Raw genomic sequence first — 118,239 nt, forward strand, 5'->3', positions numbered from 1 at the left:
TGTCCCTCTGAAAGACCTTTGCCTTTGGGTTCTTCCTTTGGTGCATATCAATATCACCTACAACTGGTACGTAGGGATTAGACAGATAGCGTGGGGCTTTGGTAGGTCTCTGCATCAGCCAGTATGAACTTTTGCTTTTTGTATCTTCAAAGATGGAGACTGCCATGGTCATAGTGTTGTGAAGAGACATCTGTGTCTACCCAAAAAAAGACCCCTGTGACTACACAAAAATGGGAGCACAGCCCTACTGTTCCATCCAACTATTGTTTTGCACCCTGAGGTGGGCAGACTCCCAGAACATTATATCATCTCTAGGTGCTGCTGATGTGTGCCTCAAACCACTGAGATATGCCAGGCTTGGTATTGTGGTGATAACCACAGTTGTTAGTCAGGGAAATCTGCTGCAGAGCGGGATTATGTCTAGTTGCACACAAAGGAAGAAGCTGCAAAGCTGTTGGAAATCAGGTGGCAGGGAGCTATTTGCTAGAAAAAACTCATTGATACATGGTCCTATTCCCTGTCCATTTCTGTAAGGTCCCCAGGAAAGGAGGAAAGACCATAAGCCTCATGAATTATTTAGATAGGCTGGGCCCAATCCATAGATCACTCATGGGCTGTATGTGCACACCTGCAATTTTTCTAAAACATCACTTCAGGTTTTAATCAGCAAATAACTTGAACGTGCTCCATAACCCTGAGGCCCTAAAGGAAGTCAGAACAATGGAGGAGTCTGTCTTAATTGATGAGGACTGGGTTAGGGAACAGTTAGGCAATCTGGACATCCATAAATCCATGGGTCTGGATGGGATGCACCCGCGGATACTGAGGGAGCTGACTGATGTCATTGCTGGACCACTCTCCATCACCTTTGCCCAGTCTTGGGAAACGGGAGAGGTGCCTGAGGACTGAAGGAAAACAAATGTCACTCCAGTCTTCAGAAAGGGCAAGAAGAAGGACCCGGGTAACTCTAGACAAGTCAGCCTCACCTCCATCCCTGGAAACTGATGGAACAACTTATCTTTGGTGCCATCTCAAGGCATATCAAGGATAAGAGGGTCATTAGGGGCAATCAACATGGCTTCACCAAGGGGAAGTCATGCTTGACCAACCTCATTGACTTTTATGAGGACATAACATGGTGGATGGATGATGGCAGAGTGGTGGATATGGTCTACCTTGACTTCAGTGAAGCATTTGACAGAGTCTCCCACAGCATTCTTACAGCTAAACCGAAGGAGTGTGGTCTGGACAATTGGGTGGTGAGGTGGACTGCAAACTGACTGAAGGAAAGAAGCGAGAGAGTCGTGGTCAATGGGGCAGAGTCCAGTTGGAGGCCTGTATCTAGTGGAGTGCCTCAGGGGTCAGTACTGGGGCCAATATTATTCAATATATTCATCAATGATTTGGATGAGGGAATAGAGTGCACTATCAGCAAGTTAGCTGATGACACCAAGCTGGGAGGAGTGGCTGACACACCAGAAGGCTGTGCTGCCATCCAGAGACCTGGACAGGCTGGAGAGTTGTGCGATGAAAAATTTAATGAAATATAACAAGGGAAAGTGTAAAGTCTTGCATCTGGGCAAGAACAACCCCAGGTTCCAGTATAAGTTGGGGAATGGCCTATTAGAGAGCAGCATAAGGGAAAGGGACCTGGGGATCCTGGTGGACAGCAGGATGGCCATGAGCCAGCACTGTGCCCTTGTGGCCAAGAAGTCCAATGGTACCTGGGGTGTATTAGAAGTGGGGTGGTTAGTAGTTTGAGAGAAGTTCTCCTTCCCCTCTACGCTGCCCTGGTGAGACCACATCTGGAATATTGTGTCCAGTTCTGGGCCCTTCAGTTCAAGAAGGACAGGAAACTGCTGGAGAGAGTCCAGCGCAGGGCAACAAAGATGCTGAAGGGAGGGGAGCATCTCCCTTATGAGGAAAGGCTGAGGGAGCTGGGTCTCCTTAGTTTGGAGAAAAGGAGACTGAGGGGTGACCTCATTAATGTTTACAAATATATAAAGGGTGAGTGTCAGTAGGATGGAGCCAGGCTCTTCTCGGTGACAAACAATGGTAGGACAAGATGTAAGGGTTCAAACTGGAACACAAAAGGTTCCACCTAAATTTGAGAAGAAACTTCTTCTCAGTGAGGGTAACAGACACTTGAACAGGCTGCCCAGGGAGGTTGTGGAGTCTCCTTCTCTGGAGGCATTCAAAACCTACCTGGACACCTTCCTGTGTAACCTCATCTGGGTGTTCCTGCTGACACGGGGGGATTGGACTGGATGATCTTTTGAGGTCCTTTCCAATCACTAACATTCTGTGATTCTGTGTCCCAAAACAACTGCTTATAGCAAGTTAGGGAACCCTACGAAGTATTTTGATGGAATAATATGTTGCCATCAAATGTAAAATTGGAAGTTTCCCACGTGTACAATCTTGAAGCTCATGCTAAAATTCAATGTGAGAAAAAGATACGCATCTATTTATTTGTGCTGGTAAGACTGTTAATTAGTCACATTCATGAATTTTATAAAAACAAATTCTTCTGCTCATCAAAGCTTTCTACAAACTCAATTTGGTGTGATGTGGGAACTCCATTTGAAATGAATCTATCTTTTAACAAGCTATAGCTATTATCTCACTAACAGATAATTCACAAAAGCAAAATATTCATATTTCAGAAACTTTTAATATTGCTTTAACGTCTTTGAGTCAGAGACAGAAAATTAATACATAAATAAAATTAATATTAAGACTCCTCTGGATTCGGGTCAAAGACACTGGGGGCTGCTGATCTCCCCAAACTGTCCCCTGATAGAGCTTATGCAGCCTGATTGCTGTGTTCAACCATGGGTATATCTACAACCAAGCGTAGCATAATGTTCACAATTTAATCTCAAGTGAGTAATTTGCCCAGTAACACCCAACCACAGCTTAGTGCAGAGTTTCACTGAGGTGTTTGGTTGGTTCTGCATTGTGCCATTCTGTGTCCCTGCCATCTTAGCATCCAGTTTTCTGAAAACACAAGCTCAGTATGAGACTGCATCTTCACAACACTTTCTGGATGTAGCATGTGCTATCCCAAAAGGGTATTGAGGCACAGTTGTTTTCCCTACAAAAATAAAGATTGTTCTGTCAGAGTCATAGACTTTGGAAAGATGGGTAAATTCTCTCATGGGTGAAAAGAGAGTCCATTACACTAGGAGAACCAGCTGAGGAAGAACACTGGCAGAAAGTGGGACTGAAATCCTGTGCCTTCCCCAACAGCTTAGTCAGCTGGTCAAGTTTTTTTCCATGCTTCTCAGTAGCCATAAATCAGGTGTAAATGCAATTAGTAGCAGTCTTAGGGACCATTACCAGGTATTGTGCAGCAGCAGACACAGAAAAAGGGAGAACCATCTGTGCCAAAGATGCTTCTTGAAACAAAGACATAATTGACCAGGTCATCTCCTTGTGTCTTAGGTGGCCTGCTGCAAATCATACAATAACATCTCAGCCAAACTTCACTTGGTGTCTGTGGTGACCAAATTCATACATAGTGGATTTTATATCCTACCCAACCAAAAAGTTACTTTCATACTCAGTTTGAGCCATGGTTGCTGTGTACAAGGCAAAACAGAATCAGAGCCTTCCTTCTTGTACTCTTTCCTGGAAATCAGCCTGAAAGACTGTGGAAAAGAAAAAAAAAAAAAAAAAAAGTATTCCAGGCCTATTTGTTAAATTGTGCTATGTTTTAAAAGACATGGGACTGATTTCCTATTCATTCCAGTTTATCCTGATGTTATTGCAATGTATCATGTACATTTTAAACTAATTTACATTAAGGTAACCCTGAGAGGAAACAGACTCTTTCATTTTGCTCCTGCTCAACCTTGAAGTCCTTACTGAAGCAGTTTAACATGCACATCTTAGCAAATGTCCTTGGCTTCCAACTAAAACACTCATAAAATTAGCCGAGCAGCTCAACTGAAATGGGTAGATCACAAAAGTAAGCAGATGTTAAATAACTTAACATAAAATATTAAAAAGCAGAAACAGATTTATTTGTCTTATTTCATTTTACTTTGTCTTAATTCCTTACTGGAACCGGGGCTGCTGCAACAATAGTGGCCCTATGCGAGTTGCTGGATTGCAGCTCCTGACTGCAGAGCCTCTTCCTTTGCTTTACTCGAGCAATGATGATGTGCAAGTAGGAAGCTGGGCTGTGGGCAAGCCTGAAGCTTAGGGGAAGCATTTGGGGATAGACAGATGATGGTTTTCATACTGCTGAATAGTCAGAGGTGAGAAATTCACTGTGTCCCATCTGGAGCTGTGATGGAAAGGGAGGTATTGGGGTTTTATGGGTACTGTCTCCATACTACACTCAACCAGCAGGAAGCAGCTGCTCACTGTCTCCCATAGCAGAGAATGAGCAATGAATACCAGCGGTGCCCCACAGAGCAGGGCTGAAACTCGCCCTCTCTGAAGTCAATGCATCCACCCTCACTGACTGCTACAGTGCACTCACCTCATGGGATTTAATTCTCTCTTTAGGTCCACGACCTCGTGTCAACACTCCAGGTGATGTAAATCTTTGGGTTTCAAACATATATAACCCAAAAAGTAGCTTGCTTTTTCCTTTTGTATCCAGTTTTGTTGCACTCTGGAGCGATCTTTCCCCAGTAACTATTTTTCTTCTGTCTTCCCATACGGGAGAATATAAAGAGATAACACAAAGAATACAGATTATTCAGATAGCATGTATAGAATTTATATGTCTACTTAGATGCAGCTATATGTAAACATGTATTTGTATATCTCGTATCTACTGATATATACATATACGCACAAGTACACTCTTTTTCTACGAGATGTAGAGCAGAAACAAATTTATCAAGCCGGCTGGAAGAGAGAAGGCAGGAGGAGGGTGATACGACACTCTGAGCTGCCTCGGCTCTCCCACCTGCTCGCAGCCCCCCTGCCCGCTCCCGGCTTTTTGAGGATGCGACAAGTCGCAGTGCCAGAGCGCAGCACACTCGGAGGGGCGTCCCTCCCAACCAAACCCGTCCAATCAGGACGCTGGGGGAGGGATGCTCGGGGCAGGGATGTGGGGTTGCCAGGCGACAGCAGCGTCCCCGTGTCCCGTCCCCCCCCGACCCTCCTTCCGTGTCCTCCCCCGGGACCGGACTGTGCTCTGCCCGCGCTGCCGGCGCCGTTAAGCAGCCGCGGGGAGCGCCGCGCCCGCAGCCCCGCAGCATGGGGACAAGCGGCTCGCCTCTGTCCGAGGGCTGCCTGCCACAGCCCTGTTCCCGACCGTGCCAAGAGCAATAGCCAGCTTCAAAGTTAGAGCTAGGAACGCAGTAAAACGAATAAGCGGTAGGAATCAGCCTCAGCCAGCCCCGCCGCCCAGCGCCGGCTGCAGAGCTATCGCCCGCCCCGAGTGTCGGGAGAGGCGGTCTGCAAATTGCCAGCCGGTTCTCGCTCCTGGTCTTTGCAACTCTAGGTCGCCTCCTAATTTAAAGCTTCGCACCAAACCCCTTTGCCCGGAAAGGAGAGGAAATCTTGAAAGATGCCAGGCTGCGAAAGGGGACCCCAAGTGACAGAGCTCGTAGCAGGCGGTGCCTGGCCAAGGAGAGCCAAAGTTGCTCAGAGGAACGGGAAGTGGGTGCTCCATAGAAGAGGGGAAGGGAAGGGGATCATTGCTTGGTGATCGCGGTTTCTCCCTCCCATTGTCCCCTTCTCCTCCTCCCAGCCTTACCCCTGACCGCTTAGGAGGCCTTGATGAGTTTCCATCGGGATTCGATCCAAGGTGGGGGGGGAGAAAGCGTGACGGTTCCCAGAGGAAGCAGCTCACACAAGTTTGGGGGGTGAGACTCCCCGGTGGATGCTTAACGAGCACATCGGGAGGCCCGCGATGCCCGGGAGCAGCTGGAAACCCTCGCTGGGACCTGACTTCATTGCACGGTAAGGAGCTGGGCACTGGCATCTTGCATCCTGGTCCCTGCATCCCACATCCCAGTCCTTGCATCCTGCGTCTCGGATCTATGCATCCCGGTCATCACATCCCTGCATCCCGCATCCCAGCCCTCGCATCCCGCACCCTGCAGCCTTGATCCCTGCATCCCGGGTCCCTGCAACCTGCATCCCTCATCCTGCACTCCCGAGGAGATGCAGCTGCTGACCAGGGGATTGCGGGTTGTGCTGTCGGGGAAAAAGTTTAGACTGGTGGTTTGCAAAGAGGTTTGCTGACAGGAGTCAGGGGCCAGGAGAAGGGGCCGGGGGGGGGGCACGGATTTTCACACCTGCACAGGGCAGGTAGAGTGCAGGAGGACCCCCATAGTCAGCAGCTAGGGGCGGGGGGGGGTGGGGGGCAGTGAGGAGGGGACGGACTGAAAGGGGATGGCTCCCCTAGGGCAAAGCAGCTGTACGCAGATATTGCCCAGAGGTTCCTGCTCCCGCAGAGGCAGGCTTTGGGGTGAATGGAGGAGAATTTAAGCTTGCCGCCCTCTACCCTTCCTTAAACTGGGGTGGAAAGTGTGAAGCCAGCAGCTGGGAGAGCCGTGCTGGGTACCCAGCTCATCTCCCCGGATCTGCTGCTGGGAGTAAGGGGGGAGAGGTGGGGAATGTTAAAGAAACTGGAAGTGCTTTGCTCCTCCTGAGGTATCTCCCCTACAGGGACCTGGCTCACTCCAGGATCTTAAAATTGGATGGCTTCAGAAAGAAAGGAGAAATTAGCAGGGATGATAGAGCCAATGTAAAATCTCCCTCATATTTGCCTGTATATCTGTCTGTCCATGTGAGTATGCACCCAGCTGTATAGGTATATGTGTGTGCTTCTAGAGTTCTTTGTGCCTGTGTATGTGCCTTGCCTGTGTTACTATGTCTCTGGGTATGTATCTATGCTTGTGTTTGCTTGGATGCATATAGATATATTATATGTACAGATCTATAGGAATGTGTCTTTATTCCTAGACAGTGTTTATCTTACTCTCTGTGTAGACCTAGAGATGTGTGGGTACATATCTTTCATTTGTGTGTGTGTGAGGCACACATATCTGCTGAGGTACACATGTGGGTGTGAGAAAGTGTATCTTCATGCTGGTCTGGAGGTAGAATTTGGGGTGTGTTTTGGACTTTGGGGACTTTCCTCCCCAGTTTATCATAGTGTTTCCACGGATTGCTTTACACATACATCCCTGTATTCCAGCAGTCTTGATAAAAACAAGCAATTATTGAAAAACTGGCCATTTTACTGATACTGCATTGAACTGAACTAAGGATTTGCTGGTAGCTTGTGAGTTCTCAATTTTTTTCTTGGTTTATGCCACGTGCTGAAATTTGCCTTAATTCATTTTTGAAATAATTCAGCTTTAAAAAAATCTTGGTTGGAAGACTGCAACAGAACAGCCTATTTCAGCTTGCATAAGTATATGTCTCGCATTGATTAAAAATGCATGAAAACAATTTGAAAAACACACAACCCACCTGACCAAATATATCTTTTAGGAAAATGACTTTTCTCATTTTCCTCAAACACATCTAAATCATTATGACTTCTTCCGCTGTTTTTTATGTTGTTAAATGCAAGTATTACAGAAAAATTTTAAAAATGTAACTTCCCCAGTTACATTGGGGAAAATCACACGTAAAACTACTTTTATTCACAATTAAGGTAACAGGAAAATTATACTTTCCTAATGTTCACTCTTCGAGGGAAATCAGAAATAATCCATGCAAATCCTTCGTAATAAACTGATTACTTGAAGTGCAGTTCAAGTTAATTTGTCCTCTGTTAGAATATTTCATACTTTAATTTTTCTGGCTTTTTTTTTTTATAATGATGTTGTCTACTCTCAGTATTTCTGGAGACTTGCATTATATATATAAAATATAAAACATACTTCAAAATAGACAATCTACCAATTGCTTCACTGTTCTGTAACTTAAAACCAAGCAAAATGGCATTGTTATCAAGTACATTAAAACAAGACTTTCATCCCAGAGCTGAGATGCTTTTCTAATCACCGTTGATGTTTGTCTGGCTTACTTGTGCTGATGACCTACTTATAAACTCCTACAAATAAAGATTTTAGGCAAATGTTGACACCTTGTCTAGGCATAAGATTCTAATTTTATCATTGAAAGAGTGAATATAAAGTGAAATGCAGGGGTAAAGTATCTTTCTGGATTCACTTAATGTTTTTATACTTAATTGAATTGTGATGATTCAAAGTACTAAATCAGACTGGAAAGCCAAAAGAAAATAAATGCGTTACAAATAGTCGTATCATTCAGTTCAGTTGTCTGCATTTCATAAGTAACACTGAATATGGAAATGAAGAAAGTGTAAGGAGATGTACTGGCATTTAAAGAAAGAGCTGTTGGGATGTTTTGTGCAAACACAACTCTTCCATGGAAGTGTCCTACAGAACCTAAATTATTCTGAAGTTCACAGAGTCCCATATAGAATACTATAAGATCTGAATTACCTGTTTCTCATGTAATTTATGCTGGGGTCAAATTGCATTTTTGCCTTTAAACCTGGTGGGCTAAATTCTCTATTGGTCTACAATAAGGGGGCATTATACCACCGAGAATCTGGTTTAGCAGTGTGATGTAAGAATCCAACCTGAAGGTTTTACAGGGTGTGAGATCCTCTCTATGAGGCTGTTGGACTTGCCAACAGTGTCCTGCAGAAGGGACTTCACACTGTTCAGGTTTTGAATGCTGTTTCCAAAGCCATATAAAATGTTTATTGGGATTTCTGCACCTGTTTTCTCCCAGCTTGTGGTACTATAGTTATTGATTGGTTGGTATGTATTTTTCTGGTTGATAAAATGCTAGGTGTGCCATAACTCTCAGGATGCCACAGAACACCAGAGATGTTTGACACACTCCAGGATCAGACAGTATTACTGTTTGTGTGTGAATATGTATAACTACACTAAGCTACATAAGCTTTTGTGAAGAAGATCGTGTAGTGTTGACTGGCTTTTTTCTCTGCTCATTGATATGAAACTGACAGCTAGTTTAAAGCTTAATCAAGAACTTAGCACAGGTCAGAGAGTTAAAGAGAAGATTATCTTCTTGCTCTCTACCAGTATGGAGAATAAGTTTGTGCTTCAATCCCTGCATGGGTTACGTTTGCAGTATAGAGATGTCTACAGCCACAGAGAAGGGGTGACCAGAAGGATGTTCAACCACCTTTCCCCTGCACCCAGAGCTGAATGTCCCAGCACAGCTGTGGTGGACTTGGACTCCAAAGGTGACAGGGAAAAGGCGTAGTCTTTGACTGGTACCATCTTCCTAAATCTCTGCCTGTGACTCTTCCTGGCTGTGAACTTAATAAGGCAAACTTTCACTGTGATAATTTAGCCCTAAACTGGCAGAAAAATCTGGGACACATTTCCTTTTATGAAAATACAGATTGGCTTGAAAATCATGAGTTTATTTTAGTGGTAGGAGTAAAATGAAGGAAAACTAGGAATTCCTTCTGGATACAACTGTGTATGGAACAGCCTCACCGCAATTGTCAAATATTCCCACTGAGACAAAAACACAGGTGATTGTTAGAAGTGTTTTAAGTATTACAGATTAGTCCAATTGGTTCTTTTTTTTCAGGTAAACCCAGAATCCAGTGTGTGACCTAAATTAATTTGTTGGCTTATCTGTTGTCTTATGAGGGTTTTGGACATTTTATTTCAGGGATGTTCCGGTTTTCAAAAATATTGTGAGGAATATATTGTCTTGTTTCTAGCTGTCTTTCCAAAGCAATGCAGTAGATTTTCATAAGGGGTAAATCGTTATGAATATATTAAAGTCAAAAAGAAGAGAATTTACTAGAGCTATAGCAAATTACACAAAAACAAAGCTGTAGAACTATATTGCTTTTATCTCATATTAGCTCTCTCAAATATAAAATTTTGTAGTTGGAACTATTATCATGTTGTTGTTCATAGCTATACTGAGATTACAGGAGCATTTATGTAGTTAGCAATTGTACAGCTTATATAGGAACATATAAGCTCCTCATGTAAATCATTACATTGTCTCAAAAACCTAAGTGTACAGCTTTTCCAAACCTTCTAAGATCCAACTTATCCTCATGCAAAGGCATGGTCTTGACTCCAGTTACTGGAGCATCTTCCTTCAGGGTCCTTGAAGTCTAAAAAGTGGCTTGACCTTGATAGTACTGGTATCCCTGACCTTGAAATCCCTTTCCCAGTACATCCAAAGGGATACAGGATAGTAACTAAGTAAATGAACTACGTTAAATATGCACCACGCAAGGTGTATACAGAGAGACTGTTTGATGAACATTTCATGGATGAAATGGGAACTTGGAGCAGACTTTTTGTGGATGCTGCAAGACCTTGAAACTCTCCAGTAGAAACATGAATAAAGAAGAAAAAACATGGTGAAGAAAAAAAAAAAAAGGGTTGAGGCAAACAGACGTGTAAGAGACAAAATGGAAAAAAATAAAGAGAAGAAAATAGAAAATAGTTTGATGGGAAAGGAAAGAAAGAGTAGTAGACATTCAGATGAGTAATCAAGCTGGAAGAAAAGTAAGTGGAATGGTAAGTCAGTTGTCGGATGAAGCCATTATAAAGAAAATGAAGGTGGTGAGGAAGACACTCATTAGAAAGATTAGACATTATCTTGTGATCCAACTAGAAGGGCAAAAATATTGCACATAATAGAAGTGGTAACTGCAAAATTTAGCCAGGTGAAGAACTGCATTCAATCATACTGACTAAGGAAGGGAACAGCATCAGAGATAAGCTAGTAGAGAAAATGTCATGGAGTTGATTTTTTCCATTGTAATTTGAAGTAATAAGAAATATAAAGAAGATAGGTCGAGAGGTGGAATGTAAGAGATTTTCAAAGTTCACTGTCACCAAGAAGTCTTACTAGGTATCAGCATACAGTGAGTACACACCAACATGTTATGCATATGTTTGAGAAAAGAAGGGAGGGAAAACTGGTAGTCATGAATGGGCTTCAGATAAAATCCAGAGACAGTACAGTAAAAACAAAGGAGGAAGAAGCAGATTGATGGCGTCTCTGAGGAAGTCAATGGAGAGATTTTCAGATTCCAGACAAAAACCAAGCAAGCGCACACAATGAGGAACGAAGTAAAAAACTCAGTGGGTGACCACAAAGCCAGCAAATTCACAGGTCAGAACTGTATTAGCAGAATTAGTGTGTTACAAGGAAGGTATTATTGGGAAGAAGGATGAATATGTTAGTTTAGAGTACCCCTTTAGGAACAGGGCATCTGCGAGGAGGGATGCTGAGACAAGGAGGTAGAATATGCAGGTGAGAAAAAACAAGACTGCTCTTGAGGAAATAAAGAGTGCTTGAGGAGAGGACAAAGGGTAGAATAAAATAGGGAAGGACAATGAAAGGGTTGGGAGTGAGATGAAATCAGAGGCAAAGCACTGACAAAGGCTGGAAATAGCGACTGCCAAAAAAAAAAAGGAAAGAGAAGCAGAGGGTGTGGGTGGTACAGGGAAGTCACCTCCCACTGGTACAGAGAAGGAGGCTGTGCTTGGGCTAACTGGGAGGAAGGAGCTGAAGGGAACCTGAAAACTGTGAAAAACCTTTAAAACCTTTGTCTGGAAGATGACAGACTGGTGCAAAACAGGGTAAAAACAAATTGTGCAGGATATAGTGAGTGCACCCTCAGCCAAGAAATGTAGTAAGACTCATACATCAGCTTCCATTCCCTTGGAAAGCTCCACTGATGAGTCCACACTCAAATCACAGATAATTTTTGTGTAAGTTAAATGCTCTATCTGAAGGGGTTAACGTAACTGCATAATCTAGGACTTTGAAAAGCCTCAGCCCCCTGATTTATGATGAATGGTCCTCAAAAGCATGTGTTGTAAGGCTGACTGAGATACTACCACGCAGTCTGTGAAGGAGGATGCTGCAGGCAGTTTGTTGAATCTGAGATTTGGCAGTGTTGGGGCTCTTCTCTGGAACTAGCCCTTCAAAGACTCTGGCTGAGATAAGTGGCCAACAAAGGGCTGCCTGATTTTATGGTGCAACTCCATAAACCTATTCCAGCAAAAGTAGTGTGTCAGAAGCCAAATCTAGCATTTTGGGACATCAGTGGTTGGCAACAGTCATTGAATACTGTGTAGTTAAGCCAATGACCATTACACTGACCCATGAAGTATAGGATAGGACGCCATTTGAAAAGGGCTTGAAAATCTTACAAAACATTGTTTCATCCCTAAATTCCTAAAATTTATTCCAAAATTTATTCATAAAGTTTTTCATTCCTAAAAATCTCTAAATATTGATTCATCGGTGATGGAGCTCCCCACTCAACCAATATGTAATATCAGGTCTGAAATGGTGTAGGAGCTTCCAGGCAACCCCAGTCCTCTGCTATGGGAACAAAGGGATACTGAAGGCTACATACTCTTTTCCTCTCTGATGAGGAATGGAGCCCTATAGAAAGACAGTCTGTTTTCTCCGATGCTCCTAGGCTGTTCTTGACCTTGCTGACCTTGGCTATCTCATGTAGAGTATGGAATTGCAGTTCTTGACCATTTCAGTGTACAGCTCATGGCATTAGGATTGTTCTCTTTTTTTATATAACATGGTTGTGATTAAAGTCCCTTCAATCCCATACTGGCTCCAGCTTCTATGTGGATGCCTTCCTGATGGGAGACTTGCAGCTGTGCCTTAGTGAACATTTCTACATGCACTTTTTATAGGAGATCTCTGGCTGAGCTGTTTTTTGATCTGGTACTTACTTCCCAGCAATTTCTATATTGTTCCATAATTATTATGTATTTATATAATTATTATTAATCTCATTCACAGGGGTTGCCTCATGCAGTAAAGAAATTATTACCAAAGCATTATAAGACATTGTTCTGCTGGTGTTTGAAAATGCTACATTACATTTGTGATGCTTAGCATAAATTGGCTGCCCTGCTGTTAAAATCACATAGCCAAACATATCTGATAAAATTCAAGAAGCAAATTTCGGGGATTTTTCCAGAACTCAAAGAATATTTTTTTCTCCTCACTTCTGTGTATTTTCATCAGAAGAGAAAACAGAGAAACAGAGAAAATGACAGAGACAAAGAGGAAGATAAAGATATTGCGCTATAAGACATGTAGAGTCCAGTTCTGAGGTGTTAAAACACTTTGATTGCCTGGGTGAGCTCACATGGCCAAGAAATGACAAAAATTATCTTTATCTTCAAGGATGTTTAAAAATATATTTTTTATGCAAAAATATAATTGGTTTTGTCTTGACAAGGAAATTTTCAAAAGCCTGATTATCATTTTGGTGAGATTATATATTTCGTTGAGCATCACTAGTTGAGAATATGGTTATAAAATTTCTGGCTTTTTATCACAGATTTTTAATGACGTTCTTACTAATGTTTCATCACTCAGAAAGATATCGTCACTGTATGTCAAGTGACACTGAGTTTGGTTCCATTGTAAAAGATTCCAGGTGTTTCTCTAGACAACAGATGAAAGATCTTGTTTTTTACCTGCTGGTAGGTTTAGTTTGACAGTGTTTAATTTTTGTCCTTGTAAAAAAAATGGAAAAACAAAACAAAACAAAACAAAAGAACATAGGACATCACTGTAGCAATATTGGATTAAACTTCAGCAAAACTGTGTGAAAATGATACCTTACAATGCTGGTCTGTACAGCACATTATTTGCATAGACATAAGGGTCTACTTTTCCTTTTTTTGAAATAATTGTCCACAAAATGCTACCTCAGAATGACATTTTACAAGAAAATTTACAAAGTTTGTAGGAATCTTCTTAGCATTTTTTCCCAAACAGTGTAAGAATGCACTGAAGTACACTTGCAAATCTGGCTAGTGACTGTTTTCAGTGTATCCCCTTGGGGTCCCTTGATTGTGTTTGCTCACTTTCTTCCTTAGAACCATCAGGGTTTTGGAAGAGCTCTGACAATGACTGACAATGAGATCAACAGACAATGCATTTTCTTGAAAAGGTTCAACCCCGTCCTACATGGCACTGATATACAAGACTGACTTATCAAGGGTAGCAATTGTCTGTGTGGGAATGGCAGATCAACACTGAAATCTGTTTCAGCCAAATACTCTCAAATCATCTAGCACACATTTCTTCATCTTACCATAATTACAGGATGCATTTACCTTGAAAAAGAGTGTTTTCTTCATAACCAAAAAATAAGATGTCCATATTGGGGTCTTGAAAGCAGAACAAAAATGACCACAGTTCTGGCAAAACCAACATGCAGTCCATGCCCTTTTTCATCCATTCGCTTGTCAGTGTGACTGTCAATAAGGATGTATTTACATATAGCTAATCCTGCAGTCGATTCATTAAGATGATTTTATGAGTGAAAAGGGAAGATGACCTAATGGGGTAGCTCCAGGAATACAAATAAAGTGAGATAACTTTCAGGGAATAATAATTTTGCTCTCTGAAGTGGACTTTAAATCCCCAAGAAGAGAATAGCCCTGCTTAAAACAACCTTTTCTTCTTCTCTCAGAACTGATCTCCGATTAATTGTGCAGTTTAGTTGAACTTCGCTTTCCTTCGTATCCTAGGAGAAAAGCTCTGACAGACTGGGAATTTTAACTTGTTTGTAATGTAAACTCAGTATACTGGTGGTGCTTTTTAACACTCCAGAAACTGTTTGGGAGGAAAAAGAAATAAATAAAAAAGCTTTGATCCTCTAAGCAAACAAAGAGGGGAGAAGGAGGTTAAAAGAACCATCATTTGTGAAAGGCAGAGAAGGAAAATGTGGGAAAGGTGTCTTTATTTTAACAGTTTCAGAGACTATTTGAAAGACTACTGAAATAACAGGCACTTCAACAGCATGAGAGTCCTCTGATGAACAGGGAAAATTGACTTGGTTTTTATTATTTCATTGACATTTTCAAGATTTCTAAGGATTGCTCAGTGATCTGACCAAGGTTTCTTCCCAGAAGGAGATATCCAGGATAAAACTTTGAGATTAATGTTAAACCCTCAGTATCAAGCACAGATAAACATATTCCTAGTGACATTATTCAATACGAAGAAAGGAAGAAGACTCCAGTCTGGAAGAAACACCAGGAGCTGGGAGATGACTTTAAGCCCAGGTTACTTGACTAAAAGGTTAAATGGAAATTGGAGCATCCAGTTGTAGCAGCAGGAAGTGGTGTGAGCCAGCAATGCCCTGTTGTCTGCTTATCTGTGGGAGACATTCCTGCTCCCTGAAATGTCACTGTTTCAGGTATTTTGGCCAGTAGGTTGGAAGGTGGAGCCACACACTCTTTTCAACAAGTCTGTCTATTCCTCATTCACCAGTTTTAAGGAACGAAGTAGACAAATAGCTCTGTTTAGACCTAGATACCTTAAATCAATGCTCAGGGAATGTCTACAGAGAATAATAGGGTTTCTGAGTCCCTGTGATATCCTGGAAAGGGCACAAGGTCCCAATTAAAACTTGCCCTGAAAGGGTGCAGTATTACCCAATAGGGTAAAAATGGATAGAAAGAGGTCTTTTTTATGTAAGCTTCTTAATTTTCAAAGACTGTACACAATGTTCCATTTTCCTCGATGGAGCACTTATAGTTCCATAGATAATGATAAGAGTAAGGACTTCATCTGATGCATCTCCCCCTCCAAAGACAGTATAAACTATCTCTAAGTCTTTAGTAACTAATACTTGTGGAATTATTCCCTTGAAATTGCAACAACAGAGATTTCACAGCCTCCTGTAACAGTGCATGCCCATGCTGCACTGTTCTTATGGACAGAAGGTCTGCAGGATTTTAACTAAATTCCTTTTATTTCAACCAAGTCTATCACCCTTGTCCTCTCTGCTATGGAAATTGGAAACAATTTAGAACTTTCCATTGTAGCCTTTTGTATAGAAAAGGGATTATATTTTTGGCTTTTAAACATTCATTTATATAATGATCCCCTCAGCCATCTCCTCTTGACTCCATGAAATAACTGCCTTTCTTTCAGACATGTGCTTTTTTTAGAATCTTGTTATCCTTGCTGATTTCCTTTGGACCTTCTCCAGTTGTCCATTTGGACCTGTACCCAAAAGATGAGTAAAGACAATGAATGGTTTGAATTCTCTTGTCTTGAATACAACATCCCTCAAAGAAATCCTTTGTGCCATTTCTTTGTTCTGTGCTTCAAGCTGCCCTCCAACCAGCATTTTACCCAAAGAGCCCTCAGGAGCCTCACAGAACCATACTGATGCCCTTGTCCTGTTACCTTCCAATTTGCTGCACTCTTCCTTGACTGCTCCTGGTCATTTCTAGTTTGCAAACCCATGCAACTCCAACCAAACAATTGTCAGCCCTCACATCCACACTCACATTTCAGAAGAAAATTTCTTAGGTAGTTTGAATAACCTGCTGTTTTGTCTTTGCCAGAGGGATCTATATGGGCGATGGCTTCTGTTGGTTCAATCATCACTAAACAGAGGGATGCTTAACTGCTGCATTGTCTAGCACGGATCACAGTTAGCAGGAAACATGTTGAACATGTTGAATATGAAGTGACCATCCACTAACTCCAGGTAGCAGTCTGATTGTCCACAAGTCAGAGAAAAGCTCTCCAGGAGCATTTGTAGAAGGGAAGTCTCTGGGCCAACTCCAAGCATAAAATATACCAGTGAATATCACAGGTCTGAGTGGTGGATCCAAATGTGGGATTGGTATTCATTTAGGTACTCTAGCCACAGGTCCATGAAAAGGCAGAAGCTGCTCATGCTTTCAGTATTGTAACTGCAGAGCAATGCGTCAGGAAGTCTCGGATGAGAAGTTTGACTTTGCTGCTGGCAAACTCACACAGAGTTCATCTGCATTAAGCCTGATGAATGTGGCATTAGCAAAAATCCAGAATTTCATGCCCGCAGACACAATATCTGCCACTCTTGTTTAATTTCTCTTCTTTTATTAAGACTCAAAATTTTTCCCTGGCCAGACTAGAACATATTCCAAACTGGCTACGATACAGATAAAGTCAGAAGGATCCTAATGGAGCTGCCATAGGTACTTGTCCCAAAGTTTCCTTAGAGAACCCTTTGCAGCTGTTCATGAATATGGGTGTAGCAATTCTACCCCCAAAAATACAAAGCCTCAGAAAGGAAGAAAAAAGTAAAAAGCATTCACTCAAGTATCTGCAGCAATTCATGGAGCAGCTTAACATCACTACAAAAAAACGTTCCTTCTTACCTTCAAACTAATCAACATGATGTTTTAATATATCTCAGTAAATTAAAACACATACAGTCCATCTCATTACCTCCTGACCATTAACTTCCAAGCCTTGAATACCCACTGAACAGATAAGCAGCAACTCTGAAGATCTAACTGGTCTGACTCTACCAGAGTACAAGCCACCACTATGCACGAGAGCAGTCCCTTTCCTCCGCCCTCTGTCTGATTTGGCCACACTGGGTCTGTTATATAAACACTATTTGGACACACTAAGTGAAGAGGAAGGTTGATCTCCATGTGAGAGAGAACTTTTTTATGATCTAGGATGCAAAGACATGGGGGATGATGTTCAGGAAACCAGTGGGATGCAGCTTGATGCTTTTTCCTTCCACCGGTAGTACATGGAATCAGAGTCTAGCAATCACAAATACTCATCTGATTTATTGTCTCTTGAACCTTCAACGTGCCAAGTAACTTAAGTACCTAAGATACACTGTCTGATCATGATCAGCAGAGCCTCGCATTGTAATGCTACTTATTGGATAATCAACTGTCTGTTCCCAAGATCTTCCACGTAAAGGGTTATCTCAATTTAATCAACAGTAGTAATCTCAGTCCTTTTTTAGAGTGCTGCAATTTTTTTGCAACACACTTTTTAAATCACCAAGTAATAGATGCTCTAGCATGTCTCATTTTTGTCCACTCGCATTTATAACAAGGTTTCCATGTCAATGATTACAATGTAATACTAATATGACTAGTTTCAAAAACAAAAGCACATTTGGAATCATCCATGTTTATCTTTAGAGAGTAAGAGCTGCAAAAATGAATGGCTGGAGGGGGATTAAACACCAGGGTAATTGTTCATTAAGCAGCCTAAGACCAATTAAGTGTGCTAATCCATGTAATAATTTTTCTATTTGTTTCCATTATTGTTCCTGCCAAAATTTTTTGCATGTATTAATCCACCTATGTTTATTAATTAATAAAGGAAGTCACTTGAAATGCAGGTCTTGAATCCTATAGTCCTTTCTCAAGCAAAACTTCTATGACAGCAGTAGCAGAAATGCTTCAAGATATGACTGGAACTCTCTGTACTGCTCTTTTCCTAAAATAAAACTTAAACTCTTTCAATAAGATTAATGTGAATGCATTCTCCATCTGTATTGATTCCAGATACTCTCCATGTTTAATTAAGACATATTGTTCTGCAAAATCAGGCACAATCCAATGTGATGTCCTATGAAAGAGGCCCTGATTGTAGCTGACCCAAAAGAATTGTTCTAAAATTGATTGCTGATTGCTGAATACTGTTGTGTATTAATTATTACATTATTTTGATGTGTAATTGACCATCTTCTTGCCAGATAAGTAGAGGACAGAGAGTTACTGATAGCTAACTTGATTATCACGTTTTCCAAGTTCCAGAAAGCAATGTTTTTTTTTTCAGATCAGCTACTCTTCAGTATTGCCAGATTCTGGTTCCAAAAAAAAAAGAAAAAAACCCAAATACAAACCCTTGAAGGAAAGAAGACTCACCATAAAATTATTCACATAGGTATTACCACAAATATGGGAAGATGAGCAACAGGACATGTAGCAATTCAACGGCAATAGATCTACGGAAGGTCAGAAGTAATGCATGACAACACCACAGCATCCAATTGTTGCGAAAAATTGAGATTTTGTATGAGGATTAATAAATAGGAATATTATCTACAAAATCTAGAAAGTAAACATTATTCTGTACTCAAAATTAGTAGGGACACATTTGCAGTACGGTGCCCGGTTTTGAGCATTATGTTTTAGGAACATAATAGAAATAATTGAGAAAGAGTCCAGAGGATATCAACAACAAGAATTAGAAATGTCGAAAAGTGGATTTATCACAGGTAAGTGACAGGCTTAAATTGTAACACAGAAGACCAGACCTCAGGAAAAGCTTTTAATGGAAAGGAGAATGAAATAACAGAATAAACTGCTGGGAGGTCTAGGAAGTTCCTATTACCAAAGATGTTTAAAAACAAGGTAGCCAATGCATGAATTAGGTAAGACATAAGGCAAGTTGATCCTGATTTGGGTAATAGCAGAGGCAGATAAAGACCTTTCAGAGTCCTTTTCAACTCTCTTATTCTCTAAGTAATCTGAACACCACCCAAGGTTCCTACCCTAGGATCGTACAACATAACACTCCATATTGCAAAGACCTACTTCCCTAGGAGGAAGCGGAGCTTCCACTGCTCCCTTTGTGAGGTGTGGCAGAGGCAGTAAGAGCAGAGACCAAGATGCTTCTCTTGGGGAAGAGGGGAAAAAATGGACACATTTCAGGAGGAAACAAATTTGTCCTGCAAAACATGCAGAGTAGATCATGTGTGTGCGCAGGGAGAGAATGCATGACAAGTCTCTGCTTAATTCACAAACAGATTTTTAGGCGTCTCTATTCAGTCTCTGCTTTAGGAGCAGGAGCATGTTGCAGTGTCTTCAGTGCAGATGACAATATATTCTGTCATGTAAAGACCATTAGCAGTCATACCTCTTACTGCAGGAACTGTGCAGAATTGTATTTGTGTATAAAATCCAACATTAAATAAGCTCTAATATTAGGGCATCAGAGAAACAAGAAAGCAAGGAATGACATGACTTGCACTGTCAACTTCAAAATCTACTCTCCATGTTCATAGGCTTCGAGACCCTCATGCGTAGGCAATATGCTATATAAGATTCTAAAGTAATGTATGTTTTTGGAATATTTGCATAAGGAAATGAATGCAGTAAATCTATTGGTGTCATCAATGCAGAACTACTGTAACTCTAATGCTTTCTGCACTGCAGTGATGATTATGAAACTAGTAGGTATTTTGTGTTATTAACGCAAGGCGTCATCTTTAATAAATACTCATAAAACACATTGGCAAAAAAATAAACTGCAGAAACATAAGTAAGAAGTTTGTGATATGTTCCCTACCATGGGCAAATTGTTAATACTGTTACCCAGTAATTATTTAGTCAAAAACATATTTAAAGAAAATCTGAAATAACTGCGAGATTTCAGTTGTTAGAATTGAGGACCCTATCGTCATGTTAATTACTGAAACAGAGTGAGAGTATATTTTAATAAAAGTGTGAGACAGTATTGAAATTCAGATAACTCCTTGGAGGTTTTATGGCTCATACAAAATGCAAAGAAATTCAGAAAGAAGAATTTTCAAAATTAATAACTCTTTTTTAAAGAGAGAAAAAGAATTATATGTCATCATCTCAAAAGGACATTATGTTTTGTCGTGATTTTGTGAAAAAAAATGTATTATTCATATCATTGATAGAAAAGATATTTAGCCTAAATTACACTCTTTCCTTTCTACCTTGAAATTTTTCTTCCATTCAAAAACTACTGTATCTTTCATCATTCAAGGCCACTCTGCATCGACCCTGGAGAATACTGAAATATTCCTTTTATCCATCCTAAATCAGGTGAATAATAAAAAGGCATTGATTTGTCATACACTGTAAATAGTTCACATATAGATAAAAATGTAATTCAGGATTCAGTGGGTCAAGTCCTAGACTGTGATAAATTAGCAACGAAGTCACCAAAGCTGCTCTGTGTTACACCACCTGGCAATGCTGTTCAATTTGTCAGGTGTACTGCACTTCAATCATTTAACAGCTTCAAGAGATCAATAAGATCTGCAGTTTCAGGTTTTCAAATGTCAGCCTGCTTGCTTCCCATATGCTTACCAAAAAAGTAGAGAGGACTTTGCAGCAAAATTGTTGCATTACAATAAAGTATTACCTTCAGGAATGCTCATTAGCCTGTCTGACTGGGACTGGATTGACTCTGGACTTGGTTGTTACCAGCGGGAAGATGCTGAGGAGTTGATGGCAGGAGAACATGGGTCATGAACATGTTATCTCAGTTCCCCAACTACAGTAAATCAATGTCACTGCACTGTTACTAGCTCCAAGGACAGAGACAACTTGTAAATATGAGAAATATCAGGGTTGTGCAACATATAAAAGGCTGGAAGAGACAACAGGAGGTCATTTGGTCTATTTCCTTCCCCAAAGCAGAGTCAGGATTATTTTGTCATTTCTGGGAAAAAAAAAAAAAAAAAAAAAAGTTTTATTATTTTTTTCTTGAAAACTTCTAATGGTGGACACTCCACAGCTTTTCCAGGCAACATGTCCAGCACCATGTTACCATTATGATCAGAACTTTTTCCCTAGCATCTAGCCTAAACATTTGTTTTTGCAGTTGAGTTCATGTCTGCTTTAGCTAATGACTGCAGCCAAAGTTCTCCTTTCATCCCAATTAACTTCTCACCTGCTGAACCTGATGCAACTTTGCTTACAATCTGGTGGCCACATCTGTTGTGAACCTGAGATTGATGCCGTGATCTGGAAAACTGTGAGTCTCAAGCCGTTCTGCCTATGATTTCCCAGTCTTCTGAAAGTGGTCCCCTTAGTCTGAGACAGCGTCCAGTCTGCTGAACTGGCCATCAAGCCACTGAACATTTACTGTCACTGTAAAGACTCAAAGTAATGCCAGTAGAACAACTAGAGCCCTAAGACTATTTTTTTTCTTTGTCACCTATTACAGTGACATGTTTTATTATAAGATATTTTAACCAACACATATTTTAGACTGTGCAGTGAATTTGGTGTGTTCCAAAGGAGAACATTTATTTCTGTTTTCAGCACAACGTCATCAGTGGGACAATATTTCCTTTCTAAGTTGTAGTACCAAATAATCTTCTGTTTAAAGAGATGACAGGCCTCAGTTTCTGAATTGAGTGGTTTTCAATTGGCGTTTGGTTCTTGTTGCATGATGGTTCCAACTAATGATTAACGTGATTCATTGACATCTTTTATGCTCATTAAAGAAAATATTTAGATTCTTTTAAAGGATTCAGTGTTTTATAATGGAAATAATTTTATTTTAAAAGAAAATAGGACATAAGTAAAAGAAAGAGATGTTGATGGTGAAAAGGTGTTGATGAAAAAGGTACTGAGAATGGCAGAAGTGTTTATTTTTTTTTTCTGGGAATTTTTTCTCCATCAATGGACTATTCTGCTATTATCAATAAAACTTCCCAGATTTACTCAGGTGGTTTAAGGGTCACTGTGCTTCCTAAGTCGATTATTGAAAAGGAAACAAATCAGTTCAAAACCTCTCCTGAATAAACAGTTACTGGTGGCACTCCATCCTCCTTGTCCATTGTTCTTCATTAGGGCTTGGTCTTCTCTGTTAAAGCTACCTGGAGGCAGCAGCCTTGGCTAAACCTCAGTCTGGTGGATGTTTCTTCACCAAAGAGATTCACTACAGTATTTTCCTAGCCCATCCTCAGCCTTCACTTTGTGCCAGGGATGCTTCTACTCTTTTGCTGAGACAGAGGGAAGGGCTTTTGCACTGTCTGGTGGCCAGAGGTATGCGCAGACTTTTCCATGCCTGTTGTGCTCATTGCTGACTGTCCATCATGCTCTAGGGTCTTCCTCTCCTTGTCTGATCCTCCTGTTTCACTGCAGAACCCAGTCACACAGCTTAATGACATCCTTCAGATGCTTCAAAGGTGTTTTCCTCCCTGAAATTTTCTAAGAACCTCTAGACTACGGACAGATTTTCTACCAAGTTGCTGGCTGCCTCCTTCATCTTCAGGAGCTGGTCCTCTCTAGCTTCTAACACACGTTCTGACTTTTATAAAATCCCAGCAGAGAATACCTGAAATTATAAAACGGGCTTATTTTCTCAGCTCAGGCACATACGTCTGGAGTAAAACTACAATGGTCCCGAGGGCCTTTGGGCCTGTAGAGAGCACAAGAGTATCTGGATCTGTGCCTGACACGTAGACAGTTGTCTCCTCGCTCTTGCCCACAAGCCTCCTGCTGCCTGTAGTGCTGGGAACCTTGTGGCCTGAGCCCTTGGGGTCATGTGTGACTCCAGCCCAACCAAGTGTGAGGGGAGCAACTGTAAAGGCTCAGCCGATTGCACAACTATGATAATTGTTTTGCCTTTAGGTCCAAACTTCACATCATTTAGTCTCCCAATGAAGTCCTTGCAGTTAACCAAATCATTGCATTTCGTCCCAGGCACTTCTGGCTTACATCACATAAAAAAGCTTTCTAAGAAAACAAGAAGTCATTTTCTCTTCTAATCAAATACATGGATTTGTATTGAAGCCTTCTTCTTGTGATTAATACCAACAATAAAGGTAATTCTTATTTTGCCTCACATCCCTCATAAAGACCAAAACTGATTTGAATCCCACTCAGATATCTGGAAGAATAAACAGTCTCTCCCCAGTTCCTTTTCTGAGAGATCATTTCCCTTTTACCAGGTCAGAAAGAAGTTGTAGACTTTGTGGGAAAACAAAACAAAACAAAAAATGGAGTGCAAATCAGTACACTTTTTACCACTTCTGTGACTTCTTTTGGTCATTTCAGTCCACAACCTCATTCTTTTTTCTTTGTTCAAAACGAACAAAAGAAACATCTAAGGGTAGGATTTATCTCAGCAGACATACCATGAAAACAGAGACAGCCACAATGAGGTCTACATCTTTAGAAAATCTTACTTCATGATAAAAAGAAAAATAACATTTTTAAGGAGTGATTCGACTGACCTATTTTAGACAACTACTATAGATAGAAAGAAATAATGAAAAAAAAAAAAGTTCTGTTTTGTTTTGTTTTGTTTTGTTTTGTTTTTCTATAAACTGACTATAAAGGAACCTTTGAATAACCAGATTACATGCAGGAACAAATAATCTAGCTATTTGCTTAGAAGGATCTCACCTAAAAGTCTAAGGTAGGACTCCAGCAGATCAGGCTCAGTTTTATCTTTGTTTCTTGCATGATTGAAATTTTAGTCATAGTTTGAGTCAGAGCCTGCTCTGCGACTGACCTCAAACAAAATGCCATGTCAGCAAAAGAGGAAAAGGAGGTGCTGCTGTTTTTTCTCTGGTCTTTGCCAGGTTGTCCTCCCTCATTTATTTGCACGAGAGTCTGCTTTGCACCTCTTCCAAAAAGGAAATCTCTGTGCAACACAAGATCCTCAGGAGGAGGAAGGAAAAGTATGTCTGAGACCCTAAGATACCTTCTTTATTATTTGGAGATAAGTTTATCTTGCAAAGGTAATTTTCTTTCCCAGAATTCAAAGTTTGCCTTTCCACTGAGACTTAATTTTTCTACCACATGCAAAAGCAACAACTTACTTAGGCTGATGGGGATTTTTTGCCATCTTAAACCTTTAGAGAGGCAAAGTTTCTAAAAACTTGTCATCAAAGGACATTACTGAAAGGATCACTCCATACATGTACTGTTATATCTATGCTTCCCTAAATGTACACTAATGACCTCAGTCAGAGACTAAATATTGAGAGACATGGGATACAGAGACCTTTCCTTCAACCTAGTGCAAAGGTTCTGAAGTTCTTGGTGCTGAACTGTTAGACTTGATGTGGGAATTAATCCAGGGAAGTTCTTTTGCTTCTTTGTATCAGAGGTTGAGCTGGAAGGTCATTATGGTCCCTATGCCTTGAAAGTCAGTAAATCTGTGAATTAACTATTCATAATCTTCAGGGATCACAGAATCATAGAATCATAGAATGTCCTGAGTTGGAAGGGACCCACAAGGATCATCGAGTCCAGCTTCTGTCCCTGCACAGGACAACCCCACAGTTCACACCATGTGTCTGAGGATGTTGTCCAGTCTCTTCTTGAACACTGTCAGGCTTGGGGCTGTGACACCTCCCTGGGGAGCCTGTTCCAGTGCTCCACAATGACAAATTAAAGCTGCATTAAAGTGAGGAAAAAATACTATCAGAAAACCTGGCAAGCATTCAAGCTCACTGTTCATCTTGACCTTGTTGATTTGAAATATTTGCATTTCAGACTTTTCTGAAAATATTAGGTTGTTCTTCCAATCATCTCATGGTGTCAACACTGTGGTCTAATATTAAACTATTTAAATATGCAAACTCTTCTCAGTTTACATACCATGCATATGTGAATAACTTACATCTTTGTTATAATAAGGACTGAACCAACAATTTCCTAAGCCAAAAACATAACATTCTTAAACAAAAACACAGTTTCCTGCTCATAAAGCTGAATTAGATTCAGATCTTCTGTGGTATGAGTGTGGAGGAGGTTATTCTGCACAAATTAAAGCAAATATACTTCCTTCCAAGTGATGCTGTCAGAAAGTGACTTCTGCTAGACTCAAGGTTTTTGTGTAGAGGCGTTTTCAAGTATCATAAATACCTGCTCTTCCTCTTTGAGTCAAGAGTTCTTGAGACCTTGGGTCCCCTGATTTCTATTTCGAGCACAGATTCCCTGACAGGGTTCACCAGAGTTTAGTTTAGTTTAAATTCAGTGATTGTTGGGTTGAGGTTTGGTTTTTTTTTCTTTCTTTAGCCTTTGCTGTCTGCTGTTAAAAGCTGTCAAACATTTGAAGCTCTCTGATAAAAGCCTAGACTTTGCCCCTTCTGCATAAAACAGTGTGAATCTGAGTCGTATAGCCCCCAGGAGTGGATTCTCACGAGTTCCCTTGTGTACTCTTCTTTCCTCCTCAAAGCTACCTTTTATTCCTTCTCCCATGCTGCACTTTTCAGCGTCTCTCATTCTGAGGCTGGCTCAAGTAGATCTAGGGAAAGTCTTTCCTTGGGCTGTCAAAGCTTCTTGGAGATTCCCGTATATAGTAATCTTGCAAAGACTTCCCCATCCACTGGATTTTCTGCTCTCTAACTAATTCAACTGATTTTAAGCCCCCAGAGACAGAACTATTAACATGATCAGGACAAGGCCATCCATCATCTGTTAGATGTGTCTTCACTGCAATCAGAGCTAGAATCACTTCTCTGGTATGATTTTGGTTAATACGGTTTGTTCCTTTACATATTCAAATTGCTCTAGTTATTAGCTCAAGAAGGTCCTTTTGACTTTGAGTGGCATAACCAGGTAATAACAGCAATCACAAATACATTCCTGTGCTGAATCTCAAGAGGATGCACCGTCTACATCGCTCAGTCATTTTAGCTAGGGTTGCATTTATGTTTTGGGTTTCATGGATTTTGGGGATTTTTTTCCAGTTTTCACAGCTTTATTTTCTGGTTTTGTATCAAGTGTCTACAGTACCTTCTCCCCACACCCTTCCATCAGTATCTGCTAAGGTGACGGAGGATTACTTGCAATACAGGCAGCCACTGGAACTGCACTGGGACCACACACAGACGTGCCCAACTGGTGCTGGTCCCCAGTACTGACTTTCAGCATGATGCTGTTGCACTGGTGGGTTTTTTTATGATTTGATTTTCATTCTCTAAGACTGAATTACAAAAACTGGAATTTAGCGTTGACAAATTCCTGTTGTGTTTTGCTAACGTCATTAAAGCTGAAAACCTCTCTCCAGAATGAAATGAAGGATCTCCACTGATTTTCAGTGAATAACTTTCAAATTACAATGCCATAAGTATCACGGAAGCAGAACAAGTTATCCTTTTGCAGGATTTGAATTCACAAATCCACCAGCACTAACTTTCTCGTGGTCATAGATGCAGCTAAATAGACTAAGGAGACTGTTTTCCTAGTTAAACCTTTGTTTATGTCTCATCAGGCTGTGTATTTACTGCTTAAATTGGCCAAAATGTATTTACAGGACAAGGAAACAACCCTCCTTATGACTCATATATTACTAGGTTCAAACTGTTCTTAAACTACTCCAGTTCAATGTTAACATATTTTTTAAATAAATCCCAGCTGTCAATGGATGACTAGAGATACAGAACTCACGTCTAAAAATTATTCAGTTTTAATGTCATGTTGTGTTGAAAAAAAAAAAAAGTGTGATATTAGGCTAGACATTTCATAGCGCTGGACATCTGTCTTTGACAAATATGTCATATTCAAGCAAAACAGCTCTAGCAGAATATTAAGGATGTTACCGATCTTTTTAAAAAGAGAAGAGCATGATGAATTGAAAGAGTTAAGGCCATGCTCTCTACAAATACAGATGGAAAAGCAGTTAAAGATGATTAAGATGGCATCAAAGACCCTAATTCCGTAAGTTTTATCTGTAGCTTGTTTCGTACACCTGAGCTCTGTGACTTCAGTGCCCCCTTCATGATTTACTCTAAGATGTGGATTTTGCATAATCGTTCCAGCAGATCATGGGTTTTATCTGGCTATTTAACATTCTTTTTCCTGCATGATTTTTGGGTTTGGTTTGGTTTAGTTCTGAGAGCTGAGAAATGCCGTATGTATTAAGCAGAGCAGACAACCTTTGATCTCCAATCCACCTGCTAATTCTCCATTGGATACTCAACATAAATTCCTTGCAGAGATCCGCCACAGAAACGAACAGCAGCTCAACATGCAGCAAGCGAGGAATACAGACAATGCCGAGGACAAAGCTGGCTGTTGTTTGCTGCTGACAGGCTATTTTTAGCTCACAGACTGTTATTCCACTGAGTAAACTCAAGTCAGGTAAAAGAAAATGCACTTTGCAGGCTCATCTGCATAGAGCGCTGGATCAATCAGAATTCTCAATACCTTTAATGCACTCATATTTTTAACACTTGGCTGGTGATGTTGTATCTGGCAGATTACTGTAGCAAATCCAGTAGAAATTCTTCTATAGACCAGTTATCCTGCTTTATAATTAAATAAAAAATAAAAAATACATTGTACTATAAAAGATGCCATGATCACCTAAAAACAGCTAGCTAGCAACTTGCAGAGGGCCATGCTACTTTTATATTGTTGAAATAAAAATAGTAATCAGCACTTTCCTAACTGTTTTTCACTACCCCCCTGGCTTTTTTACCCTGTCATGAAGGGTGATGATAAGATTTCAGGTCTCTCATTTCTCAGAGCAAAGGGTCATGACTCGTGCACCAGGTTGGAGATTTAGGCCACAGTCTAAATCTTCAATTCCCAGTGATCAGTTTAGCAGGTCTGGCTTCAGTTCAGCACTTTCTGTGCTACTTTCTTTGGGCGATGACAGTGTCATTGCTGTTGACGGTGTCAGTGACTGTTGCCATCTATCTTCTCCTCATTTCAGTATTTCTTGATACAAGTGTAGGTGGTCCTCCATTAACCAGGGTGCTTTCATTTAAAAAAAAAAAGGTCATGGGAATCTTGATCCTTTTTCTCTTGTGTCGAGTTAAAAAATATTTTTTTTTGTATGAGTGGTTTTCACTCTTTTTTCATCGCTAAACCCTTCTTATTTTGCCCTGCGGATGCAGATTCTGCTGTAAGTACGTTGTCATTAGGGTTGTTTTTCTCAGAAAAGTAGATAAGCATGGATATCAGGAAATAAAACCTGAATCCATGCAGATTCACAAAACTACAGGCAGAAAAACGCAATTTTACTTTTACTGGTAAAGAGCGTTTTTAAAAAAATCAAAATCCTTACCTTAAAAGCAGTCTCTGGGCTACCAGATCACACACTGAAAAACAGTGTTTCAGCCAGATTTCTGGCCAAGACTTTGGAAGAGCAGCCAATTATATGAATTAACTTTTCCTTCACCTAAGTGCTTTTCCACAGTACTTTCTTCTACATTATCCCATTAAAGTGGGATTTTGCACTCTTGGTTCCCTAAGAACACACCCCCAACCCAAGGATTTACCCAATTCATCGTTATGCTATCATTCCCAAAAACATTATCGGTACGATTTGTGTTGAAATATATTAGTAGAAACATATCTCACCATGACAACAAACCGTACCTGTGTTCTTAATTCAACAGGTGGCTCTCATAATTCTCCTCTCACCCTGGAAGCTAGATCTCCACAATGCCTGCACTCTGACATGTAAAGTATTCTGGTTTTTGACTGCTTTGTAGGATGCCCTGCACATTTGTCCAGCTGATGCTCCAAAGGTGATGTTCAGTTCTCATTCTGTTGGTTCATTACTGGACAAAGTGATACAGATTTCCCTTTTCGCATCAGTGTGATTATTTCCCACAGCACTTCTTGTCAGCCCTTTTCAACCTGTTCAAGCAAAACGATAAACTGTTCATGAGAGGGCAAGGTTTCTCCAGTTCGTTTGCCTGCTTGAAGATTTGCGGCAGTTATTCTCAAACACCTCTGTGATATTAGTTCACACAGGTAACTTCCCCTTAGGCTCACACAAAATGTTTACAAAGATGATATATAGGTTGTTGAGCATCCTGAGCATCTGGTACAACTGTGTAGCTCTGCTTCCAACACCTCACATCTGACAGAGACTTTCCAGTGCATCTAACAAAATCCATGAGTTGATTCTATGTTATTAAGCAAATAGAAATGGTGTTAGCTCTTTTTCAGAATATCAGAAACCACAAACAGTTCCGCTAATCCTTGTCATTCCATAGCAATCTTAGGCCATTTTTTTAAATGTTTTCAAGAAGGAAGCTCCGAAGTGTAGCTGTTGGAAGGGTTGGACATCTTGTCTTTGTAAGAGTAGATTAATGAATCTTCTCCAGTTAAGCCAAAGTCTTCAGCTTCCTCCTTTCTAAGCATTTTTCTTGGGTTGAGGCGAATCCATCTCCCTTGAGGTCTCTGCTTCTCTGCAGTGTTGAGAGAGGGAGTTCTGTTGATGTACATGGCCAGGATCCCACCCATTGGATGATTAAAATTAAATAGGATTAAATTCACTCATTTTGTTTATTTTTTGACCTGTTGTAACAACTGGGAATAATTTGCTGAATCTTCATTCTTCTCTATAGTAGTTTGGAGGCATTAATTTTTTACCACTTTTAAGTTTCAGATTTTTTAGCACAAAGTACAATGTATATTGCCAGTGGAAATATTATGATCTAGTAGGGGCTACACCACATGCTTCAGTTGTTTTTATATCCACTATTGCTGTGCCATGTTAATGTAATTTTCCACAGACTCCTGTGTTATTAACCTGCATTCATCATTTATATACCTCTCCCGAGGCTTCTTGTAAGACTCTATAGAAGAAGATAAACAAATTACTGAAACAGGAATTAATTGTTGCCTCATTGGAGCACCCCAATCAAGGGATTTTAGGAACACTCGTTGGAGTGAAGCAGCCCATAGACCACGCTGATTGGAATGGTAGGAAGAAGGGTTGAACAGAACTGGAGAAAACAATAAACAAGTAAACACACAGACTAGGGCAGATATAAAAATGGAACCCAGGGAAAGTGATAAAATGCCTGTAGACCTCCAAGGAACGAGGCTTTGCAAGCCAGATGTTAATTACTCCTTACAGCAAGGTTTGCTCCCCATTGCTCACACAGCCTTTTCTACAGACCATGTCACTTCTGCCGAGCTCATTAGACAGCTCTGCTTCCTCTTTATTTCCCTGCCCATTTAGGAGCAGGCATAGAAATCCCCATTCCCTCCAAAGGGACAGGGGTCAAAGTGCCTTGACCCTTCTTGGCAGATCCTTGCTGGCCCCTGGTCCTGGCTCCATCTCCACCCCAGGACATCTGCCCAGGGCTTGGCAGAACAGCCCTGGAGGAGGGCAAGGGGAGCGTGGGGAAAAGGAAGAAGGACCACAGTGTTGAAAAGGAAGATGGTGTTAAAAGAACAGGAGAGAGAGGAGGAAGGAGGTACTGTAGGGTGAAGTGAGTTCAGAGAAACGTGAAGGCACGTCAAGATTACTGTGCATATTAAAGAAGCACATGGTGCCTTGAACCACAGGGGACATATGTTGTGCTACAGTGGGTGATGACAAAGAGTAACGGACTGTACCTTTCCCTGTAAATCTTGTGATTGAAATGGATAAAGTAAGTTAGAGGGGAGATGAGTGACTGGCCCAGTGGCCACCAGGAGCTCTGCATCAGAGCTACTGACAGCACTCAAGCTCAAGCACTGCTGCCCTCCAGGAGCACGGCAAAACAGGGGAAAAACAGGGAAAATAAGGGACAGAAAACTGTGATAAGGCAGAGGGTATGAAAAGGGCAAGGGAAGGATGCAAAGTTTGGCTCCAGAGAGAGTCAGGTTTGCTAGCCTGACCTCAAGTGTACACAGAGCCCATGAGAGAGTGAGAGCATGACCGAGTTCTTTGCTTGCAGCAAAAATAGCAATTGTGAAAGAAATGGGAAAGAGGCAGGCAGACACAAAAGAGAAGAAAGCTGGGGAAGAAAGGAAAAGAACATGAAAACACTATCCTCAAAACTAAGGCAGACATGCCAGCCATATTAATTTCCAGTGCAAATGCTCTTCCTCCACTGCAGCTCAATGAGGGATTTGATCATAGTTAAGTTTGTGGGTTTTTAATAACAAAAAAAAGCCAATACCAAGAAATAAAAGTCAAAGGCTCAGTTTAATTCTGCAAGAGGAACATAAGGAGAAGCTTTGCATGGAGGTGAATGTGTTCTTGTCTGTCTAAGAAAGAGATTTGTGGGTGGTTTCAAGCAATTTTAGTGGTGGATCTGATAATCCTAAAAACAATCTCTCCTGTTATGTTCTCTGGTTATTTTTTAGCCACAGCTATCAATCATGCTGTTCTTCGAAGAAGGCAAGTGTCAGTATCTCTGCTCTGTAGAGGCAGCACAAAGATAGGAAACAACTCACTCATAAGTAGCCAGGATCAGTAAGAACCCCATTAACAGGGTCCCAGCCTGACCCACACCTCCCTTGTGTCCCCTCTTCAAGGGCTGGGGGCTTTGGTGTTGATCTGCTGGTGTGACAGTCAAAAAAAGGCCCACACCCTGTTCAAAACCACAGGGTAGATTTCTATTTGCCTTGGCTGCTGTGTGGCCAAAGGAAAGTGGTCATTTCCATGCCACCGTGCTGAAGCAGATTATGGGAATCTACACTGGACACATGCACTGGAAGAACTGCCTGCACAGGTGGAATGCAGTTTTTTTGGCTTGATTATAGTCATTCAGTGTCTGACTGGGAGGGAGCATTTTATGCTTTGGACAATGATATCTAAAGTCTGAAACAGATACCTCTCTGTTCAATTTTTGTCATGTATATAGAAATTAAATCTGCACAAAATAGCAGCCACAACAATAACTGAAAATTAGGCACATGTTTCCCCCACTTGTAAAAACATAAACTCTGTAAATTCTCTTGTACCTTCCCCTGCAGCATCTGGTGCTGGCCACTCTCTGACACAAGATGCTGGACTAGATTGGACTTGGGTCCAGTCCAGCCTACAAATGTTCCTAAATAAATTGTGAGGTATTTTCACATTCTGCTTCTCAGCCTGTATAGAGAAGCCCAAATAAAGCATAATCTTCTCCTTCGAGAAATCTCACATTACATACTTTCTTATATTCTGAAGCAAAATTCTTTTCAATGCTCTCTTCAAAGCACTTGTACTCCTGACAATGGTTTTGTAATGTGCTTATCAAGGCTTCGTTTTCCCAGTGGAGACCCACAGTTAATTACTGCAGTCACAGAATGTTTGCAGTGCTGGTTCTGAAACTCCCTGCTGTCCTCAAAGGTGTCCAGTTGGTTCATTCTTGAAACGACCACCTAAAATAACGGAATCAGTAGAGATGTTTCAATTGCTTTGCAGATTTTAGTAAGGGATTATTTAACACTTTTCCTACTTCAAATGTGCAGTTTGTGAAACCAGAAACACAGAAACAGGAGATGAAAACACAGCCTTTGAATGTGAATTCCAGGGTCTCATGGGAGAACGTTTTTTTTTGTGTTACAAATGGAGGATAGATGAAGAAGAGGTATTTGTTTAGAAACCAGAGGGGCCAGATTAGTACATGGATGAAATTGTTAATTTTCATTATTTCTTTAAATTCAGATCAGTATTCTTTCAATATACTTTTCACAATTACAAAAGAGATTGTGTCTTTTATTACACACATGTAGCCTGCTTAGCAGAAGGGAGATGTTTACGTTCCTTTACTGGCACTGTTTCAAACAAACTACATAACAATCAGCACGCACACTTCATTGTGGAAAAATGCACTGTCCCAGGGCTCCACAGGCAGAATCCAGGATGTGAACCACAACATCTAAAGAGCTAATGGGAACAGATATGGCCAGTTATCTTTGAGGGTCAGGCACAAAGCTGCTTCCCTGTATAAGAAGCTGGTAGACAATGGATCCAACCCTGCAAACAGTGGCGAGCAGTCTGAGGTTTCAGATAGTTCTGTGAGAGTGACAAGAGAAAAATCAAGCCCATGTAACCAATAGTCTTAAGCAGAAATAACCTTAAGGGGATCTTAAGCTGTGGATTTCCAGAAACTGCAAGCTTTATTAAGAAAATAACAAACGAACAAAAAAACAAAACAAAACAAAAAAAAAAAAAACCACCAAACACTAAATGTTTCCCTGTTATTACATTTTGTGCACTTTCATACCATTTAAGGAATTATGTAATGTACTAAGGAAGACGACAAAGAAAAACAACCAGCCTTCTAAATCCATATAACAAGACACAGCAGAGAAAGCAATCAGTCAGATTCATCATCTTTGGTTCATCCAATTTACACCTGCTGTAGAACTGACCCTTGTAGGAAAAGAAATACCTGGTAGCTATTGTCCAGTCACTTTAGGTATTATATTCCATCCCTGCAGACCACCAGTGTCCAATACGTTGATTTTGCAATCAGTCCAAAAGCAACATCTTTAACACCATGCTGGATTATTGCCCCAGCTCTGACTCAGGGAATGTTTCCTCTAGCTCTTGCATTTTCCTTGGAAATCTTATAATCTAAACACTGACAAAGCTTAACCTGCTTTAGCTTTTGAAATATGACAGGGTAATAAATCACAGCTGCAGGTGAGCGGGGCAGCTGTGGTGGTGTAGTTTAGCAGGAAGGCTGCCATACAATGCCAAGACATCTCCCTACTTTCCTCTCTGTGGGCAACCATGTGTATGTCCAAATTGTACCCTGAGGTCAATAGACAGGATCCCTCTTCTGTGCCCAAACCCAAGGGGTGATGGGGAAGGGATACAAGTAGTGTGGACACAGTTGCAGGGACAGATTTTTCAGAATTAACCTGGTTATCGCAGACTTTTCAAACAGGTTGTAAGACTCTATAGGCAATACCCTCCATAGATAAGGCCTTGTCTCAGGTGTTGGTAACCTGTCTCCTGCCCTGCTATAGAATCACAGAATCATAGAATCATTTTTGTTGGAACAGAACCTCAAGATCATCAAGTCCAACCATAACCAAACACCGGCACTAGACCATGTCCCTAAGAACATCATCTATGCATCTTTGAAACACCTCCAGGGATGGTGACTTAAAGATTTCCCTGGCCGCCTGTTCCAGTGCCTGACAACCCTTTCCGTGAAGAAATTTTTCCCAAATAGCCAGTCTAAACCTCCCCTGGTACAACTTGAGGCCATTTCCTCTCATCCTATTGCTTGTTACTTGGGAGAAGAGACTGAGGCAAGTGAGCAGTAAAGTAAAGCCCGGTGTTCAATAGCACTGCATCGCAACAGTGGACAAACCGTATGAAACAGTACCCATGTCCAAGGATGCTACAGCAGGAGCATCTGCTGCCCAGCCCAGTAGCCTTTCATCTCATACATAACCCAGTATGTGTTGTGCTTCTCCCAGGACTCCTCAGGTCACACTCTTGTTGAGAAAAAATAAATTTTGGAGGTTTGGTACCAAACACTGGAGGAGTCATTGGGTGGCTTTCAGATGAGTTTAGGGGATTTTTATCTAGTAGATAAGACATATCAGACAGTGAGGCTCTGCCCCATAGCTGCTTCACTACCAGGCTCCTCACAGCAAGGCTGAGGACCCGTTCTATTGCTGGCAGACCCCGGCTCAGCAAACCAGCTCTCTGCTGAAAAAAGGGATCCTCCTTCTCCCAGGCACTTGCAGCCAGTGTACAGCTGCTGCAGCAGTTTTGAGGGGAATCTGGCCGTCTACTGCCAGCAGCAATTTATGCACATTTGCAGGTGTGACACATTTGCTTCACATGACCTGTGGGAAGGCAAGAGCATTGCCTGGAAAATGTGTCAGTGATACCACTTAGCACTTACATTTTCTACTTCAAAGTGTTCTACCAACATTAATGAAGTGAGTTTAAAAACAAGAGCTGAAAACACTCTAATAACATGAATATATTGCCCTGGAACAAGTATATAAGCAAGAAGGCAAGAAAGCCATTATCAAATGAGGACATTGGGTTGTTTTTTTTTTTCTTTAATGAGCTGGCTTTGCCCAATTTATTTTAAATGTAGCTCGTCTATTTAGCTGAAACCCTCCAGCCATTACTTAATAGTACTGTGCTGTGGAATACAACAACTACGGATGTAAAATTTCAGTTCCTGTGACCCTGGTGGCCTGGGAGAATACAGTACTCAATTTAGGAAGGTCTTAAATGACTTCACTTATCGCTCCAGACTATTTTTCAACATATATGTAAATGTATGTTACAGAGTCCCTCAAATACAGATTCAGCACCTGTTTGGAAGCTCTGGGACTGAGGGACTCCGCTGAGATTTGACCAGGAGCTGTAGACAGTCAGAGGTGCAATTTTCTTCTGAAAGCATCATCAGGAGACTTGTAACTGTGAACAGATCAGATAGGTTTGAATAAAGCAGGCAAAATTGCCAAATCCAGACTTCTCTTTAGCTAGTTTCCCTTTGTTTTTAATATGGTTAGGATTTCACCTGCTGGAGCAAATTCCCAGATCTACGCTGAATTCACTGTAGCAGAAACCCCTTAATCTCTCTGTGCTTCCTTCTCTCTGTGCTCTTTCCTATCTCTTCATCTGCAGATAAGGATGATACTGATGTCTGCCTCCATGGGTGTTATGAGAACTAATTAGCTGAGCTTTCAGGAAAACTTCAGCAACAAAGGCAAATTTCTCATCTGGAAATGAATCACACACATGCATGTATAGATATAGATATTTGTGTCTGTAGAGATACATATATATACATATACATATATAAGCTATGCCTGTTGCCTGCCAGACTTTTCTCAATGTGAAGGCTTTTCTTCTCTTTGCCTTGTCTTTCTGTTACAGTCCCACTATTTTTAAATGCTGGGCTTTATTCCAAGTCAGTGTGGGAATGTCAGGCAGGTAGTTGTTTAAAAAAAAAAAAAAGGAAAGAAAAAAATAAATACTTTGCCTTCTCCTTTTTTAATAGCATTTTTGCTCTGTAACCATTGTTCCTGCCAGTCAGGAAAACTGCTTGGTTTTTAATGAAAAATTCAAACACCAACAAATTGCAGCCCTCCCTTTCAACACAGACATGCCCTTTGAATTTAATTATGCCTCAGGCAACGCATTATAAGAGGCATGTGATAAGCGACACCAAAATCTTACAACAAACACAGCAAAAATAGCTCGGTACCAGGTTCCCTGTTTTGGTATCGAGTCACTTGGGGCCAAAATCTGCCTGATTTATACAATCTGTGATGGTGTCGCAGTTTGGCTCCGCTGATGCCAGGAGACCTGAACCCCTTTACATCCACTGAAGATCTGCTCACTGTGCACCCCTCGATCCCTGGCTCTGATGGAAGGGGGTGGCTGTAGGAAAATGTTAACCCCAAGGAAGGGGTGGAGGACCCTGCTCTGGGGCAGGGACATTCCTGGAGGGGTGATTCAGAGCACCCAGTGGGAGCCGAGGGCAAAGGAAGCGGAGGAGTTTGGGAGGTTTCCTTTGCTCCCAGAATAATTTCTCACAAGCTGTGTCAACTGTCCGCAGTTAAATAAATACTTGAAATATCAACATTTCCCATTTGGAAGGAGAGGCAGCACCAGTTACCTTCAGTTTTGTTGTCTTGGGAGCTGCAACAGTCAGCGAGAGGAGGCTGCCTAGGATTTTTCTGAATGTTTGCAGAAGAAAATGTCTTTAGAAAACAAACACCCACAACCCTGCCTGTAATGCAACACCAGGGTCAAACTCTGTCCCTCTCATCCTTTTGGATGCTAACATGGGATAATGCAATGCTCCTGTACTGTTTAGATCTTCTGTGATGGCTGGTGACTGCCAAGCAGCAACAAACCCATGTTTTCCATCTCTTCGGTGGTGCTGGTGGTGCACACTGTTTGCATCTGCTTATTATTAGGATGTAAAAAGTACTCATATGTATGGAGAGACAACAGTCGCAGAGGCCTCCTGATGGCTGGTGGGCAAATATTAAGACAAATTCCATCTGAACTCAACAGTTGTAAGGCTATAAACACAAAATGAAGCAATTGCAATCCTGCCAGAGAGATTTGTTCTTTTGAAGTGGCTGCATTTGACCTGGTGTTTGTCTTTCATTCCCTTTCTCTTCTGTACTGGTGCCTTGACATTTTAAAAGAGGCTTTTTTTTTTTCAAAATATATATATATATCAGTTATAGCTGCTCTGGGTCTGAAGACCCTTACTCATGTCAGGAAACTGATTCCCTGCAGTGGTGCAGCTCTCATGATTCTGCAGCAACTGTTTTCATTGAAGTCTTAGAGATGAAAGAGAAAGGGCTGGGATGCACAATCGAGTTATTGGAGTTTAATGTGTTTCTGTGCAGCAATTGAGCCACACCAGCCAGCTGGGTGCGTACCTTCAGCTTGTGGTAAATGCAGGATTTAAGAAATACATGTTACCATGGTCTGAGTATGTCTCCAGTCAGGTATTCACAATAAATCATTCACTTTCTTGAGCACAATAACTCCATCACATAACTGAATCCTCCAGATACTTAGATGGTTAATTTCTGACTTTACCACTAACCTGACCTGCAAACATGGGTCATATCACCCCCTTAGGTTTCAAAATTCAGATGAAAAAAAGATATAACAGGAGTGCTTATTCAAAAGGGTATGATTTAGGGTCTTGTTTTTTGCTGCAGTAAATAGAAGCCAACAGGGCTGTGTTGCTCTACAGGAACCAAAAAACTGGCCCGCTTTGTTGCATGTTTTACTGTGATCCTGGAAATCATAATTTTTATATCAAAATATTTCCAAGTGTATCATCTATTTTGAAAGGTGAAATTATGGGAGCTGCTGTCATATATCCCTCATAAACCACATGAAGGATAGCATCAAACATTTGGAAAGTGTACAAGTACAGCAAAGGGAAATACGGTGATTTACTGAGCTTTAATCTGTTCAAAATAATTCCATGAATTTTACACCTAAAGAATTTGGATCGCTGTAACCGTTACCTGTGAATAAAGCTTGCTTCTGGCAAGTGATAATTAATTCTTAACTCTAGGAAGCTTCTGGGTTTCAGAGACCCCTGAGCACATTTGTATGAAGATTAGACATTGTTTCTTTTCTCCTCTTTTTCTTTGAAGTCTTTTCTTCAAAGATTGCAGCTCGCTGCTCAGGCTGCATAAACCCCTCTCTTGACAGAGACCGCTTTTCCCTGCGCTCGCGGAGTCTTTGGGTCTGACTCTGCGCTCCCTTTACTCCACTCTGCACCCCGCTGAAGTACAAGGAGATGTCAGCATCACATCGGTGCGAGTGGGGAGAAGAATCCAACCCTCTGCCAAACACGTCAAGTGAATTTCTCACCCCCTGTGGGGAAAATTTACCGCATAACAACGTAGTAATTGATATTGATGGTGCGTGTTGTTCACATTTCATTTTTTCAGACGCTTGTTTCCAGGGTTGTGAGAAGTCAGGTTACAGTGATCAAAGGTCGAAGCCTTAAGTTCCCTGTAAAACAAGTTCCCCGGGGCTATGCCTAATGTGGGAAGGAATTAGTGGTGAGATTTATACGAGGCACGTACCTAAGCTAGAAAAAGACCAAAAATGCTAAGTTACAAGAGTGAGATTCTCTTCATATTTCCATCCCTATAAACTGTAAATAACTGCTCCAATGTTGAAGCAATGACCTCCCCAATTTTAGTCAGAGTAGGAAGTGTTTGGTCCATAGCAAATGCAGATTAACTCTTCTGTTCACACCTTAGATGAACTTCTTATTTCTTCCTCCTCAAGCTGTTCTCTTCTTGATCTTATCGTGAAAAAATATTTTGCAGCTTCTTTTCTAACCAAAAAAAAAAAAAAAAAGATGTGCTCTTAAGGAGAAGTGTTTGAGAAGTGGTTTCTTTTTTTTTTTTTCCTCCCTGTTCTGGGGAACTGCTTTCTGATGGCTCATTATAAAGGAGATGAGGGAGAGAGAGAAGGAAAAGGATTCATTCAATCCAGGATTTTTTTTTTATATGTTTTTAATTTTTTTTTTTACAACTTGGCATAAATGACCCTCATTAGTGAAGAAATTAGAAAACCAGGGTTCCACCTATAGAATTCAGAAACTATAAGGATGATTCAGTTATACGTACACCAGGACCCCAGGATCTTCGTGCTAAGCAGTAAAGGTCTTCAAATACTCTCAGCCATCCTCTCTCTGTGATCACTTACCTCTCATGACTTGTGTGATTAAGTCACTGCAGAGGTGAATAAAGGTTGCACTACCAAGATAAATTCTTGCAGATTAAGTTTCTACTCAAGGTAATTACAATAATGACCCATGGCATTGGGAACGAACAATGTTATACAGTCTGGCCAAAATTAGCACCTTTCCATTTGGTGACAAAAGAGTCAAAATCCTTCACACTGAAAATAAACAGCTGTATGTTTAGTGATACAAGTGATACCTATGCACACTGTGTCTTGCTCATTAGCAGATATCTTAAAAAAAAAAAAAGTTATCATTAAAACTCTTTTAGGTATGAGAAAACAGAAGTATCAGAGAAGTGAAGTGTCTTACTCACTACGACAGGGCCAATGACAGAATCAGAAGTGGAGCACTCACACATCCCATCTCAAACTATCCCTTATGTAGCTTCCCGATTTAGCGTCCTAACTGGTCTATTCAAAATAAGTCCTTCTAAGCACTCTTGAGAGTTTGCTCTCATGTCCTTTCACAGTACACAGCTTGGTGAAGGAAATGTTTCTAACTCTTGTTACGCATCTCTTTTTTTACCCAAAACTTCAATGTACAGGCCTGAAATTTTGGGCCACTTCTTAAAACTGGCACCCCAGGCTCCACATACCTCCATCACCCACCTTAAGCATGGACAAGCTCTGCCCCATGGTGGCCCAACATACCAGATACACAAGTGCAAATGCATCAGGAGACTTCTCTCCAGGGGCCACAGGCCAGATGACAAAGAGCCAGGAGAGGAGGTTTACAGCTGAGTATCTTTGCCCAAGGGAAAGCAGGCCAAACAATACAAAATGTCGGTAAAGGGCATGTTGCCCTTGATTGAGTGGAGAAGGGCCCACACTGGCTGGAAACCCAGAATTAACAACAACAAGAAAATTAGTAAGGCTTGCCAGCTGGGGAGAGACATCTGGCTAGTGATCAGAGGGGCCTGTGAGTCAATTAATCCATCTCCGAGCTGGATTAGTACATTGAAGCATGCTTCCCTTCACTGCTGCAGAGGGACCTGTTGAATGAGCTGTAAAGATGAATGGAGCTAAAGAAATTTCATTTAGATGAAGAAAAATGGCTCTGAAGTAGTGGGTGGGTGGTTTTTACATGCCTTATGTGCTACAAGAATTAAGCACAACTCAGAGAATTTAGGGCATGAAGCAACCATTTGTCTACGAAAGCTATTGAATGTAAGGTCTGATGGATTTAAAGTTTGTATTCAGGTATCTGCTGATCTATTTCTCATGCTTGTAGCATAGCCAGAACAAAAAATAACTGTGAACACAGATTAAGATAAAAAACTCTTTCAGACCATTCTTCCCTGGCTGTATTACATCGTTACCATATGTATCTCCTCAGAAGCTATTCCTGCGCTCTTCTGCAATTATATGGAATGGCAGGACTGTTGCTCAAGGGCATCAGACTGCATCTAGCCCTGAAGAGACTGAGACTTGACTTCCACCTTCTTTGTCAATGCATATCGCTGGGACGTGGTCTCCGTAGATACTTTTCAGATCATCAGAGATAGGTCTTGAAGGGACTTCTTTGACACTGAGTTCGGTTCCAGCTGTCGTTAGCCATCAAGTCACATAATCCTTTCCACGGATTTCTTAAACTCACTCTTCAATTTTGATTTTTTTTGTCTGTTATTTCTTCTGTCAAAAGTGTTTTCCAAAACTTAATTCCTCTGCTGTTCAGAAACATCTTCATAATTTCCTGTGTCCGTTTATTCAGGACCAGGTTACAGTCATTTGTTCTTGTGCCATAAATGTCTTTTACTCTCCTTCCTCCTAAGTCTCAACCCACTGAGGTGTCTATGAATAGCTGTCAAAAACTTCAGCTTTCCTTTTACTCAGCTAAATAAGTGAAGCCACACAGCTCTCCTCCTTTAAAACAGGTTCACCACCCCCTTGGTTATTGTAGTAGTCCTCTTCTGCACCTATTCCTATTTAAATTATTATTTTCACAATTATACATGGATTATAGACAGGTTTTTAATGATATGCTGTGCAATGGTACCAATATCACCTTGAATGTACAGAAAATATCCTTCCTGTCTATAGCCTGGAAGTTGTACTCACAGATTGGGTGTTGCCTGCACCCAAGCAGTCTCCACTGCTTTGTTTTCAGCAAAGAAGCTTTCAGCTTGGGGAAAGTGTGAGGAATTTCTCTTAGCTAAACACTGGAGACCTCTTAGAGAGAGATACACAAGTTTTCTCATCCAGGAGAGGATGCCTAGGAACAATCTTGATGCAGCTATTAGCAAAGCAAATTCAGTGCCAGGTTATATCAGGCAAGATTTCTCTAGCAGAATTAATGAGAACTGTCTTTGTGTATCACTAATAACCTAAACAGTGCCAGTGAAAGTCCTAGACAATATAATCTGATTGCCCCTACGGAGAAATTGCTGGAACAGGCCCTGGCATAGCTCTGACCTGAGGCACAGAACTCTTTTGGGACATTACAGTGTCCCAAATAATTCCTGGACATGACTTGAGACCTAGCACATAGTGGGCACGATTTCAGTGTGGGCACCCTACTTTAGAGGCTGAGAGAGGTTAGCCGTATGGGTGCACACCACTGTGGGCCTAGTGATCTCACTGGCTGAGAACGGTCCCATGTAAATTTATTTTATGAGACTAGACATAGATATTGACTGTAGTGTACAGGTCCTCATATGAAGGACTGTGCACAGTTCTGATGATCTGCATTCATGACAGAAGAACTTGAAGGTTGCAGAGACAGCTCTTAAATAGTGACAGACACCAGAATATGATCATCCATATCACTTAATTGCTAACACAGTCTCTGGCCCTTGAGTTTTGGCCAAGATAACTCTCCCAAAACAGCTCCTGGGAAGAGGCTGAGGACTATCTCAGCCCCAGCAGTATTCAACACAGACGCCTGGGATGTGACCATCCAGTTCTGGATCTTAGCCGTAAGGGCAGAGCACAGCTGTACCAGGTAGTATCCAAACCAGAGGGTGGTCCATCATCCATCCTATTTGCTAAGATAGATGGAAACAAACTGGATCAGATGTAGTGAAGGGCTATTGGGGGATCAAGAGAATGCAGAATTAACTCTATGAGAGCAGATAAAACAGATTTTGTATGCTTTTGAAAAATCCCCTTCATGCTCAGAGAGATTTATATACAGAAATGGTCCACAGCCTCTGGGAATTTGGTCCTCAATTCCTTTAGCTGGAGCATCCCAAATGATTTCAGCTGTCACATGTCATGTCTGAGAGACAGGGAGCTTTGACAGAGCACATACCTTCAAACAGATGCAACACTTCTCTGGGAGGCAATGACAATTGCTGAGCATGATTTCCTTCCCAATAAATATGAAAACTCCACAGGCATCAGTCAAAAGAGATTTACTCTCTTGTAAGATATTTCATTTGAATCCCCTTCTTTCCTCTGTCCCTCTGCTGTCTCTTGTCTTAAGGAAAGTGCCAAAGTGGATAAATTCAGGTCTTACCCCTCTGACAAACAAAGGGGCCTAGGGTAACAGAAGCCCAAAACCATGAACATCTGTATGTAACTTGGGTCATATCAGGTTTGCAGATACCTAGTCTCTATTGCTACTGTGTCATTCAGTGTCCATTGCCAGCTATTGACTGTTATCAATCACAGACAGTGCCAGACATAGAGGGAAGAACTCCTTCTCACACATTTGTATAAAACCTACTGAAGTGAGTGTTTTCCCTTGTTAGGACTTCTAGTTATACCTACACAATGCTTAAACTACAAGATTTGTCACAAATTCAAGGATCTCATCTGAAGAATCAGGTGGGTGGTGAGAAGGGCTTATCTGTCTTTTTCTTTAAATGCAAAGGAAAGACTCAAATATGGTCCCAGTCTGGGACATGTTCAGACCAGAGGTCCAACAATTCAAAACCATTAAGACTTCTGTTATGGGTACCTCTCAAACATGTTTATCCACTCATTTTCTTCCTCTTCCCACCCCAATTAGTAGCCAAATGCTGCTAATTTTTACAATTTTGAGATATCTACATAGTCCTCAATTAATTCGTTTCACAGTTGTGTTCTAAGCAATGTATGTTCTAAAGGTTTTGATACATAAATCAAAAACTAATAGAATGAAACAAGTTGATCATAAATAGATACATATGCTTGAAAATAAGAATCTCAATGTAAAGTGCAAGTAGTTATAAACAGAACAAAATCTGAATTTATGGACTTTATAAATATACCCCAACTTACTCTCATAGCCCATCAGTGTGACAAAAGGATTCTAACTTGTCTCATATCACCAGGAGTGAATATGAGACTTATAGGGATGGAGAACTATGCCTACAGTCACACTTGACACAGAGTTATGAATTCAGTTGAGATTTCCTGGTCATCAGCTCATAAATTAATAATGATGAGAGAAAAGAGTCAATTAGGACAGCTCTAGGAGCATTAAATATCTCTAAATATCCCTTTATAGCCATCAAGCCATGTTCCTTCAAGATGCAGCAAAAAACACAGGGAAAGGACAAAGAAAAGTCAAACCTGGTCAAGGTAGTTGTCACCCACCTAATCTCTGTCAACTGTAACACTACAAATGTTTGCTGACAGCAAAGGCAAACCACCACCAGTGGCCATCTCAGGAAAAAGCAGTTCCTCATTCAAGAAGGAAAAGCAAAAGAGTGTTTTAAATCTACCTGTAAGCTGCCCTGACCTTACGCTCATGTATAAGGGAGGCTGCGTATTATAAAAAGAAAGTGTTGTTTAAAGAGAGATTATTGGCTTGTTTAAGAGCATGCCTAACAGAATCTCTGGGAATAATAAGGAAGTGTTTAAAGCAAATTGCCTGCCTCATTCAGATGTGTCAAGGAGCTGATCCAAAGACATACAGGAACTTTAAAAGGCTATTGAGCAGGCCCATCAGCTTCTCATACTAATAGGAGCCGAGCTGTTAGTGCTTTTGCGTGACATCCTGTAAGAAAAAGAACTGGCATTTGGCTTACTCAGGAGAGATTTCACCATCTGTTATTGTAGAGAACAAACAATGATACGAAAAGCAAATAAGCAAAAAGCCCTAACACTCTGTCACTATTTCAAATTTAGTGAGGTCTTAAAATATTCCTGCACAGGTAGAGGATTTTGCTGGAGGAGGATCCACACAGCAACGGGCTCAATTACATCCGAGTTTCCTGTGTAAGATCTGTCAAGCAACTCATCGTCACGTCTGTAAGTGAGTGTGAGTAATGGGTTTTATTTAAATTCATGTGGCATTTACTACCTACAGCCAGACAGATAATGGACAGATAGCAGAACGATGATCAGCAAGCAGCTACCACTTAATTCTTGTTTTATTCTGCAGCTTTCTTGCCTCCATCTATCTTCTCTTCTGAAGAAGTAAGCACGTTCTTTCTGTCTCAGATGGAAATGCGATGGCCCATTATGAATTCATTGCAAGTTTTCCATTTTCCATCCAAAATCTTGACAGTGATAAAAAAATAAAATCCCACAGTATTTGTTTCCAAAAGCATTCAGTTCCATGCATATATGTTTAACTTTCTGCAATTGGATTTCTTATCCCCAAAAAGACACTGTCAACAACTGAACTTTCTAAGTAGCAAATACAACATTTAAGGAGACAATTTGCCTTTCCGAAAACAATAGGTACTAAGTATTGTGGTGAGGGCAGAGCATCCTCAGAAATATTGAAACAATCTGATGACTTGCTGCAGTTCTATTGATTTCAGAAACACAAAGAAAATATGCTGAACAGGAGATTAAAAAAAAAAGCATTAAGTAACATCACGTGAATGCGGTAGTAAAACATCCTACATACTCTCATCACTGTCAGATTCCTGCAGGAAGAAAATCCGTGTTCAGGCCTGAAAGCTACCTCTTTTCAATACGAGTATTGGTACGCATTCATTTGCTCCAGCTATCTGAATTCCTTTGGGTTTAGTGAAGCTGTCAAAACCTTACAAGTGTGAATGCTGTTGTGTAAGTAAAATTAATGACTCCTTTTCTGCTTCCCATATTTTAAAGCTTTAGATGAGTCTTATTGCTGCGGGAAAGGGGCGGAAGAGCAGAAGGGCTGTCAAAATGGAATTGTAAATCTTTCGACATTTAAAATCTTAGACCTGATTGACCTCGTGACGGTGCTTCAGATCGACATTTATCTTGGTGTTGTAAAGCAAGCAAACTATCTTTACCCAGGCATAAATCCCACTTCACAATCTGTTCTAACTAACTAGGCTGTGAGACTCAAGTGGAACGCTCCAGTCAAGCAAGTAAACATCAGAAAACAAACAAAAGCATTTGCACTTGTGGAAATATTAAATGTATTTATAGCATGCCCTTTGAGTGTGTGTAAGTGCTGGAGTAAGGGAACAGTAACGTGAATGTAGTTGCTAGTCAATTATTAAATAAAATGGAAATATATGAATAATTAATATCAATAATAACTCATGCTTGCCAGAATGGCGTGTGCTGAGGTTTTAGCTGATGCTTGTCATGATATAGGGTCACAGACTAAGGGTTGTTTGGGAACGGGGCTTCCTCAGTGTCTAGATCTCCCAGCAAATTGTGGGCTGCACCCCGAGCTATAGGCTGGCTGTTTTCGGTACAGTGAGGAGGACTTCCCAGCATCATCCTGCTTACAGCTGAGAGATGAAGGTTGGCTTCAGAAAGCAGTGCCAGCCTGCCAAACACCCCTGCCTACATGCTGTCTGTCTACACCAGTGGCTCTATACCAGGGTAATTTAGATTCAGCTCAATAAAGGTTATTGACACCCTCATATTTCAGCTGGCCACGCTACGCTCCCCCACAGTCATTGAAAGGCTCTTCAGAAAGCACTTTGGAACAGAATCCAGACTCGGGTGCTCTCAAAATCCTCTGAAGGAGCCCACATGAGCCCAGAAAGGAGAGACACCCAAGGAAAAATTATTAGTTTATGACTTTTCTCTAACAACTAGCAGCAGAGGTGATCCCACATGCATTATTTAACCATTCTTCCACCAATCCATGCAGAGAGGGCAGGAGATGTAATGCTCTGGAAAGTATCTCCTGTTTTACCAGAGCATACATTCTTAGTTCTTGTTCAAACTACCAGGAGAACCTCTGGGTCCCCTCACAACCTAGAAAAAAAAAACAACTTTTCTTGCAGGATCCTTCACAACATTTGAATTTAGATCTGAGGCATGTCAACAGCTGAATGAAAACTGGTTGAACCCTGAAGAAGATGGGATTCATGTTGCTATCCAAGAGGGACAAATTTCCGCTGCCACCAGAGCCATATCTAATTTACCTCCATGTGAAGAAGAACAAAGTGTACCCACTGACTAGACTACCATTCCTGGAGGAGTGTATAGAACATTACAGGCATTAATTCTTAGGATACAACCACAAGGTCAGAAAGTAATATTATCCCTATTTTATATAGGCACAAAGATGTGAGTCAAAGACAGAGATGAGACTGGAACCAAGTTTCAATGCATTGTTTTACTTACTAGACTGGAACTCTTCCAACAAATAGAAGGGGATTTTGTATACTATATTGTGAGCCCAAAGCCAATAAAAAAAATTCTCATGGGTTTTAATGAGCTGATTGCAGGAAATATGGGGTGTACATGAGTTTTCTTAAGAGATTTGGAGAAATCAGTCTCTAAATTAGAGATTGTCACAAAGTCAAAAAGTGCTGAAGGATACTTTTATAGAAAATTCCATTATTTTCTCCTTCTCATAAACAAAAAACTCATATTCAGGGAGCTTTCAGTGGTTCTAATCTAATGAACAGTTCTTTTTTCTTGGTTCTGCTACTGACTGTGCAGCAACTTCCCCATCAAAATTCCTCACCTTTCTGGACAAACAGCTTTGTAAATGGTTAGTGCTGTGGCCATAGATTAAGTGAGGCAATATTTGTAGAGAGAAGGGGGAATTCAATCAGTGGTTTTGAGGAGAAATAAGCTTTGGATAATGAATACCTGAAAAAAGAATTTTGTTACCCTAAGGGGTATCTACTTTCTGTGGTGATTTCAGTCTTATAACAGGAATCACTTATTCTTGTATATGGACTGGGCTGTACTGAAGGTCATATCCCACCGTTTCTAGCTTCTTGTGCTCTTCATTGCTCTTAGATACTGATGATCTCTGAGAGTTATATCCTGACACCAGGAAAGAAGTGATCTTTGCTTCTTTTAACATCAAATCATGCCATACTTTGCTTCCTGCACAGCTTCTTGTTGGTAGAATACAGGGATGGAACTTATCCCCAGTCATAAAAGGGTTTTTTGTGTAGTGGAAAAGTACAAAACATTCTTGTTTATCACTTCACCTAGTGAAAAGGAGAGAGCTGTTCACAACTCCACAAAAAAAATATGTCTCAGTGTAAGGGTCAGGTGTCCAAAACAGAGAAGTAACCAAAGGAAAAAGAGATGTGTGTTGCAGGTCTATTCCACTGTTGCCTTGCTGAGCCATCCGGGTTACTTACAGTCCATGAGTGAAGACCATGCCATTGCTTTAGACTCATAGTATGCACTGAATCACAGCTAATGCTCTACTGCAATTGTTTCTGAATGTCAAAAGTGGCCAGAAAGCCTATATATATGCATACATGTGTATGCTCATTGCTACTCTTAGGCTGATGTAAATTTTATAAATTGCTTACCCTGTCTGGAAGTATATTCCTTCCAACCAAATATCAATGCATTGAATTGAGCAGCCAATTTGGGAGTTGAAAATGGGTTTTCTGAAACAGCATGCTTAAAGAGCTGAAAGCGTCAAAGCTTTGAGCCTCCACGCTGGCTAGCTGATGAGTTTTCCATTTCTTCTCTGTGGCTCCTGAGATGCAATAACAAATTCATAAGTTAGTCCTGTTCACCTTTAAGTATCAATAGAGAAAGTTTGCACCTTCTAACAGAAATGGAAATAATCAGTTAGTGTACTTATATAGACCTCTAATAGTGATGTTCATAAGGTACATATGCTCATTTTGCAGATCTGTTTGTTTCTTTATGCAATATGTTTACAATGAGCACCTACCCACACTTGCATCAGTCACTCAGGGGCACAATCATACATCTTGCAAAATCGATGAGTTAATTTACATGTGTCAGGTGAACTGCTGCCCCAGACACTGAACCCAGGTGTGTCCATATACCTGAGGACAAAACCCAGCTCTACATCACATGCAAATACCTATTACAGCTCTCTGACTTCCTTACTACACCTACTCAAATTCAATATACTTTGTACTAGATCTATCAAATAAGAGAGGGAAGGAGGTAGGAATTTAATTTTTCCACTTGAAAAATTATGGATCTTTGTATTTCATTTCTATACCTTCCCACATTACAATCATGTTTAAGATCTTAAGTGGTTCTAAATAAGGCCCTAAGATTCAGTTTAAGTACAAAATATTCATTCAGGAGGAATGAATAATTCTGTATAGCTGGAACAACAGCACAAAAAGGTTTTAATGTTAACAATGGGCCAGATCCATCAATGAGATGACTATGATTACACAAATGGAGTCTCTTTCACCGTTACTTAATTTGGTCATTGCATTGCACAGTGTTTTATTCCCCACAGTTACAGTCCTAGCTCTAAATAGTCTGTTGTTACAGGAGAACGCATAGTTCAAGTTTACAAGGCTCCTGACTCAATGAAACACTGGAGCCAGTCAAATGTCTCATGCTGACTCTAACGAATGTTGATTCAGCAACACAAATTCTTGAATTCAGCTTGAAAAATCTATGCATTTTCTCTCAGTGTAAAAGACCCTTCCAGTAGTGCGTGTTGCTAAATTTGTCCAACATTTACTACCACGTGACTTTCTCCAGCCCTAGTTCATCGGTATTGTATGGTGTGGTCTGTTTGAGGTCCAGTTTAAGGTGAGCTGAGAGTGAACTGGGGGTAGAAAGATCCAGCAAGTAATTGTGTGAGAGGTAGAAATGGAGATGGAAGGACTGCTGCTTTGCCATTAAAAATAAATAGATAGATAGATAGATAGATAGATAGATAGATAGATAGATAGATAGACAGACAAATAGACAAATAGACAAATAGACAAATAATTCTAACACACTTTTCTTTAAAAAGAAAATAGAGTTGTTTGTGGTTTGGAGCAGGTCACTGAGAGTGAGCACAAGAGTCATTTGTTCAGGACTTTTGCTAAACCTCTGAGTATATCCTAAAGCCAAGCTGTTACCAACCCTTTGACATAATCACCACTTACACATATTCAGGAAAACCTTCTTAAGAGACCAGTAGCTGAAACCTTTAAAGATTCTGTCCTTGATGAAAACTCTTGAGCCTCTCAGTACTTCTAGTACCATGCAGAATAAACCCATATGATAGAGAAGGAGGTTGCATTGCTTCACCATGTCTGCTTGGGACCAGTTTATCAATGCAATGAACGACAAGAGCACAAAGGCAAAGCTGGGATTTTCCTGCAATTGCTACTCTCAGCAGCCAGCCACGGTGGGGCTGATCTTCAGAAGAGTCTCTTCTCTGTTGTCAACACAGACAGGTAGAATGAGAGAAAAAATAAAACATGTGCCACTGAAATGCTAAGTGCATCCAAAGTGTCTTGCAGTGTGCAAATGACTTGGAAGAAAGAGGCTGCCAGCATGAAATGGGAGAAGTCTTGGAAGAGGAACACAAGAAGAAGCAACTGTAAACAAGGAGTGAGATACGTCTGAGAGATGCTGAGGGACTGAGATGAACAGTGACCAGGGAAGGGAACAGTTCATAGACTGAAGAAATTGAGCTTTTAGCATTTGCAATCCTACTGTAAAAAGCCGACTTCCTACATGCAGGCATCCTAACTAGAGAGTACTAAGTTAACTCACTGAGACCGTGCTGGACTAACTGGGGCATGCTGTAAAGATAATAAGAGCATTTATCTGTCATGAACTAAGCTTATAGATTGGTAGATATTTGATCTGTATGACTGTATTATGGATTTGCCATTAGCTTTCATCTTTAGCCATGCTGACAGAATCAAAAAACATATTTATTACACTTGGTGGGTTTTAACCGACTTTGCATTTTCCTGTGAGTACAGTTGGAACACAGATAATCTGCAAAAGACACTGACAATCTTCCAGTTTATTCTGGTTTATTCGTATTTTAAAAAAAAAAAAAAAATGCCGAAGAGCATATCATAGATGTATTCTCTCGTAAAAGCTTTACATAAGATTTTAAGGAGAATAAGCTAGCATTAGACATAGAAGAGAGAAAGATGCACTGCAAAAAAAAATCTTATCCTCTGGGCTTTATGAAGAAAACAGCTCGAAGCCAGCAAATCAATGATTCCAGAATGAAACTGAAACATACCCATAGAGAGAACAGATTTTTAAAATGTGAGTTCTTTCTATTTCATATGGTATTGCTCCTACCCACAGAGAGGGGCTTTTTGGTACTAGGGCACACAGGAGTCTGACAGCATATAAGTAATGTGACAGAGGGACTGGTCTTTAGCTGTATCAAAAAGCTAATAGTTCATGAAGCGGCATCCATCTTACCTAGAAATCTTTGTTGTAGATGTCCGCATGTGACCTAACTGACTTAATGTGGACGTCATCAATATAGTTAATAGAGTGTAGGGTGTGATTCACCCTAAAATAGATACATCAGTTTGGTGAAATGAATTGCTTGCCAACCTCTTTTGGCTACACTGATCTCATTGGCTAAATGGGAGTCTAAAGAGTTCACTTGATTCAGAAAACTTCATTGTTTATCTCCAAAGGTCCTCTTCTCTCTCCATGGAGAGAAATAGATACGACTGAGTGCAATTTATTTCATCTTACTCCAACGACTAAAATATATTAGATGATTCATATCCTGTAATTGACTAATTCCGAAAGTAAAATTGTGCTATCGGCGTACATAACAATAGGAGAGGTTTAAACATTAGAGCTTGGGACGTTGCAAGGATAGAGGAGTGTTAATAGCTTGATTTGATCTTTTGAAGGTGCGTTTCCTAAGGAAATAGTGCTTATGTAATTACATTAGCTGTCAATTCCCATAAAGTTTGAATGCTAGCCAGTTTCAACAAATGCTTACCAAATACAGACCGCAAAGATATTAAGTTGTTAGAGTTTCCTTTTGAGAAAAGGAAGGTGGCTGAGTAAAGGAATGAAGAATAAGATTAAAACCCTACTGAAAGGAAAAGGCTGAAGAGTGAACTCAGCCATAAAAGCAGACACAGGAGAATCCTCTCTGGAGAAAACCATAGGAAAAGAGACAGCTCAGACAGGCTATGTCACTGTTGTAACCTGTCTTACATCAGCTGGAAACTGTCAGAAAAGGTATCTACCTTGGAAAAAATAAAATACCCTGTCTTTACAACACAAAAGCTAGGACTCAAGTGTCATCTAGGGATAGTCTGGGTTTGAGTGAAATCACCGGAAGTTTGGCTCTGAATTCAGCAAACCCTGATCCCTACGTCAGAATGACTGACCATCCCTGGCTCATGTTGCTCCTGCATGAGATGCCTTCACACTGCAGATGAAGACGTCTGTTCTGCAACTCACTAGGATGTACTGGAAACATGCAGCCTGTGATAAAGCAAATACAAGCTGTTACTCAAGTATTGTCCCTATTTTGTATTGGAGAGAGGCCATAAGATTTACCATTTACTAAGTATTGTCACCTGCTTTCACGGGACTACCCATTTTGCAGATATGATTTCATTCCTGCGTGTAATAGGAAAAGGCAGAGGATTTTGGGCACACTGATTTTACTTTCCTGAGAAAAAGTGTGTCAGCCCCCTCCACAGCCAGGGAGCTGGGCCTGAGCCCTGAAGGGAGTGTGGTAGTCCTAAAAGAGCATAGGACATTTTAAAACCCTGTGAACTGCGGTTCTTTTTTCCTGCAAACCACCATGCAGCTCAAAGGCCCAGAATTTTGTCAAAATCACCATTCTGTCCCAGAAAACACATTCAAAAATTTCCCCTCAGAATTCCTTCACTGTTATGGGGTTGTTCTCCTTCCACAATTCTCTCCTGCCCTGGCATTATCAATGAAAAGCCCAGAATTTGTCCCCAGGCTCAGCAATGACCTGACCTTCTGCTGAGCTACTGCTGGAGCAAAGCCACTTTCAGGCTGCTGTTTGCTTCTGATTTCTCTGGCTCAAAGACAGCTCTGCAGTTCACCACCTGCAATGTAGGGTCCTTCTCTTGGGGCCGTGGGGCTGGCACAGGGGGTGACACCACAGCCCAAACCTTTGTCCACCCATTTGCTCTCCGCACATCTGTACGATGGGGAGAACAGAAGATCTGCAGAGATCACTCTTTTCCACCACATTCCTGCCCCGTGAAACAAGATGTGGATCTAGAATATGCCCTTGAGGAGAATGCAGCCTGGGTCACAATGTGGTATGTGCGATTCCTAACCTAATTTTTTGGACACACCTGGTCTTGTGGTTTCTCAGCTCATGTTTTTCAATCACTGCTCGACAGGAGAATTTGGGGCAATTATCACAGAATAACATTCATTGTGCACTCACTGCCACGTGGACAGTTCTGCTGGCGTTCCTGCGGTCAGTAGAAATGTTGGCAGACATTGATTTTCTCCCTGATCAAAGCCAGAAAGTGCAAGCAAAGCAATGAAATCCTCACCTCTAGTTCAGTTTTGTTAACAAATACAAGTAGTGACTCTTGGCTGGTTCCTGAATTCTTTAATGGGATTATTATTCATTTGTGCTGGCCTCAGTGAAATTTAGGATACAAGTATTAATGTTGAATTGCAATGAGAATTGTAATAACAAGAAAGCTTCTTGTTAAAAGGCACACAGGCCACACAGAAAGAATGTTCAGCTCTGGCCCTCCCAAAATAAATCAATTCTAACTCCTCCTGGAGTGAGAGGAATACATCCCTAATGTGGACTGTACCTTCCAAGAAACAATAAACCTCTATACAAACAGTCACGCAAAACAGATTTAACTCTTCATTGACCAAAACTCTCTCTTTGGCTCCAGTAAGGGATGAAAAGAGCACAGTTAGGAGTTGGATTCATCCTGCTTAGCTTTAGGCTTCTGACTTAGGCAGTGAAGTTAGGGCTCTTTTCACCCTAAGCTCCTGCTTCCCACAGTAGAGACAGCACCTGTACAGAGTATTTCATCCCACCCAGACCAGGAATTGCCATTTGGAGGTTCCTATCTCCATCCATCCACTCCAAAGGATTCTGTGATTTCCTTTTAGAAGCAGGTTTACTCTATTCATCCTCAGACTTCACCTTCTCTTACCGTTAACAGGATCCAAAACATAATTAACTTCCACCTTTCCAAGAGTAAATCCACTCCTGGGATTCTCAGCTGCAAATGGAGCCTTTTTTTCTGTCCATAACTTCCCAGTCTTCCAGTCTGTTTCAGCTCCCGGTAGGTTTGAAATTCTTGTGCATTAGTTGTCTCGCTGGAGTTTGAGAAAGTATTTTCCCAGACTTTTTATGAAGAAGGAGCTTAGTGGCCAAAATTTATCTCTTCGAACAGTTTTTACCAATTAGTGTGCTTCATCTAAAGAGTAAAGAACTAATAGGTACACTTTCATCTTGCCTTATGTAAGATATGGTCATATGTAAGAACAGAGGACAAAGTTTGTACAGGTTTAGAAAGAAGTGAATCTCCTAAACTCACTAGGAATTGTTGAGATTATTCATGTTGGTCCTTCCTCTGCTCTATCATCACGTCTGAGATTTGGCACCACTGAGCAGCTCCTCACAAGGAGAAGTGTTCTTCGTCTTACGACTCAGCTGGGTCCTTCATCTGCCACCAGGAACACTGATGCAGAACACTAGTACTGTTCAAAAGACTTTCGATACATTCTGTGTCTTTCCTTGCCTTCATTAGCACGGAATTCCCCCCTCATGTTATCAGACCATGAAGTATTCTGGCAGAGGTATCAAGGATCAGGCTGAGTAGGTTCAGTGAATTCAGTTCTGTGGCTGATCAGATGGCTGAAATGCCATTTACTGTCAGCACAGAGAAGAACAAAGCCAAAGCCAGCATTAGAGAAAGCTGTTTCCAGCACTATGCTGAGCAAAAGGTGCCAGGCCACAGGTGGCCAGGTGCCCGGGCTGTCCTGGGGCAATCGGTGACTGCAGCCATGGTGGGCCATCAGACTGTGGCTTTACACAGAATGCTGTTGCACCTCGTCCTGTGTAACCTCATCTGGGCGTTCCTGCTCTGGCAGGGGGATTGGACTGGATGAGCTTTCGAGGTCCCTTCCAATCCCTAACATTCTGTGATTCTGTGATTCCTGCATAATTTGTGCTAAGTGCCTCTCTAAATTTTGAGTTAAACTGTTGTTGCCATAGCGATAGCCATTTAGAGCAAGAGAAGGCAACGGGCGTGTTGGGGATGTGAGATTCTGACTCTTCACATAAAAATATATATGTGTGTGTATGTATGCTGCTGTGGAGCTGCATGAAAGGAGCCAAACAAACAGCTTACACCACATCTGAGGCGTTGACAGATGTGGAAAAATAAGTAGCTTGCTGCAGGCTGGAGGTGTTTGTTCCAGGATGCAACTTCTCCTACAAAGAGCTGAGTCCAAAATACAAAAAAGCCTGAGCAATGACAGCCCACTTTCTACAACTACCTGAAAGGAGGTTGTAGTGAGGAGAAATTTGTCTCTTTTCCCAAGTAACAAGTGATAGGATGAGAGGAAAAAGCCTCAAGTTATTGCCATGGGAGATTTAGATTGGATATTAGGGAAAATTTTGTCATGGAAAGTGTTGTCAAGCACTGGAACAGAATGCCCAGGGAAGTGATGGAGTCACCATCCCAGGAGGTGTTTAAAAGATGTGGATGTGGTGCTTAGGGACATGGTTTAGTAGTGGACTTGCTAGTACTAGGTTAATGGCTGGACTTGGTTACCTTAAAGGTCTTTTCTATGATTCTATGACATATATGTGGTTTCACACCAGTAGAAGTTGCTCCCTTTGTCAGGATGAGGCATGTTTGTTACTGCTTTTGTGGGATATATCTTTGCAGAAACTGGAAAAGGTGGCTTTCATGGGCTTATTTTTCTTACAAATAACTCCTACTGCTAGCTCTTTAATGGGAAACACTTTTCGACAACCTACTCACAGTAGATTGGTTCATTTGCTGGGGCACAGGCTTCCAAAAAGTCAATAAATAAAGCAGGTATTGTATTACCTCATTTTAGGTCCTCTTCTAAGATTTTTCTGCACACCTAACACTAGTATTTCTGGTGGTTACAGAAAGACAGATTCAGAACTCCTTGGTTTTATTCCTTGTTTTATGATACCACAATGTGAGGTGAGAAAATGGTGTGAGCTTAAATATCTGCAGTTGGGACAAGATCCTGCCCACATACCTGAGACTATTCCCCTGGGGACTTTCATAGAGTTTAATCTTCCTTTGACTAAGTGAAATTAGGTGTCACCTTAATCAGCAAATGCAGGCAGTGCCTGAAATTAAGTGTTTGGGGAATTTTCAGCTTGAGAGTGAGCTTAGGTCCCCAGAGTACTAACTGATGCAGAGGAGCCAGCAGTTTGCATCACTGGCTGGGACACGAATTCTGTCAAAGTCCCAAATTAGACCAATTGTAAATGGCCTTTTTGAAGTCCATAAATTCACAGCAGGGCATCCAAGTTTGAAATATGTGGCCATAAACTTACCGTAGCATACCTTGTCCATCTGTGAGCCCAGACGGGGTCATGGATCAGAATTAAACATGACTGGGTTCCTGTAAGCATACACAATTTAAGATTTGAAAATAATTTTAGGCCCAAAAGAGAGAACTACATGTGAGTACTTTTTAAGTACAGCTTGTTTCTCAGGAATTAGAAACTGTCAGCTCCTGTCCCCCGTCTGTGATATTACCTGTTTCTAAGGTCAAGCCAAATGAATGGCAGGTCTGGCAGATGCAGGGTATTGTTTCCATCAAGCTTCCAGTGGTACTTTCTGGTAGCTGCAAGGCAGTCTCGCACCTTTCTTTGCTGACTGGAAAGAAAAAAAAAACGCAAAGAGGATCTCCAAGTCAGCAAAAACCTATAGGTTTCTGTAGTTCGCTGATTTAAAACAGCTGCAAATCAAGTTCAGTATAATTTTTAGAACAATCCAGTTCCTGTAGACAGCTGAGGGCAGCTTTTGTTTTCAGTAAACTTCTGTGACATTTGTGATTAAAACTATAAAGGCAGTAAGCACAATTCACAATCAATTATGTTTTATTAATGTTTTTTTTAATACATGCCACAGTCCAGTAATCATGAAGCTGTTCAATAGAGTTGTTCTAAAACCAGCTAATAGGAGGATGTAATTTGCAGCCGTCTCTGCTCACTTACAAAACACTTGCTCCGTTAATTGTGATTTCACACTCTGCTGAATGCTGTAGCCTGGAGGTAACATTCATGTGATGGAAGAGTTGCCAGTCTGTGCTCTGATGGGGGGAGAAGGAAGGATCCTTTTGAGAGAGGCTGCTGTTGTTAAATTTTTAATCCTTTTATATTAAAAAAAAAAAAAAAAAGAAATAGCACCTCAGCAGGTAAAAGATACAATCCACTGCTAAATAATTATTTCCTGAACAATCTTTCCCTGCGTTGATCGTTCTACTGCTTAGTGGTGTTATCAAGAACATAAAAACACATATAACCAGCAGGTGAGACTCAGTTTGTGTAATTGGTCAGCTATCCTGATCTTATATTGTAGATACTGGCTGAATTAGTCTGCTTAAACTAAGTGCCTAAGTTTTAATTAGAAAGTATGTTGTGCCTTTGAAGGTCTCCAGAGACACCTTATGTCTTTCTTAAGTCAGAATGGTCAGGACACTCTCCTGGGAAAGGTCGAAGGTGCCTATAAACGTGCCATATGTTATGCATGCAAGTTGAGCAGATTGAGCCGCATCAGTGAATGGCCAGTGGTGATGAGGCAGAGTTCAGCACTGAACAGCCATGAGCAAGGCAAGAGCTCCTGCTCTGAAACACTTCCAGAGCATGTGTCAGAGGCTTGAACGTTTCCTCGTTTGACAAATGAAAGGATAAATCTTAACGTGGAAAATTCCCAGCTGAAGGTTTTATGCTGCTGTGATCAGCTGGGAGTTACAGTTCAGACCAGGCAGGGGTGGGATCACCAACTAAGGCTTTTACTTGACTTATGACTAAGGAATGGGGGGTCAACAAGGATCCATGGAGGGGCCTTTGCCCACTGCTGTCTCTCACCCTTACTATTTCAGGAAAGTTTCTCCCATCATGATCAGTGATGTGGAAGGCACTGGGCCAGATTTTAATGCCGCTATGTAGGGCTCAAAGCCAGGATTAGGTCCCATTAGAACAGACTAGGTGGCAGCAGAAGTCGTCCCACGTACAGATTAAGAGAAAGGGTGCACAATCAGCTGCTATGCAAGGTCTGTATGACCCTAAGGCTGGCCATGCTGGCAGTAAGGCTGTATCTCAACAGAAGCAATAATGAGAAAGGACTCTGTGCCCTCCACAGATGCAGAGGTTCATCCATGTTTTGGTCCTGTTGCCGCAACGCAAGGTAAATGTCTTGGCAGAGGCGCAATGGACGTGAAATCTGGCAGCTCACGCAGATACCATTCGGCAGGAGCCAAAAATACACAAGGCAGAGCATCTCCACTGGAGCACGAACAGAAACTCACTGAGAGGTCTGGGTTCAAGAAAAACCCTGTAGATGTTGCAGAGTGCTGAATAGTGATTATGAGCATGAGACAGAAATGAGTTCTGTGAGGGCAGAAAACAACAGATGCTTAAGAATCAAGTAAGGGAGAAAGGTTAAATACTTGTCCAAAGACTAAATGCACATATACTCCTTGTGGGGGCTATGCTTAGTTTGATGTTAACTTCACTTACAGCTTCACTTACATTAAGCACAAGTGTTAAAGCTTCTCTGAGCTAAAGGTTTCATGCCAGGATGTGGTGCTGAAAATGCCACAGTTCACGTAGGACAACTCTACATTTATGCCATTATCTTGCTCAAACAGCCTTTGACATTGCTGACCTTAGCATGGTGATGGCGTCCCTGCACCACCTAGCAGGAATAATTGCTGTGACATCCACAGGTCACAGAAGGCAGCTGCTCCTTTGTCCTCAAAGTCTTTACACTCCCACTTTTCCTCTTCCGTGCCTTTTTGGGACCACACATGGAGACTGAGACTAAAGTCAGCTAACAAACAATCAATAAGCAGACAGCACTTGTCTGTTCATTGCTGTCTCTGCTGGTGTGCTTTCAGCTGCCGCCAATGCCTGGAAGAAATAAGCAGATGGATAAAAAGCAGTAGGGTTCAGCTCAATCCAAAAAAGACAGAAGGGAAGATGGTGGGATTTTCAAAGGTCTAACCCTGCATTACATCAAGATCATTACACCACAAATTGTCCAGATGGTGCAAAGCCTCAGGCTCATGGCTGGACTTCTCAATACACTTGAATATACTTATTGTCAAAGTACGGAAGAAAGTCTAACGAGTTAGTAGTCTACATGGCCTGACCCAGGTCTCCAGCTCTGGTGGTCTGCTCACTGTAGCTCCCTCTCCTGAGAAACTCACTATAGAAGGACTCACCCGGTGCCAAATGTACTCTTTTAATTTAAGGAGTACCAGAGACCCATATTTTCACACCACATTAGTGTCCAGTAATCTCCAGGGGCGCCCTGTTCCTCACCGGGCTAAATTAATAGGTCTTGATCTAACCTACTAAGTTTTTTAATATCTAGAAAATTCAGGAGTATCACATCAGAGACATCTATTTTCCTGTGTGATTAATATTTTAAATTTTGTTTTTGAAACAGGATGAATATATCACAGATCTCTGAGGAAAGGACTAGGCATCTGTTGTATGTTGACATTGTAGAAAACATAAAGCGTCATTTGTTGATGCTAACACAGTACAAACAGTAATGCAGTGCTCTGATTTTTTTTCCTTCTCATTCTGAAGTAACAGAACATAAGCCTTTATATTAAGAGGAATGGTCTCCTTCTACACTGACATATTATCTCTTGCTTCATATATCATTCTTTATATTGAAATTGTGTTTAAATTTTTAGGGCTTTTCAGACTGTTCTACAATATGCTAGGCCCAGGATGAACTTCTATGATTTGTAGCCTCATGTTGCTGGCAGTGGTAATGTATGAATTAATGTTTTTCATGTATGAATTTCTGAGTTGAAATTAAGGCTACAAAATCACCTAGCTGTAAAGCCATTCTTGTCATTTTTCCCAAGGGAATTAAAAAAAAATCTGAGATATAACAGCCAGGAATTGAAATTGAAAGCACTCTGATTCATTTCTAGCAAATTTATGTGCCGGTGCCTGAGTATCATTTGATGAAGGAAATTTCTCCGTTTCCATGAAAAAAAATTAACTTGTTTACCTCACAACATTTTCTGTAACTTTTTCCTGTTTCCTGTCTTTTTTTTTTTTTCTACTTCTTGATTCAAGTTATCAGATTTCAGCCAGCCAGAATCAGAATGTGAGCAATTTGTGTACCTGGCACATATCTGTCACTGTAAAACTTGGGTTCCTTTACAAATATTCTTCTTCCAGAGGTGACAGCATCTCTAATTATAATTGGTAAGGCAACTCAAGCTTGTCCATCACTTTTTTCTGATGAAGTGAGACACCTTATCTTTCAGTGCAGTTCTCATCAGACATTAAGGTCAAGTGCTGGCAGAACATATATAAGTGTGCCAAATGTGTTGGATAAGCAATGCTGCTGTGCAAGTTACCCATGATCGCTGGGAGAAAGAAACCACGTCATTTAACTTGTGTCAGTCTTGAAAGATGCGCCAGAATTTTGAGCCAAAACTGGAATTGTTTTAGAGATGTGCTTCCCCAGGATAAGATTTTTAGGGCACAGCAAGGGCTCAGGGAAAGATACAGCTCTGATGAGGTGTCCTTGGAGACAGAAGTATTGATGGAACTATTAACTTCCATGTTGTAATGTAGCACAGGTGTGGGGAACCTCCCTTGTGACCTTCCACTGAGCACAGGCCCCCTCCAAAGGAAGTTTGCTAAGGGTGGTAGGTAATATCAAGTTGACATATGGCTTCAGGCACCACAATATTGCATTATAGTCCTAAATAATGCAGCAAAAAATCCATGAATACCAAGAGGGAGCTACCCACAACAAGGCTATACATAATCTTCTCCAGCACCCACGTCAGCTCTTGTTGCACCCTTTCTCAGGAAGCTGGGTAAAGAGATGAGCCCTGCAAAATACTGCACAGAGGCAACAAATGTGGGGTAATCTAGGATATAGCACCTGGTAGGGATGAGGAGAAAACCCTCCAGAATTTTATCCCAGTCATGTAAATCATCCCATTTGCTAGTTAAGGGAGTTGAAAAATAGCTAGGAGATCTGAGGTGCCTCAGCTCTCGATGAAGTTTCCCATTCCATCCTTATAAGGGGAAAATTGGAAAGTCTAGAATGGTTGGATAGACTGCCAATGGCAACCATTGATGCTCATATGGTGGAAGGTATCAGCAAAATTGTCATTGGTGTATGAACAATTATACTCAACATACAAATCATCTAGCTAAATGAAAGATTTAACTGCACTTCTTTTTGGAGTTTAACACCTAGAAAAATAGACTGAAGACCCTTAGCCTAATAGGAATTCACCCTTGAACTGATAGTACAGGTGGAGTTACTCTGTGAGCTGAAAACAGAAAGCCTGAAGAAGACCAGAGCTGTCATGTGAATGTAGCATTGGAAGAAAGCCATGAAAGACAGATTTAGTTTTGGAGATTATATCAGTGGGATACTGAATGTTGAAAACCCAGACATGCTCTTTCTCATTCTAGTTGCTTTCACAGAAACAAGAATATGCATATCCTTAGTAAACAGGCAAAGTTGCACCAGGATATACTGGATTTGTGCAATCAACCTTTTACAGGCACAGAAATAGTCCACCAAAGCAGATTATTGAGACCAAGGGGCAAGGCTATTTTCAACAAGAGCAACACAGCTCTCATTTAACACAAGTGAGTTGCTTTTACTGAGGGAAGTGCTGACAGTGTCCCCCAAGAGCAGATGTAGCTCTTCCCTGTGGACCTTTCCTGGTGGAAAGAGAAGGGGCTCTGGTTTGGCAAGTGCAGGTATTTCATAACCCAAGTGCTTCTGGATAAAGTTCACACAGGGAAGCGCTGACAGAAACCTCCCACTCCAGACGTGGAAACCTTTCTCCTTCTGCCTTTTTTCTGGTTATATTTCATTTTGATATTTGGATCACTTCTATGCCTAGGCTGTATATATTTCCATCAGGGATCCAAAGCCTACAGGGCTGTAGTGTACATATTTTTAATATTAAAAAGACACCTAGAAAAATATAACCCCACATGTAGCTGGACTTAAAGCATGAAATACAAATGAAAAATGAGAGAACTGAAGTTTGATCAACAGGTACTTATTTTTGAAAAGTCCCAGAAACACGCTTTTACTACTAGAAGAGGGTACTGCAAGCCTAAATTGACATGGTCAGTATAGTGAAATCACTTCTGGTAGGAAATGGCAAATCTCAACTCCAGGCTGCTCACTTCACCATGGTTAAGGAGAAGAATATGGGCTGTAGCAGCCTGGTATAGGTACAAAATGTTTGTATTTATAGTTGTGAGTTATGCAAGCTGCAAAGAAAGCATGTGGGTGGTGCACAGAGAGAATAGGAGAGAAACCGAGTTGTCAGTCCATCTTTGTGAGTTGTTTTAAAATAGCGTCTCTTCTTCACCTCAAGCTGTCTGTTCAGTGTCACCATAGTGACGATGCTCACCAGCCACCCAAATCTGCCTTGCAGCTCTCTTTAGGAGTCTCACCACTGAGAAGACGTTGCTCCTGGAAGCATCTCTCCCTCAGAGCCCAAAGGGGAAACCTCCCCTGACAAACCAGCCTCTGCATTAATACCTCCGCTCATGACCTGTGCACAGCACCCGTGTTCCTTGGCAGGACCCTGCAACATGCAATATGCTCTATAGGCAGTAGTGTAGAGGCCGCTGAGTCTGCAAAATGAGAGAAGTACATTTGATATCCAAATCTCTGTTCTTGGTAACTATCTCCCATTTATAAACAAAAGCTTTGAGCTCATGAGATAGGATAATCATGTTTTCCTGAAAAGCAGGACTCTGCATGTGTGGTGTTTCCCTATAGTTTCAAAGTCTCTGTGAAAAACTCAGAGCTTCACAGGAATTGCCAAATGGGGAGGCTGAGGTGTGGGTGGGTGTCCCCCACCCATGGGTACCCCTTACCAAGCAGTGTGTCCTCAGAGCAGGATCATGGGGCTGAGTTATCTGTGTTCTCCAACCCAGGTGAGTTTCCCACCAAATCCTCCATTCTTAACTCTGGACACCTTCAGATTGGTGCTCTCAACATGAAACAGCAAGGAAGAAACAGAGAAATGGTCATGCCTCTTCCAAATCTCCTCTTTCCCTGATCACTCCTTGACTTCTCCTGGGACTGATCCTTCTCCATTGTATGACTGATTTTGGTTTCCTTCAGCAGGGCCACTGTAACAAGCTTAAGTGTTAAAATAAAGAAATCCTTTGCATTCTCTGCAGGGAAAAACAGTTCTCTATATAGCATCATTGATTTTACATATACCCTTTTTACGCACAATCTCAAAAAGGTTTTTCGGTACCTTGCTGGCATTCATTGCTTATGTATCAGAAATACATAGATCTCAGAGACAAGGATGTGATGCAAGCAACCAGCACCTAAGAAGGAGTCAGGGGGATGAGAACAACCTGCTTACTGTTTAAGGTAAATCCATTACAGCTCTAGGTATGTCCCAGACAGGTTTTAGAAAAACATATAGAGGACCTCATTACCAGCCTATTCTTCTGCAAAGTTAGTTGTTCTTGGTAGCATTGAAGGGATGTTAAAAACAGGCTGATTTTAATACGACCTTATAAAAGACTCACATAAAAGCCAGAAGGAGCAATGGGGAGTCAAGAGAGGTTTGTTGTTAAGATATCAGAGGGGCACTGGAAAAGATTAAAGCTTGACTTTTGGCTGTGCTGATGACCTTAGGTAAGTCATTCAGGACCAGGTTTGTAAGAGACACCAGCTTGCTTAGGAAGTATTTGAGAGTCAGTGCCTCCACGGGAACAAGGGGGTGCAGGGCACAGCTGAAAGCATGTTATTTAATTCCCGAAGAGAAGGAGACACCTTTTCAAAGTTTGATAGTGATTGTAAGTGCTGAGCAAATCAAAATCTGAACTTAGACTCTTCTAAGAATCTCACTGCATCTTTCTGTGCCTCTTTTTTCAGGAGTGTAAAACAGGGAAAATAAATATTTTACCAATGTTGTAAGGATAAGTATAAGAATATTGCTGAGATACAACAGTGATATGAGCTACAGAAGTAAATAAAATGGATATGGCATTTTAAAAAATCCACAATCCTGGTTTTTATCCAAATGGTGGATTAGTGACAAGAACAATGGAAGTCTGTCCTACTGAATTATTAACCACACAACTATTTATGTGACAAATGCCACCTTTTTGTCTGATCATTATTTGCAATGAGATAGCATCACCATTTTATATCCCTGTGTACACTTGAACAATATTTGATAAATTATAGTACAAAATCTGACACAGAAAGTACTGCTGAATACAGTTACTTCCTTAATCTTCCTAAAATTACCAGAAAATATATTTTCTAGACCTGGTTAATAAACCACAGGTGATCGCCAAAGTAGCTTACTTATACATCACTGAGGGACAATGAAGCTTGTTTTTCGATTGACATATCACTTACTTCTGAATGGAAAATTCTGCTGAGACAGCCCACAGCTCAGACTATACACATTAGTAGGACTGCAGAGAAGGACCGTTAACAGTGTGTCTTACACATTACTGATTTATGAGAGAACAATGTTGGACTAAACATGAATAAAAAGCTATGCTTTCACACAATTTGGTATCGCAACATTGGAATTGTAACAGGATAAACAACTGCCTTGCAGTAAGTGTGCTCATCCATCATTCAGTGTTAAATCTTAATTTTTGCCTATTCCAATTTCTTTGTGTTAAGTGCTTCTAAATTATAAATAACCCTGGAACTCTAATAGCAATATATACTCTGATAGAGAAAACGTAAGCAGAGAAATAAATTGTTATAGTGATCTATTTAAAACTTACCATACTTGATTTATCTGAGGATTTGGAGATCGAGGCAGCTACTTCATCATATTTGGAGGTATATTGACAAGGAGTCTATGGACAAATCCTACCTCTATGTGGCATAAGTAGAGTTTGTCTATGAATATTTAGTTACAAAATTATTACAACATGATCTTTACTTTAAGGTTTGATTTTTCTCCTGTTAAGGTCATTGGCAAACTCTCTTGACCTTAGTGAGAGTAAAATATTATCCTATGCTAACTACATACATCATTGCTCTGTTCTCCCCTTGATCTGAGCACTGAACTGTGATTAACATTAAAGAGAGTAAGTTGAACCATGAGTATTTTCATGCCCTAAGCAAGCAGCAAGTGTGAGACTCTTCCTTGCCATGCCTCCTCTTTTTCTCTTTCATGTCCCTCTCTCTCTTTTTTTTTTTTTTAACCTTAATTTGCTTGTAAGATAATCTTTTATGGCTTAAGGAAAGGTGCTTTTGTGATAAAGACATTCGATGGAGAGCTAGGTTCAATTTCCTGGCCTTCTCCACAACTGCCCTTAGCGGGTCACTTACTAAAGTGCCTTGCAGAACTACAGTGCTAATAATCACATGGACCATGGACAACTTTCTGCTGGTGATGCCAACGAACATGAAATGGCCAAAACACTGTGACCACATTGAAACTGTTTATTGGGAATGGTCTCTGGTCTCTGCTTGTCCATGAACCATGCACAGACACTGTTTACAAGAGCATTAGTTGACCTGAGTCAAAACTATCCCAGGGAGCATGTCTGCAGTTAAATGGCGTGACAGAAACTTGACTGATGTTCTGTTACAGACACAGCATTCAGTTCCCAATGGACAAAACAGAGCTTTTCCTGTATTTCAAACATCTATCACAACCCAAAAATAGAAGTAAAGCCCCCAGGGGTTTTTCCCATCCTCTCATTTCTTGCACCAGGTGAGCTGGCACTAAGAAGGCAGGGTGAGTAAAGTTCAGCAAGAGACTTTGGATCTGAAGGCCAAATGCTGCATTCAGACAAAACTAACCGTAAGGAGGTAGCACTGTGCTATTGTTGAAGGAATAGTAAGTACAGTGCAATCAACAAAAACAGAAACAAAGCAAAACAAAGCAAAAAATTTTTAAGGGAAAGCTGAAAGTAGCTGGAGACCCAGCGAATGAGGATACCTAACACTCCAGAAGACAGAAAGGATGGAATAAGAGAGGATGATATGCAAAAGATGTCAGAAGTGGTTTCTGTCCTTGCAAAATGTAAAACATTTTTGATCAGTGGTCGGCATCATACATATCACCTCATCTGCCTGTTATCTTTGTGCATAGCTGTCATAGTAGATGCTTAGTCTGTCATCAGTTATGGAGCAAATGGAATAAGGTGCTTTATGAGAACACGACAAATGTATTTCTCGTTATCTGTGTTAGACAGCGATCCCTTAACGTTGCTCAAGTGTTTTATTGATAAAAGCTCATGTCTCCTGTTCCCTTTTCTAATTCTTCCCATCTCTTCTTTAGAGGTCCAGTGGAAAGACTTGTTGGCTTGTTCTTCACTGGCTTGTGGGAGAGCCCTTCAAATTTGGCAATGGATCAGAAGGACTGAAAAGCACTTCTGCTCCCACCAATGTTTCTCAGAGCTGCTAAAACAGGACCAGTGAAGATGTTCACCAGACTCCAAGTCCTTGCGTTAGCTTTGTTTTCCAAAGGAGTTTTCCTTTCCCTAAGTGACCATAACTTTGTAAGGAAGGAAATTAAGATAGAAGGAGACCTGGTCTTAGGTGGCTTATTTCCAATCAACGAAAAAGGCACTGGGATAGAAGAATGTGGGAGAATCAATGAAGACCGGGGCATCCAGCGCTTGGAGGCCATGCTGTTTGCCATTGATGAAATCAACAGAGACAATTACTTGCTGCCAGGAATTAAGCTTGGAGTTCATATTTTGGACACATGCTCCAGGGATACTTATGCCTTAGAACAGTCTTTGGAGTTCGTCAGGGCATCTTTGACTAAAGTGGATGAAACAGAGTATATGTGCCCAGATGGCTCATATGCCATTCAAGAGAATTTACCATTACTCATTGCAGGAGTCATCGGTGGTTCCTATAGCAGCGTCTCCATACAGGTAAGTCACAGGAACCCCATCAGGTGAGAATCTTCCATCTGCAATTCCTGTGAGAGAACCCCTGCTTGCATAAGTTTGTCAATAAAGCAAGTCTTAGCTTAATCACTTTACCCCAGGAGTTAATCTAGCATATAATTATAACTTACTTTATATTAGTTTGATTCATTCTTTACAAGTTTTCCTATAGTTTAAACCTCTGGCAGCTCTCCACTCACTCCAGTTACAGTGTATCCTGAGGGCATCTGAAGTTTCCAAAAGTCTTAGCATTTATTTTGAACTTTGGATTTCATGAGACTTTTTACAACGCTAAGTTCAGACCTCTGTTTTCACATCAATAACAAATTATACCATCTATAATTCAGAATATATGTACACCTGTCATGCCGCATGTACATAACATTTGTCATTTAAACAACAGAGATTTAAAATTAAGATAGAAATCCTTATTTCACTTCCAGGCTGAAATAAAGTAAAAACTGCATACTAGACAGCATACTAGCCAGAAGCTTAAATTATCCCTGTCCAAACAATTGCAAGATTTTAGTGTCTAATTAGGCACACTGAAGCCAATGAAAATTATTCAGCTGACTTTAGTGAGCGAGGTCTCAAATATCCCATGCAGTCAATATGATTTCTGAATGGAATCTAAATTTGATGTAATTCCTTTTGTTTCCATATATAGTTCATATTAAGACAGTTTTTGCCAGGAAATGTTGCCAGGCAGAGTGCAGTGTCAGCACTCTCAGAGGTCCAGCACAGAAAATAGATGCCCTCAGTATATCTTGCTCCCTCCTTCTACCACATTGTAACTGCAGCTTTTGGTTTTACAATATTGATCCCAAATAGACTCTCAGTAAAGTGTTGGAGAGTATTTAATGGCTTGCAATGGTATAAAGTTGCAGGTGGTTAAATGCTCTATATATCCTTCCAATTAGGGTTTTATTGCGTGCTTGGTTTCAGTTGCAAGGGGCCAGACGTAATATTGATTCCTTTTGATCTTGGTTTCCCATTTTTCGTAAATCAGTGCAAAAACTTTAAATATTTGGCTTTTTTTTTTTATTTTTTTCATTACATGAACATGAAGACCATGTATGCCTTCCTTTTTAGCAGAAATTTTGCATTCCTCCTCTCTGGAGCAGGCAATCCTATGGCAGTCCAGCCTCAGAAGTTCCTGAGTTCCCTCTCACTGTCAGTGTGCAGTATCCATGAGCAAAAATGCCTCCTAGCTTCACTTAAGCTACCAAATCTACATATGTCTTATTGGTTTGGGTTAAATAAAATAAATCAGTCTACATCACTCATAACCACAGGTGAGTGGTGGCTTAAACCCTGATTCAGGTAGGCTGAGACCATGCATCTGGTATTTACTAATGGTCAGCTGTAGGTTTCCAAAGGCACCAAGCCTTAACAGTGCTGGACTACTATTTCCAGACTAAATACAGGTCCTAGTTACTACATGAGTTTCCAAGGAGAAACATGTTCTTCTGTACTATAGCGGTGACAGAAAGCTGTCCAGGCTTCATTTACCTGTTTCATAAACAGGCCAAGGGTTCATCCAGTGCTCATTTCAGTCAGAATTACATTGGGGAACTGACTTCTGCTCTTGTCAAGGCATTAAATCCTGTCAGCTTGGGAGCATGCATGAGCACAGAAGCAGCATTTCAACTAATTAAATTTTATTCCCTTTTGTGTTCCGGTGTGTGGCTTGTCTGTGCATTCACAACAGGACATACCTAAGCAAATGATTACCCATATCACAGGAGAATAGTTTCTGCAGAGCAGAACCTCAGCCATCTCTCTCTCATATTAGGAGTGGTTTTGTCCCACTGTAGACCACATAGCATGGCAGGGATGTATCCTTCACCAGTTACATGGATCTAATCACTTGGAGCACAAAAAGCAAGTTCCAGGGTTGGAAAAGAGACATCTGAAGAGGAGAAATGAGAGCTACAAAACCTCAGGCAAAACAAATTGCTAAGGAAATCATTATTCATTGTCTCTTCCAACCAAAGGGCACAGTAAGTGAAAGTAGCAAATGGCAGGTTGCTGTGGATGCTAAAATGAGTTCAGGAAGTTACTAGAAAAAATAAGGAAATTCTGTATAGATACCACCTCCTGCTCAGCAGTTCCCAGAGCTGCAAGTATCTCAAGGTCAGTAAATATTTTGAAACATCTTGCCCTGTGCCATTGGCAGTTGTTTTGCTGCACCTTTGGTCTAACTGTTTGTGGTCAGTCTCTTTCTCAGATCACTCTAAACGCAAGTGTGTCCAAAGGATATTAAGTAACCTAAAAAACACATCCATAAAAGTAGTTACAGCCGAGGAAAGGGTACAGGTATTTCCTTCCTTCCCAGAAACACTGAAGCAGTCATGTCACGTCCCTAAAACAACCTGGGGCTTCTCGCACAACATCTGTCAATCTGTCCCTTTGAAGTCACTCCCTGGTGACTCTCACTCTCCGTGAGGTAGCAGATCGGATGCAGCAGGCACTGAATATACACAGTTTCTATCAATGCTTCAAACCACAAAACCTTGGGTTTGGAGCAGCTGTCAGATGGAAATCAGAAGTTCTTATAAGAGACTTTCTTATTCAGTACACGTGATAAGTGACAGTATAGCTGTATGCATATCTGTATGCTACCCAATTTTCAAAATTTACAAGGGATGATGAAACAATAGTCATATTTAATATTACTCAATACTTCATACAGCTTCCCTATAGTTGCCAATAGCTGTTCAAATGTGATACATTTTTTACACAGTTCTTCCGAAAAACTAAGAAATAGGTTCACAAATCATTCAATGTATTATGGGACACCTTCCAGCTAAAAAATAATTCACTTGGTTACTTTCCCTTGAAATAGACCAAGTTGCCCTTCCTTCAGTCCTTTTCTAGCCTTGCTCTAGATTTCAAGCTAGCTATAAAAGATATAACTAAGGCATTCACTCTTTCTGCTTATCTTGTTTCGATAGCCAGTCATGAATTCTGTTTCAAAGAAAATCCCTGTCAAGAATAATAGGCATTGCAGACTCAAACCTGAAGATGTAAGGACTTCAAAGAGTTGAAGCCACAAAATTTAATGCCATGCCAGACTGCCAAACTTCAGAGACCTGTACACCTGTACAGAGCAGCGACTGGAATTGCACCACTACTGAATGTCAAACCGCTTCAGCAGGCGTGTGTGCAAGGCTGAGCTCGAAGTGCTGGGTGCTTCCAGATGTAGCCCTGTCAAGCACTTCTCTTTTGCCTGAGAGCTGTAAACATCATCAAGTCCACAGTACAGTTTCTTAGCCTTAAAATAAACCATACTGAGCTCTTCAGGCAAATTATTTCTGCTTTTTCTTTTCTTTTCTTTTTTTTTTGTCCTCCTGTGAATTTGCTGTTGTATTTCAATACCTTTTCTTCCTCCTTCCACCCTCTCTCTCCAGATTTTTGTCTGGACAGCTGTCTGCCAAATCACTTCATGATGCTCCTGCTGTCAGATTTCTGCTTCTTTCATTATCCTTCCACCAAGGAAAGAAAGAGTTTGCTGGTAAATCAGCAACTAACACCTTCCCCACTGAGTCAGTATGTGCAATAGGCACTTTTTGCAGAGACTAAAAACAACAAGAGAATGCAGAATGCTTAATTATTTTCTGGTCAGACTAGGCTATTATCATTAATGATGATCCGGATAATTAGTTTTTAGATGTTGTGTTTAAATTAGCAGAAAGCCCAATCTGCACAGCATTTGATCTCCCAAAACTCAAGCCAGGATTCTCAGTCAATGGAAGAGCTCATGCAGAAAAAGCTGCTTTCATGACATAAAATTTTGACCTGAGCTGAAACTAGGACTGGAAGGTGAATTCTCCAAAGTTTGGAGGACTTTATTTTGGGTTCATGGCTTTTTATGTGAGCCAGATTGTTCATTCTCCCCTTGTTTACAACAGAAATTTCAAACATATTTTCCTTGAAGGTGTTCAATTAGTTGTAAAAAGGATAAGAAAAATGCACTGTTCATTTTCACAGAGGAGCAGCTGCATATCTAATCCAAATGCCATGTTTAAAATACTTAGATGAGCTCTGTCAAGAATACAGGTATGTAAGCAGGTAACTATTCAAGTGCTGGATTTGTTCCTTTTGTTTGTTTGTTTGTTTGTTTGTTTGTTTCTGAAAACTGGACCCATCTTCCAAAAAGGAAAATCAGGGTCCACTCCCTGCAGTCAATTCTTAGAAATACTAAGACATTCCCTCAGGTGGGCTGGGCTTTGCATTTCCGTATCCACTATATTTATGTTGATGTAGGGCTTTAGCCCTGTTTATGCTACCAGCCCATAAGACCTCCAGGTCACAGTGATGAAAGTTATTCCCAAATTACAGCCTCATCCAGAAAAAAAATGGCAGAATAGAAACCAGTACTCAGCTGTCTTCTCTTGAACTTCTTGTTGTGTCTCAAGTAAACCACAGCAAAACCACTGGAAGGTTTAAAGATACATTACTGCTATCACAAAAGCTAAGGTCTCTCTCTTAAGTGAATGACCATCTGGCAGGAAATTCAGAATACTTACTCATTTACAGACAGTATATTCCTAGCTGTCATTTCTCCTTAGTCACACCAGTCTGCCAAAGGCTCATGGAGCCTGAAAGATAATCACCTCCATCTCCTTCCTCCAAAGATAAACCAGCATCCAGCCACAGTCTTAAAAATAGCTTGTGACTTCCATAATCACTGAAAATAGCGCAAAATCTGTAGAAGAGCTACATTCAAAAACAAACAAATAAACAAACAAACACCATAATATATGAGTGTCTGTCCCCCTGTGCGTGGACCCAAAGGGGATATGGGCAAGAGAAATGTGCAGGGGCTGCGGGAGTTCACCATGGACCACAGACCACGTATGTCATTTGTGCTGTGCTTGCAGAGGAGCTTTGCATTCAACTGTGCAACAACAGCCTCTGGTGATTTTGTGCTTGTAAAACTAAGATCCTCATTGAAAGATCTATTCTGTGAGATGGGCCACCTACCACTAGCATTTAAGCTACATATGCACTTGCTGACTTCCTGGTGCCTTCTTCAAACTCTTTCCCTCTTTTATCTCTGTTTTTTCTCTCCTTCCAGTGCCTCTCAGCTAGATCCTTGCTTTTTGTTCCTCTCTTTTTTTCTAATCCACATTAAGAAATTGAACAGCCACTCACGTGAGATTTTCAAAGTGCCCAATCAGCACTGGACACGTCCTTCTAAGATTTTAAAAGCATGCATCTCCCTCAGGTTGGCTTTTTTGAAAATCTCAAGGTAAACGATTCCTTTGCAAGATTTTTGTTTTAGGTTTGGAATATTTTTTTTCCTCTGCGTGAGCACTTTCTTCTTTTGCCAAGGGGAAATGATACAATTTTTCAGGGATAGATAAGAAACCTGTGAGATCACAGGTAAGAAGGAAGGAGCCTTGCCGTGTTACAAGTGGGGAAGGATGTAACCAAAAGGGAAAGCAGACAAGAATAGGAAAGAGTCAGGGACATCTTGACATCACCCACGCTCATTCTGTCCCTTCTGACTAGGAATTATGCATCAGTTAATGAGTCTCAACCATATTTATTGATGGCTCTTTTAGCTGCAGAAGCCATTTTATGATTTTAGAACCATCAACTCCAGTTTTACTCCCTTTCCTCATCACATGTAAATGTGAGATGAGTCACAGTCAGATTTACCAAGTCTCAGAAGAGAATCACACTCCTGACATGTAGAGCAAGGTCTTCCACACAGATCTCAGTGTGCCAACCCAGTGCTTAACTTACTTCACTTCAGCGGTCAATGCTGCATGGAGGCAGAGTTCATATGCAACAGCTCACTGTCCTATTCCCTGCAGGAAAGAAAAGTAAAAAAGATTTCCAAACAATTCCTCTCTCCAAGTACAACATTTCTCTACATGTCATTCTTGGTTTATATTTGACTACACAGGACATGCATATAAAAAGAAATTTCTGGGTCCTCCACAGAAATCCTAGATGTTATTCTGACAGTATTCCCTGTTTCTGATGTTCATTTCTCAGACACAATTCTTTCACTTCTCAAACACTGCTTCTCTGGATGTGACAGCTATTGAGTCCGCTGCAAATATTTAGCTATATTTTTCCAGCTTGATTGCCAATATTTTCAGGAGAAGAGCAAGACAGAAAACTCTGTTGCCTTCTCTCCTCCCCTTACTAACGAAAATGCCAGACCTTTTTATTTGTTTTGTAATGAATTGGAGTTTTTTACCTGAGTTACCCATTGGAAGAAATTTTGTTAAAGAAGAACAGTCACTAATTAGTAAGCAACCCTCTTAATACCAAAGAGAGACAAAACTGATAGAAATTATATTTATACTTATAGATATCTCAAGGGTGGGTGTCAAGAGGATGGACCAGATTCCTTTCAGCGATGTCCAATGATAGGATGAGGGACAATGGGCACAGACTGAAGCACAGGAGGTTCCATCTGAATATGAGGATAAATTTCTTTACTTGGAGGTGCCAGAGCCCTGGACCAGGCTGCCCAGAGAGGTTGTGGAGTCTCCTTCTCTGGACACATTCAAAACCCACCTGGACACCTTCCTGTGTGCTCTGCTCTGGTGAACCTGCTCTAGCAGGTGGGTTGGACTGGATGATCTCTAGAGATCCCTCCCAACCCCAACTGTTCTGTGATTCTGTGGTTATAAATGAAAGAAGGGATGTTCTAACTTGACATGAAATGTAAATGCCAGGAGGTGGGAGCATGGGGAGGGTGTGCAGGCCAGTGGAGGTAGTTTACTAGAGAAGTATTCTCCCTTAGTCTTTGTATTAGGTTTATGCACACCACTTATCACACACCTACACTGCATTCAGAACCTATGTTTCTTTCCTGACTTTCTAAAATGACACTTTCTGCCAAAATTTGAGTAAAATATTTTTAGATTTAAGAAAAAATAAAAATTCAAATTAGAAAAAAAAGTATTTGTTGGAACATATGTTTTAGCTGCAGTTCTGCCTGAATAATAACCAAAAGCCCACACTGAAGATTACTATTATTTAGGAACCAGATAGAACATACACTGGCAGCAGTATACGTTTCATCAAGGCAAAATCTCAGCTCCTGTGCTATAGCCATGATCTAGACACTAGGATATCCTTGTGACATGGCTTTGTCATGGTCTTACTGTGGGAATCTGGACAAGCAACTTATCCTCAGCGACAGAAAGACTTTTTCAGGAGACCAAAGGCAGCATCTGAATCTCTGTTAGGACAGATTGCAGTTCAAAGACATGGGAATTTCTCTAGTTTTGCAACCGACACAAAACTCCCTTACCTCAACCCCACTCTGCTCAGCAGTCTAATTCACTGTCTGTTCAAAACAGCCACAGGAGCTCTTGCCTGTCTCAAAGGAGCTCTGTGAATTTAGATTCATTAAGCCGTGTTAAGTGCCATGAGATTCTCACGTGGTATAATTTTAGAAGTGCAGAGAGCACTATCATCTAAAAAGGGGTCTCCTCTGTCCCACAAATGTGTCATACACATTTGTGTATTGTGTTGAAAAGACCTTATCTGTTCCAACACTTCTGAGATTTCTTTTTTCCAAAGTGTTTCCTGCGGTCCCCAGCCCTGTACACATTCAAACAATTCATGTAACATCCTCTGGGTTGTTAAGAAGGGAAATTTTAAACAAAAACATCAGAATAAATCCTACTGCCAGCAAAGAAAGCCCTACGGAGGACTGCAAAATGCTTGATGGGATTCAATAAATCCATATATGAGTTCCTGAGATATATAGGTGTTACCTACCTGATCCCATCTATCATCAGGACTCCTGAACAGCCAGAAATATATTCGGAAACCAGATTCACATGTTTGATAGCTGTACCTAATTCACTGCTCCTTGCAGAAAGGTATTAGGAAGTCATTTTAAGTGTTACAAGCTAGATTGGCAATTTCCCATAAATATTTTTACTGTCCCTGATGCACAGAGAATTAGAAGTGTCAGATGTGGCTCCAACACCATGAGAGGAACATCGGCCTCCTCTGGCACTGTCCTGGTCACACCATTTGCAGGATTCACTGGTTCCCAATGGAGGGACGTGGCTCACATTGAATTTTTCTGCCATGTTCAGGTTGGGTAGCATCCATCCTAGCAGGTGGATGAGAGTCAGGATTTCTTGGGAACCGGATGCTTCAGCGCAGGACAGATGCTACAATAATAAACCCAACAGCGCAAGAGCAGATAAAGCTTTCCCATCATGATGAAAACTGACTGTGTCAACACCCTTTGTTCGCAGCAAGCTGTGCAAAGCGGTTGTTTTAGGTTGCAGATGCAGAACATCCAGCCTCATTTTCAAAGGCGCTAAGCATCTGCAAAACCCACTGGTTTTGACAGCATAAAAAAACAGGCTACTACTGCTACTTAAGTGCCAACATATGGATTTCAGGCTCTAATTGCAGACACCAGGGCTTGATTAAATTGCTGCCTGGAGCTTTGCCAAGATAGATTATTTCACTTAGCAAAAGCTGGATCTGCACTGCGATTTTGAAGCTATAGCAGACATTCCAAGGTAGCATGGGGCTGTAGAGGTTTAGGTATCCCTCAGGTGGTTCAATCTCAGCGCACGTAACTCCGGTTCACTTTGCTCTGTCCTCTACTGCACAGAGCCACTGCAGAATAGACATAGCCCGAGATATCAGCTCCTCTCCAGAATGTGCTACCTGCATCCTTATCTTGTTGCTTGTTTAATCAGAATCTGATTTCAGAATCAGAGGTTCAGATCAGCATGGAAATGGCTGGAAAACGGGACCATTCTGAAACTGGCTGCATCAGCTAATAACCTGAGACCAGATCTCTTTTGAAAAATTTGTCCCTAAAACAAGTTGTTACAGTATTCCAGAAAATTCTGGACTTCAGAATTTCCAGAAGAGTGTTACTGAATCAGTAACAGATACAACTTCACTGACCTCCATTATCAGTTGCAGCTCTGACAGATGACTGGGTCACTACCCTCTGTTATTAATCAGACTTCCTCATTTTTTCTCAGCTTTGAGCTAGGAAAATCTACCATCTGGGCAGTTTTGTAGCGAAGAGCATTACGGTAAACAGCATTGTCACTGGAAAGCTTTCTTCCCCCCACAGCACAAGAAGCAGAATCTCTGGCAATTTGCAGGGACCCTAGAAGTACAGTGACCTCCAGGGCTCAGGGCCACCTTGTAAAATGAGGGTATAGTTCTGTTCTCCTGCATATGGATACTTCTGCTGCTTAGGCTAAAATAAAAGATAAAAGATAAAGAAAAAAGTTTAAAATTAAAAAGTATTTTTTAAAAAAAAGTTGTTGTTATATTTGTTCAGAGCATCCTTCTGTGAGCTGAAGGCTTGACTACACACCGAATAGCACTGCTTTAGCTAGAAAATGGACTTTTTTAGCCAATATGATGAGGGAATGCAGAATGATATGTGTGTATAACCTTATTATGGTTTAGCTCAAATAAAATAATTCCTGCTAGAATAAACTGAGACAAGAATAGCAATTCCAGCCCACACTGTTCTGCAACAAATGTTCCAGAATAGCTACACTGAGGACATTCTTATTACCAAGTCAAAGTGGTTTTTTTGCATGAGGACATGTGAACCAAACCGTGTGGATATGTGGGTATGTAATCAAAAGTTACAAAGCCACTGCGGCTCAGTAATGCTCAAAGCATCCATTGCACCTTGGTGACAAAACAAGCCTCTCAGCCCATCTCCTGTCTTTAAAGTTGATCGCTTAAATCACCACAGTGGAAATTAAATCCCACATTTCCAGCATAAGGCAGCTTCATGAGTGTTAGCACCTAGCAGGGTGGTTAAGGAGGTTTCGGCTGTTTCCTGAACCGCAGTAACTTGTTCAGCCACAGCATTTCCCAGCCACGTACCTACACCCACAGGCAAAACTACAGAGCATTAGCCAAAGCTCCCTGCCAGGATACTCCTTCCAAGGAGTGTAGAAGAGGTTTTATTTTGTTTTAAACTAAAATAAACCACTTCTAGCAGTTTATTTTATCAAAGCATTCTTCAGCTCCCCAGATACAGCTGAGATGCCAGAACATCCCACCTGCTCTTCACTGGTGCCCTAGAAGGACCAGAGGACCAAGGTCTCCTGGAGTGCCCTGTTCCAGGTGGCCCAGGGGGTTATGAAGGGCACTGCACGAGCATGGTTTGGCAGCAGAGTCCGGCCCAGACAAGAGATTACACCAGTTTATAGTGGGACACTGAGCCATAGCAGGACACTGGTTCAATGTCAGAATTACAGAAAAGATAGAATCTAAATCTATAGTATCCCAAGTGATATGGGTTGCTGAAAGTCAATAAAATTCTTTTGTCTTTTTTTTTTTACCAGACTGCCTATTTTGTTACTGACGTCTGGGTCTTCAAAATTTGCTTTGTTCCACGGCGTTCTTTTCAAAACAGTTCTTTGCCTTTGATTTCTCACATAAACAGTCTGTGGTCAGAGAAACATTTGGGGAAAATGTGAAAAAATTCATTGGGCAATTTTTAATAAGTTTCCCTTCAGAATCTCAAGTACAGTATTGCTTTCCAAATGGTTTTGTCAGGATACACTCCAAGATCAGCTTTAAATTTAATTTACTGGACACAACTTCCACTCACCAAGAGCAGAACTCAACGTCTTCCCTTTGTCATTTAAGAAGCAATCACTGGAAAAATATGTCATAACCTTTCTTCATTTATTTCCAGATGTAATCAGGAGCTACACTTCCATGAGAGTGACAGAGTAGATTTGGGAATATTTAAGCATTGGATATAGCAATATATGGATAAAAAAAGAAAAATAAAAACTGCAAGACTTTGGACCACACACAAGAAGAGCAATTAGAGATTATTAGAATGTCAACACAACATTTTGCAGCACTTGAGGAGTACTGACATGCAACAAACATGCATTTCAGGAGGACTGCCATCAGAACAGCTAAGAAAAAAGAGTTTAAAAGATAAACAAGTAGGAGAGATAGGGAGCATTTCAACAAGTGGGGTCAGAAAGTTCTGTAAAAGAAAACATGTACATGTATATCTGCGATGCTTGCATAAAATAAAAATGTATGTCTTAATAGTGTATTTGGCTATCAAATACAATGAGTCTTGGAGAAGATGAATCATACTGAACAGGAGAGGAATGCAAATCTCTGGACCTTAGTAAGGAACACAGGCTGAAACTGAAGTATATTGGCCATTTGTGTCAAATTCTATGTTGATTTAAACAGACTCAGCTCAACAGAAATAAAAGGTTCATCATGGTCCCAGTAGGACTCTGGGAATTAACTGGGCAGCAGAACAGCTATTCTGCACCTACACAGTGCACTGGTCTCACTGAAGTATGTGATCAACACCCTTAATTTGTGATTGTCAGAATATTTCTTGTTATAAACCACTGCTTATGCCTTTCTCTAGATTTTTCTGTTAGGCGTTATAAATAGCACCCTTTAAAAATCTGTGTTCTCCCCCTTCACTCTAGGTGGCAAATTTGCTCAGACTCTTCCAGATCCCCCAGATAAGTTATGCCTCCACCAGTGCCAAGCTGAGTGATAAATCCCGCTATGACTATTTCGCACGGACGGTGCCCCCTGACTTCTATCAAGCGAAAGCCATGGCTGAAATCTTACGGTACTTCAACTGGACTTACGTGTCAACAGTTGCTTCAGAAGGAGACTATGGGGAGACAGGGATCGAAGCATTCGAGCAGGAAGCTCGCCTCCGCAACATCTGCATCGCAACCTCTGAGAAGGTGGGCCGGTCCAACATCAGGAAGTCCTATGATGGTGTGATCAGAGAGTTGCTCCAGAAACCCAACGCCAGAGTGGTGGTGCTCTTCATGCGAGGGGATGACTCTCGGGAGCTAATCGCAGCTGCCAACCGCTTCAACGTTTCCTTTACCTGGATTGCCAGCGATGGATGGGGAGCACAAGAGAGTATTGTCAAGGGTAATGAGCACATAGCTTCTGGGGCAATAACCTTGGAACTTGCTTCCCACCCAGTTAAAGAGTTTGACAGGTATTTCCAAAGCCTCAGCCCTTACAATAACAGACGTAACCCATGGTTCAAGGACTTCTGGGAGCAAAAATTCCAGTGTAACCTCCAGAACCGAAAACCACATAAAAAGGCTTGTGACAAGCACTTCACCATCAATAGTTCTAACTACGAGCAAGAATCCAAGATCATGTTTGTTGTGAATGCTGTGTATGCGATGGCCCACGCCTTGCATAAAATGCAGCGGACTCTGTGTCCAAACACCACCAAACTCTGTGATGCCATGAAACATCTAGATGGCAGGAAGCTGTACAAGGATTATCTCCTGAAAGTAAACTTTACAGGTAATAACGTCTCTTTTGGTACATGCAGAACATCACTGTAATTAATGAAATGTTTGTCAGCCGCAGTAAATCCAGATGAATTCCCAGTAGCACTTATTATCAAAGTTCAACCATGGTGGTACCCAGGTCACAGAAACAGACAAAGAAGCGGAGGGAAAGGGAATGTGGTGAGAAACCTAAAAAAAAGCAAGCTTGATGTTCCTTCTATTTCTAACAGGAGGAAAAGGTGAAGGTGGCAACAGCTGGTCTTGGAAATGTTACCTTCCATCCTCTAAACTTCCACACACCAACTTCCATTTCATTCACAGCCAGTTTGGCTTCAGCTGGGCATATCTGGAGACCAACAGTGATTTCACCACCTGCTACACTAGGCAACTGTCTGCTATGTGCATGCCAAGACTTGGCCTTCTCTTCCTCTTTTTTTTATGAATTTACATAATAGTGGGACCCTGGTTAATGGCTAATACCCTTGCAATAGTAAAACAATCATTCCTCTTAAAGAACCAGATCAGTATAAAATATTTAAATAATTTGGGATAGTGCCATTATTTATGGTACAGATCTTTAGGCTTGATGACAAAGCATAAAAAGCTAAATTAAACATATGCAGGAGGCTTGTGGAGAGAGAGTGGATGATCTGGCACTCATATAAGTAAACTTTATGGGCACAGGCTCGCAGTACAGGACATGTATGTGTTTTTGCCATCACATATGGCTGAGCTTAGGTTTGTTATTAATGTTACACCGCAACAAGGCTAAACAGATCTACAGGGGAAACAAAGTGTAGAGCACTATGTCTTTTTGTTGTTACATGTCTAGATTTCTGAAGCATCTAGGTTGAACTTGCATTTCTATGTATTATTAAACTGATATTCTCAGCTGACTGAGTTGATAGTAAGGAAACATCATGCTGTGTTTTGTATGAGAACTAGCTCCAAGAGCAACTGAAGGATAAATATGTGTATGATACAAAATGCTCAGTCCCAAGAGACTCTCAATAAGGGTACAACATTAATAGCACTGGGAACTGTGTGAAACTGTCAGACTGGAGCTTGATTTTTTTTCCCTTCTTCGGAGGTCTTCTCAGCATTTGATCCCTACCATCTCTAGATACTACTGATTACATCCCTAGAGCTTCTCTCACTCCCAATAGGCTATGGCTGGTGTAACTGAGAACCCCGTCTTCTCGGATCCATGTAGACACACATTCCAGTACATGCTGCAGAGCTCTCTGGGACCCCTGGTCTCCCAGCACCCTGCTAGCTGACCTGTTCAGACCACATCAGGGCTTCCTGCAGCCCACATGCCTGGATTGCCTTACCATGGAAATCAAGCAGGGGCAGATGGGACTGGTCACATCCTACATCTTCATTCATCCCCCAGGAGGTGATTCAGGAGGACTCAGGCACTTGGGCATGTTCTGATAATATAGATTCAGTCATAAAGAAAAAATAATCCTCTTGGGGAGAGCAACTGGAAGTTGAGATGCTTCAAAACCCTCATATGAGTGTTATGTGCAATGCAGGTGAAGACACATGCTTGTCTTGAGAAACATGATGCCTGTGTGTCATGCTCTTTGGTGTCCTCCTAAAGACTGCTGCACCCGTAAGGATAGTCATGTACCATGACATATACAGATGCATAGGGAATGTATATCTATCATATGAGATACTGTAATTGTTGGGGGTTTTTTTAATTTTGATTTTTTTTTATTTTTTTTAATTTCATTTTGTGTGTCACAGACAACAGCACAAGACAGAATGAATCAACCTTTTAGTCTTTAGAACTATGCAAAATAAGAGCCATCATTTCTCCCCCCTCCATCCACACAGCACTTAGTACATAGAAACTATTTTCTCATTTGCCTAAATTTATCCTCATAGATGTCTGAATGTCCTAAAATTGGTGAAATCAAAGAGTATTAGGAGGCCAACACTTCACAGAAGCTGAGTCCTGGCAGACTGATGGCCAGGGTTGGCAGTGGGGCGCAATGTGCTTCTGTCCCTGACAGCGAGACACTTCAAAACAGTAATAACCTACCCAAATGAGTAGGCACTTCTCTAACTTAAACTTCATTTTAAAACTTTTTCTGACACTCCAGGTATTTTTATGGGCTTAAATGTACACACTTTTAATAGAGTGCTGCTTTAGTCTGTCACCAAACAATCTTGGTTCCAGTACATGATTGCTAATCACTTTCTTATCATGCAGAGATTTTTCAAGCACTCAAGCATTTTCCCACTGAGCATTTATACATAATGTCAACATAACCACAATTTTCTTTGACAAAAACTCCAGGAGAAATTTTGTGTAGATATAGTCAGAAAAATTCATTTTCATTTTGACTTAATCATCTTCTATGCTTTTTATGAATTGGAAGTTGAAGCTGTTCAAGCTGAGGGAAAAACAAAAAAAAATTCAAAGTCTGTCATTTTGCAATTTTGAAAACAGAAGGCTCTTTTCTGAAACACATTAATTTGTATTGAAATCAACATGGAAGTCTTTGAATCTATGAAGAGCTTTAGTTTCAGGTAATTTTCATTGCCAATTTAAAACATTAAAAACTGTTCAGTTCCTTTCTGGTGGCATTGTTCTGTATATATTTTTACTAGCTTACAATGTGATTTGCTCATCTTCTGTTTCTTTGTTATCTGTTCTTCCATTATAATGTGAATCCATGTTTTAATGTCAGTGATTTTTGAAAGCAGATGACTTAATTTTATGTAGTGAGAGAATAAGTAAATCTCCCATGCCTTCTTCCTTTCTGAGAGGTGTGAAACTTTAATACATACAAGTCTTGTCATTGATTTCCATGGGACCAAGATTTCACTTTTGCTTTTTCTGGTTGAAGAAAGTCTCTGGGTGTGTCATTAACACAATTTCAGGACTCTGCAGCAGGGTACATCTGATCAATGATGATGATATTTCCAGCTCCAAATCTGAGAACGTATCCCCAGCGAAGAGAGAGGATAGCATGGAAACTGCCAGTCCACCAGGTACATCACAACAAAGTTTCTTCTTTAGCCTAGGTAGCGATCTGCACCCACCAAAAGGAGCCAGGCAAGAAACAGAACATAGGTGATAACCACGTTCACACACACACACCAGCTTATTCAAGCAACATCTCCTCTGCTGAAAGGCAGAGGTACAGATAGATGATCCCTGCTTGCAGAAACCTGCATCTTGCCACAAGAGAAATCTGATGAATGGTCCTGAACATATTCTCCCAGCTTCCAGGAACAGGTGACAGTGCATGTAAAACACATTGGTCTAGCCAATGATAGGGTGCATTTTTATATGGCTGGTGTGGGACTGTGGAATTCTAGACATTTACCCCACGCACTTGAATTAGTTTTGGTTAGTCTCTGGTTACAGTTAATGGAGGGAATCGGCACTTCCAGACTGCGGTACAGCTGACTTGAGGTAGCCCACGTGAGGTACAATTTGTCCCTGCATCTCTTGTTATTGACTAGAGATGGAGCATAGATCAACTAAGATTTTCACTTGCTGTTTATCTGACAGCCTGAAGTGAGACTCTTGGGCACAGCAATAATGGGATCTGTAGGGAAATACTCAGGGACCTGTTAGTAGTGGGGTTGGAGTAGAGGACCAGTGACAGGTATTTCATTAATATCTCTGGAGTCCTACTTATTTCTCCCTCTTTATTAAATTGAATTAACTCCACAGAACTACAGTGTGGCATGAAGGAAGGGTGAGATTTCATCCCTTATTTTCAGTGAGATACATCAAGTACATAATTTTCTTCTAAATCAGTAAGATGTATGTGACACACATCGTGATATCCTGAATCTTTTCAGTAAGGGAGAAAAGAGACACATTTGCCTGATTCCCACTTCCAGCAGCAGTATCTCAGAATTCAAAGCCCAGCTCCTAGATAAACACATTCGCTCCATCTCAGTGTTTGTTTGGCCTTTCAAAGAGTTATAGGCTGGTTCATCTTCTTGATCTTCCCTTGCTCTGCATTCCCTCCTGTGGGCACAAGTGCAGCACTTGATGTTCTGAATCATGAAGCTCTTCTGCTGATAAAGAGATAGCTGTTCAAGAAGCTGTTATATTGTATTACCGTAACAACAAAGAAGTGATGAACAAAGGCAAAAAGCTCCATGGGACAGTGTACAAAGTAAACACAACTTCTCACCAGCACCCAGGAATTGCTTGGTGGAAGAGACTCTCGAGAGGGTTATGAATCCAGAGATGAGCCACAGCATGCGGCAGAGCTCCATAAATCCAGAAGCCTTTCTCCCTTGGAGGGATGGAGGGGCCAGTGCAGCAACCAGCTCTGCTAACTGCTCCAGCTCCTTCAAGCCACCAGGATGACACAGAAAAGCAGTGTTATCCCTGCCCACAGCGCTATTGCAAACCTCACAACCTTTAACATGTGTCAGGACAGTGAACGTTAGCATGGTCAATGTGAACAGGATGACCATCATCTGGGATAAAATGGCAGGGTCCTTCACAGCTGTGTCCCACATGATGGTCCGAGGTGTAGCTGCTTCTCCAGGGAGCTGGGCTCCAGATTGGATAGGGGTGAGGAAGGGCATCAACGACATTCAAGGACCAGCATTAGCTCCATTCAGCCAAGGTTTGCTGAGCTGGCTGTGCAGGGTGACAGCCTTGTCACCCAAGGGTGTGGGACTGGGGTCCAGCTTTTCCCACTGCGCAGTTAGTGGGGCTGGTGGGATTGCAGGACTGACCTTGCCATGAGTCTGGCACAGGAGCCTATGGGCAGAGGAAGGTTGGATTTACGGATGTATGCATGTCTGCCTGTCTTCTGCATCTTCCTGCATCTCCACAGAAAACAGTAGGAGGAATTTGGCTAAAGTATTATAGTAACCCTGGAAAACAGATCATTAAAAAATTTAGGCAACACATATCTTTAAAGTACTCTGTGTCTTTTCCTACCCCTTTCTTCTTCCACAGCTACAAGAGTCACTGTCATGTCCCTTTCTGTATTATGTTCAGAAATACAGTTCTTCTACAGGAAAGCCTATATCATCAAACCTAGCTTATACTGGGAAAAAATCCTCTCCTGTGGCTCACCAGAATGACTAATCAAAATGATAAAAGGGTTGTATATCTGGTCTGATTTGTCCCCTTTCATCCACTGGTCTTTATGAAAAAATTCCTGCCTGGTCCTAACTTAGTGTGGTTGTTTTTCTTTCTTTTCATCCTCCCTACTCTTCCGCAGACAACCCTCAGATAACATGAAGCAGAAGCACAAACTCACCTTCTCATTTTCTCTTGAGCACTGGTGACTTCTGTGGTGGGAACATGCTTTCATGGACCATTCCATCATGACTGTTCCACCTAAGTAGGAAAGGGCTTAAAAGTCATGGTCTGCAACAGAGAGATGCCACCTCACTTCTGAGAACAACAGCATTGCTTGGTCCCTGCTCTGGGATTTAGCCATAAATATTTCCTTTCAAAAGTCCACTCCAAAGCTCAGTGTCCTGACAGGCTTGCACAGACCAACAAATAAAGTGTCTGCTATCACAAGCAGATTACAAATGCAGAAACTTCAAAGGCCAGGTATAAACTTAAAGCAAGGAGTACCTGTCAATAGATGTGCAGGCTAAAACTAGAGCTCATATGCCAGGTTCTGCAGCCGAAAGACCCACTATCCATCATCTCACCCAATTAGCTCCTGCTTATCAGGTCAGATCCCCTTTGCCAAGAGCACTCAAACGGCCATCTACAAGGTCCTCCTGGCCTTCCTTGTGATGCTTCTTTGTTAAATAAACCAGGACACTGTTTTCAGCTGAAGGTAAAATTTCCATGGGTAGAAAACACCTTGTTAATCATAACAGTTTTTAAAGTGCAATTCATGGTGGATTTGTGGCCAATAAAACCAAGGAAAATGTAGAGCAGTTTCTCAAGATATTCATTAAAAATATACATGAAAAAGATGTCTAGGATTTATAGGAAAAAATTATTGCCTTTTTCCTGAGACCACAAATGTGTCAGAGCATATAAAATCTTGAAAGCAGCTAAGGGACAGTCTCTGAAACCACACTTGACACTTTCTGTTTCAGAGCAGAAGAGCAGTTGAACCTACATGGTGTTTTCCCATATTTCTCTGTATATTAGCATTAAGTTGGTATATACACACACAGAACTGTAGGGAGATTTTGACAGTGTGATTTTCCTGATGACTGTACCTCCAACTGCCTCTTTGTAAACCTAACTGTGGATCTGCAGTTCCGTTACTATGGGCAAATTTACCCCACCAAGATGTTCCTGGGTAGAAATACCTGCTTAGCCTTTCCTGAAGCTTTTAATATGTGTGTAAATTCAAATATTTATATATTTTGTTTATATGCATGTTTATTTTCATACATATATGTTTACATGTGTATAATACAGACTCATAATATAGAGAATCATAAAATTACAGAATAAGTCGTGTTGGAATGGCCTTCAGAACGCACTTAGTTCAATCTCCTACTGACAACAGAGTCCACTGAGAGATCATATCAAGAAGCTCAGGGCTTTGTAGATGTAAACTGGCTGAAATTAAAATACTGTAGAACCTTTTTATCCTCTAGTTTACATTTGAGGTATCACAATGTCAAACAATCCAGTCTGCACCCTGGATGTGCTGGATGTCACATACTGCACCATGTAACTTGCATACTTGGGCTGGCAATGGGACACAGATATTGTCATCTCTGGGGCACAAGTTACAAATAAAAGTTTCAATAAAACTTCTCTTGTCATGGTGGCAGGTCAGTGACCTACCCATTAATGGTGTCTGTTATGTAGCTGGAGACAGTCAAAAAATGCTGCCTTTTCATGCTTTTGTTTGGTACTAATTAACACTAATTGGCCTGAGGGAGCAGGAGCAGAGGTTGAATTGTGTTCTTACCTCTTGAGGTAGCTCCAGCAACAGAGACCAAGGCGTTCTAGACCACTACTGCCTGGCTGACTCAGGCACAAGGTGATTCTGCCTGACCTGGGCACTGAGCTCCCACAGACAAAAATATGGGAAATGCAGAATTAGCAAGACACGGAGCAACCACGACTTTTCTTCATAGACCTCAGGAAGACTCTGGAAGGATGTTCGCCTTTGGCCTTTACCCAGCTGGGTGCCATTCCCGGAAAGTCTGCATAAACCACAGACCAGCAATAGCCTCAAAATTGTTATAGCAGCATATTTAAGTGAAGGTGCTCTGAGATCCCTAAAGCAGCAAATAGCTCTCCATCTCAGCTTCCTCTACTTGAATATTTATACAACCCACCACTTCAGTTGAACTGTGAAAAACTGAACACGAAGTTATGTAGTCTGTGCCTTGGATGTAACTTATAGGCAGTTGCTTTGGTCGTATTAATAATGTGGCCTTTAGGCATCTTATAAATGCCTAGATTGCAGTGCCCATGCGGGTGTGCAAATGAGGATGAGATTAGACACCCTGTGTTTACGGAGAAACACATAACTGAATAACTAGCAATGATTCTCTTTCAGATCACATATTGGAGAGACAGAAGGCTTGGTAACCTAATTTCTCTAAATCACAGACTTCTGTGTTTGCCTGCTGCTTGGTTTATAATAGTTATTATTTCGTCTTTTGTTTCACTGGAAAATGTCATGTGGATCCCAGACAACAAGGGGCTGCAACAGTCAAAGTGCTCGTAGAAGCAGGGAGAGTCACAAAGCCTTTCCATCCCCCAACCATGCACAGTCAATTTTCTGATCCCACTGGTCTTTACAATAGGGGGACAACTCAGGACATACCATAAGATTCTATTCTTATTCTTCATGCATTTTTACCTTTGAGAGACATCCACAGATAGCTGAAAAGATGTCAGGTCTGCTTCTTTGTTCTTGTGACCTGGAAGGACAAGGTACCATGTGAGAAAAGAGTTTGCTTCCGGATTCCTACCTCTTCCATTTTAGCATCTAATTTGGCTCTGAAAAGTCAATGGGAGGACCAGATTCCTCCCTATTACTCACCATAGAAAGGCTTTTCAGCACTTCCAGAAGTAATCTCCATCTCACTTGCCTGTTGAGGTGTTATTTTAGGAACTGAAAAAGGCAGAGTCTGTGATCAGAACACGACAACAATGGTGTTAATGAGGATGAGGACAATGACATGAGAAGACTACACAAGGACACACTTGGACAGTGTGACACACTGGGAAAATATACTACACTTTTGAGTAATCCAGGTGTGTCCTGGACTTCCAGTGAGTCCCCAGGAAAACTGGTCTTTTCAAAGGTGATGAAGAAACCTACAGAAAGTCACAAACTCAGATGTCTAATCGCAAAGATAACTAAATGCTACTTTTTACCAAACCTTTTTTTTTTTTGACAGTTAGCAATTATACTACAAAGGTAGAACTGGACACATAATTTGTTGAAAAGTATATTTTCTAAAATGACCTTAATGTCAACACATTCCTGGAAGAGAAATTTGCTTCACCCAGTTGAGCACAGTGCAAAGATATTCCCGGGCTAACACTGACCAAAGGGGATTTGGTTCCAAACCAGTATAGTTTCATTAATGTGACACTAACCTTCAGTCCAGCCTGGTGCTGCAGTTTAGACATGTATCTTGGCCTGAATCCTATATAACTTCCACGCAGCATATTTCCAGGCAAACCTGTCACAAGCTGCCTGTTGTACCTGTACTTGTTAAACTGCAGCCCAGATGAGCATGTGAATCTATTTAAGCTTTCTGCAAAGCCTGAACTATTCCCTTCAAGCTTGTCTTGCCCATTTCTCACTCTCAGTGCAGCAAAAAGCAGTTCAGTGACTGTCGTGTTTCTCAAAGAACTCAAACCAACCTCAAAACATCCCTTGTGTAAATTTTTGCATTAACATAAATTTTTGCCAAATATTCACAGCCTTTGCCTTTGTGTAAATGGTCTCATGAATTAAAAGGAGCACTTAGGGGAAAAGTTTCAGAGGAATGCCTGAAAGGATTTCCTACCACAAATTTAGCTTTGTTATTCACACAAGTGTTAGTGAGCATTTTTAAGAAAAAATATTGCTCAGTCCAGTAAATCACACCAATCTTCTAAATGAGAATTCAAAAAGCAATCAGTTCTGCACTTTTGTGGAGCAGAAACTCCTTTCATGTATGACTATTCTTCACAAACTGACCTTTTACACAATTCCTGTCAACTGCAATCTGGATGGACCTGGCTGACAAATGTGTTAAAGGGTGACTTTCATTTCCTCATCTGTTAAAGCCACGTTTCTAAACACCTCTAAAAGCATTTCAGAGAATGTCTGCTTTGGCATCATTGCAATATTTATGGCTATTTTTTTAGTACATATGGAATGTAATGTAAAAAGATATTTCATTGCTATTATCTGAGTGAATCATTTCCTTTTGTTTCCTTCTTCCTGCCATGGAAGTGTATTTTGTCTAAGGATATAACAAATCAATACAAAGAATACTAAAATTCTTCAAGGCAGGGGAAACAACACACATCTTCGTGCACAGAGGTATCAGAAACAGAGAAACTTCTAAAAAAATGTCCACATACCCTATCTGTAGCTCGCCTCAGGCACAGGAACAATCCTTTGGTTTGCTTTCTCACCTCTTGCTCCAGCCATGAAGCAGTAAATCAACATCAACTAAACTGCTCACTATTGAAATGCAAAGGTGTTCGGCGCTGAACCAGAAATGACAATATCTCCAAATATAAGTCTTTAAACTTAAGGCATGCAAATAGTAATTATGCCCCTGCTCATTGCAGGGGGGTTGGACTAGATGACCTTTGAAGGTCCCTTCCAACCCAAACTATTCTATGATTCTGTGATCAACAAGTTGGCTTGTTGGGTCTGCACACCAAGACTCATCATCTCCTTAGTGCACAGAAAGAACAGCGCAGAGCCAAATGTGGTGGTGATGTGAATGGAGGTTGCAAACACCCAGTAAATAAAAAGCAGAGGGGGATGTACCTCACAGTCTGAAGGCCCCTGCCTCCTCAGTCTTGCATGCCTTTTTCATCTCCTACAGTTTTGCTTTTCTTTCTTTCTTTTGCCCATCTTTCTGCTCGCCAACATATGAATCGTCTCATGTCTTCAGCACTAATGGCACGTATATATCTAGCACTTTTCCTACAGAAGAAATTCAAGAGTAACTTCTGAAGGCTGGGAGATATTCACTTTCTAAATGTGTATGTGCAATCACTCCTCAATTCAATATGATTTTCATGCAGCGCATTTTCCTATTTGCTGCTATATACAGATTCCAGACAATTTGACTGACAACAGAATAAGCTAATGCACCTATCCCTTTTTACTTATGAAATATTTAACACTTCTGTAGATGAAATATGTAGCTTAGCTAGGAAAATTCTGTAGTTTTAGCCATGGAAGGAATTGCATCATGCTCAGTGGAAACAGGGAAACTATTAGTGTGAGAAAACGTGGCAAAGCTCAGCCTTGAACAAAGTCCTTACACAGAATGTATTACATGTGCCATAGAAATCCCATGTAATTCTGTAGCTGAGAGAGTATGAACTTTCAGGGTGAACCGTGATTTGTAGTGGTTGAATCTGACACCACTTTACTCCATGACTCAATACCAATCATCTAGTCATATGAGAAGTTTGGATCAGAAAACACACACATATATGCACACAAACACGCTCACAAGAGCATTCACTCTCTGTTCTTTAAAATTTGAGTTTACTTAACCTAATTCTACAGTAAAAGATAAAATTTGATGTATGATTGTTGAATTTGAATTGGCAAAAAGTGAACAGTAAATAAAAGAGAGTGATCTTTTGCTATCGAAGACAAGAGAGAACCTCCTGGTGTTCAGGTAGCAGCACTGGTGACTTGCAGCTTCCACAACCAGGGGATGGTCTCAGAGTGATTCTTCTCTCAGTTTTCCCTTTGTTCCTTTTCTTGCAGGGACCATTACTGTCCTTGTAGCTTCTTGTTGTCTCTTTTACCTTTTCACCATACACAGGATGTTTTGCATGTGCTATATACATGTTTTTCCTATTGATTATGCCTTAAGAAACATCCTCCCTTGTTGCCAAGGTTGAATTTCTTTGGTGACTGTTTGTATCTCTGGAGCCTCAAGCATCTTCCTGTGCTTCTGCTACAGAACTCTCCTGCTCTCTTCCTGTGGGAACACTTTCTCTTTGGCTCCTTATCTTTTACAGTAGATATTAAATTTGCTGCAAAACACTAGAAAATGCTTGATCATATGCAGAAGTGTTATGGGATGGTTTTGCTGGACTCTTCTAGTCTCAGCAACAACAACATAGCTGCCTGTAAAAGCTTGTGCTCTTAAGGTCCCTTCCAAGTCTATTCCTTCAACTTCAATAACTATACATCAAGTGCCTCCATAAATAATTACTACCTATAGCTTCTCCGAAATAGCGTATTTCCATGGTATTTATCTATGACCCTGATGGATGAAGCAGCTGATCACTGCTCCAAGATATTGATATCAGCTTGGTAGCAGAAACTGGCCTGCTGTGCCGGGACAGATCTCCACCAGACAGTGGCAAATAAGATGGTGTATGAAGCTGCTATTGGGAACTGACAAAAATACGCTGACAAAAGTTTGTTAAACTTCCTCTATTACATTTGCACATCTATTTGAATAAATAGCTAATGGCTAGTTAATGGTCCAGTGACTGAAAGAATAAAAAGCCTATCTTTAAAGGGTCTTTAGAGAAGAAAATATCTCAAGTCAGATGAAGGCTTGAGGCAGTGCTGTTAATGTCCTTTCCAGATCTCTGAAACACTTCATCAGTGTAAGCCTATCAATGTGTCTCTGCTTCCACCATTAAACAGGCAAATAAATCAACATTTTCTTTTTACATTTTCCCCTGAGGTCCAGTGATTGCTGCTGCTGTTGCTGAACCGATTCAGTGGAGCAAAACATTAGCAAAAATGATTTTGTGCTCTCAGCTTTATCTTTTCTTCCTGAGAGCAGAAGAATTTGCAAGTGTTAATAGGACATGCAGCTCACACGTTGTAAGATAACACACACCAGTGAACACTGATGATGTAAGGAGCGGTGACATGCTACCTTTGCAGCTGGTGTGTGATATGCACGAATAACCTTAAAAGCCAGGAGTTCTTTTCCTTTATCTCACTGTCTTATTACTGAAATTCATTGTTGTGAGTAGCCCACTTTCACCTCTTGATTGGCTGACTCAGCATTTGGTCATTCATGAGATATACTCTGTTAAATACTGACTTAACCTGTAATTTTAGTAGATGTGCGTTTATAACCATCACATTATTACATGTAAATGAGTAAAAAGAAAATCCAGACACGAACCTTTACAAGGGGAGATGAGTTACATTTAAAGTGTGTGGTGGGCCTTAGTCTGATGATCTCTCAAAATTCAAGCCAGCCAGATTTCATATCTTCTTCTACACAACTCACTTTGTGATCTAATAACTGGAGAACTATCGATGGAAGAAGCTACCTGCCTTCCTGATGGCAACTCGGTTTGGCCAGAGCCCACTTTTGGAGGTGTCTGTTTCTCTCCACTGACTATAGGAGCTCCGTACAAAATCTACGCTCCTCATGTAGGCACTCCAATCAAGTTTATGTTAAAGAAATACAAGCCATTTTTTTCATGCATACGTCATACCCACAGACAAAACTGATCCACTTCAGAATCTCACACCATAGATGTGCAAAATGTTCAGATTTCCAGCTGAACTCCTGGTCTTCGTTGTCTTCCACCAACATTATATCAGATATGCCAAATACTATAACCAAGCCGCGTAATTTGTCTGAGTATAAAGGTTTTTATGTGTGTTTCATCATAGCATTGTTTCTTTATTCCAGCTCTGAAACAATCTACAACTGCTTTTTTTTCAAAAACTGCTTAATAAATTTGGCTTCAGTTAATTCAAAAAGATACTCTCCTTAGAATTCACTACTTATGGTTTTATTTTCCTGCTGGAAATACAATTTCATTTTGCAAATTACCTCATTATTAGCAATTTGTAGGGTGATTGCTGAGAGTTTTCAGTAGCTTCTTAACAAAAAAAATAGCATAGAGTCATAAGATTTGTAGGAAGAGACAATACATTTATTAGACTGCCCACATACCTGGAAAAAAATACAGAAAACCTTTTGGTATAATTTCTCTTTGCTATATCTTGTCTTGCACCTTGATCAGATCTTGCATTCTTAAACAATATCGTTTTAAAGAAGCGAACAAAAAGCTCTCAGCAATCACTCTGCAAATGGATACTAATGTGGTTGTTTGCAAAGTGAAATTGTGTTTCCAGAAGGAAATAAAAATCTGATATACTGAACTCCAAGCAAACCTCTTCCTTCAAAATAACTGAAAATCAAATTTCTTGAGCAATATTTCTGATGGCTTAATGAGGTGACCTTGTGCCTGAAAGCTTGTGTGCTTCTTCCATCTATAGACTAGTCTAATAAAAAATATGGCCATTTTTATAGGCTTGAAATTTCTTTAATCTTAGACCGTCACAGCTACAGTATTACTACTACTAAATAATAGTATTGCATTATAAGAAATTAAATTTATGTCAGCCTACCTGATCTGGGAGTGTCTTCATATCAAGTCAATCACGAAATAACAGATAGAGGGTCTATTTCATGTTTCATTTGGTCCTGATATCTAAGGACAAACTAACTAAATTATTCAGACCACTGCCTGGAAACACCTCTCTAATCCTCAAGTTCCCACAGAGTAGAGTGTGTTTTAACCAACTTGCTTTAATATCTTAATAACTGAATCTATTCATATTTCCTTCAGGCTGACAAAGAAGGACATAAAATATCATTAGGTATTCAACACTTCCTTAGCCATCAGCTACTATATGCAATCTGGGGGTGGAATTAGCACATCATGGAATGGTGCCTCCAAAAAGAGAAAGATTCATGCCTTGTGACATAAGTGAGTTCCTCACTTAGTCCAAAAGTGAATTTTAGCAAAATTAAAACACAGTTTCAACCTCTTTCATCTGCACCCTGGGTGCATTGAGAAGAGAGGGGTAAGGCACAGCACCAGTTCCCAGCACTGAGGTTTACAGAGAATGTTCCTCATCCAGAAGTCCAAATGGGACATATCAAACTCAAAACCCCATCACTGGCAGAAAGCTTCAACCAAAATCTCAAGCTCTGAATGCAATTTTAATGTTCAGCAACTGGCAGACAGGTCACCAGCAAGCCTTTTTTTTTTCTCAGACATGAACATTTCAAGAGATATCAAAGACCAGCCCAGAACTTACAGCTCTAGCTCCTGAGCTTTTGTGTTGTCACCCTGACAGTGACCATAATTTTTTATAATGGGATTGGGTTCCCCTTGCTTCTGTTTACAAAACAGCTAGTTGGCCTGAGGGAGGAGACAGGCAGTTTAAAGTCATGGTGTAATTTCCTCTGTAATTGCAAGTTGATTGCCAGTATAAATTACCTTGCATGCATTTTGGCCCTTTGCCAGCCATTTCCTAAAGTGGATAATCTTAAATTAAAAGAGTGGTGCAAATTGAAAGGCATTGCTATGTGGGAATCTCACAAATCATTGATATCAATTATCAATCTAGCAGACTTATTAAAAAAAAAAAAAAAAGAGGAAAAAAAAAGAAAAACACCTTGGAAGATTTTCCATGAATGCTTGATTTATTTTAAAGTTGGACTAATGCAAAAAAAAAAAAAAAGGGCAAACAAACTTCAATAAATGTTAATTTCAGGGGATATGTTTTGCATTTTTAAGGAGAAATATAATGACTGTAAGACATTTGTGCGCCTTTTGCCTTCCACATCTCAAACTCCGAATCCTTTAAGGAATCAGAAATCTGCTTTCTAATTCCCTAAATTGCTTTCAAAAATAAGAGTGATTTCATAATTTCCTTGATGATGGGCTGTACATTAGCATCTAGTTCATTCTCCCACATAAGCCCAAGGGCCACACAAGCAAGATGACAACACACACCTGAAAATGCCAAACATTGTGTTCATGGTAAGCGTTTCACGGGAAAGGTAGATAGAGAGTTCTGGTTTCAGCCAGGCTAAGGAGAATGACAAGCTGAATTAATCCCTCTAATCTTTTGGATCCTTCTTAGTTTATTTTGGCAGTGTCCACGTTACTTTTCTGCTGGGCTGTTCTCTCTGATAACCTCCGCAGCGGTGATGGCAGCCGGTGCACACAGCTGGCAATAGACACCCATTCTCAGACGCATTGCAGAGAGGTTGTACAAGTTGCTGTCACTTGGCACTTCAGCTGTGAGCCTTTCTGTTCCAAATATTGGTGATATTCATCTCACCTAACTTCAATACGTGTATCATAAATGTGTTTTAGCTACTTCCTCTCACAGAATCACAGAATGTCAGGGATTGGAAGGGACCTCGAAAGCTCATCCAGTCCAATCCCCCTGCCGGAGCAGGAACACCCAGATGAGGTTCCACAGGAAGGTGTCCAGGCGGGTTTGAATGTCTGCAGAGAAGGAGACTCCACAACCCCCCTGGGCAGCCTGGGCCAGGCTCTGGCACCCTCACTGAGAAGAAGTTTCTTCTCATATTTAAGTGGAATCTTTTGTGTTCCAGTTTGAACCCATTACCCCTTGTCCTATCATTGGTTGTCACCAAGAAGAACCTCGCTTCATCCTTCTGACACTCACCCTTTATATATCTGTAAACATTGATGAGGTCACCCCTCAGTCTCCTCCAAGCTGAAGAGCCCCAGCTCCCTCAGCCTTTCCTCACACGGGAGATGCTCCACTCCCTTCATCATCTTTGTTGCCCTGCGCTGGACTCTCTCCAGCAGTTCCCTGTCCTTCTGGAACTGAGGGGCCCTCTCATTAGGGTCAGCAGGAAAAGAACAGGTACGGTTCAGCTGAGCTACCCGAAATACCTACTCTAAGGTGAACCCCAGAAATGCCCATTTTCTTTTGTAGGACAGAAGCTTGTGATAACTAACTCATGTGCAGATACCTGCATGATAGATATTTGCAACTAGGCCTGGGGAATCATTTCTGTCTCTGACTGCTGCAAATGCTGTGGAGGCCTATGATATGTTAAAATTCCCTACAAAAAGTGAGTTTCTAACCTGAGAGAGGAACTATAGAAATGAATGTAAAACATGTAGACACAGGTGGGAAAATTACATTTGATGAAGACTAATCAGCCTCATTAATTTCTCAAATGAGAAGAAGCAACACTTCAAATGATCCAAACACATTCAGAAATTATGGTGCAGAGGTTAAAAGTGACTACTTGTCCCTGTGAAAACGGATATTTTAAGCCCATCCATTATTTGATAATTGTGGAGATGTACAATTTGGTGACACCTCACTCTGAGCATTCCCTATATTAACTTTAAAACTGCCAGATTTCAATGTCCCTTCTGCCAATCAGATGTGAATTCAGCTCCGTTATGCTGAGATTAAGACAAGACTGAGTGCATCAGGTCTCCTTTACTGGGTCTGAATGCTCAGCCAAGCAGAAATAAGTTACTTCAATCTCAACAAACCATAGCTAGATTAAAAAAAATAAAAGAAAATTAAAACATATATGCGTTCTCAGGGTCCTTTGTGATACTTTTCAAGATAATGCATCATACGCACAGATGAGCCTGTTGGACAAACATTCCGTATCCTGTTGTTATATTATTATCAAGACTCTTTCTTACAGTGCTTTAATAAGACACTGCCCAGGATATATAACAGGAAAGAGTAGGGGGTGTTAAAAAAACTATGTTTTTCCATTATAAAAACAAATGCCTTGTTTTTCAGTCTTAAACAAGAAGTTCAGAGTTTTTGCAGCACCATCTAGTGAGACTAAAGAGGTTTTACTCAACTTTTCTGAAACTCCAGCCTGTTCCCTCTTTACATTTCCATTTCTTTTTAATCCTGATCTTGTTATAGTTTGTTGGCTGAGAGTCTTTGGGTCAACAAGCTGTTGAAGAGGGTGCCTTTGGTGCACACAATAGCTCTTTTTACATCTCTTTCTGAACTGCATGAAATCACACAGCTTTGCAAACTGCTGAGCTGAAAAACTGCCGAGCTTTCATCAAGCCTTGTTATTAATGAATTGCCTCCTAGCTAGTGAGCTGCGCCTCTGATCTGTACCTTGTTTTGAAAGAATACAATCTGCAAGCAAAGAACAGATGCGTGTTTTATTGGAGATGAAGTATGTTCTCAAATGTAGGCATACCTGTCATCATTCCTACCAAGAAGCATTACAGATGATATTTTCTGTAAGACAACATCTATACAGTCAGCTCTGTGCCAGACATAAGCAAGACTATGCAAAAACATCCATTCTGGCTCAAAGATGATGCTGGCAAACAAAACTCCACCTGATTCCAAGCCAGTTAAGATGACACTCATATTTTCCAAGGCTTCTTTGTCTCTTAAAAGTTTCCCTGTGCCTAATTAGGATTAAGCCTGCTTTGTTTTCTTCATCTACTCATCCCTGGTTAAAAATCCTGGAGTGCTTTCACCCAGCTGAGCCAGTGTGTGAAATCAGAAGCATTTCAAAAAAGATTTCTCATACGGTCCTTTAAAGCAACGTTTTTGACCAATAAGAAAATAAATTCACTCCCTTCAGAACATTTTTTCTGAGCTCTTTCATGTCACCAAGAGCTGAACATCACCGACACCAAAAAGTAATAAAGATTTCTAAATGGAAGCCACTCATCTGCTTCTAAGAGCACATGAGCACATGCTTGCAAGTTTTGTGATTGTTGGGAAAGATGATCCCACTGTAGGAAGGTGGAAACAAAATGACATAACTGACTGTATAAAAGCTATGATGTTGTTTTATGTTCTTGTCCATATCTGCTGCTAGATCAGTTGTAACACTAGGTAGTCTTTCCTCTCTTATCTGAAACTGAAGGAGCTTGTCCATCGGTTACAGAGTGGGATCCTCTCCGATGATGGGGTTTCTTCAGTGAGCTGATAGAAGTGGCTGCCTGCACTGCGGCTCCATAGGCTTCTGTCTTCTGTGCTCTGTGTACCTGAGTGTCCCTCTTGTTCTCATAAATGTCACATCTTCATTGCTGAACTGCTGCAAGCTGGAACACAAAGAATCACTGGTTTATCTTTAAGTCACTTTTAATTATTCTTTTTACCTTGATAACTTCCTTAATATTTTCTCTTGGATAACTGCTTTGCATAAGGATAATTAATTTCATGAAGTGCAAGGAGAGGAGAAGACCCAAAGGTGCTGCTCAAAGGAGACAAAGTTGTATTGCCATTCAGACTGCCCATTAACTAACAACATGGATAGACTCAGGGAGTTTTGTCTCCCATCTCCCACAGGACAAATTCAAAACAGCTTGGCTACAACTCTGAAAAACATGTGCCAGAAATGCCTGTTGTAAAGATTGTAGGTTTATTCACAAAACTGAAATTTAACTATGAAAAAATTCTCAGTGACTTATTATATGGTCTGATATTTCATCTCTGGGAAAATAATTTCTTAATACATAAAAATAATTATTTTTATGCTAGAAAATCAAGTTCTGCTTTTATATTCTATTATTGCCTATAAGCATCTTATTTTTTTTATTATTATTATTATTATTAGAACATATTTTCTGAAAACATGATTTTTTGGAAGTGGTTCTACAGGACCTAGTATGTGTTGATAAATTTCAATTAAAATGCCTTAGTTATTTTATATGTAATCAGTGGGTATGCTAATTGCTGCCACCCAGTGGGCTTATTTGTAGGCTTTGGCTCACTGTTCTATAATTTAATACATCGTTGTTTGGTTAAATGATTTCATTTTCTCCATCTGAAGGAGTGCAATTTATTTTCCTCTATTAGCAGTCACTAAAAATGAATGTTTCAAGCTACAAGCTGTGGTTGACTTATAAAATATTGTCCTACAGAAATCTTTTCTTCATATTTGTAGCATGGGAACTGCCCCAAGGAAGGCAACGTATGCATGAGCTTCAAACTAACTAGATGTGTGATTACCTTCTTTGTGTCCTAGACCTACCTGTCAAGTCCAAGCCAGATATTTAAATGATAAATATTGCAGCAGAACTAAGTTGTTAAACATGTTACAAAGTGGAAAGTCTTTCCTGAAAAGTGCTGATATTTCTGACTGTCACGTAGCTTGCACTGGGGTACTTGTGCACCCGAAGTTATATGCCTGGCAGAAGATAAGCCGTGCAATCACTTTGCAGGTTGTCTTGCTTACCTGTGGCTCCGGTAGTGCCACCAGAAGTCACGGGCTCTCAGCAGACCTCAGGAGCTGGCCTGTATAACACCAAAGTGAATAAATTGGCTCTTAAAACTGGGCTGCTGTGTTAACAGCTTCTACTATCTACATAAGTGTTATGAATAATGAAATAAGACACCGGCAATGACAACACATTATTGAGGAGCTGTTAAGTGCTGCATTATGATTGCATTTTAATGCTGCTCCTGGATGAGAGAGCTTGCATGCCTGTGCATGAGGAGGAGGAGGTAGGGAAGGGAAGCTGCTTAATCTTCTTGTTGACCTATATTTTGAATTTAGCTACCTGTTTAATTTAGAGCATGTTATTTCCAGGTGGACTGGCCATTTGGAGGAGTATTATGCTGCCCTTAATTTCTGTGCACTCAAAGGTCTTGTTGGGCTAGACAGTAGTGCAATTAGATGCCAACACCCCCAATAAAAAGATTAAAAAATCCTTTTACATATTGCTGGGTTACCCTGACACAGGTGAGGTGGTAAAGCTCAAGATAGGGCAAGGATAAGAACGGGCAGAGTCTTGGCTCAAACCCAGAAGAAACTATAGCTGGACATATATTATCGTCCAACCTTGCTCTAAGATAAGAATAAAGTTGTGAAAGAAATGCACTCCAAGTTGAGCACCTGGGGAGGTGCAGGTTATGCATCAATCCTCTAATCAGGGCTTTTGTGCCAAAGGAAACGCTGCCCTTTTTACTGACATTAGTGTAATTATTGCAAAATAAGGTAACACTCCGCAGGAATAAAGGTGAAAGAATTTAACCTCAGCGATTTATAGAAGCTAAATAAACCTACTGCAAGAAATCCAAAGTATCTGGAGGTTGAAGTACAGGAAGATATTGCATCCTTATACAATATTGCTCATGCTCAAGCACAGCATGGGCACAGAGGCAGGGAAAGGGATTTACTCCAGCAATGACAGTGAAACCACTTCTGTAACCAAAGACACTGGGGAATGAAATCACCTTTATTGCTCATCAATGGAAAAAAAAAATAAAACCAAAAATAATAATAGAAAAATAAAATAAAAAATAAAATCACTACCTTTTGCTTCCTGCCTATAAAGCTGTTCACTTTTGATGCTACAGTGAACGACCAATAAATCACATGGTAAATGCAATTTCCTCCAACATTTTTAATATTTCTTCATTCCCTGCATGAGACGCAGCTGGAGGGAAAACAAAAACTCTCCAGAGCTTACCGGTTGGAAGTGTTACAATATTGATTCCACAGAAGGTCATATATCCAGTTTGTGACTTTTTCATCTATTCCTGAAACAAGATACAGGACTAAAGCATCACGCGTTGGGAATCTCAGACCAGACAAGAAATATCAGAAACTGGTAAAACTGAAACAAAATAGAAAGAATTCAAAACATCCTACAACACAGGGAGAAGTGAAAAAGACATGGTAAAAATTTGTTGAGGACTACATAGTTGCTCCTACATCATCCTCAAAATGAATCTGTTATTCAACTGCATTACACACTGTTGGCTTCAAAACTGATGTTTATTGATCTAAACATTTAAATTTCCTTCTATCATGACAGCCAAATTTCACCAAATAATTCTGAGTCTTATGTAGAAGGACACCTCTTCCTTTGATGAGAAAATGTGAAAGGTAGCACTTGTGCATATTGGGGAAAATAATTGGAGAACTCATTTGTATCCAGGGTAAAATAAGTAAGAACATTGGTAATCTAATATCTTTCCACTTTCATAAATAAATCTCATGCAGTAAAGTGAAATAAAATCCTATTATCTGGATTCTTTGGAGTTCAAAAATGAGACAGACAAAGACCTCTTGGCTCATCTGTTGGCTCTTGAATTGGTTTCTACAAGTCACAGATGTCTGTACTTGCCAAAGGAAAGAAAAAAGTCACCTGTCGCTTTGATAATAACATTTCTTTTTTGTTTTTTCACAGCTCCATTCAACCCTCCCAACGCTGCAGACAGTATGGTCAAATTTGATGCCTATGGAGATGGGATAGGACGATACAACGTGTTCAATTTCCAGTATACTGGAGACAGATACTCCTATGTGAAGGTTGGTCAGTGGGCAGAAACCTTGTCACTTGAGGTAGACTCTATCCACTGGTCCAGGAGCTCTGTCCCTGTCTCCCAGTGCAGTGATCCCTGTGCTCCTAATGAGATGAAGAATATGCAACCAGGAGATGTCTGCTGCTGGATTTGTATTCCCTGTGAAACCTACGAGTACCTGGCTGATGAATTTACCTGTGCAGACTGTGGGCCTGGAAAATGGCCTACGGCTGACCTGACTGGCTGTTATGACCTGCCAGAAGACTACATCAAGTGGGAAGATGCTTGGGCAATAGGTCCTGTTACCATTGCATGCCTAGGCTTTATTTGTACTTTTATGGTCATTGCAGTGTTCATCAAGCACAACAATACCCCCCTGGTTAAAGCCTCTGGCCGTGAACTGTGCTACATATTGCTCTTTGGGGTCTTCCTGTCTTACAGCATGACTTTCTTCTTCATAGCCAAGCCTTCTCCAGCTATCTGCACCCTGCGTCGTTTGGGGCTGGGAAGTTCCTTTGCTGTCTGCTACTCTGCCCTTCTGACAAAAACAAACTGCATAGCCAGAATATTTGATGGTGTGAAGAACGGTGCTCAAAGGCCAAAGTTCATCAGCCCCAGCTCTCAGGTCTTCATCTGCCTGAGTCTCATTTTGGTACAGATTGTGGTGGTGTCCGTGTGGCTTATCTTGGAGGCCCCTGGCACCAGGCGGTACACTCTTCCTGAGAAAAGAGAGACTGTCATATTGAAATGCAATGTCAAAGATTCCAGTATGTTAATCTCCTTAACGTATGATGTAATCCTCGTAGTCTTATGTACTGTATATGCCTTCAAAACAAGGAAATGTCCAGAGAACTTCAACGAAGCCAAGTTTATCGGTTTCACAATGTACACAACGTGCATCATTTGGCTCGCCTTTCTCCCCATATTTTATGTGACATCCAGTGACTACAGAGTAAGTCTTTGGATATCTGTTTTCATAAATCATGTGCATCACTTTAGAGGACCGTGTCATCATTCACTTATAGCTTCTTTCACTTCTTTTGTCTCTGGATCCCTCACAAACAAGCTCTCTTTCAATGTTAATGTCCACCTAAGTATATTAAGAAATTTTAGCTTATTTCTAAGAAAGATGTTTTCATTTCAAATCGAACATGTACAGTTGGATGTGGAAGAGATTAGCACTATCAGTCAGATTGGGATAGAAGCATCGCGTATGGATTCATACTGGTACATGAATATGTGAAGCTGTCCTAAAAGAAAAATGTGGTAAATCATGAGCTAGAATGAGTCATAATGAGTTATTTAGTGGAGGTGGGCTCTAAAATTAAAAACTGAACCAACCAATTCCCTTCTGCAAAATAATCTGCTGTCCAAGCATAGTATTTTGTTCCAAATAAAAAAGATAAGGAAATAATTTCAGAATTTCCTATGAAACAGGCTTCTTAAAAAAAAAAAAAAATCAACAAATGTTATGCTTGAATATAGAACATTTAATCTTTGGAGGAGATAAAACACATACAAAACACATACCTCACTGAGCAGAAAATATTGGTCAGCCTTCACAAACAACTTCAAAAAATATTAAATCGTTTAAATTGTCACATAGTGTTGCAAAACTTCAAGTTCAGTGAAATCATATTTTTGGACAGAAGGAAATTGTCTCAGGAAAAGATTCAGCTCTGCTCCACTGGAAATCTCACAGTTATTATGATGTGCGAAGTGAGTGCTGGAGTTGGCCCTTGCAGCAGTTTGCGGTGAATTAATTCAACTTTCTGCCCAGAAGAAAGGTAGATTAGCTTAGGGTGGTATTATTACCAGCAGTATGTACATGAAATAGCATGTAAAACTGTGGAGCTAGTAATGTCACTTAACTTACTTTTGGTGAGACCACCCTGGAACAGTATATTTAGTACTATTTTTCTCAGCCTAGGAAAGGTACTGAAAATCTTGAGAAAACCAGGATGGATAACAAACGATGCAGTAAGACACACAGAGTGACAGTAAAAGAGCTAAATATATTTAGTCTAGACAAGAGTAAACCCAGAGAGACGTCATCACAGACTATAAATAATTTCAAGGCAACAAAAAGAGAGAAAGATTATTCAGTCTCAGGAGAAGTTAGAATGGAGAGCAAAGGATTGAAACTAATTAAGGAAAAATTTAAGGAAGGCACTGGGGAACAGCTTTGGACACCCAAAGTAGTTGGGAAGATAGACATAGAAGGAGGGTAATATCAGTGCAGACAGTCACATGAGTGGGCAGCACAGACAATAAAGGTCAAGAAAAGCATGACTTGATTGCATTTTTCAGTTTTATCTCCTGAGTGAGACTTTTGAAACCACCCATAGCCATTTAATTTAAATACAAGGTTCCAAATAAGCCACCTCAAGTCCTACCAAACTGACAGAAAATTATTTTAACCTTTTTGGATCCTTAAATGACAAGTCAGAAGCTTTTTGAAAATCCCATCCTGGATCTCTACACTTCTGGGGTTCCTTTGAAAACCCCAAATTTAATTTCTATGCAGCATTACATGTTGATTCTGAATCAACTTGTGCTAATCCTGATATGCCAGGGACAGTTGGCACTGTGGGCACTGGAGACCATTCCCTGTGGCACCTCCACTCCTCTGCACACACACAAATAGCCTTCAGCAGCATCTCTAATCCTCTTCTGTGCACCTGTTAGCTGCCCAGCACCTACAGAGGGTTCTTCCCTCTGAGTGCCCAACCTTACCTAACCAAGAGTCAGTTTAGACAAAAGCTGCAAACTGGCCCAGGGCAGCTGACAGAGCTCCCAAGGAGTTGCTGGAGGTTGCCAGAACTCACAGCTTCCTGCATCAGTTTTGCGCCCTGACATTCCCCAAAGCATTCCCAAGTGTCCTCCAGTGATCCCAGAAGTTGTTCCCAGAAGGTCTAGAAAATCCCAAAGCAGTGGCCAGAAACTGCTGTGCAAACTGCTGTGTTTAGTGGCTGACCCTGCTAGGCGTGCTGTCAAAAACGTAAAGAAGAGCTGCTGGAAAATATAGATATCTTTGATGCCATTGATTTTCATACAGGGCTCCACATTGATTTCAAAATCAAAGATACAATGAAACCTGATATGATTGAATAAGCACACATAACATAAATTCACAGCAGCCCCAATACCTAGCACATTTAAGGGAATTTTCAATCTGATCACCTTAGACAAAACCTTAAGAAACGCAGCACTAACACAGAAAGGGGCAAGTTTGGGTATTAAACTGGTTATAACAAAACCAGGTGTCAAAACCTCCTACTGTTTAGACAGCTTCTCCCTGCATTTTCTTTAGGGATAATTCTGGCTCAAGGAGCTTGACCCCATGTCAGTCATTCCTGCCTGGTCTATGAGGATTGCACACCAGTGTCTGTGAGATCACGTTACACGCTGAACTACTGAGCTGACCTGGGTTAAAAGAAACCCTGTGGAATGGGGCTATTTTTAACCCAAACCATCTAATTGATTGAGCAAGGTGGGGAGAGATTTGCTCTATTAGTGAAGGGAACTTACCTAGAAACTACTACCTTCATTAATTCTTGTTTCATAAGAAAACTCCCAGTCTCGTTTTACCTGTACAGTGCTCAGTTCAGGACCCACACAGAACAGATTGCAGAGCCCCGTGGAAAAAATGAAGAGAGGTGAATGAGAAAGTACAGTTGTAAATATTAAGATGTCCCTTTCTCATGCTGCCACTGTAGGGTCTTCCATGTTCATTCATCTTGTGAGAGCTGAGCACGTGTTGATAGTTCTTGCTAAATCTACCTTGGGTAAAGAGTAATTATTAATTATATGATCACATTAGTTATACCCACTGCTGACAAAGCACTTGGTGCTCAGTATACATATTAAGCAACAAAGTCCATTCCCTACTCTATTTTTCATTTTGCACCAATTATTTCTGACAGGGAGATATGAGAGGCATTCCCATGGAAGAAGGCTAATCTCCAAGGACTGCAGGAGTGTAACTAAGGAAAAACGAGCCGTGGATGTATAATCATTCAAATTAAGCAGTAGAGTTTAGGGGAGTTTAATTCAACAACTCAATTAAGGAATCTGCTTGGAAGAAAATAATATAAACTGAAAATGAGGCAATAAACTGGCACCATCTTTACCATTGAACACAAAGAAAGACAGCGTCAGCAAAGTTGCACTAGCAAATCCCCAAAGGCAACTACTCTACTCTAAAATCCTGCAGCCTTACAAACAGTTCATTTCTCAGCCCATAAACTTCTGTCTCAAAGTCAGAACACCTTTCAGGCCCAGCTCTTATGTTTATTCCAAATCACACTTATGTTCCTGCCAGGGATTGTTGAAGTTTTCTGATTAGGATTGAGGCTGGAGTCTAAACTGATTTTCAAGTAGATGCTTTGCATGAGGCATATAACATAACCTCACATTATGTATGGTGCATGCACACTGGTTTCACTGCAACCAGCTATGCCCAGTTGTTGTGTGAGAGGCATTACAGAGAACTTCCTGGTCAATTTAGGAATCAAGGACATGGAGGACAAGAGAAAGAGAGCAGAACTACCCTTTATTCACTAAACTGAGGAGAATATACTCAGTCGAGCTCCCCCTGATATGTAGACATGGGCAAGCACCAGCACCAGGCACCTCACTCATATGATTTTAGGATTGTGGAAGATAAGGATGCGAGAGATGTTCAAGCCAGCCTGTACCAGTGCAACCCCCCAGGACGCTGGTTCCTACTGTTGTATGATAATGCTTCTAATATTCTGCATTTCAGAGCTTTCCATACTGAAACACCACACTTTGCGCCCACTCTCTCCTAGGTGCAAACCACCACCATGTGCATCTCTGTGAGTCTGAGCGGCTTTGTTGTGCTGGGCTGCTTGTTCGCGCCCAAGGTGCACATCATCCTCTTCCAGCCCCAGAAGAACGTGGTCACTCACAGACTCCATCTCAACAGGTTCAGCGTCAGTGGAACCGGGACCACTTACTCCCAGTGTAAGTAACAAAACTGCTACCTTTCTATAAGGATGTGGGGTCATGGTGAGTTTGGGTAAAGATGGTTTTTTTACCAGCAACAGAAAGACATTTATAGGTCAGGCTATGTACTCTGTGGAAGGATCACTTAATTTGTGTCTGGAGAGAAAAACTCATCCCTCTCCCCCCAGAATCAGCTCAGAGCCCACTCTGAAGCTCCCTGAAGTCAGCAGAAAGCTTTTAGTGGGTCCTGACTCCGTCATGCTGCACAAAGCAAGTAGAGTCCATCGCTCACTGCCACTCTTGCACAGCGACAGGAACAGATTGCCCTGGAGTATTTCTGTCAAAATGACACACCAGCAGGACCTGGGCCACAATGCAGCATGCCCTCAGTGGTTCTTGTCGCCTGCATTATAAGGAAAGTCTCCAAGCCTGCAGCAAGCGCACACAAGAGATGCCATCAATTGTAACTGTATGTGGAGTGTGTGTAATACTCTTCATAATTGCCACAGACAGGAGAAGCAATCAGTGCTCTGTTGCAAGTACAGTTCATCTGCTCTGCTCCTTTCCTTTCTTTCCTCTTCAGTCTTTTCATCACAAGCAGATTCACATCTCTGATTTTGATTTGAGGCTGTTGTTTCTTTTCTGGGTGAGTTGCTTAGAGATTTTTTTTATTAAACAAAAAAAAAAATAGGTCACCTGTATGTTTTGGTTTTTTCATTGTCAAGCTTAACTAGTCAAGGATGGGAGCACACAGCAGCTTGTTCACAGAGCTCTGCAGACAGCATGACTAACCTGGAAAGTTAATTGAAAAAGCACACTACAACTAGAAAGGGGCAAGGAATGAAAAACAGAGGAAAGGGAGGACACAGAGCAAGGCTTGCCAGCAAGGTCACACTAACCTCACCTCAGCTTTTTGAGTAAATCCTAAATTTCAAAATTGGCTAGAAGCCCTTGGCTCTTCAGACAGAACCTGAAAGGAACTTGGGACCCTACTGTGTATGATATTGGCAGGGAGAAGGAGGTAAATGCATCCCAGCCACCCCTGACTCTTCCATCCCAAACCATACTGTGTCATGAATACCCAGGGGCCCTTCACAAGGAAGTAGCCATGTGGCTCTGCATGTCCCCCCATCAGAGTCAAGACAGCATCCAGTCCTGATACCAGACACCAAAATCTCTTCGCTGTTTTGGAAAACTTAAACCGATAGAAATTCAATGGCCCCAAGTGCCCAAAGTGCTGAGCGCTCCCAACAAGGATGGATTTGCAAAACCACCGGATTCCAAATAACCTCTAGAGGTTTGATCCCTTGATGAAATGGTAAATTCCATGAGATTATTTTCAATCCTTATGAATTTTGTATAAGTGGTCTTTCCTAGCTTTTTAATTCTATCATATGACGGAATAAGTTTAGCCAGAAACCATTTTGATTCTTGGATACTTTTGTACAGGATTGCATTTTGGAATTTGATGGTTTTTATTATAGCAGCTGAATAATACATGTGTGTGCACAAGCACGCATACAACTGAAAGACATTCTGAGTGCACATCTTTACACTAAAAGCCTACCTTTCAGATTTGTGAAGAGCTTTAAGACATTAAGGAAAGCATAAAAATCCAAACTTAAAACCTCTTGCTACTTCATTGTTTAGAAAGGTGGCTGCACTCATTTACTTTTCTGGTTTACACCTAGCTGAATAAAGGCTGGTTGTCTTTGTTGGTCTTTTTGGACCATGGCAAGACATGCACCTGAAAGTAGGACTAAAAGGTCCATCACATACAATGGAAAAAAGTCCTATAGTTTCCATATAGGACAATTGCTTGGGGAAAATAACACTGGGAATTCATTTTCTATCATATTACCAATATTTTTAAGATGGAAAATTTTTCCTTACTCACCCCTATTTATCCGTAAATTACTTTAAATAATTTTTCTTTTAACTGTTTAGTTATTAATAAATCTCAAAGAAATGTTGGCATACAAATTGATTCTAATCCATGTCTAAAATATTCCTCTCATCAGTCCTGGGGCTGTCAGCTTGTTTTTATTTTGATCTTGATGGTGTTTTCGTCAGTCTGCAACGGCTTCATCTGAGGCCGATCACAATTAGCTCCAGGGCATTCTAGTAACAGCAACATCTGAAAAGCCAGTTGTTGTTCATTATCAGAGCTTTAGAGAACAGGAGTATCCAAGCTGCTTAGATGAGCAGTGTGTTTCCTACCTCCACGCATCCTATCTCCACTGCATCTCAGGGCTACCACCACCTCTTCACTCCATCAGTCATTAATGCCATGAGCATAGTGGGTCATGAACAGCAGGTGACCCGTAGTTTCTAACACAGTTCCTTGAACCATGAGATCTGGCCAAACACTATGAGTAAAGGTAAGGGACATGATGCTCCTGGGTAGTGTTGTTTGCTCGAAACGCGTGTTGTAATTACATCCCTAAACTGAGCAGTGGAGGAAGGGCCCAAGTCAATGGTCAACCAGACGAGCTGTGGTGTGGTAGTGGTTGTCAGAACTAAACTAAGAACCTCGGGTAGTCATCTGGATACAGCTCCTCATCTTTGCTGCATGCTCTGCAGAAAGCATGTAGAGGACAATACTTGGCTGCTAAGCAAGGAAACTTGTTTTAGAGGCACCAAGCTTTTATCATTTTGACAGCTGAAGTCTAAACTGAAAAACAATATAGATTTAAGCTAAAGAGAGACAGGATATATGTGTACCTAGGTACATTACATGTTTTGAAATGCATATATCCATATTACTTGAGTTTAAAACGCTCTTTTGGCAGAGTGCTACGTAAGCTCTACTTCCCCTGAAGTGTTTCCCCCATAGGAATGCTCCCCAGTTTTCCTATGGCCTGTTTTATGGGCATGGCAGAGGTATTCCCATGAGGAGAGAGATCAGCACTCATAAAACTTCCCAGAGATGCTCAGGACTCATTTAAGCACCTGCATGATTCAGGTTGAGCTTTTACACCCAGAAGGTGTCATTCATCCAAATTATGTCCACATGGAGAGAAAGCACCCAGACCTGCGTTCCTCCAGGTGTCCTCCACAGAGGTCAGAAGAAGAGTTGAAGCTACAGTTTGGAGCCAGGCTGGTGAATTTTCTTTCTCAGAATTTTTTTTCCCAGGCTTTGCTCCAGAGTAGCCCTGATATATGGCTTTTATACATTATTAACTCACAGTTGTCCATCTGTGAGCATAAGCAGAGGAAGTGGCACAGAGACAGCGAGTTGGAATCTGCCTGTTCCTGACTATGCAGACGGGCTGCAAGGTGCCGATGGCAGTACTGGGCTCTTGCATTTTACCTCTGGTTCTTTGCTTTGGATTATCCAAGCAAAATGAGGGACAGCCAGGAAAGAGAATGTCAAAAGCATGGATTGAAGCCAAATCAAGACTTCTGGTCATGTCGCACATTTTTCCTTGGCCCCAACACAAGCTGGAGATGAAGCATCTCTAGCAGGTCCAGCAGTATTTCAGGAAACCCCTTGGCTGCTGCTGTAATACATGATATGAAACTCAGAACCCTGCAGGGCCAGCAATTAACATTGCAGAGGTCTGTAGGGAAAGTAAGATCTTTTGTTCAGTCTGAGAGAGCTGAATACTCTGTGAACACTTTACTCCACCCTGCAGAGTTAATATCTGCCTCCCAGCACTACAAGAGAGGTACGTGCTGTGGAGGAAACCTGAGAACTGAAAACACAAGGCCATTTGTTTCTCACCTACCACCATATTTCTCTGTCCATTTACCATAGTATTTGAACTATTCATGCTCTTCACTATGTTGGACTTCAAAAAAACCCTGAAGCTAAAAAATTTCTGGGTAAGTGACTGATGTTTACAGAAATAAAATGTTTTTGCCTGTAGTCATACTTGCAGTGGAACAGGAATTTGAATCAGTTCTCCTAAGTAGCACTGATTTTTCTATTTGCCAACAATAAGTAGAAATAAAAATAACAACAATAATAAAAATTTCAGGACAGTGTGCTGCCATATTATACCCAGTTAAAAACTGAATACAAAACCTGATGGTTAATTTTCATGAAATCATAAGCATGATGCCCTATGCCCTTTTACATACAAATGATTACTTCCATATACATGACTTAAAACGCATACCCAGGTTGTGAGACATCAAAATCCATCTACCTCATTCAGCGCAGGGGCTCATTCTTGGCTCTCCTGTTTATCAGGAATATGTCCTGCCCTCTGAGTAGAGTAGTCCAATATGTGACTTTCAATTTCTCTTGTTAAAGCAGTTCTGTTTTCCATGAAATATTTATTCAGTCAATGAACAAATTAGAAATAGTAGCTGATTTGAAGAAAGAATGGTATGTTCTGAAAATGATGCTGAGCGCCTTTGGAGAACCAGTCTGCAATTGAGAGTGTAGCCAGCACCAGTTTTGGAAGACTGAGCATGCCCTTGTCAGCTGCATAAATTGCTTTTTACACTGGATGATTGAGTTTACCAAGTCATTGCTTGCTGGGTGTTTTCTTTGATGAAGGCATCACATTTCTCTGGGTCACTGTTATCATTAACCTAATGTAGCTTTCAAAAAACAGCTTTATGCTGCCATAAGCAGAGATGTCACAGAGTATCTGACAACACATTCCTGATTCCCAATGGATAATTTTAACAGAGATGGACAAAACAGCTTGCTTTTAAATTAAAATCCACACCACTTTAGCAGAATAGCAATATATCCTACGGTCAAAATACAAATACATTTAGAAACAGATTCTGATACTCAGGTTCAGTTGTCACTGAAGCAATGAAAACCTGTTGAATAAAATATTAGGCCATGTAGGCAAGGGCATCAGAATTTGGCCCTTACCTCTGGATGCATATTGAATCCTGATCCAGAGCTCCAAGAAAGAAAGGATATTATGGTTAAAACATATTCTGGAGTTAGGTGAGAAATAATCTCGCTTTCAATTTCAGTTATTAAAAAATTTCTTCATCCAACACATATATAGGATTCTTAATTTTTTTTAATTAAAAAGCAGATCAACATACAGTCCTAATATGCAAAGGAGGATTCTCTCCTGAATTAAAAAATGCATATATTTTATTTCAGGAATGTACATTCCAATTATGTGAAAGCTCAGATCATCAGACCCTAACATTTCTTGCCAATAAAACACAAAAATCCAAAAGTTCGCTTTTTATTCTACAGGAATATCTTCACACCACTCTAGCTATGTTAATTCACACTATCACGAAAAGTGCTATAACACGAGACCCAGTGGCCCAGAATCATAAAAAAAAATAAAACACCACCAAAACCCTTTAATGTATTTTATTCAGATACTTGTTGGAGAAGCTTAGTCACCTTAAGCTCCTTCACTGGTGTCCGAAGAGAAATCGGGTTCCTCCAGAGGATTCTTGAGCCTCAGATCTGGATTCCCTTGTAGAGGTGCAAGCAGAGCCTCCATCAGCTTCACCACCAACACTGTCACTTACAGTGACTTTTCGTTGGGCATGTTGGTTTAAATTGGTTGAGATGGTCCACATCAACATAAAATCTAAACCTACATGTTGTTGTAATTTTTTTGCCGCCCTGAAGTGAGCTGATTTTCCCCTCTTTCTCTTTCAGCATCTGCTAGTATGTACGTACCGACCGTCTGCAACGGAAGGGAAGTGCTGGACTCCACCACTTCATCTCTGTGATTGTGACTTGCAGTTCAGTTCTTGAGTTTTTAGACTGTTAGGTAAAATTTTGCACATGTTGTGCACTCCAGAAAACACCAGAAAGCAAAAGAAATCAGAACAAAACTAGTACCTTTTTTTAGAAACAGTGTAATAAATTATTTTTGAGGATTGTACAGTATATAGTGACGTTCTGGAACTTTTTAGACTGATTTTAGCCCTTCTGTTGTTAACAGTTGTAAGGGACATGTAAATAACCATGGTTCACAATGTCCATAGTCCTGCAGTAAGGGAGTGATTTGTTGCAAGCACAGCTGCAATGTTAGGTGACTTCTTTCCTACGAAATTTTTTTGTAGCTCCTTGTTGTAATTAACTTAGACTGCATTTCTATGTTGTATATTACAGTTACCTTACGTGTAACAGATTGGTTTTCTCAGCACAAAACAGCAGTATTAATGTAAAGGCACCAATAATAAAAAGATAAAAGTTTTTCAGCATGGTTTCATTTTTGTTTCTTCCTCCCTCAAGGTCATTACATTTCCCTAGATGCAAAGATAGATTAAAAGGATAAAAAATCTGCAGTAGTAGTGTGTTTAAACACATATCTGTATGGGTGTGTGCCTGTGTTATAACATCCGTATCACATAATAAATATATACTAACAATTGATGCTTTGTCACGGTCAAGTATAAATTCTCTCTCCTTTAAAAAATGCACATTATTAAAGCATCTCAATTGCTGTTTTTGTTATTAAAATGTCAGGTAATTTCCAGAAGTGAGAATGCCTAATTGGATCTCAATGAGATATTAGCAAAAAAATTTTGATCACTGCTTCACTCATTTGGCTTGAATTAATGCTGTCATGCACACAGTAGATTGGTAGCATATCAAAAACCAGAGAGATTTGAGATTAGGTTGGCAAAGAGATGGAAGAAAATCTGTCAGAAAATTAGCTAAGACTGTTTTACACCTCCAGCCAAAACAAAGCTGGTTCAGTTTGTCTGCATCAACAGTGCTGTGAAAGGTAATTGGAGCACCGCAAAAACACGGAGACCAAAAACAGTCACAAAAGAGAAAACCAGGAGACACGCACATCTCAGGGGTGACCTTTGCATTCAAACCAAACGATTCCAGACACACGTATCGGCTACTTAGACAACTGCAAAGTATCTTTAAAGTCTGGCTTTTGTAACTGCACTCTTAAGGCCCTTCTCACTCAATTGAAACAATCTAAAATCCTTCCTTCTGCTGGGTCCAATAAGTCATTATGGAAACACACACACCTTTGATTAATGTGTCTGGGCATATCTACCTAAGGGCTTGTTCCTGTTGATCTCATTCCAGCTGAGGTCAACAGCAAAATTCACATTGACTTCAAAGGCAACACCACTGAGGCTTGAAAGGCAGACATTACAGATAGATACTACTGGATGTACAAGTTCTCTGGAGCCCAGTTCTCCTGCACTTGTTTTTACACATTTCTGGAAAGGTGCGAGTCCTAAGGGTTGAACTAGCAAAGGAAGCAACTGTTACTTTGGAAGCAAAATTTAAAGATGCAGGTTCTTAAATTTTCTAGTCATGGATAGATGCTTGTTTTTTCTGGACATCCACATACCAGGGGAGGTTCAGACTGATTATTAGGAAAAACTTAATCATGGAAAGGGTTGTCAGGCATTGGAACAGGCTGCCCAGGGAAGTGGTGGAGTCACTATCCCTGGAGGTGTTTAAAAGACATGTAGATGAGGTTCTTAGGGACATGGTTTAGAGGTGGATTTGGCAGTGTTAGGTTAATGGTTGGGCTCAGTGATCTTAAATGTCCTTTCCAACCAAGATGATTCTATGATTTTATGATTCTATGTCCACAAGCAAAGACCTATTTATGTCTGCGCTTCTGTAACTCTTTACACTGGAAGCCATTTAAGCTTCTGCATCATGGAGCTGTCTATTACAGAAATCCCTGTGACTTTCCCCAAAATAGGCGTCGCTCAACTGGCATTAGAGGCAGAGCTCTGCATTCAGCTTCTTTCTCTCCACAGCCTCTGGAGTGCCTGATCTTGGGGGCTTGGTTCCCACCTTGATGCATGGCACAGGGGTCAAGTTTTGATAGGTTGGGCATCTTCCTTTCTAAATCAAGACCCTTAAAGCATCTCAAGTTGGGCAGCTACATTCATTTGACTACCACCATGTGCTCTTTTTTAGATTAAGAGGCTGTTCATAGTGTGGCAAAAGATCAGAATATCTGACCATAATGCTGAAATCCCTGCATCCACATTATCTTTACGGAGCTCTTAAAAATGCCTAAGCCAATGAGAATTTCATCTCAGTTTTTATGGAAACCAACAATCAGGGTCAAATCCAACTTATCTAACATTCATTAGTATGAATAGCTACATATGAGATTGTCAACCTCTTTTCTCTTTGTACTCAGTGGAGATAAGCAGGTACAATTCCCCTGGCTTTTCTCAGGCTGCTACTTCAGGCTGAGGTGACTCTTTCCCAACAAAGGCTAGCACAGTTTGCTCAGATCACAAAGTTTGCACTGAAAATAAAGGCACTGTGTCAGATGAATTCCAGTCCTAGAATCTAAATTGGCATTATGGAAGTTAATTTATAACAGGTGAGGGTCTTACAGCCCTGGAGTTTTCATTCATTTTGATAGAATATTGAGGAAATTACCTGTGTCTGAACATGTATTATGAATACTTAGGTGGTTTGAAAGTCACTTGCATGTGGGTTTTTCATACAAAAAGATGTCTATCCACATGGAGCTCTGGAGTTCCAGTCTCACTGAACGTTCCCGGCATTCTTGTACTTCATTTGGTTTTGCCTTGAAAGCTTTTCACTACTTTCCACTGAATGTCCAGGGGTGCAGTTTATCTGGTATTGCCTGGTTATTCAAGTAATCTGGCTTCAAAACACAGTAAAACAAAATATATCAAAATCTGGTACAGGTTTTTCACACCATACTGGCATGAAAATCTATTGAGAAAGAGATTTTTTTTGTTGGTTTTGTTCCACGCCATCATTTTAGTTTCTCTGTTTAAAACAGTTTATAGGGGTTTTTTTTTCTCATTTGCGTAAAACTTGTCTTTAGAGTATAAACCTCTTCTGGTCTCTTTATTGCTCTCATCATATACAAACATTTGAATAATTCACCTCAAAGCATAGAGGGTCCTGTCACGGTTCCTTGCATGGTGGAGGGACCACAGGTACCTTGGTTGTGTGCCTGAAGAGTTGTCACACTGCTCTGAGCCCTGCACACAGACAACCCAGGGAAATGCTGGGGACGAGAGCCAGGCTTAACCAAGCATCATGGTGCCTTATTGGAGGACGAATAAAAGCTTAGTTTCTCATTCATAAGCCATAACTTCAGAGTACCTTAGCTAACTGACACAAATCAAGAGTGAAAAACTGTTCACTTTTTATTTCTTGGCTGAGTAGAAAAATCAGACTCAAAAAATCATCACAGGTCAATCTGAAGTAAATAAGGTTTGTGGGTTTTTTGCCTTTGTCTTTGTTGTTGGTTTTATTATTTGGTTTTCAGTGGGGGGGGGGTGATTTGGTTTGGTTTAGTTTGGGTTTGGATTGAGTAGTTTGAAAGTAAATCCAAAATCTACTGCAGTAAAACAAAACATTTTATTTTGTCTTCAAATGATTGTTTTTCCTGAATTAATTGAACATAACTGGTTTCAGTCATAGCCAAAGAAATTTCAGAAGTAATTGTTCTTTGAAACTAAAAATGGATCAAAACTTATTTTAAAAAAATACCATGTTCTACCTGAACAAAACAAATGCCAAAAATCAGCTACAAATGCTCAAAATATGCTGGCTCCATCCAGAAGTCTCAGCTCCAGTTAAAGTGGTGTCCACTACAGTCCTTCACTCACTTAGTACACTTAGAGTAAGGCAGAGTAAAAGAAACCCTTAACTCATCACCAAACGCAGTCTGATGTCCATGATGCCATTGCCTACTCATTAATGCTTGCAGTCTGCAAGATGAACAAGTTTTATGAGAACTTGGAGCAGTTGAGGGACCTGGAGGGTTCAGCCAGGAGAAAAGGAGCTGAGGGAAGACCTTCTCGCTCTCTACAACTACCTGAAAGGAGGTTGTATCACAGAGGGTGTTGGTCTCTTCTCCCAAGTAGCAAGAGACAAGATGAGAGGAAACAGTCTCAAGTTGCAACAGGGGAGGTTTAGATTGGATATTAGGAAAAATTTCTTCATGGAAAGGGTTGTCAGGCATTGGAACAGACTGCCCAGGGAAGTGTTTGAGTCACCATCCATGGAGACGTTTAAAAGATGTGTAGATGAGGTTCTTAGGGACGTGGTTTAGTGTCAGAGTTTGGTTAATGGTTGGACTCTACGATCTTAAGCGTCTCTTCCAAGCAAAATGATTCTTTGATTCTATGATATTATTCTGTGAAGGCAGAAGCTCTTTATCCAGATCCACCTCAAAAGTTCTCAGCAACATGGGCAGAGCTGAGTTTTGTCACTGCAAGAAGAAAAGGTGCCAAGGTCAGGCTGGGCTGGTTTCACAGAATCACAGAATCACAGAGTCGACTGGGTTGGAAAAGACCTCAGAGATCATCGAGTCCAACCCTTGGTCCAACTGCAGTCTGTTTACTAGATCATGGCACTAAGTGCCATGTCCAATCTCAGTTTAAAAACCTCCAGGGACCGCGAGTCCAGCACCTCCCTGGGCAGCCATTCCAATGCTGACCACTCTCTCTGGAAAGAATTGCTTTCTAATATCCAGCCTAAATTTCCCCTGGCAGAGTTTAAGCCCATGCCCCCTTGTCCTATTGCTGACTGCCTGGGAGAAGAGACCAATCCCCACCTGACTAGAACTGCCCTTCAGGTAGTTCTAGAGAGTGCTGAGCTCACCTCTAAGCCTCCTCTTCTCCAGACTAAACAAGCCCAGTTCCCTCAGCCTCTCCCCATAGGTCTTGTGTTCAGGTCCCTTCCCCAGTTGTGTTGCTATTCTCTGGACCCGCTCCAGCACTTCAATCTCTTTCCTGACCTGAGGGGCCCAGAACTGAACACAATACTCCATGTGTGGCCTCCCCAATGCAGAGTACAGGGGAAGGATCACTTCCCTTCTCCTGCTGACCACGCTATTTTGGATACAGGACAGGATACCATTGGCCTTCTTGGCCACCTGCGCACACTGTTGGCTCATATTGAGCTTCCTGTCCATTAGTCCCCCCAGGTCCCTTTCTGCCTGACTGCTCTCCAGCCACTCTGTGCCCAGCCTGGAGCGCTGCAGGGGGTTGTTGCGGCCAAAGTGCAGCACCCGGCACTTGGCCTTATTGAACTTGAGGCAGACACAGAGTGCCAACCTTCTTGCTTCTCCTGCCTCTAAGGAAATGGTAGCGTCAGGAAGGGGCTTCTCTCTGCCCAGCAGTGCCACTTGCCTACACTTACCAACCTCTTCTTTAGAGGCAGCAATGGGAAGCCAGGTAATGACTTCACTGCCTACAACCAGCTGGAAAACAAAGCATGTTACCTCTAAAGCGAGTGACTTCCTAGTATGTTGCCATTTTAAATATGGAAGGGGGCAAGAACTGGAATGGGCTGGATGTAACATCAAAGCTCTCAGAGGTCGCTCTTGTGCTTCTTTTATTCAAGAAAATACACATCCACACAACCTCACTTTGGCTTTTAGGTGCTGTTAGAGCACCAGCCTCACAGCAAATGGGACCTTAGAGTTTTCTTCCTGATGAGTACCAAATCTGTGCACGCAGAGGAATAAACAAAACATGCATCAACTCACTTCTCATGTCTCTCTTGTTCCTGCTTCATGTATTCCCCGTAAGCGGGGCTGGGGATGTCACCATAAGTTCCATCACACACTGTGTATTTTCCTGACCTCCTTCAGTTTTTGTTCCTATCTCCATACATGCTTGCCAAAGCAGCACAGTTCACAAGCATGCAAAAGCAGCAGGAAAAAGAAACAAAGGGTTTCAGTGAAAGAAGTATACAAGGTGAAAGACTGAGAACACCACCAAAGGTAAGCAGAACTTCCCAAGATTTCGCTTGAGGTTATCATTCCCCGTTACAATTCCTAGAATAGCTATTTAAGGTCTCCATACTTCATGATGGTTAGGAGATTAAAGGATTGAGAGCAGCCCTAGGGAGGAGGACTTGGGGGTGCTGGTGGATAAAAAGCTGGACATGACCCAGCAACGTGCACTTGCAGCCCAGAAAGGCAACATATCCTGGGCTGCATCACAAGGAGCGTGGGCAGCAGGTCAGGGAGGTGATTCTGCCCCTCTGCTCCGCTCTGGTGAGACCCCACCTGCAGTGCTGGTCCAGCTCTGAGGTCCTCAGCACAGGACACACATGGACCTATTGGATGGAAGAGCTCTCTTATGAAGAAAGGTTGAGGGAGTTGGGGTGTTCAGTCTGGAGAAGAAGGGGCTCCAGGGAGACCTTATTGCGGTCTTTCAATATTTTTTACTCTGAGGGTGGTGAAAAACTGGAACAAGTTGCTCAGAGAGGTGGTAGATGTCCCATCCCTGGAAATACTGAATGTCAGGTACGACAGGGTTCTGAGCAACCTGATAGTTGAAGATGTCCCTGTTTCTTGCTGGGGGAAACAGGGGGGTTGGACTAGATGACCTTTAAATGTCCCTTCCAACCTATTCTATGATTCTATGACCCTATGATTCTATCATATGGCCCAAACAGCAACATTCCTTGCATAGGAAGACGTATCATCCGCATTTGTGTGCCAGCAACATTTTTAGCTACTTTAAGTTGAAGCATTTGTGATGCCACTGCTGAAGATGAGTCAATAACCACTGGCTCCTAAATGGTAACATTTGCTGATATCTTGACTGCTAACAATTAAGTATCTTGATTTTATGGGTACTACTGGGTCTGGCAGGACAGACAAACCAAAACCTGAAAACTTTTCCTTTTACTAACAGAGTCCCAGAACCTCTTTTTCAAGAGCAAATAGTCAAATCCTTTCCTTGAACAAAGATGACAGTTCCTTGAAGCTACTCAGTAACTTTCCATTGTGACTGCAAGACACTTAATTTTCCCAAAACCTAGAGTCTTCATCAATCGTGTTATATGTTTCAAACATTAACCAACATAATCAGAGCCAAGATAGGATACATTCTTTGCTCATTTCTCCCCTAGCAAGCACTGTCAAAGCTGAGAAAATAACATTCTGCTAATTTGCCAATAATTTATATGGAGACACCACTAAAATGTGCTTAATTCTCAAAGATATTCAGTGTCTTGACTGCAGATTTCAAATAAAAGCATGCAAATGCAGCAATAAAATGCATTCTGTTTAATCAAGTGAACACATAACAGACTGATTCACATTGTTTTACGGCATCAAACAACAGTTTCTGATGTGATTCCATGTGGGAGAAAAGGGGGAGGTTTCTGTAAGTATATTTT

General features: G+C 40.9%; 1 protein-coding gene across 1 annotated transcript; it reads left to right on the plus strand.

Annotated features, from left to right (window-relative positions):
- The first annotated feature begins 5,114 nt into the window (after positions 1-5,114).
- Positions 5,115-111,314, plus strand: GRM3 (glutamate metabotropic receptor 3). The gene is given in 8 exon segments (XM_071803504.1): positions 5,115-5,928; positions 6,640-6,760; positions 66,040-66,129; positions 66,131-66,643; positions 78,124-78,979; positions 100,079-101,145; positions 105,008-105,182; positions 110,767-111,314. Coding segments are annotated over 8 exon segments (2,976 nt in total). The 5' UTR covers positions 5,115-5,848; the 3' UTR covers positions 110,841-111,314.
- Positions 111,315-118,239: the final 6,925 nt, after the last annotated feature.

Source organism: Patagioenas fasciata, chromosome 1 (genome assembly GCF_037038585.1).
Source record: "Patagioenas fasciata isolate bPatFas1 chromosome 1, bPatFas1.hap1, whole genome shotgun sequence".
Taxonomy (NCBI): Eukaryota; Metazoa; Chordata; class Aves; order Columbiformes; family Columbidae; genus Patagioenas; species Patagioenas fasciata.